The following is a 140,261-nucleotide window of genomic DNA, read 5'->3' as shown; positions in this document are numbered from 1 at the left end:
CGCTCTAGGACAGTTCCGTGTTCTCCATGTCCCATCTGCGCATCAGTTCACAGATATCATGACCAAGGGTCTGCCCGTTCAGCTCTTCACTGATTTTTGGACCAGTCTATGCGTCCGTGATGCTTCCGCTACGACTGCGGGCGGGTATTAGGATATGTATATATCTAGATCAATTAGCGATTGATTGGTGTTTCCCTAGATAGGCTAGCTGCCATGTATAGCCTAGGATAGTTTCCTTGTACAGGAAATAGCTTCCCGTGTATGTAACTTCCATGTATGCCTATTGGCTATATATATATATATATATGAAAGGCTCCCCACCCACATTGGGGTGTGTGGTGATTCTCTACCTTCTACAGTTTTTCCACATTTAAATTATTGTATTTTTTTGGCTTTCAAAGTTGTGTTCAGTACTTATTGCTACATTGATAGTGTGCCTATATTTACAAGTTTAGTGGTTTTGTATTATGCACTTGTTTTCCCCTTTAAATTTTGAGGCCCTACACTAAGCTAATCAGCCTACTTCTATTGTCACAATATGATACTACAAAGCTATATCAACTTCTACCAAACTATACATGCTAAGGTTTTTTTACTACAAGCTAAGTATACTTCAATACTATACATGCTAAGTATTGATATGACTTCACTTCAATTACTGGGTACTATGACTTCAGTTGTACTTTTAAGCATGTTATTACCTTCGTTCCTAAGTGTTGGTCTTCCAAATTTCAGTTGTACTATGACTTTGCAATGGTCCTAGATTCAATTACTGCCTGACTCGCAAAAAAAATCAATTACTGCCTTGGCCATAAAAAAGTAAAATGTCTGTCATCTTCGGATGCATGAAAAATATTATATACAAGCATTTATCCAGCAGGCCATTTTTTGGCATGCTTTCTTCCTTTTTTCCTTTCCTGGTCATCAATTGAATTTTGTTTCCACCAAATTTCATATATGCCTTGCAATTTTGTAAATTTGATATGTAATGATTACTGCTGTTACTGTGTGCGAATCATATTAGGTGTATTCAGATGCATCGTTTCCAACACACCAATTGAAGGTGCCATGCTCAACCATATTAGCTGTGTTCAAATGGATAATTACCTTCTTAGGTATGCATTCCTTCACAAGCCTAACCTATGTCTATATTAGTTTCAAAATTGTTTACTTTAGTCCTTGCTACAAATAATGTTCATTTCCCCATATGATTTGTTCGGAATTAATTCCCAGCCTAGTTACTTGCACAAGGAAAGAAAAGAAGAGTAAGGATTTAATTTATAATAGGATGAGCATTTCATTTGTGTGGAAGCCTGATTCTCTTATTTAGAGACTACTTCATACTTCAGACCTCTTGCAGATTTGAGTGCTTCCTGCATGTCTAGACTGCATGTTCAAAAATCAACCATGCCATTGTTTGTCTGACCGTCCACACCAACTACAAAATTATTTTGGGAGGATAAATATGGATTAGCGCCATTGCTTGTCTCAAATTATCCTTATTTACCTACAGAGTCCTACTAGATCATTGTAACAGGATACAAATGATTACTATTGAAGAAAATTCTAGATATGATACTATCCCTTCTATAAAGAAATTAAAAGGATGTACATTAAATGTTGTCCAATGTTCAGAACTGTGTCTCAAATTAACTTTTGCCCTTTCTATTTCCCAATAACACAGAGTGTTTACTGCTTATTACCGCTATTTTCAATTAAAAAGAGAATTAATCATTAAGTGTAAGTCCATTAGTGCATTAACCAGTATAAGCGCAGGCCAATATCGCACTAATGAACACTTTATTCTAATCAAAGTTGTATGCCACTTCATAATTTTGAGTATATATATAGTTATATCATGAAGACAAACGCCAACTTTGTGCACTGCCAAGTAAACATACTTACATAAAGCAGCACGTTAACTTTTCCCCTAAACGGAGTTGAAAAGATTTGATTTAACCTATCCTTTTTCCTTCAAATTATATATTTTTTTAAATAAGGCTGATTTTGCTATTGACATGCCAACTTATCTTTTTCTTAGATTTGATGAAACTGGTCCACATGGACCACGTGCATATTCTGACCATATGCTACCTGAAGTTGTGCAGAAAGATTGGAGAACTGGTGCACAGGTGATGTTTTCATATGACTGATAGCCCTATAAAATGGAACTTTATGGTTACAAAAATGTTGCTTCATTTTCTGTATAGTGACTCTTTTTTTGGCTTCCAGTAATCCTCTGTCATCCAAATTCAACTAATTATAACAGTTGTTACGGCTTGTCATATTTTTTACAAAAATGTTGCTTCATATTTTGTTGACCATATGCTATTGCTCCATATTTTGTTGACCATATGCTATCGAAGTTTGTTTTATGCTCTTAACAGTTCCATTGCGCTGTGTCTTTGTGCTAATTTGAAGGGCTGTCATGTGTATAGGTCATATTGCAGTATATAGATCCAGCACATTTCTCCATCTTTACAATCTCTCCTCTGCCTCGCCTGTGCGCGCGATAGTGCGCGCCCTTCACTAGTAACTCTACAAATTGGCACATGTTCCTTGCTGGTAAGCCTATCCACGTCGGCTAATTTTTTTTCAACCATTCGATTTGTTCAGCCTAAACTTTCTTACGTACAACCTCGATCACGTAACATCCTGCCTAACAAAAAATGAAGCCGTAATAAGAAGAAAGGGAGAGAGGAAAGAAGGCCCATCCAGAAACCTAGGGCCTAGAAGCGTCGTCACCTTCCTCCCCCTTTCCATTTTCCTATTTTTCCTTTTCGCTTCACTACCTAGTGCTGCCTCGCTGCTCCTAAACCCGTCCCCCCCTTTTGTTCCCCCGGCCATGGCCTGACCACTGCTTCGTTCCGTCGCCTATGTCTACCGCAAGCTCCTCCTCACCTTCCTGTGCCAGATCTGGTGGCCCGTTCACGGATTTGCCGTAGGTCCCCCGTGCCTAGCGCTGCAACAGCCCCAGCCTCGGCAAGTTCCTCATTAGACTTTGTCCTAAATTAAGGACTCGATTAATGCATTTACATTCGTCATTAGACTTTTTATTTATGTTAAATGAGAATTTATGCTTGTCATTGTCGGTGCTTGACATCACCAAAACGGCTTAGTGGTGATTGGGAGCTTATTGATCTACCGGTGGTGATTGTGAGAGGTCAAACTCATGGTGTAAACGATTGTGGGTACTTCACCATGCTGAAGTAGCGAAGAATTAACCCATAGAGAGCACTTGAACCGCGGATCAAAGGGGGAGTGATACTCTTGCGCGGGTGTGTTGAAATAAAACTAAGACTAAACAGGATCTTAACTTAGCCTAAAATATGATCACTAACTCATCTTAATGCGGAAACTAGTCTTAGATACTGTGGATGACATCTGTGTTGCTGGAGATGGAGGTCGTAGATGTAGATGACGCAGGTTCACCTCCTAAGGGCTGGGATGCCCTCTATCTGTGAGCAGGAGGGCGCACGGAGTAGCGGCGGCCTTCTCGACGCCGCCTGATGCCGCCTAGATGGACTTGCACGGGATGGACGTGGGAGACGACCTTCCTAGACCCTCCAACGCCTAATTGACTAGTTGTGTGAAATGTATCACGTGGATGGAGCCGCCAGGGGCGTCTCCTCTTATTTATAGATACGTTGTGGGCCAGGGGGGCGAACCCTAGAAGATCTAAGGGTTGCCACCGATCACAACAGATCTTATTTAGTTGGAAATAAATGACAGGTAGACAAAAACTTAACCCTTAATTAATCTCATAATTAAGTTCGGGATTAGCCGAACCAATCACATTTCAACAGGGTGCTCCAACGAGGACTAGTGGAGGGTGCCGACTCTCAGATACCTCGGGGAAACATCGTCGTCTTTCTAACCCTTCTCCTTTATATTTGAGCCATTTACCTCCGTGTCTTTATATTCTTAGTGTTGCTATGCTAGGATAGGGTTGGAACTTGGTTGCAAAACTTTGTGAGTATAATAGAAATACAGTTAGACATAAGGGGTGAAATAGGCTAAGTGATAGGTTTTAATTTCGAGAACCGAGCGGGGGCTCGGTTGGTCAGCTGAGCAGGGGCTCAGGCTGCCCGCCCGCGGTTCGAGCGCTGGCTCCCGCGCGGCGCCTCACCTTCTTTCTTAAGAGTATCCGGGAGACTCCCCCGTGCTTTCAAAAAAAGGTTTTAATTTCACAAGAATTTTAGATTAGCCCAATTCATCTCTCTCTTGGGCATCTTGCTTCTTTTTAGGTGGTATTTGGATTTTATTTGGCTAAATTTGTTTTTCACTGCCTCTGCTTCCTGCACACGAGTTGCACGGAACTTCCAAAGCTTTGTGCGAAACCTTCATGCGAAACCTCCATGCAAATATGCATAACTTCCGCGGTCTAGGTTTTCCTTTACAATGGCTCGATTCTCTTCTACTTTGCTTTCGGCGCTTCTTTGAATTTGCGTTGATCTACTTTAGGGTCATCTTATCACTTGTTGACTTGTGTGTCCTAGGAGCACAAAGAAAAATCATTTTGGGTAGATTTTAGGACATTATTGCACAAATTTGAAATGAATTTTGTTTGGCATTTACCCCATGATTGTTTCGGTCCTTCAAAAACATTGATGTTATGCATCACATTTGAGTTGTTGAGTTCTCCCTTATTCCTCCCGTCTACTCTATTCTTCTTCTCTTCTTCCTCATTCTTCTCATGTTCTTCTCCATGCTTGTTCTTTTCTTCTTTTCCCCTCTCCTTGCTTCTAGCTCCTACAACACCACGATGTAGTCCTCTTCCCACTCCCAAAATCAGCATCCGCTCTCATCACGCTGCATTAGATCAACAAATTGTACTTGAAACCAACGAAATTAGAAAGAAATTAGATGAAACCGAAGCAATTTCACTCCAACCCTAACCTTATGTGCACGTGACGAGGAGCATGTCCATCCTCACATATCACCTACTAGCCGACAATCACCATGGAGACAACACAGCATGTCTATCCACTCGTGAAACAAGAGCAAAGCAGGGCAGGAGTATTACATCTGAAAATGGGAGAGTACGAGAGGCTATCTTGTAACTATTGAGCAACAAAGCTCCTAGTTGCCACGTACAAATGTTTATATAGATGAAGGTGAAGGGTCCAGACTTGTTTAAGATGTAAGTGAGACCCAAACTATAATTAAGTGTTGTAATGATATACTTTAAAAGTCTATAGTGTAACACACCGAGATACGTTGAAGGACTATACATGTAGTAATGTTCTATCGTTGCATGCTTTGGGCTATTTTTTTGCCCGCTCAAATTTGGAAGGTTTCTCATGACTTCAGTGTGAGCCTAGGAGGCACGCCCATTTACGCTTTGTTTGGTTACGTGAGATTGAATCCAGGCCGCATTGTTTCTTTGATAAATTATCATAGTGTTGATTGATTTCTGGCCATTCCACGCCGGGAACGGCCTAACCGAACGGCCCCTTTATAGGAAGAGTTCTAGACTTCTAGACTCCGACCTTCATGTGTGTCGCAAACGCTGCCCGCCCCATTTCTCCCTTTCCTGTGCAGAGATAAATATCTACTCTATTTTCATCCAGTTTTATTCTGCTGTAGTATTTCAAGGTCCACGTTTTTCATGGCCCATTGAATTGAGGAAAAGAACCAACCGCTCTCTCTAGCACGCTCAAGAGGAGTGTAAGAGTAAGACTCTCCAACAAATACATTTTATCATCTACTCCCTTAGCTCAAATTTAATTAAATTTTAGTAAATAATATTAGTATCTATGTCTCTAAATAAATTTATAATAAAAATATATTCTGTAATTAATTTAGTATTGTTTATTTTGTATCATAAATATTAATATTTTTTATTATTTTTTAAATTATTTGATTTCGAAAAATAAGAACTCTATATATTTTTTGTGGATGAATGGAGTACCACCCTACCACGCTTCACCATTTCCAGAAACAAAACAGGAAGCCGGACAAAGGTACGGAAGGAGAAAGCTTGCACAGAATCAGAACCCAGCACCATGGCGGGATCCGCGTTGCTCAACGCTCTCGTCCTCCGCGCGCCATCCCCGTCGCTCTCGTCCTCGTCTAAGCGCCGCAGCGCCGGCGCCTTCGCGTTCCCGAACCCACCGCGCTTCCCACCCCTGCGTTCTGCGCGCCGCGTTGTCCTTGCGCGGGCGGCGGCGGCGCCGCCGGGCTCGGGCGGTGACCCGGAGCCCGAGGACGACGAGTGGGGGCCGGAGCCTGAGGGCGGGTCCGCTGCCACGGGGACCGCGGTGGCGGAGGGGCCGGAGGCGCCGGAGGCGAGAGAGGTCGCGGAGCTCAAGGCGCAGCTGAAGGATGCGCTGTACGGCACGGAGCGGGGCCTGCGGGCGTCCAGCGAGTCGCGGGCCAAGGTGTTGGAGCTCATCACGCAGCTCGAGACGCGCAACCCCACGCCGGCGCCTACCGAGGCGCTTACGCTCCTCAACGGCAAGTGGATCCTCGCGTAAGAAACCGTCCCCCTTTTGATCCCGGTCTCTTTCTTCCCCCCTTCAGCAGCTGGAGTAGTACCGTTGTCTCTCGTGGTCGGTGAAATTCATCTGATTGTGTCCTGAACTTATAGGACAAGAGGGCACTAATTTTACCGGAAATTTCACCATAACTGGGGAATTTGTTGCCCACGTCCTTTCTGACTTCACTTCTGAGTTTGGTACAGTGATTGATAGAAAACTTGTACAATTTGATATTTTGTGTTGTCAGCAAAGTTTCTACAAATTTGTGTTTGCTTTAAATTGGTGAAATTGATCTCATGCCTTTTGAATGCTTATTACAAGTGGGCGCTAAAATCTGCTACTCTGCGTACGGCTTGATCGATACTGAAAACTGCATAGTTTGAGTGGGACAATTATTGTTCGAGTTTCTTTTGGATTTTACCTCTCAGATTGGTATTGGCTGATGAAAAATTGTTAAGAATCTTCTACGAACTGATTCTTTCCTTTTTTTCCCCCGAATAATTTCAGCATGACATGGTCTACTGAGAAATTGTTCCAGTCTTTGATTTTTGAGAAAACACTTTAGATTCAGAAATCGCTTTATCCTACTCTAGTTAAACTAAGAGCATCGGATTCCTTTCAAGGTTCACAATAGAACCCACATATGCTACAAAATTGTGTGGCCCAACAATAAATTTCACTTCTGTGGTTGCTTATTCACCTGGTAAATATTTTGAGCTTGCAGAGCACACATACCTAATTGACTTTCAAGTATGCGGAATGTGGTTTCAGTTTTGTTCTGCAGATGCACAAACCTACATGACAAACAATGTCAGTTGGGTGTTGCTATCACTTTGTTGAGAATGTACCAATTATGATTTTTGGACTGGAAGAAAAAAAAATAAAAGCAATTCTATCGATTTTTATTTTCCACTTCACTGCTTTGATCACTGCACATGCAGTCAACATCGTGACTAACAGAATTCTGGCTTCTGAAACTGACCAACTAGAATATCGCACAAGTCCATTGAAGTGAAACTGTTGTTAAACTTACACTGCTGCTCTGCTGCAGCCTTAAGAATTTTAGGAGTCTGATTGATTATGTGATTTCAGGTACACATCATTTTCCCAACTGTTCCCACTATTGGGGTTTGGAAATCTGCCTGAGCTCGTGAAGGTGGAGGAAATATCACAGACCATTGATTCCGAGAACTTCACAGTGCAAAACTGTATCAAGTTTTCAGGACCTTTGGCTACGACCTCAGTTGCCACCAATGCAAAATTTGAAATTAGAAGCCCCAAGCGCGTACAGGTGAAATTCTGTAGTCGAAGTATCCATTTTTCATCTTCTATGACTGAAAGCAGTTTACCATGACTATTTCAGACACTCACATGCATTGATGTTCTTAAATCTTAATTCCACTATGATTCACAAATTGCTCCCTCTGTTTAATAATGTTTTTCCTGTTGGCATACCTAGACGGCATAATATATAAATATTTAATTTAATGAAGTTGAATTGAATTTGGTGCTTTTTGGATATACAACAAAGATTCACCCAATTTTGTAAAGATTTACTTCTTGTGATTTCAAATATGAGTCTCTGTAGGTTTCTCCTGAATTAAGTATCTTTTGCCTTTGACTATCAATATTGAGGATTCTATATGAACTAACAACATAAGATCAGCCTTACTAGTTCATTATGAACTATATTTTCATATGTATAATCCTTTCCATCAAAGACTTTATATTTATAAAGATATTGTTAGTCAAAGTGTCATATTAAAGATTGTGCTGATGTCTGAATGGACTTTATTTTTGGTCGGAGGAAGTGCATGGCTTTTGTGTCTCCTAGGTATGAATACTGTGACGTAGTAGCGCCAAAATGTTCATTGAAGTCAAGAAAACGAATAAATTGAATACTTGAATCTCAGAGTTAAATTGAATACTTGAATCTCATAGAGTGTTAGGCTTTTTCGTGCAAGATTGAATACTTGAATCTCATAGAGTTAAATGTTTCCTTGCTATAGTTCAGCTATATTGCATGAAGGAACTAGAGCCAGAGCTGGCTAGACCTCCACTAAATGGGGCCTCGGTTGATCTTGTGGTTGTATGAGGTTGTTGCTTTGAACCCTACCAGGCAGGTCTGTTCCCAAGCAGAGATCTAAGGCGGTTTAAGATCCAATGCCTGGGAGTGCTCACAACACCGAATAACTCTGCCTTGGAAACAAACAAATAGGGCAATGCATGCCTTCATAAACCCACTTGCCATACTTGAGCATAGAGCTTCTCTGCTATAAATGGTTCTGACTGAGCACATGATTCTGAATCCTTGCAGATCAAATTTGATGAAGGCATTGTTGGTACACCACAGTTGACCGACTCCATTGTGCTACCAGAGAAGTTTGAATTGTTTGGACAGAACATCGACCTGAGTCCACTGAAAGGCATATTTACTTCTATCGAAAATGCAGCATCCTCGGTTGCAAAGACCATATCTGATCAGCCTCCACTGAAAATACCGATCAGGACAAACAACGCCGAATCGTGGTTGCTTACGACCTACCTTGACGAAGAGCTCAGGATCTCCAGAGGCGATGGCAGCAGCATCTTTGTGCTGTTCAAGGAGGGAAGTACTCTTCTAAACTGAGATCCAAAATCCCGAGTATATGATCGTTGAAGATGAACCTTGAAGTAGTTATACTGCTTATGCTTTTCTTTTCTTTTTTTTTGGGTGCCGTGTTGTCTTGTGAATACAATTCGTGTCATTAGAGTATATCATGACTAGGACTGGTTTAATCCCGAAGTTATATAAACTCTGTATATATCACCCAAGACGCTCCATGCAAGCTATCCAATATCATACAATTCTATTCTCCTACATGGTATCGGTCTAAATTCAGAACTGAAGTTTCCGCTTCTACACGAGCCCTCAGGAAGATCGCCATGAGGGTCTCTAGTTGGGGTAGCATTTTTTTTTTTGAGCTTGTGTTGCTGATCACACTGATCCACCACTTGAGAGTGTTTTCTTGATCACTGATTGGGGGTTTCTCTCTTGCCAGCCCCTATCTAGAGCTCGTGTCGCTGATCGTATTGATGGGCTGTCTTAGAGAGTCTTTTATTGATCGTTGATTGGGGTTCTCATTCCTGCTAGTTGATTAATTGGTGTTTCTTTTGAATTTTCTGATTTAGGATCTGTTTGCCCCGTTTGTTTCGCTGAAATTTGGCTTATGTTGATGCTTATACTGATTTGTTCTGAGACGAAAACATTGTTCGTTCACTAAAAAAAATACCGCTGAAGTAGTGCTGCAGAATACGGTGCCCCACATATTCGTCATTTTTGTGTGCTCTATTCTACTGCAACCTTTTATGTTCGCCTGCATCGGCATCCTCACCACCTTATGATTACCTATACCATTACCATGGGTACCTCCATCGCCCCAAGAGTACGGCTACGCCTATAACCAGCGGCGGATCCAAAGGGGGGGCTCCAGCCCCCCCTAATTTCTTGATTTCAAGCCCAATTACTGTAGCAAAAGCTTGATTTCACCATTAAATCTTCATGCAAATCAACATATCCATTGTTTTAGCCCCCCCTTATCCCGCATCGTGCATCCGCCACTGCTATAACTAAGTCTCGGTACGGGGAATCGGGTGTAGTTGGCTTTCTGGTGAACCAAGGCGAAGGGATGGGAATAGGTCATGTTCAGATAACTATCAATTTAGACGGAGTGATACATTGATCCTACTTCAGATCATAAATTCGAACCCTACAATATTAGCATTATGTTTCCTTTGGTTATTAATCGTATCACAATCTAGACAATACATAGCCCAATGAACCAAAATGTGTCATAGCACCCTGACAGATTCTAAATATTGACTTGTTTCGATGATTGTCGTTGACTTCAATGGAACTCTGATGTGAGACCAGCGCCGTTAGAAAGGTTCTCTTCTGGAATGAGAAGTCGCCAAATGGTACATGAGACTAAGTTAAAGTAAAACTTTTTATATTCCAAACAGAACCTAAAGTTTTCGAGCAAGCTACTGTAGTATATCATGGTACTCCACCCGTCCAAAAAAAAATGCAACTATGAGTTACGTGCCATCAAAAGTGGTTTATATTTGACCAAATTTCTAGTGAATACTATTCTCATTTACGTCTCTAAAATAATTTATTACGAAAATACATTTCGTAATTAATCTAATGATATTTATTTGATGTCATAAATATTGATACATTTTTATCTATAATTGATCAAACTTAAGATACTAAACCATAACACTGTGCTAGAATTGCATTCTTTCCTAGAGAGAGTTCATTAGAGGGTACTTTCATAATCACAATTCACGAAATCACAACGACGAGTATATAAATACACGTTGGCATGCCAAATGGTCACGCCACAGACACTAAAATATTACGAGTCCACATTCCACACCGGTGCTTTCTTTCTTTTCTTTTCCTTTTCCTTTTCTTCATGTGCCTATCACCCACCTTAGGTCAGTGCCACGTCGCTCTTTCCGTCGTCGACGAACCTCTTCCAGTACCAGTGTTTCCCCCAAATGGTGCCCATGGACTCGAGCGGGATGCCCTTGGTCTCCGGCAGGAAGAGCGCAATGAAGACGGTCATGACGGCGACCCAGGCGGCGTAGTAGGCGAAGGTGGCGTACTTGAAGCGGCAGAGCATGGCGAGGAACGACTGCGTCTGCACGAAGGTGAGGCAGAGGCCGATGGAGACGTTCATGGCCTGCCCCGCCGACCGGATGTCCACCGGGAATATTTCGCTCGGGATCACCCACCCCAGCGGCCCCCATGACCACCCGAACCCGGCGGTGTGCAGGCAGGTGAGCACCAGCACCGCCACGCCGTATGGATGCGCCATTGCCGCCTCGCCGCCCTTGCCGATTTTCGCCCCCATGATCCAAGCAATCGCAACCTTCGTCGTCGTTCGAGAGCCAAGAGTTAGTTATTAGAGACGAAACCACAAGAAACAACACACATTGATCCTCCAGTCATGCATCCACGTAGAATAAAACATGACATACCTGGCAGATGACCATCTGTATGCCGCCGACCATGAAGAGCACCTTCCGTCCGTAGCGGTCGATGACGAGGGTGGAGAGCACGAGGGAGCCCAGGTTGACCGCGCCGAGTATGACGGCACCCATCAGCGCGGCGTTGCTCCCGAACCCGACGGTCCGGAACACCAGCGGCGCGAAGAAGGCGAGCACGATGACGCCCGTGAGCTGGAAGAACATGGGCACGGCGACGGCGAGGACCAGGTGCGGGCGGTACTCGCGCCTGGTGGCCATCCGGCGGAACGCGCCGTCCTCGCTCTGGCGCGCGGCCTCCACGGCCTTGGTGATGTCCCTGAGCTCGGCTTCCACGTCGGCGTCGCGCCCGCGCACCCGGAGCAGCGCCGCCCGGGCCCGGTCGGCGCGCCCCCGCATGACGAGGCTGCTGGGGGTGTCGGTGAGGAAGAGCGCGCCGACGAAGATGACGACGGCCGGCGCGCCCGCGAGCCCCAGGGAGACGCGCCACCCCCAGGGGACGTGCGCCGTGGCGTAGTTGACGAGGTTGGCGATGAGCACCCCGAGCGCCAGGAAGAACTGGTAGCCCGCCGTGAGGGAGCCCCGCCACCGCGACGGTGCCATCTCGGCCAGGAACAGAGGCGCGGCCTGCAGTGTGGTTTGGCAAATTTAAGTTTAAACAGGCTCTAATGGGCCTTCAGTAAGGACATCGCTTCACAGATGGGCTCTAATGGCGACTGCTACCGAGTCCAAAAGAAAACGAAGATTTTTTTTTTTTTTTTTGCCAATTTGCCCTTTTGATTATGCCCGACCATCGAGCCAAAGACACACGAGTCCTGACAAGCTGACTTTTGAACTGGCAACATGCCAACATCCCATTGTTTGGCGTTGGCGATCTCGTGGTCGAGCACCAAGCCACCAAGGCGGAGACCCGAAAAAGGGAAATTTTCATCCACTTTCTACTCGAGTACCGACATACCGGATAGGACAGTTCTAGCTTTGGACTAACAAAGTCAACAAAGATACTTTTTTTTTTGTTCCCGCGGATCCCACATGCCCGCGTCATCAATCGCGACTATCCAATATATTGGCCAGCACTCGCTTCGCTATCGTGGACTTTTGAAAATATTTAAGCAACAATGCTCGAAAAATATCTCGGTGATCTTTCATTCTAGGATAATTCTAATGGCCTGTTTATTTAGTACGAAATCTGTCCATGACCTCACTGTCCGGGAACTAATTAGTAGTTTAGAGCCTGTTCGGCAGGACTGAAAAATACTGTTCCGGCTGATTGTTGTGAGAGAAAAATACTATTCTGACAGAACGTGAACAGTGATTTCGTGAGAGACAAAACAAGCCAGCCGGCTGGTAACGAGCCAGCCGAACGGCCTCTTAGTACGTAGTACTCCGTAATAGCTATGTATATAAGTGAAAAAGTCTACCGCGATGTCCAATGACTGCAGTGAAACCCGGCCAAGTCAAGTCCGTGTCATCAGCCGGAGACTTTGGACGAACCTCTCTGGCGCACATGCGCGTGACGCATTGCCGGATGGCGCGGCAGGGCGGAGGCGGACACTGAAACTGACCTGGTTGGTGAACCCGACGCCGAAGCCGAGCAGCATGCGGCCGACGATGAGCATGGCGATGTTGACGGCGCCACCGGTGACGGCGCCGCCGGCGAAGAAGAGGGCGCCGCCCATGAGCATGACGGACTGCCGGCCCATGGCCCTGGTCACGCGGCTGGCCACGAGCGACGCGAACAGCCCGGCCACGTACAGCGACGACGTGAAGGCCGTCAGCGTCTGGCTGTCGTAGAGGCAGTACTCGTTGCCCTTGGCCGACGCCGCCATCCGCTCCAGGACGCGCGGGAAGAAGCGCCGCAGGAACGGCTCCATCTCGGAGACGCCGCCTTGCATTGATGATCGAATCAACACTCAACAGGGTCAGCTATAGTAGTCATCACCGTGTTTCAGTTCAGGAACAGACGAACAGGTTAGGCGTCCTGAGACGTTCAGAGTTCAGAGCAAGCTACCAACTACAGAATTTGTTGTTTTGAATGTAGAATTTTTCTGCTGAGTTAACTCAACAGCTGTCCGGGAACTAATACGAGCAGGCAAGCAAAGTTGGAGCATGCATCGTTGTGCATGAGATGGAGCTACTAAAGCACTGAGCACAAGAAGCGGCAGTAGCACGCACGCACCTGAGATGCCAATGTCGTAGCCGAAGATGAGGCCGCCCGAGGCAGCCACAAGGCAGGTCATGAACACCGAGAGCGTCAGGCCTCCGCCGTAGTCCGTGGCAGGGCCATCGCTCGGAACAATGACACCTCCGGCCATCTCTCACCTATTCGTCCCCTGCCGCGAGAGAACAGAGAACCCTGTCCAATTCCTCTTCGCTTTGCTTCGGAGATGAAAGAGGCATATGGATATAGGGTTTCTCCTCAGCTTTAAACTGCTATCATATATAGAGCACAAGTTGAAGAAGTCCGACTAGTAATATCGAAATGGCGAGACCACGTTTATTGGTGCGAGCAATATTTTGACACTGACTGGCATGGCGTTAACTCAAATCATGCCATGTGCAAGAGCTCAGATCAGGCAGTGAGCACTGAAGATATTATCTCTGTGAAACACTTGTGCCGGTGTCACATCCAGACCGAGCCCATGGACTCGACCGGGTCTTGGCATCCGGCGGGAAGAACAAACATACCGATCCAACAGCACCGCACGACGGTCGACGGCATATCAGACCAATGTACGGTTCACTCACAAATGTACGGTCGACGGCATATTATCAGACAAACATACCGATCCAGTAGCTATGCTGAGGCTGGTAAGCATTTTATCTGAGGATATTCCGCTACTCCGTAGTTATGACATGTACGGTTCGTTCACAAATCACCTACATATCAGACAATCGTCTTAATCTAAAAAAAATCAGACAATCATGATGCTTATTGCAGTAGCAATGCTTCACAGGTTAAGATACATGAGTGAACGGCAGTCATGTACACTAGGATGGACATATGACCAGGGAAAGGCTGCAGGATTATTGATTCAACATGGTGGAGGTACTTGTGTTCCAGAATTCGTCATCGTGCTTGCAAAGATGATACTTCCAGGCGTAGGCTGCAAGACGAGATTCGGTTCAAATTTCAAGACCAGAAAGACACCTATACTCCCATGAATAACCCATCAAAGGATTCACTATCAATTTGCAGATGTAATGCTTAGTTCCAGGCCAAAATATGGCATACTGATGATAAGAAACAAATTTGGCAGTTTCTGCTGATCAAACTGTTGATAATAAAAAGACTGGAATCGATGCTAACCCAAAATCATGAACTAGACTTGGTGAGAATAGGTAAACTACTAACAAGAAATGTGTTACGGACTCAGCAAGGTACCAAGTTATATTATGGTTTTCAAACCATAGTTATGGTCATCCAACAGCTCTAGTTGAATTTAGTCTTGTCTTAACCAGTTCAAATTACTCGAAAAATGCAAGTTCCAGGTTAAGATTGCCATTCTTCAGAAGTTAATAAATGATAAATGAAACAGTATTGGGTGTATTCAGTGTCGCATGACTAGTGTAGTACTGCTCAATAAGTAAAATCTGCCAAGGAGGAAACAAGTTATCACCTTTTTTTCAAACGCAAACAAGTTATCACCTTCTAGCCAAAAGCATAAGGGTCGTCAGCATATGGATTCAAGGAACCCTCAGAGAATAATTCACCAAGGTTTGCAGGATGTGCACGGGATCCTGTAGGAACCTGCAGGATGCAGCACATCATAACTGTCAGTGTTGCAAAAATACACAATGTATAGGAAATAATTATGTCTTGATTAGTTGCCCTTAAAAACTTTCTAATTCAACTCCGTTACATGATGAAACACAACACAGAGCAGAGGTTACTTTGGTTCGATTCAGATGCATTTACTCCATCAGCAATCATAGGCAAAGTAGGAAAACAAGTAGAATTTAGCAGTCATGTAATGATAAATAAAAACAAAAAAAACAGTATGGAAGGAAGCTCATCAAAATACAGTCTCCTTTGGAAGTATCATGCTTACCACATCTTGAGAAATTGTTAGCTATGTCGTATGATGTCAATTATGAATGTGCTTATGTCACAAACTTTAATAGAAATAGCAATTATAGGAAATTACAAACAACATATGGACCATAGATTAGAAAAAACTAAAGTTCAAAAAGGATTTCTAAATTTGATTAGAACTCAACAATTGTACATAAAGCATTGATCTAACAGAACATAATAAGGTTCACTGAAAAATATTTTTTGTGGATTCTTTTATGTAAGAATGTGAATAGAAAATAAGAAAATAGTCACCCTGCAGAACCATCACACCTTTTTTATTTTTGTAACATCTTTGTCAGCAGTATTATGCAAAGACTTCTGAGTGTTCGGTTCCTAAAAAATATGATAGAAAACATGGATGAAACAGATAGCTAGTAAAATGCATAGAAAATGTAAAGAATGCAGTAAAAGTTCATACACCAAACATGACAGTGCTCCTAGTTTTCCTGCGCTTTGTGATTCTTCCATTTGCTGTCTCAACTTCATATTCATGGTGTGTTACCTATTTTAACTAAAGAAGTGAGAAACCCCACAGGATAATATAAAATTCACAAATTATTGCATTCAGGAAAACATAATCTGACCTATGCTAGCTCAAGCTACAAAAAATAAAGAAATTGCTGAAGTAATCACCTTTCTATGTTTAGGAATGTCCTGAGACACTTTGTCTACCTTTCTCAACATGTTCGAAATTGGTGATTCTAAAATCCCAGGTAAGTTTACATCCTGAAACATAGCAAAAAAAGACTTGATTCCAACTTTCTCAAATAAGTGTATTTGCACAGCCTACCACTGAAAATAATGGCATCTTACCTTCCGTTTGGTCTCCGGACTTGCCAACTGGACCTCATGTTCTTTTCTTCCATATGGATCTCTCCTCTTAATCGACGAAACAGAGTATTCCTGAAAAATCTATGCACTTCGTAAGGACTGAGTAACATGTACAAGGCATCATGACGAGCTAAATTAGAAAGGAGAATCAACTGATGTCTCACTTAAACAGGGAAAAAACAAGATAGGAATTTGGACCAGCCTTGTGCTTCCAACATGTTGAAACTTCATATGCATTTTTCTAACAATTTTCAAAAAGCACTTCGCCAAAATCTAGATGGAAAACTACCTTGCGATTTAGCATATTTCCTTAGCTATCAGACTATTTCCTTAGTAATTAAGATAGATGAACCAAAATGTTTTCTACTTCATTGATTCGTCTAAGAAATTAGTAATACCATTTAGAGAGAATTATGATCAGGATGACAAATATGAAACACAGCTACTAGTACTCCAGAAAATAGGATATACATGCATTGAATGAAGATTTTGTTCAGATATTTGCAAGCAACAAAAGTATAAGTAGGATTACAATCAAATGAAAATCACAATGTGCCAAAGCAACCCAGTGCAGAACAGGAGGGCTTGAAACCTACACTTTGTCCATAGTCCATGCATATAAAATAAATCAAAGCATATAATGAATTCAAAGAAGACAAACTGACAAAAGTGCACAGCAAACCATGCTGCAGTATGTCCATGTAAGATTTAAATTCAGAAATGAAACTAATGGTTATATTTAATTTCTGTTTGAATTAATGATTGCATGGCCAAATTGAAAATTAAAATAACATATTCTTTCATTAGTAGTGCTACTGGACCATATGTGCATTCCAAACATGATACTACTTTAACAATTATGGATGCTTTACACTTGCTTTTCCAAACAACATGAACTAAAAAGCATCGAAGGGTGTAAAACAGCATTGCAATCCAATCAGAATAAGGCCCAATTAATTGCATATGAAATAACAGGCCACAAAGGTGTAGAGCCATAGTAGTGTAATACCATTAAGTTATTTTGTCAATTTGATTCTCTCGGTAGGGGCAGAACACTATGTTAGAAATGCGGAACCTAGAAAAAAATATTTTCTGATTAATGTAGAACCTACAAAAAACTATTTGCACAAGGTATCCATTCCGTGAGACAATTGACCTTACTTAGTGAGAACATATTGACTACATAATTATGTTCAAGGCTTAGCATGCTATGCAATCAATACACTAAAACAAACATTGAATGCATGTGACATGTACATCACTTAGTTATGAACGTATCCAAACTTGGTGAGTAGACAGAACCTTCTTAGAGTTCACTTCTTGATCAACTTGTTGACTTTCTCCCATTACTTTCCACTGTAATTGTAATAATGCTCTTTGCTTCTCCTCCTGCACCATAGAATGCTTTAAGTATTTACTAAAGTGACTATCTTCAAAAGTCAAAACGACGAAAATACCAATCAGGCAATCACCACCTTGGACTTCTGAAGCTCCAGTTCCTCCTGCATCCTCTGGCATTCTTCATCATGATGCATCCTTAGTGATTTTATTTGAAGTTCATGCTCTTTTCTGAGCAATGACAGCCTCTGCATATTTATACAGATTTCATCAGTCTGGAAAACTTCCATGATCAAAGCTTGTTGCAGAATTTGTTACTGACCTCCCTCAATTCATTCTCAGCCTGGGACTGAATGCGCTGCAGTTCTTCTTTGTGATGAGCCTGGAGAATTGACTCTTTATGCTCATTATCCTGCTGAATTCTCGCCACCTGAATATCAGCAAATCAACCTTCATGGTCATTTCAGGGGGGGAATACACACTTTTAATCAAACTAGCTACTGTGTAGCATTTAATTACATCCTATTTTTTACACCATGTAAAAAACAGTTAAATAAGACTTCTTAAAAAAAATATTAGTATTTCACTAGTTATGCAATGTAGGTCCATAAGTTATAGCAATAACAGTTTGAAAGCCTAAAATTTTACAGGAACATAATTTTAAAATGGTTTATTGGATATCATGCTGTGGAATATCATATCTAAGCTGCTGCGAAACCAAACGGAAACCAAAGTGCTATTGGAGCCTCCAATTTTGTCAGCAGTATGCTATGAGCTGTGTGCCAGATGAATATAATGTAAATCACTAAACCCATCTTCAGTGCTCACCCTAAAGTACTAGAAATAATCTTTAAACTAATTGACCTTAGGATATTTTGGTATGGTTTTCTTTTTATCAACATGGCAAGGCCATTTAGGAACTGCAATTTGAAGAAAGGAACACCGAGGACGTCTGGTAACATTTTGATGTACTAAACCTTTTCAGCAGAGAACCCTTAAAAGAAAGTCTCCATGCAAGTCTGTATAAAAGTCCAAGCTATCAGCACCTTAACGCATTGGCTTACTTTGTCCAACTATTTCAGCACCAACATTTTGCATCATTCCATGTCATAACTCATAACACATGCACTAAGTCTTAAGGAAGAGTAAACTTAATTGCTTAAAATGAAGAAAACCAAACTCGTTCAACTTACCATTGTGCCATGTTCCTCCTTAAGGCAAATCAAATACCTCTCAGAATCATGCTTGTTCTGTGATATCTTTTCGTTGCATTTGTTTTCAATTTCCCTTATGAGCTTTTCTGCCTGAATTTCCAAACATTCATAAAAATTATGGCATAAGAATAACTTGAGTATTCTAGACATCTAGCACAAATAATTTCTGAAATAGAAGCTAACTTACCTTTTCTTTTTCGGCATTAGTAATTTCTATCTTTTCAAGTTCATATTTCTTACGGATTTCATTGATCGCCTGTAAATTTCATTTGCAAAACTGTAACTTATTTGCGATCCAGAAGCCAAAGTACTCCGCAACTAATAGAAATGTAATACCTGGTCATTTTTGAGAGATAGCTCTTCCAAATGCTTGGATAGCTCTATCTTTTCACCTTCAAGCATGAGATCATACTGTTTTTTTGCCTCACTAAGTTGGCACTCTGTTGCAGAAAGTGATGCTTCGACCTGGGCATTGGATTCAAAAGGCTGTGTTAAGTACTTATGTTATCTATAAACCATCACATTATGATATTTAAAAGATCTAAAAAAACACAAACCTGTAATTTCTGGTCCTCCAAAATCTTCTCTCTTTCTACAGAACAACGATAGAGTTGCTCCTTCTCATCCAGAACACTGCGAAGCTGGTTGATCTGATTCTCAAGTGTATTAACCTGCTGGTCACGCTTAGTTATCTCTCCTTGCAGAGATTCAGCATTATTAGACTTCTCTTCCATAATGGATTGCACTTGGCCTAGAAGCTCCTGATTATCTGATTCTAGCTTCAAAATCTTTTGAAGCAACTCTTGCTGCATATACAATATCATGAGTAAGGAAGCTTACACATCATCAATATTTTTTCAATAGCAAATGAATTTGTAACAGGGCCAGATAGTTGACAAACCTTGTGATTTTCAGCAAGGGTAGAATCTTCTAGCAACTTTTGAATTCTCCCTTGTAGTTCAGAAGCTAATTTTTCTAACTGATTGATGTTGGAGGCAGAAACTTCAGCTTCAGACTCTAATCTTCTGATCTTATCTTCAGCCACTTGGCATTCCTCAACATGTTGAACCATAACAATTTCTTGAGTTCTCTGAAACTCTATGAGTCTGGACTTCAGTTCTTCAATTTCAGTTTTCAGAGCATTGTTTTCTGACGTCAAATCTACATACTGGCTTTGGAGATGTTCAAAATTATCCTTAGAAGATCTTGTCATTAGCATTTTCTCCTCTTGGGCCATTTCATAGAACCTTTCAAATGAAGAAATCAGCCTAGACACATGACTTGACACAGAGGCATGCTCTTTATCTAGCTCAGTTACTTTAACCATGAAGCTGCTAAGCAATTCCCTAAGATCCTTATTGTCCTGGCATAGTTTTTCAATTTCCAGAATGTGTCCCTTATTCATAAGCTCCAAGCTGTTCTTTTCACTTTCACTGCTTGCTAGGTTTCCTTTCAGGTTGGTACAAACATCATCTTTTAGTTTCAGCTCTTGCTCCATGCATTGCAAGCGGGAGTCAAGACATATCAAGCGGGATTTATTTTCCTCAACTGAACCCTCCAACTGCTTGATGAGGGAATCTGCATATATAAGTTAAGTTATATTATTCAGGTTAATACTGTTGCATGTTAGGCACACCTCAAAGTGGAAACCACTGGATGAAATATCGTATTCCATTTCCTCAAACTCCCACCACAGTTTGGGAATGAAACAAGTGGGATATTAAAATGAATAGAAAAAGGAACCAAAGAAGTCAGCAATTTTATGGACTTATTCATCACATTTCTACTTTTCTACTACTTGCCCATTCCCAGCTACTTTGTTCCTGTATCCTATTGATGCAGTTTAATTATATGACCAATACCAATTCTGACACATCATTTGTTACAGAAAATTTAACTTATACCTTTTTCCTTTATCGTAGTATCATTTGAATACAGTCGTTCCTTGTAACTTTGATCCATCTCTTCTTTCTCTTGTTTGATCTGCAACATCTCCTGTCGCCCTAAAATTAACAGGACAAGAGACTTTATTGTCACATTATTTCAGAAACACTTAGAACATTGCAGATTATTGTTTACTCAGATATTAATGTATCATTTTTTTTTCTCGAACACGCAGGAGAGCTGTGTATCATTGTATTAATAGAAGAAGAGAGTCATACATAGACCCAAACCCACACACACACACTAGTACATGGAAACTAAATCACCGGTTAAAACAAAAGGACGACCCAACAACTACAGCAGCCCATTAGGCTGCTCCTCCGGCAGTGAGAAGGGAGATCCCTTTTGCCCTGCCAGGCTCCACCAATGGGCCTCTTCCCTTGCCAAAGCCAGAACCATATTAACATTTGGGGTTGCACCATTGAAAACACAGTCATTTCTATGCCGCCAAATGCTCCAGGCTCCAAGAATGACTAGAGAATTCAGACCCTTCCTCAGATCTCCACTAGCAGCATTATCAACTTTTCTCCACCATTCATCAAAGGAATGATCAGAAGGTTGTGGAGCAAGTGATGCAACGCCAAAATGTGACAGGAGGGAGAACCAATATTAATGTATCATATCAGTGTACCCAGAGGTACAGAACATATGCACAGTTATAGTATAAGGTTACTAAGTTGTTGATTCTAAACAGATCTCCATTAACTTGTGCTGGTTGTGGATTGTTCATAGACCGACCAACCTGAAATTATCTTTTGTTCTGCATCCTCCAGTTTTGTTGATAAATCACGCAACAGGCAGTTGAATGCATCCAGATCTTTGGAATTCTTCCCAAGCATCTCCTCAAAAAACTTCTTATCTTCCTCAGCTGTAGGTGTATTGTTTCACCAGTGACCAGTCAGATTTGAACAACAGTTGGGCAAAGTAAATGTCACCATAACTTACCTTGTTCTGTCTGACTAGCTAGCTGCTGCAGTGTTTCAGTCAGTTGATCACACAAGGTCTTTGTTGAGGAGAGTTTCGAATCTAATCCCTGCCAGAGCTTCGAATCTTCAGTCTGCTTCACCTTAAGCTTTGCATTTTCATTCACAGCTTGTTGAAGTTTTCCCTCTAAAAGGTTTATCTGTTCTGTTGCTCTTCTCAATTTGACATGCTGAATTCATATAAAACGATATGCATCAGTAATAAGAAATCCTGACGAAGACCAAAATAATAGTTGGTGTTGAAAAACAATGATACATGCCTATAAACTCACTTCACACTTGAGCCAATTTAACCTATTGCACCAGAACATTTGCAACACGAAAGGTAACTGAACAATGCCATATACTGTGTCACTCTGAATTTAATAGCACTATCCGCACCAAACAGATGTTTCTTATTAAAATACATAATAGATTCCTAAGAGGCAATGTCTCTTGTCTAGTTAAGTTCAGGATCAGCACAAAAGAAGAACATACAGAACAAAACAGTGACAAATGGGAAGGTGGACTTCCCAGATTTTGCAAGTGAGCAATGTTCAGAGCTCTTTCAGAGGAAAAGTATGAATTCAAAGGGTACATGCATCCAGAAAATTATTAGAGTGATCCTTTTTTTACACAAATGAGAGTGACTCCAGTGATACTGAAAAGGCACAACATCCAATTCCAACATACCAAGGGTCAAATTACTCAATACAAAATATATATGTAACTTTCAGGGAAATAAACAAGGGAAACACTGCAAAGAGAAAGTAAAATCACGAGCTGCAGACTAGCTATAGAGGGTGCAGACATCGACTTCAAACAACCAGGGTAAATTTCAGGAATGATTCCAATTTATGCAATCGAATCATACGAGCTATATATTGAGCAAGTAAAGTTCCACCATAAGGCAAAAACGTTGCAAAATGTTGAGAAATCATACCGCCATTTCTAGATCAGTCTTCACTGAAGCCTGCTCCTTGACCAGTTTCTCTGCAACCAAACAAAAAATTCCAAGAGAAAACATCAGTAATGACACATAGATTAATATAGCTTGTCAAACCAAAGTGGAGGCAAAAACGAAATCAGAACCTGCTGTGATCTTAAGATTGGCGAAGCTCCCGTACGAAGTACCCCCGGTATCCGGGGAGGGCCTGAGGTTTGCGGCCTTCATGGCCGTCGAGGCGGATCCAGCGAGGGATCGGAACCCCTCGAGGCTCCTAAACCCCGATAGCTTCTGCATCCTGTCAACGGTGGCGGACCCAATACGAGGACATGGGTGAAAAGTTAGTAGGCATCAAATAGCCAAATAGCTTAGGGTTTGGGTGCTCGGTTTCGCACAATCGCACGGCAGGAAGGGACGAGAAGGGGTGGGAATACCTGATGGGTGCTCGTCGCCGGAGAAGAGACCGACGAAGGCCTCGGCACCTGGCGTAGGGCGGCGGCGGTAGCCCACACCCAGTCGTCGCAGAGAGAGAGAGAGAGAGAGAGAGAGAGAGAGAGAGAGAGAGAGCACCGAGCACGCGGGTGATGGTGAATCGTGAATGGGGATGCGTGGGGAGCAAGCGAGCAAGCGCGCGCGCACGCGCACGCGGGGTGAAGTTAAACGAATGCGGCGCGCGGCGGACGGCGGCAGTACAGTCGGTTGTTCGGCCCAGGCAGAGTGCCAGCACAGCACGCGGGCCTTCTCCTGGGCCGTTCTTTTTCACTTTTTTTTTGCAATTTCTCTTTTTCGTATTTCTTTCTTTTTTTTCCTTCTTTATTATTCTTTCCGTGGGCGTTACGTTGCCAATGGTCAGCGAAACATTTTGGTTTCAAATAATTGAAACAATAATAATATTTATTAGCACATTAGATAAACAAATTGGTATAAAAAAACTAACTAGTATAATTAATAACCTTTAGGCCTTGTTTAGATCCTTGTAATTGAATTCATTTAATCATAATTTAGCCACATATTAATTAAGCTAATATGTTGTATATGGATTATATTTGTATATTATTATTGGCTATACGAGAGAGATACTTATGTGTTGCATTTCTGTCGTAGGGGAACGAGTTAAAGAGCGTGTTATAAGTTGCAAAGTAGAAATATAGAATGGTGATTTATAGAATCAATTTTCATCTCCCACCCTATAAATTTAAGATAGAATTATACATGGACTTTGAAAAGTGGTGGAATGTCAACTTCCAAACCAAATAGCCTAATTTATTAAGTAAATTTTAATTCCTCCAAATGAAAGGATCTGAACGGCCCTTAAGAATAAAGACTTATCACCAACCAAAACACATGTCTCACTGTAACGGTAAAGTTACATTTTATTCGGAACTGATTGCTAGCCCTCTCCTATTTCTTACTAGATTTGACATGGTAGACCTTTATTGTGTTCTTTCCAAACTCCATTCTCTTGCCGAACTTAGTGCCTGTTTGGATCCCCTTCTTTAACTTTAGAGCTCTAAAAACTTTAGAACATTTTAACTCACTTTTGATATCTAAAGCTCTAATGTGAGGTGAGCTAGAGTTTAGAGCTAACTTTAAACCACCTATTTGGAGATTTTAGCTCTAAAGTTTAAAACAGGGGATCCAAACAGGCCCTTAAGAGTTGGACGCATGATTTGTCATAAAAGGCGTACTTCCTCTATTTAAAAAAATGTCGTCTAGGATTTTGTATTGGTCAATTTTTTTTAAAAAAATGATTATGTTAATAGAAAATATTAGTAACGTTTATATCTTCAGATAAGTTTATTATAAAGTATATTCAATGGTTAGTTTAATAATACGTATTATGCATCATAATATTAATAATCCATTATATATATGGTCAAATTTAAAAACAACTTCTTTAAAAAAAGAAAAAAAAATGAGAACGTCGAAACTAAGAGTAACTTCAAAAGTCATTTTATATCATTACCTAGATTTTAGCAAAAAAAAAAACATCAAACAACTTCTGTACATCATCTATTCTATATTTCTTGCTAAACAAAGATACAGTGTGGGGTTGATTTTGTTGAATGCATACAAGATATAGATAAGCTGTTGGAGGACGAAAAGATATGGAGAGCGATTTTTGTTCAAATGGCTCTCCAAGTGATGGCTTAGACCCTGTGTTGAATCTCATGACTAAACTTTAGACCATTTAACTTTTAAGAAATGTTGTCTAAAGTTTAGCCAACTTTACAAAACTTTACCGCTCAAGTGACTAAAATGGTCTAAAATTTTAGTCTTTAATTTTTTCTAACTAAGTCTTAGACCATAAGATCTAAAACATGCGTTTAAAATGTCTCTTCAAGATGCTAGTTAGCCACCGTAACCAGCAGACACGAAACCTCTTGTTATGATGTACTTTTTCTGCTCCTTTTTAAGTGTTATCATGGTATTTGTGCTGGCAAAATTTTTCCAAATTTGTTAGATTTATAAAATATATCAGTAATATTTATATTTCCAAATAAGTTTACTTTATATATATATATATATGAAGAAAGTTAAGTATGTTTGATTTCTTGGAAGGTGGGGAACCACATTTAGAACATGTTAAAATACATATGACTAGTTATTAGTTGAGCTAAAAATTATTTTACATTAGCTGTTATTGGCTAACAAATAGTTGAAGACTTGTCTAAAAAATTAATCCACCTATTAGTCCTTCTATTTAGATGTATTAGAGTTAATTTAAATTAATTTTTAGCTAGCTACTCAATGCAATCAGGCCCTGAAGAAGGGATGCAGGGAGTAGTTGCATGACGATGAATTCCTAAGACCACAGCAGCCACAAAAACCGCTCAGATCTGCGGTAGAAAGAGAGTAAAGAAATACTGATAGGCGGGTCCCGCAGATCCAGTGAAATGCTTGCCCACGAACAGAAACAGGCAAGAACCACCAAAGGCGAGGCCGATCTAAATCAAGCGAGTCCTCCCGTTTCATCGCCCGCGAAAAAGGCGAGAAATCCCCAACGGAAGGAGCAGCAGCGCCAGTGCTAGTAGCAGAAGCAGAAGCAGCAGCAGCGATTACTTCCTCAATCCTCGTACCTTTCGCCGCGCTCGCCCACTCGGATCGAAACCCCTAGGGTTTCACATCGGCCTCCCGCCACTTCCTATCCCCCCCCCTCCCTCCGCCGCGCGCGCGCGCGGCGAGCCACCAAACCCTAGGACGGCAAATCCGGTGCGATCGCCCACGGTGGAGGCCTCGTCGGCTGCCGAGAGGAGCCGCTCAGGGCTCGGGTCAGGGTTCCGGTACCTCGCCGGCGCCGCCTCTGGGTGGTGGGACCGGTGGATGGTCATGGGAGCCAGCGGCTCCAAGCTTGAGAAGGCCCTCGGTGACCAGTTCCCGGAAGGCGAGCGCTACTTCGGCCTCGAGAACTTCGGCAACACCTGCTACTGCAACAGTGTCCTTCAGGTATGGATACGTGCCAACAGCTAGTAGATTTGATGCTTGGTTATGCTTGGCTTGATACTGGTAAGCGCGGTAGTGTGGTGAAACGGCCTGGTTGGTGCTTTTATTTATCTGTTTAGGCGGCAGGTGTGTATATGCTAGATATTATGCTGTTCTAGCACTTGCTTGCCAGATTCGAGATATGCGTTTGTAGTGTGATGTGTGTGCTGATATGATTAAAATCCTTTGACAAAATCAATCGAAACTGTTTGTATAGTAGTTGCTCAATGCATTCGATATTGTGCTACTGTAATGTAACATATGTGCTGATATGAGAAGTCCTTTGGTAATGTGAGTCCAAACTGTTCTGAGCTGCCTGACATATGATTTTTTGGTTATGCTAACTCTGTACCATCATTATTAGCTTCATAGCCTAATGAAGTATATATATAAGAAGTTACGAACGCATAGATATCCATCATTTTGAACACTTGCCATTGTAGCATGCTTACAGACTACGGCCAGTAGCACAGTACTTGTAGTTGGGATGTAAGCGCAATCCTCTTGCATCTCAGGACCACCCATTTATATGATAGCTCTAAAATCCATAGGTTTGAAAATTTTAATCTGGCTGTGGCATGTAACTGAAATATTTAACAAGAGGTGTTTTTCTCCCCCGCGTTTTTTTTGACAGATTTAGAATCTTCATGCAAAGACTGCTTTGCAATTAGGGGTGTCTAGATAATGCCTGCATGTATCCGTTTCTTAGTTGAAAACTGCCACTCTGGAAATTAATTGCTTCTGACTTTCCGTGATTCACTTGCCTTGATTATTTAATGTTACCTCTGGTCTAGATCTCCTTGAGCATGAACCCAAACCATTTGCACCAGGTTGTCGAGCTAGAAGAGCGACTTGAATACCTAAGTTGGAATATGTCATCTACTCAAGTCATTTAATCAAAACTTTGTTTTGAAAACCTGTCTACATCTTCTTATAGCATATTAAGTAGCCAGTAATTCACAGGGTTTCCTTTTCTTAGTGGCCAAATTGCCTATATACCACTCACAGAACTGTTTTGCAAACATACGACTTCCTATATCTGGATTACTATTTTAGCATTAGACCACCTCCCTTTTCACCCATCCCTCTTGCATCATCTTCCTTCTCTCTGGTCATTCTTGCCCTCCTGAACCCACTCCTGCAGGCCTTGATACCATGGGGAATACCATGCCCTTCCGCTGGTACCACCCCAGCTTCTTCCCCACACCTTTTGCCACTCCTCGCCACTGCCGCACCACAGCAACTCATCAATTCAAGTGTCTCCTAGGAGTCAGAGTACAGCGCATCATGAAGGCTATGCTTCGGCTGCTGGTTCAAGCTTCCAACCTTCCACTGTATGGGGCGGTGGCTTCGTTGGGGATGGCCAGATTTGGCAGTGGCGGCTGCAGGAGGCTTGGATCTGGTTGGGAGGCACTGGTGTTGGGATGAGGTCTGACACTGGCAGGCTTGGGGCGAGAAGGATAAATGCTCCATGCAGGAGAAGTGTTGGGAAAGACGAGGAGAGATGAAGGCAGTGTTGATTGGATTTTCGATCTATTCTGTCCTTTCGATCTTCAATCGGTCAATCCTATATATAGGAATGTGGTACGATGGAGCAAAAGGTGAAAGTAAGTAGTGGTAAAATAGAATCCAGTATAGGAAGGAGTATTATGTTGTATGAGAGCAATTTTTCTTCCATTATGTTGTATGAGAGCAATTTTTCTTTCTTAATACAAGTATTAGATGCTGAGGTAGGCAGCTATCTGCAGTTCACTGTCTTTGTCCGCTTTAGAATATTTGCATTCTTTGCTTCGGTTCCTGAACATACACCAATTTGTCTTTGGTGAAAGTTTTTTTTATGTTGATAATTTGCAAGTAGCCTACCCCAACTTGCTTGTTACTAAAAGGCTTTGTTGTTGCCGTTGATAATTTGCATGTAAGTAGTATGAGATATCCTTGAGTTAGTGGGTTTCCTGTTGTCTTTTAATTGGACAAATTTTAGCAAATTGCTAGCTGTCTGGAGCAAGCAGTGAAATCAATGAACCAATTAGGTTTCGAGTTTCGTTCTTCTGTAGTTTAACAGTACATTGCAACAACTAGCTAGGCTTGTGATAACTAACAAATTATTCCCATGGAGTTAATGCCATTGGATAAGATGTTTTGCTTACGAGTTACAAGCATTCAATATTTGTTCACTACATGAAGAAAGCCAATAGCAACCAATCCTGTTGTTTCCCCCATTTGCTGTGTTCACTTTGTCAAATTCTCCCGCTGCACCAGCACCATTGTGTTCTGTGTTCAGCGTAAAAACTAAGAGATGATAATTAATGTGTATTGCAATTTGCAATTGCTGTCTTGAGATGATCCAAGACCAGGTAGATCAGTGTAACATAACTTTGTCTAATGGTCAATACTTTCTACTTCTCATATGCTAGCTCAGTGCAAAATATTGTATTTAGTATGGTATAATTTCTGTCAAATGCATTTTTTTCATAAATCTGACACTGATACTCTTGTTTCAGGCACTTTATTTTTGCATTCCATTCAGGGAGCAGTTACTGGAATATTATGCAAATAACAAAACTCCAGGTGATGCTGAGGAAAATCTTTTGACTTGTTTGGCCGACCTTTTTATGCAGGTAACATGTAGATAGGATTATACCAAATGATATAAATGACTCTAAATGTTATTACTTTGTAAAAATGAGCATAGAGTGTCGTAATTTGTTGGTAAAATTTGACTTTTTTTGGGTATCACTTAGACTAGAGGTTGAAACGATGATTCCATAGGTTGGCAGCTGTAGTGCTATATCTGGGTTTCATGTGGTACAACTGTACAATTGTACAAAGAATGTCTATTTTGTCTTGCTTTGAGGTGACGATAGTTGTGTAGAGTTTACCCGCTTGGCACTGTAAATGAAATAAATCCTTCTCATTTTCTATATATATTTATATGAGCTTATTAATTATTGTTATTGGCAGATACCTTTTTGGCTTTAACACATTAATATTTTGAAAATCTCCAATTATCTGGCCCTTTCCTGATAGGATATATGCTGCATTCCTGCTTACTAACTTTTGTTAGCTGCATTGAAGTTCTAACATGTGCAGTGTCCTAGCTGTATATGTATAGCTTTCTTTGGATGACACTGCCAATAGAGGTCCATTCATGGATATGTAGTTCTTTGCTTGGCACTCCATGTTCCTTATGCTGTTTAATATATTTAGGTGTTGGGCAATTAGTTTTGGTTCCTACTAAAAGTGATATAATAGTATAATACTCATATAAGCTGAAAACCCATATTCTGCTAAATCATATTTTTTAGTTGTTCACAGAGCGGGAGCTCTCTGCACTTGGTACGCCCTTTTTTTATTTTAAGAGTTGAAACCCCCTGTTAGTGTTGATTTTGCTATAGGCCTATCGCTACATATTATATGCATCTGTTGAATTTCGTGCAACATACCCACTCATGGATGCATCATGCATGCACATGTGGCATGCTTGGATAGCATCACCACTTGGCATTTGAATAATGAATCTCATGCCAAGTCGTACTTAATGTGAGCTTGGTGCCTGTGGCTATAAAATATTTATTGTACTGTCTCTTGCTTTGCTATTGGTTGTTGGACAACTTGCTTAAGGTAATGGGTGCTGTTCTACTGTTAATTACCGGACATATAATCAATGTTATCAAATCGTCTGATTGATCCTAGTCGCCATGGCACCGACCAGCCCGACTAATCGCAGTGCATAACTGATTGCTATGGCACCTATCAGCCTGACTAATCAAGATTAGTCGGATGACTTGTTAACATTGCATATAATATGATCCTGATGTCATTTAAATTTGTATGGTAAAGGTCTTTGACTTGACATCTTTGTTGTCAATGCATTGTTTCACTTCATCCTTGTGTATCAGTGTTACTGCATGATATTGAAATTTTCCACCATAAAGAATGAAGAGGTGCTCATTGTGTATCATGTAGATAAGCCAAGCAAAGAAAAAGACCGGTGTTATTGCTCCAAAACGTTTTGTTCAGAGAGTGAAGAAACAGAATGAGTTGTTTCGCAGCTACATGCACCAGGTAATTCTCACCATGTTATAGCAATGTATTTCATCTGATCTACTGTAGTATGGTAGTCTCACTGTGTTGGATTGACACAGTAACAAACTGTATAGCAATATTTACTTTAGCTTTAAGTAATGGATATGAGTTATTTGTAGTGTAGTGCTGCATGTGTTCTCATGTGCGATGTGCCCACATTTTTCTGCTATTGTAGAAATGTTTTAATTATTATGGTAGCTTCAAAAGCAGTTATTTCAGGAATGAATTAGTTTTTATGGTAGCTCCAAAACAGCCACTTCTCTTGACTAAAATGTCTCCATGGTTCTTTGTAGGATGCACATGAGTTCTTAAATTTCCTTTTGAATGAACTTGTTGATATTCTGGAAAAAGAGTCAAGTGCTGCTAAGGATTCGCCCCAATTGTCATCTCCTGAAAAAGCTCCAAATGGCCCAGTTCAACCTTTAGCCAATGGAGTTAAAAAAGAACCACCAGTTACTCTGGTCCATAAAAATTTCCAGGTGACTGAACTAATTGAAAAGTGCCTTGTGTATCTTTTCTTCTAGATTCAAGTTATCATCATCTTTACATGCATAAAACTTTGCAGGGCTTATTGACCAACGAAACAAGATGCTTAAGATGTGAAACAGTAACTGCAAGGGATGAAACATTTCTTGATCTTAGTGTTGACATTGAACAAAATAGTTCTATCACAAGCTGCCTGAAAAATTTCTGTTCTACAGAGACTTTAAATGCAGAGGATAAATTCTTCTGCGACAAATGCTGCAGGTAACTATACCATGTTTCCCTTGGGTTGTATTTATTTGTCATCATCATCAGCATTCTTTGCTTTAGAATTATGTCAATTTTACTGGTCATTGTCATCCTACATGGTGGGGGCACTTTGTTTTGGTAGATCTCCGCGACAGCATAAAGCCCTGACCCCTGAGTAACCTTGGTTCCCTCATACCGTTGTTGGACCCAATTTATGCTGTAGATTTTGAAAAATATCATGCTGTAGCTACCTTATGGAAGGGACCATCATCTTGACTTTAGTTTTTTGTTACTGCTGAACTCCATTATTTGGTCGCATTCCAGTTTGCAAGAAGCACAGAAGAGAATGAAGATCAAGAAGGCTCCCCACATATTGGTGATCCATCTAAAGCGTTTCAAGTACATTGAGCAGCTTGGCCGGTATAAGAAGCTTTCATACCGGGTTGTATTCCCCATGGAACTGAAGCTCAGTAATACATCCGACGACGTAGACACTGAGTACTCCCTCTTTGCTGTTGTGGTCCATGTCGGAAGTGGCCCCAACCATGGGCATTATGTAAGCCTTGTCAAAAGCCACAACCACTGGTTGTTCTTCGACGACGAAAATGTCGAGATGGTTGAAGAGCAGACCCTACAAACATTCTTCGGTTCCTCACATGAATACTCAGGCAACACAGACCATGGGTACATCTTGTTTTACGAGGGGCTTGGTGGGAAGAGTTAGATTGGTTTATTCACCTTCCCTGTTCCTTTTCTCCTTTTTTCTCTTTGGAGCTTGCAAGTTCACTCTTGTACCTACACAGCTACTATTTCATTACCTCCATGGAATCGAAGAGGTTGTATGAGGTGAGGACGCCAGATTTTGGGTGGTTTCAGTGTACAGGGGATAATGGAATCTAGCTCCCAACGATGAAATAAGGTGTAATTTTTAAGTTCGCCTGACCAGTTTCTTCTCAGGGCTAACATCTTTTGTTAAAGAGTGGGACTTTACTATTGGGCACACTGTACATCAATTCTAGTTCATAACTTTGAATGCATTTACCAGCTCTGATCCATGTACACGCTGGAATCATGTGGCATGTTTGTTTTTCTTTTTTTCAGTTTATCGTGCAGTGGATTCATGTACTGTATTTTCTACTAAAAGCCTCCAATGATTCGCCCTTCAGAGGAGACTTGCTTCTCCTTTGAAATTCTGTGTAATAGCTTGCATTTGTCGTCAATGTGCTAAAATATACATCTCGATTCGACTTTCGGGTGAGGTGTGAGCGTGTGGTGACCAGTGATGCCAGGCACTAGTGTTTAGTGTTTTGATTCTGTGCTTCTCTTTCTCAATACTGATGGACTGGCGAATCCATGCGGGCGCAGTGCTGGCAAGCTGAGCGCGCCCCGTTTCACAGTCGCCCGTCGGCAGCCGCGTCGCGCGGTTTGCAGCAGAGCCACCGGCAGGAAGTTTCAGGCTCAACGGCTCAACGCAGTCGGGCGGCCTCGATAGTCGACAGTGACAGACGCACCTATCTGTACTCTGTAGCGAGAGTGACCAGCCAAGACGAGCTGTAGCATTCGCGCCCACTGTTGATTGCCTGCCGCTGCATATCTTCAGGAACGCTGACAACGGCATGAGGGAAGGCAGCGGTAGAGCATCACGTGGCGGCAGCTCTGAGCTCTCACTGTCAATCGATGTGATCTAGCCAGTGCCGTCTGGCTGGCCTCTCCGCTGCGCCAATGGGGCATGCATCTCAAGGCTCAGGGGAGGCCAGCTCGCCCTCGGCTCATCATCATTCATCACACCGGTAACACGGGGCTAATCATAGCTGATACAGTGCTATGGCGACGATGACGTTTCCTTGTTCAATAGTACTATGATAATTAAGGTTGACAAAACGGATCCCTTCTTTCTTTCCCCGTCAATCATCGCGCTTCTGTTTCTCGCGCCTTTCCGTATAACAAGGCTTTGCCACAATCAAGTTGATGTGCTCAAGTAATCATGATATGACGATCATGTCGTGTCGCAATGTTCTAACAACCGCCAAGATGCTTCTAGAAATAGTTGATTGACTACACCTTTCCAAGGATCGTACGACAAAAGATTTTTTTTTCGAACGTACCTCAGACACGGATTTTATTAAGCAGAAGTAGAGTTTTTTTTTTTACAAAGGACTGGCCGGTAATCCTAGAATTGCCAGCGTAATTCCACAAGCACAAACGATACAACAAGAAAGCACGAGAGGGGGGGGGGGGCCTCCACCACCAAACCCATATAGATTGAGCTTATTATAGGAAGACAAACACATTGGTAGCCTAAGGTGTAGTGTAGCCGCGATAGTCAACATCCACCAAGGAAGCCAAGGGAGCCGGCACGACAACAACGGCAAAGCATTCGCAGGAGAAACGACCACAGCGGCCAAGCATCCGCCGAAAAAGGACCATTATGGCAAAGCATCCGTAATAAGGGCCATCACACGCTCTGCGGCTGAATGAGCGTGGAGACCGAAGTGACGAGGTGGCCAAGCATCCACCCAAGCAGCAACAACGGCAAAGCATCCGCCAACGAACCGAACGACAGCGGCAACAACAAACACCGAAGGACAAACCAATGTGAAGTAGAGTTGAAGCACAGATAGGCACAGCAGAGCAGGCAGCAACACCACCGACGATCGACGTGCGGGTAAGAGAGTTGTGGCAGCTGTAGTGCCCCAAACGAAGCCTTCAAGAAGGGGATGACATATGTGGATGCCAACAACGTTCGGAGAAGCCCAGGCAGGATTTTCATCCACCGGATGAACAGAGCTTCGGCGACACCTTCAAGAAGGTAGGTGACGCGTGCTGCACCAACGCTGCCGCCCCAGATGAACACCATAGCAGCAGAGCCGATGGCACCCGCCCAAGGCCGCGGCCGGGCCGATCCGGCCGCCACGAGCCTCGGACGAACAGCTGGCCGCCGTTCGCCACGAGGCGTTAGGAAGGGGCCCTCCACCACACCCCTAGCACCTAATTGACTATACCTGCAAGGTAAAAATACATCAACGCAAGGGTGCCAGCACGAGAGATGAAGCCGCGGTGACAAAGCATCCACCAAGAAGCGACAAGACTGCGACGGCAAGTATCCGCCCAAGCAGCACGACGGCAAAGCATCCGCTGGATAGAACGCGACAAAGTATCCGTAAAAGGGGAGCCATCACACCCTCAGCCATGAGGGGGGCGCCCGAAGCGACAAGGCGGCAAAGCATCCCCCGAACAGCAACGACGACAAAGCATCCGTCAAAGAAACATCGACGGCAGCAACATAAAGCATGCTAGACAGAACGTTGCGAAGATGAGCTTGGGGCGCACATGCAGGCACAACACAGGAAGGAGCGACTCCGACGAGAGCAACGGGGGATCCGGCGGAGTGCATCAACGAAGCCATCAAATGACATCCACGGACGTCAACTTCGTTGGGAGATGCATCCAAGAGGGATTAACGTCCCCAAGCTTGCCCCAGCAACCTCAACGGCGAACACTTCACCGGCCCCGACACCGCCGGCCACACGCGCCAACCGCGAAGCCCGACAGTCACCCCCACGCGCCACCCACGCGCACCACGGAGCTCGGGGGGAGCCATGATGCAGCAAGGGGAGGATGCCGCCACCAGCCACAGTGGGCCAGACCCGGACCCAGGGAGGGTGGATCTGGCCCCACCGGCCAGCCTACACGCCGGAGGTAGCAGGAGGGCGCCCGGAAGCTCCCAAGCGCGCCCCCGCAAGCACGGCGGCCGCCGGACCGGGAGGAATCGCGCCGAAAGGGGGGAGGCCGCCACCAGCCGCGGGTGGCCAGATCCAGACCCAGGGAGGGCGGATTCGGCTCCGTCGACCGCCGGAGGTAGCAGGGGGGGGGGTGCCTGGAGCAGCCCAAGCGCGCCCTCGCGCGCACGAAGGTCGCCGGACCAGGAGGAGCTGCGCCGAAGAGGGGGAGGCCGCTGATCACCGTGTGAGGCCAGATCTGTGACCGGGGGAGGCGGTTCCGCCCTGCCATGGCCGGCCAGCCCATCGGAGTGGTGTGGACCGAGGAGGGGTGGTGGAGGAATGGGGGAGGGAGGAAGGGGGCTGCGCCGGTTGCCGGTTGTGCGGGCCGTCGCGGGCCGCCGCCGCTTCACGCTGGACGGAGGCGACAGCGGCCATAGAGGGGCAGGAGCGGGGCGCTAGGGCTGCGCCGGCGAGTGCCCCGGAGTCGCCCGTTGGGGGCGCTCGGGAGAGGGGACGAGATCCGTACGACAAAAGATCTCGCGAACAATTTAAATGTTGTCAAGACAAGTAGGAGTGCAAAACATGCACTCTTTTTTTTTGTGAGAAACCATGGCTGGCTGCCCTCCAACCTCTGCGTCTAAGGAGCCCATGGTCGCATACAGGGCCCTCAATCCTCTGCCTGCAAGCTGTGGTTTGGCAGTGGGGTCCTAGCCAAAAAAACCAATAATACATCGATTCTCGATGTACTGTAAATGAACTTGAAGCGAGTGAAGCCCTTTTCAGCTTTACCAGCTCTGGCTCCTCCGTGTTAGCTTCATTCAGTCAATTCAGTCCAGGTTTAGTGGTTCAGTTAGCTAGTTTTATCCTTGGTCGATAAAAGGAACCCGTCGTGGGTGCGTCATGTACGCTGGAATCGCGCTCTGTTCGTGGTGAGGCAAGTCACGTAGGTGTGTTCTCCGTTGTTTTCGTCGAGTCTTAGCTGAAGCTTCGCACTCCATTTGTTCGGTCGTGGGATGGCGCGGCCAAGTAGGAAGAAGTGGCGTGCATGGCGTTGAGTACTGAGTGGACACGAGCTGCTTGCTGCATGTATATATATATCAATCAATAGAGTCTGAAAAAGCCAAGTAGTTGTGCGGCACCAATTCTCTGTGTTCCTCTGTGATCGTGTGTGTTTGCAGTTGAGTTTCCACCAAGCATTGTTCATCTTCCTTGTATCCGGCGTCGAGTGACGGCCGGTGGAAGACTACACTCCGCACACCGTAGTAAGAAATGGACCATGCTAAGCAGGGCCTAATCATAACCGTACTGTCTCCTAGAACCATAGTAGAGCTCCAAATCCCCAGGGCGGAGCCACGGAGCAAGTTACTCCACAACTCTGGCAAAACATAAAACAGTAATACAACTATACAAGACGCAAGAATGAAACTAACAATGGTTAACTGAGAAACACAAGGGAATGTACAGTTACATACATCACATACCTAAAAAAAAGGCTCAAAATACGCAAAACCTTGGTTGTCTGATCAATAATAGTGACTTTTTAAAGCCAACCACACTATATCGATCACACACGTTCTAGAAGATGAGATTTACACAACTATAATCACCACCAGGAAAAGCTGCCTGGTTTCCATCCCATCAGACTATATATAGATGAGCAGTTGAGTGGACAATCTACATATGAATTCCATCTTCAGAAAACCCTAACCGATTAAGTTTGGCTGCACAGAATTTTCCACTTCCCAGCCTGTTGTCCTGCAGTTCAAGTTTCATCAAATATTAGATGCCATTTCAGCTACTTTAGGCCTTTGATAAATTTACATAAGCATATACCAGTTTTTCCCTTCCAAAAATATACCAGTATTAATGACCCCCCACCAAAATAGGAGACCCCACACTGATCATGTCCCTGGTTTATTTAAATTGTTATACCCTTCTGCACCGAGTAGAAAGCATCATCTTTTAGACACTTTGTTGACGTTAAGTAATATATTAATCATGCCTGCTATCATGATAAGCTGCAAATTGCGATGCTAATGCAACAACAATGCAACTTAGTGAGAACAAATGAGTTACCGTGCATCCGAACTCACAATGACTGTGATAATTGACTCCAGTTCATCAACCGGTGCGACTGTGGATGCCTATCCAAATAACTCCTACTAGAAACGTCAGCTTCGTCAGCAGCAAAAGTTTCTGAATGGCCTGATGCTGCAGGAGGTGACCAAACTGGGACCACAGCGCCCTCTCTGCCGGTCCAGCTACTTGAAGCCTCCGACACTGATGGAGCAAGAGCTTCTCGCCTATGATTCTGAGGTTGCTGAAAGATGTGCTGGTGAGTGCCATTGATTCTAGGCGCAGGGCCTTCAGTATTTTGGATCATATCTTCCCTCTCAACTCGGGGATGGAAATGTGCATGAAACGGAACCTGTGCCCTAGTGTCCTCACTGTTCCCTAGATCGGCGGAAACCTCTGTTTCAGCTCGGTTCAATGAAGAGGTCATGGTAGGCACCATCTGATCCTCACGCCTCCGAGCAGTCATCGGCACATTGGCTGTTGCCTGGGCTGGCTGCCGATCGATTTCCATCTGTAATTCTTGAGGAAACGGAACCTCTGAGGAATCGCCGAGGCCTTCCTCCATTCCATTGTTCATGGTGGCCCTTGATGCTGCCTCCAGCTGCCACATTTCTGATAGGGCTTCTTGCAGTCTGGCTTTGGCCGCGTCTAGCTCAACTATGGGGAGAGGATAGTTGGATCCCAGCTCAATTCCTGCAGCTTGCAGCACAGAAACAGGTGCATCCCATGGATGATGTATCCATTCTGTCGGTAGCCTTGCGAGCTCAGGAATCCACCGTCGGACATACTCCCCATGCGGGTCGAACTTGTAGCCTTCAAACTGGCATCGAAGAATTGATTGCCATGACAATGCATCAGTATTCAGTATTATTTATCATTACTAAGTGGCCTGATTTATTCAGAAATTAAAAGCTACACGCACCTGGGGGTTGTCGATGCGGTCAAGCTCTCGACTATCAGGAAGAGAGCCAGTGATGTACTGCCAGCCCAGTGCATCGCTTTCAAGATCAGCATCCAGTAATGTGTCCCAGAAGTACTTCATACCCCATCGCCATGGAAGTTGAAGGACCTTGACAAAGAAGCTTGAAACCACCACACGTATCCGGTCATGCAACCATCCTGTTGCCCACAGTTCCCTCATGCCAGCATCAACGAGCGGGTACCCAGTCCTTCCCTGCCTCCAAATCTTAAAGAAGCTCTCATTTACCACCCAGGGGAAAAACCTGAGGTGCGCCAAGAGAGGCCTCTCATGGCTGCTTGGGTGATTGAAGCTCAGGTACCGAGAGTACTCCCGCAGGCCAATGGAACGGAGAAACAAGGTGCAGCTGTCCTCAGCAGCGTGGTTGCCCTCGTTACTCCACACAAGCTGCTTCATACGAACTAGGTGGAAAACCTTGCGCACACTAAGCTCACCGAAATGCAGGTGAGGTGAGAGTAGGGATGTGCTCGCACTATCAGCCTTCTTGCGGTTCACTGAGTAGTCAGCCAATGGACCATTGAGGAAGGCCGTCAGTGCCTTGTCTGCGTTCTGCCACCCTGGCGTCCATGCTCGGGCCAGAAGAGCGTTGCTTCCCCTCTCTGAATCATCCTCAAAGATCAGATCTTCCGATGGACACATCGATAAGTCACCTGTTCAAAATTTCGGCCAATCAACTCAAGAGCTAATTCAACATGAACTTGTAGCACAAGCACAATGCTTATGATACTATGGTTAACTGATCAACCAGCTGGAGAGCTAAATGACTACTAGTAATTGGACAAGGATAAGTTATGGTACATTGTTTGCAGAAGACAAACACAGATAACTCAGCATTTTAATTGTGTGTAATCTTCTTTAGTTGTGTGTACTCTTGTTGCAAAATATACAATGCATGATGCATCGGAAGTAAAAAACAATATGTGGTCAATAAGCTATCTGTACAAGTAGAAGCTAGAAAATTTAAACTCATAGTTCTCCAAGCACCTGAATTGATCTTCTTCGGGGGCAGAAGTGGTGCAGGGGGGTCATACGGCATGCTGAGGCACCTGTTCCAGAACGCGGCGAACATGGTGAATGGTTGCCCTTCATCATCGACAACTTCCCATGGCTCATATAGCAGATCCGCATTGAAAGATTGCACAACGATGCCCTCAGCCGTCAGCATCTCCTTCAACCGGTGATCCCTGACTAGTGAGATCGGGTCTGAAAAGATGGTGACACAGTGATTGAGTAAGATCTAATATGAGATAGTCTCAAAGGCCTAAAGCATGTTCTCTTAGTACCAGGACAAGCAAACAATGGAGTGAAAACTACAGTACTACAGTACTACTATATGTGAAATTTGACATACCCCATTGGGATGGTTAGGGAACTAGGGAAGCAAAGAACTTTTGTGAATTAAGAAGGAGATGGCGAAATGCTGGGATTTTACTCAGTTGACAAGTGGAGGTTTGTCAAGACTCAAGACTTGCTCAACCGGGAAGCAGTTGACATGTGGAGTTACGAATAGTACTTGATATAGCACTACCTCAATAATATAAAGATCTGCTCGACATGGAACAAATCAGATGAATAGTGAAACAAAAATAAAATAAAATAAAATTGATTTGTTTTATCTAGTGAAGCCAATTTCAAGAATTAATCTTGAAGCATGAACAACACACCAAGGAGGGGAAACCTGGATACAACCGCTGAGTAATAACAATATAAAAAGAACTAACAACATAAAAAGAACTATTTTTTCTTAGAAAAAGCTGAGCTCAGACAGACATATGCCACTACTGGGTGGAACGTGGAACAAACCGTATAGATGATTGAAGTAGACGTGCGTGGCGCCGGTGTCGCGGACCAGCTGGAGCAGCGCGACGACGGCGTCGGCCGACCTCCGCGTGACGAGCTTTCCTGCCCCTAGGCGGCGGAGCGAGGCGTCCAGGTGCTTCAGGCTCTGGCTGATCCACCACCGGGACACACGCCCGGGGTAGTAAGGGCCCTCTTCCTCTGGCGACCAGACGTACGCCGGCACTACCTCCCCACCGGCACGCGCCGCCGCCGCAAGCGCCGGGTTGTCCTCCACCCTGAGGTCCCTCCGGAACCACACCACGCTCCTCATCGCCGGGTCCCCGCCGCACAGGGACGAGGACGAGGCCGACATGATGGTCGACCAATCCCAGAACTTTCCTTCCAAGAACCCCCGGCGTTCTTGGATCAGGAGGAGAGGACGTCAGGAAGCCATGAAGCCAGGAATGAGTGGCGCACGAGCTGTAGAGTAATGTTTTTCCTCCCCTTTTCTTCTCTGTATGTATATGTATTTCTGATGTGCAATTTGACTACGTTTTTTTGTTTGGTGTTGGTGGCTTGGTGCTCTTGCTGTTGGTGCTTCTGGTTTTTTGCGGGGACAGTTCTGGTCCAATGGAGAAAGAGGCTGTGGATATCGGGATTGGTTGGCTAGATTTGATCTAACTTTTTTTCCTTGTCCATTTATCTTCCTGGTCCTCACCCTTTTCCTCTATATAATATTCCCTACTTTGTATTACAATAGTATTATCTGACAGAAAAAAGGGGAGAATTCGCTTAGGCGCCTTTCGGTTACGCGGTTCCCAGCCATTTCTAGCCAGGGATGGTTCCGGTGCTATTCAAAATATTGAAGAAATCGTAACTCAGGAATGATTCTGGTCAGGAATTGTGGTAACCGAACGAGGCCTTAAGCTGTGTGGGCATGAGCCAAATCTAATTATGAACTGGAATCAACAATTATTTAGAGCAAGTCGCCAAAAAAACACACAATTATTTTAGAGCATAAAAGAATTCTAGGAGAATTTGTGGAAAAAATATCTCAATTCTCAAACGTACCATACAACATGTTGGACAAAAACAAACATGGTGGTTTTCCTAAATAAAGGTGCCATGCAACAAGCCGAACAGTCAAACGTTGTGCACAACATAAACTCCATCGTTTGAACTCATCACCCGTACCGTTTCAACGAAATAACAGTGTTTTTCTCTCACAACAAATCAGCATCAGCATCAGCATCAGCCATTTTCTAGCCAACCCAACAGGGCCTCGACACTAGCGCTCGCATGTCCGGACACGGTGGCCATTCAGACGCAGCTCCTACGCCCGCTTCCGCCGCAGCTCCCTCGCTCGCAACCGTCCTGCTCCGAACACGGCGTTCGTCCGGACGGAGCTCCACGGTTGCGCCCGCGACCGAAGCAATTCCTCGTCCGCGCCCATCCCTCTCCCCATCCCGCCCGATCCGCCGTGGAATACCGACCCCGCTGCTCCCACGTCCGTGGCCTCCATCTTCGCCACACTTGAGAGCTTGGGTTTCCATGTCACTGCTCGGGCAGTAGCACGACCACCGAGGGCTTGGGTTTCTCCGCACCTACATCCAGACCTGCTTTTACAACACTCAGATAAACACAATTGCAACATAGTCTGAAACAGATGAACCATTTGGAACATACACTTGCAACATAGTCATTGCAACATATGCAACATCCAGATAAAACACTTGCAACATACGTCGAAAACAGATGAAACATTTAGAACAAACTCTTGACCATACATGTTTGGCCATTGCAACATGTGCAACATCCGGATCTACCTTTGCAACATCCATATGAAACACTTACAACATACCTCTGAAACATTTGAAACACCTGGAACATATGTTTGCAACACGTGTTTTCAGCGCAACATGGCGCGGGTGGCCGGCGGTGGAGGCGTCCGAGACAGCGGATGATGACACCCAACACGGTAGAGGCGGTCGCGGCAAGCGGATGGAGGCACCCCGATGCATTGGAGTCAGTTGCGGCAGGCGAATAGAGCAGCCGTAGCAGGCGGAACGCGTCTGCGTGACACGGTGGAGGCGGCGAATTTGAGCGGGCGGCGCGGGCAGATGGTGGCGGTCGTGGCGATCAGGGCGCGCAGTGCGGGTGGGGCGAATCCATGCAGGCAAGGGCACGCGGCGTGGGCGGAAGCAAGCGGCGTGGGCAGGAGTAAGCGAAGCGTGCGGACGCCTGGACGCCCTATCTGTATCATTATCGAAAGTTATTTGGTTAGACCAAATATCGCTTCCAACTCCTGGTCATTGCCGTACAAATTTAATGGTTTGCCACTCAATTTTTTTTTAGAAAAATACAAACTTAGTTTAATTCTGGAGGGCACAACCAAATGCTATGGCTCACTCGTTAAGAAGTGTAATAAAGCAAACAAATGAGCATGGGAAAATTGGGATAGGTCAATCAAGGGAGCAAACTAAATCAACCCTGAAATTACTTGTACCTGCACATATAACATACTTTCTTTCTTTTTTTAAGAAATTTTGCTTAGGGACATACTCAAAAGTATAATATGCTGTTGGACCGCCAACAGCGAAATATGTCCAATACCATTAGGAAAGCTTATAAATTTGTCGTCGCGCTGATTATTTTATTTATTTGTTAGATTTCAAAAGAGAGGGGTGGGAAATGTCTTTTGTACCTTTCTCTTCAGCCTCTAACTCTTGACTGATTATTTGTCGTAGCATGCCACCGCTGCCTTCTCATCACCGTCCTCCTCCGACCACCTCGCCTGGGTCCGCCTCCTCCTCCAAAACCACCGTCGCTATGTGGATGAGATCCGTGTGATTCCATCCCCATCCCTTGTCGACGCAACTCGTCCGAGGCGGAGTAGCCAGCGGCCGGCGTGTGGCCAGCAACAACATGGAGTGCGTGTACACGGTGTTCATCCGGACGAGGTCGATCTAGAAGGTCAGCACGGACACGAACATCACGCTGGAACTGGCCGCCACAGACAACAACAACGAGGGGATCTCGGACCTGTCCACCTGGGGCTGGGCCATTCCTACTTCGAGGCCGTGTGCCGGGGATGGCGAAGCCACCGTGATGGATGCGTCTTGCCATCGACACCACACCCTACAAGCTCGAGGCCGTGCGCGACTAGTGCAGTGGCGACGGGCGAGGGCGTTGCAGCGGCTGTGTTGGAGGAGGAGGCGGACCCAGGGCTGGCTGCGCCGCCGGGGAGCTCGCCCCTAGGCTGGCCGTGCCGCCGGGGAGTACGCCCATGGATGGCCGCACTGCCGGGGAGGTCCCTACCATGTGCGAGGCAATGGGATGAACAACGAAGAGCAGGAGATTAAGACATTTTTCTCACCTTCTCTCCTAAAATCCAAGAAATGAGTAAATTAATCGGTATAGTGTGTTACAATAAATCTATACACTTTCGTAATGGTACTAGACATGTTTCGTCGTTGGCGGTGTCCAACAGCATATTCCACTTTGAGCGGTGCCTCCGAGCAAAATTTTCCTTGATCTTTAAGGAAGTATCATTATTTTCTAAACTAATTCTATGGTCATTTGAGGCTTCCTAAAAGGATCTAATAAATTCCTCTAATTGTTCAAAAGAATGAAACGGTCTGTTATTAGTGGAATTCTTTATCAACTTTCCGTGAAATACTAGGTTTGCTCTCATTGAGATAAGATAACTTCATTTTAAGCAACAAAACAGGTAGCAAAAGGTTGTAACTACAGTACAATAAAAAAGTGAGGATTAAATATCTCAAAGCAAAAGGCATCCCATAAAGTTTGGTGCGAATGTTCAATGTCTTATCTAATGCTTGCAAGAAAAGTCCGTCTTATCTAATGCAAAGCCAAACTTTATCCAGAAAAAGTCTTCATGGTTGGTTCAAACCTTTTATCGTACCATCTTTGAAGTTATAATTATAAGGAAATAAGTTTATCTATAGATCAACTCCAAGAGTCTCTTTTTATCATTCATTTAATAGGAATAAAGATTTTAGTGAAAAAAATATTCCCCAATGGTTTCTTTAATTAGATCTCCAAATATTGTCATTCTCTATTCCGGATTTCTCGCTAGCCAAAGATGAAGAATGGGTTGACTTGGGCACAAGGATATTGAGAACCTATTGGATGGTGAAAAGATATTAAGAACGATTGCCATTCAAATGACTCTCTAAATGATGATTTAAACAGTGGATTGAAGAAAGAATCTTGAAGATGCTCTTACAATATTAGCTTCTTTGTACCACTCGACCACAACTAGCCAGTTTGTCGAAACTCCAGCTTCGTATCTTAGCTCTATTGGAGCTAGAGTTGCATTCGTATTTGATTGAGAAATTATGTTTCTATGTTAGATAAAATACATGATTATTCCTATCCCTTGGTCCTAAAATACAATATATTTAAGGTTCAAGATCTATTTTAAATTATAAGGTATTCTAGTTTGCTCAACCCCATTTATATGTCCCTGTCTTTTAAACATCATTCGTATATATGTCTTTTAAATACCATGTTGCGGAAAATGACTGATAATTGGTAGCCGAAATCAGTGCATGCATGCATGCCTTTTTAAGCTATGCGTTACTAGAAAATTAAGCAAAGTTAACAATCAAACTAAATAATTAGTGAGGTGCAAGTTAGTTTTTGCTAGACTTCTTTATTTGATGCTAAAATTGCTTGGATACCATGTATTCAGAACGGAAGGAGTATGCGTATTTAGTCCTACAAACTTCAGATGCCCGTTTCCAAAAAAAAAAACTTCAGATGCTATAAGGATCTTAAAGTTGGAGCTATGCTAAACAGACCTCAAAAACCTTGGCTGTCCTTTTTGTTTAAAACAAACCGCTTAAAACACTTGTAACATAACATACAATAAAACACACAGACACACGCACTTGTAACATAGTCCTGACGGGATAAGTTTTATGCAAAGCAGTTCCTTCTTGGGCGCATGATGGCATTGGTCCCCTTTTCCTTTTCTGAGAGCGCCGTGCACTTGTGCTTGACCTACTGATCTAGGGAAGAAGGCTCGAGGAACTTTGACACATGGTTGCATCCAAACCCTAGTGACGAATATATTCCCTGTGGTCTGTAGACGATAAGAGAACCTATCTTAAAACACATGATCATGGCACGTCGGACGCAACCGCGCTGTTGTCACCTCATGTCCGGAAAAGCACGATCGAGAGCACACTGCTGCTCTAAAACAGGGACGCCGTTCAGTGTTCCAAGTCCCCCAAATTCGTTGCAGAGTCGACGCTGCTAAATCGCAAGCAAACCACGAACCCAACGCTGTTCAGTGCTCCAAGTCCGCGCCGTGCGTTGGAGCGGCCGGGGATTAGATGGATTAGATCGGTGGGGGCCGCGGATGATGCCCATTCCCATTCCATTCCATTCCATTCGGGCGTCGCTGTCGCCGCCCCGCGCCACACCCTTGTGCTTTTGCGTGTGGATGGGCGCATAAAGTCGCTCGCGCCGACGGCGACGCCATCGGCCGCGCCCGCGCGCGATTTCCACGATGGGGAGAGATGATGCGGCCGGCCGCCCGGCTCCGTGGTCCGTTCGTGTAAGCAATAGCTAGCTGCCCGCTCCGGCCCGGATTTTTCTTTTTCCTTTTCTTTTTTGCGCCGCCACGCCCCCTCAGGCCCTGGCTTTCATGCGGTCGGCGTCGCCGGAGACGCCACTGGCGCGCGAGGAGATGGGGACGTGGTCCTCATCTACACTGCTCCAGCTGACGTGCCCCGTATGGCCGTATCGCGTATCCACCCCGGCGCCTGTACTGGCGTGCCGCAGCATATTCCCGCGCTGGACCTTCATCGGGGGGCCATTGGCACCAACTGACCGAAACCATGCATGGAATCCAGTTCCACGCTCGGGCCAACTTATCCAATTGTCATCAGGCGGGGATGCATGCACTCCCATATATAAAACCACAACACAGTTACCAGTTTGTCATTAGAAGAGGCCCGGCTGAAAGAGTTCTGACACCAACTCTAAGTCCCATGCAATGCATTAGGACTCATACATGATATTTGACACATATTCATCAAGGTCTAGTTGACTACACAATATTGTTGAATTGAGAATGATGACTGTTTGAGCCACATAGAAATTTCCACATTAGTATTGTACTCCTGCTTTTGCTTGATTATTACATCAAACATCTTACCCTACCTTATAAGCTCCTACCACCTTTTTTTTGCGAAAGATTATAAGCTCCTACCACCAGAGCAACTAGGTTACTCAAGTTGCAACTATAGATATATGTAGCCTCTACCTTTCAATTTTGATTGATCTTGAAACTTCTACATGCAATTCGAACCATACTCCAAAACCTACGAGCACTACCAAAATGGTGAAATTCTCCTAGTATTTTAAAGTAGTAATAAAACACTACCACTAGTCACAGTATATGGGAATCCTCACTAGAAGACTTTTGGTAGAGAAAGTTTATAATAAATTTTGAATGCTAAAACACTAGAAGAAGCCCACATCACTAGGAGAAGTCTAAAATTTTGACTGTGCAAGATACAACTCAAGTTAATTCACGCCCTTGCTGGTTTAGAAATGTGTAAACCTCTTCAATTGAAACCAGCATACTGAGCTCGCGCTACGTGTCATTATTCCACAGGGAACAAAGCCCCCCCCCCCCCCCCCTCCAAACATCATGTTCCTATGTCGTTATAACTAGTCCCACGTTCCACGTTCTGGGAACACTGTTCCAATTCGTGGAATGGGAACATGATGAAACATTGTTCCGAACACTGATGAAACATGATCCACACCACGAGAATGCCTGGCCACTTGATGGAAATCTAAGGCCCAAAATTCAAAGAGGAGAGGCCGCATGACGAGTTCAGCTATATATTTTATCTTTATTATTATTATTTTACAACTTTCTAAGTTTTACCTGTAGTGAAAACTTGTGCTAATTAATCCATTCATGATATCAACCAATTTAATTAGAATCATGTTCATCGTTCTGGGAACATGTTCCCGTTACACTTGGTACGCGTACCGTTAATCGAAGGAACGAGATTGACTATATACCCCATTCGTCTCATGAACTTAAGAAACCGGGAACTTGGCTGTCCCATCATCACCTCTTGCCCATAGGACTATCATCTTCGGTCTCTCAATCATAAAACACATTATATTTGCCCTCCAAGGAAACTATTTGTGACATTCGTGGATTGTCCACCATGTACCTTGCAAATTTGTCCGGTCACTACAAGAGATGTTAGGGTTTATGTCATTTTGTTGTTGTCATAATATCTGTAATTTATATCATAGGTTGACATTTCTGACACCAGATTGACGAAAAAGCTTGCGCCAAAAACCATGCGCCTTAAACCATGTTTTGTGTCGTTTATATGTTCACGTCATAGATCTATGACTTTGATTTTGGTGTCACAAAGTTTTATAACAATTTATTTTATGTCACTCTTTCTTACCCCATCCTAGCAGGCATATAATGGGCCAAGCCCACTATTGATGCTGATTTTTGGCCTGGCCCGTTTTTTGGCGGGGCTGCGTGTTCATTGGAATCATGGGCCTATTTTAAGCCAAGCCCATCTATAGCTCGTCAATTTAGCAATTTTTTTGGCCCACTACTTTTAAAATTCGCATTTTGTTCATATTTAATTGGAAGAAAGCCCATTTCATTTCAATAGGCCACATACAGTAACATTTTGACAACCTAGCATATAAATATTAAACACGCCAGATAATTTGCATTTTATAAAATATACAAAACCCATACAAGAGATGGTTCAAACAAATGTTAAATCAAATGGTTCAAATACATCATTGTCAATATCCCGAGTAATGTAAATAGATGACATATTCTATTAACAGCTCTTCCTATACTGAAATAACTGTAGCAATTTTCCATCTTTTTTAGCACACGAACCTGCACATCCAGCTGTTCGTAATGAAGCTTTTTGGATTTTCTGCAATATCACTGATGAATTAAGAAACAGACAATGAGTGAACGGACTAGGAACCGGCCAGCTGGTGAAAAGCTGTTTCTGAATGACTCACCGAATCACTGTGATGCCTGTCTGCGTCCTGAAATAGCTAGCTCCTGTTCAGTCCCGTCCCTGGACCTCTTCTGTGGTGTGGTCCAGCAAAGTTCATACCAGACACGGCCTTAAGTTTGAGAACCTACGCGACCCCAAAAACACCATCAAAAGCTATATCACTATCAGTCACCATGGCATAATTAAAGGAGGGAGGATAACACAGAATTTATGCAATATCATACATATTTCCAGGAAGCATACCTTTAGACAAAGTAGTAAATGTCCACTCTTAACTCTTAAGGACCTGCACTAGTAGAAGAAGATTTATCATTGTCCTCGAAAGTTTTTTTATAGAGATATGGAGAAAATAACCAGGTATACTTTTCTATTTTTATTGTCCACTCTTAACAGTGTATTAATTATAGGACATGATACAGCAATAAGAAAAGGTCATTTCTTTTATTTTCTTTGCAGCAGCACAAAGCAGTATCCAGTTTATTACTCCAGTAAAGTACTTGAATAATGCAACGGGGTATATACACATTTTCTTTTATTTTCTTTGCTACAGCACAAAGCCATATCCAGTTTATCAGTAAAATACTTGAATAATGCAACTTGGTATATACACAAAGCCAGTCACACTTTTGCTAGGTACTGAATGTGTAAAACATGAGAAAACTAAATGTGCAAACCACAAAAAATAAATAAATTAGATGTAAGTTTATTTCTGCAGCGACTCTTACAACAAGTTTACTGAAAACATTGTCAGAACATTTCTGCAGCTACTCTTACAATAAGTTTACTGAAAACAGCTATTCAAGACAATCACTCATCATTGGAGCAGAAAAAATGATCATTTGACATAAACCTGGGCTATTACATATTGCAGGCATACTAATAGCACATAGATCATGGGCTATTACATATTGCAGGCATGTAAGCTTCAGGGGGTTCCTAATACTTACTTTTATAGACTACCTGTCGCAGTGTTCTCAACTTACTAATTTTGCTGCCTGGTTGCACCTCATAGAAGGGAATCTGTTGTGCTCTAATGCCCTGCTGTGTTGCATGAATGTTTCCTAGGATGTTTTGCTGGCTGCTGCTCAGCCTGAAAAAAAGAAGAATGCATCAATTTCTGGAGATAAAGCAACAATGGAGTCTAATTTCTACAGAACCTAATCAGTAATCTCTGAAACAAGTAGCTGAATTTGGTTGATGCCTACTGAAACCAAAGCAATGAGTCTGGTTTCTACATAACCTAATCTCTGAAAACAAGGCACCGAAAGCAAGAAAACTATTTTTTTGCGGCACCTTGTCCTTGACCATCCATGATCACTACTGCAGTTCCGACGCCTCCTGGTTTCTAGAAGCAACAACACCCACCATGTACAAATGCTTGCGTTCGTCCCTCATCCTACCCACGTACATGTGTTATCATACAGGATTAAGGATCTGCAAGAACTGAAAACGATGCTGAAGCAAGAAAACAAATGATTAGGTACCTTGTGATTTTCGCCAAAGGGGTCTGCACCAGCGCCGCCCTGATCTGCCGCCGCCTCCCAGCCGGACCAGCGCTGCCGCGGCCTCGCTGTGATTGTGCGACGCGGCGAGCTCACTGTAATGGATGGCAAGCTCGCCGTCGTGAACGGCGACCGCCGCCGTGGCCTCGTACAGATCCCGATCATGCGCCCCCAACACGATGTCAGATGGGCCGCTGCCACCGGGCGTCCGCGGCGCCGCAGACTCCCTCTCGCTGGCGAGCAGGCATGCGAGGGCATCCCGGCTGCCGTCGCCTCTGCGCTGGCTCTCCCCGACACGCGCGTGCGCGCGGGCTCACCCGCTGCTGCCGCTACTTGTGGAATGGGAGAAGGGGGAGGAAAGGGGAAGAAAGAGGTTAGGGTTCGACGGAAGCAGTGAGCACCGGGTTTTCTGAATTTTTACATTTTAGCCCTTTTTTTTAAGTTTCTCACATACCTCTGACGGAAAGAATTTAGAAAATAAATCCTTAGCTCGGCGCCGAGCTCGCCGCTAGAGTGACTGGCACTGAGCCTTTATTACCTATAGGCCCCGCGCCTCTCTTGCTCTCTTGCTCTCCCTCTCTCGCCCTAGCAGAGCAGAGCCGCCCTCGAGCTCCGAAATATGGGCTTCGAAACAAAAGGCACACCTAGAGAAGGTAAGAGAAAGTGCTGGCACACATGAGGTTACATGCTTTGACCACGCCACAGGGATTTATCAGGTCGAGCATAGGAGCGGTACAACGTCCGACGACGAGGTCCGAGAGTCAAGGATACATGTGGTTGTCTTCCAAGATTCTCAAGTGCACTTGTCGTAAACCAAGGCAGTACCACTTTCTATGTTCTCATTTGGTGGCAGCAGTTAGGCATCGTAACTATAATATCGAGAGGAGGATACCTCACGAGTTCAGTGTCGATACGCTTGTGCACACATGGAGCTCCCGCTTCGTGCCTTTTTTCGGGGCCCTGGAGAGTGGCCTTTATATAATGGGCCGAAGTACATTGCGGATCCAGCTTACCGTTGAAACAAGCGTGGATCAAGGCAGAGGACGAGGCACAGAATGGTTATGGATCAGATACCCAGAAGAATGAGGCGTGGGAGAGGAACTCCATTTGTTACTGACCCCGAGCAGTACGAGTGCGGCAAGTGCGGTAGACTCATAATTCACGAAGTTGCCATTGACAGATTAGTGAGGTGCGACTATTGATTGATTTTATTATTTTATATTTGTCGTATTTATTTAATTAATTATGCACGTCTCTATTTATGCTTGTATTTGTGTCAATTACTTATTCATTTCTAAGTTTATATTTCATTGTATATTGAAATTCTAATTCATTCACTTTTTTCTAAGATGGAGCAATTCCACCTGCTCGACTCGACGTACGAGGCGACCCACCGAGGACGTCTTATAGCGTTGGGGCAGGTAATAATCTATAAGTTTTGTTCAAAATTTGTTGAGCGTACATATGTTCATGAAGTAACAGGAGACTATGTTTTATTTGATGCAGGACCTTTCGCTCCTTCGTCCTAGAACCCACAGTGGGTTCTTGGACATGCGGTACGACGACAGGTACACTCCTTTCCTGCAAAGAGCTGGCCCGGATGTCATCTCTTTTTAGGTTCGTCGTGGGTTGCCCAAATTCAACTTAGTGGCCATAACTGCGTTGGTTGATGAAAGCATCTAGGCCTCTAGATGGGTTTCAGTGATTAATGACAATACAAGATTACCATAACTAACGTGTGTTTTGCAGAGGCAATTAAGTTAGGTCATGGTAATAGAGATCAATTGGGCAATCAAGGTGGTCATGCCCCTACGATGGAAATCGTTTCGGTTTTCAAAGGATGAACGACGAGGTTAAGGATGACTAGTTCTAAGTGTCGATTGGAGTTGGAGTGACACTTAGAGTAGTTTAGGACTTTGTTTTTCCTTTGGCCGTACTATTAAGGGGGGTATGGATGGGTAATTTGACCTAGATGAGTCTAGTGAGTTAGGTGTGATGCACACTTGTTAAAACTAGCACTAGGTAGCTCCACAACAGCCCTATGATCCTATGGAGCAAACTTCATTCATATATGTTCGAGAGTTGGAAGTGAATGGAGGGTCAAATGCTGACCGGACGCTGGCCGCAGGGTCCAGTCAGTACATTTGATCAAGGAGATTGCGTTCGGTGCGACCGGACGCTGGAGTGGTCAAGTGACTGAACGCTGAGTGGCAGTGTCTGGTTGACTCCAGTAAGGTTTTAGAGAAGGAAATCTACGATTGAACGCATCCGGTCAATACTGACTGGATCCTGAGGATCCAGCGTCCGATCGAGTACAGTAAGCATCCAGTGAGGGTTTAATACGATCGGACATGTCCGGTCAGTGGTGATCGGACCCTGCTAGCGTCCGATCAACACTTAACACTAGTGTGCGGGTTGAACTGACCGGAGCGTTCGGTCAACATGACTAGAGCGTCCGGCACCCCGCATGGCTCATAACGGTTCGTTTTTCAGGCTGCCTTATAAATAGAAACTCCACTCATGTGTGGAGTCACTTTTGTCTATTCTAACAGCTGAGAAACACATTTGTGAGTGCCAAGAAGGGCAAGGTTCTAGTAAGGTGATTGAGATTTGAGAATCCAAGAGAGTAGCTTCATTAGTGAATCAAGAGTAGCAAAGTGTGCATCCACCGTTCTCATTAGGCTTCGCGTGGTCAAGTGAGAGTTCGTGCTTGTTACTCTTGGTGATTGCCATCACCTAGACGGCTTGATGGTGATTAGAAGCTTGGTGATCACTCGGTGGAGCTTAGGGGTGACCCAACTCAAGTTGTGAGCGGTTTTGGGTGATTCGCCGCGATGGAGTATCGAAGAATCAACCCGTAGAGAGCACTTGATCCTTGCGCGGATCAAGAGGGAGCTACATCCTTGCGTGGGTGCTCTAACGAGGACTAGTGGGGAGTGGTGACTCTCCGATACATCGGTAAAACATCGCCGCGTTCCTCTTTCTTAATTTACTCTGAGCATTTACTTTGAGCATTTACTTTGAGTAATTTAATACTTGTTCTTACATTCATAGAATTGCTATGCTAGAGTAAGTTTGGAACATAGGTTGCAAGTTCTTTGTGTGTTAGATTATTAGAAACACTTTTCTAGACATAAGGGGTTAATTGGGCTAACCGTATGATTTAATTATTGCAAAAAAAATTTAGAATTAGTCCAATTCACCCTCCCTCTTGGGCATCTTGATCCTTTTAGTTGACATGTATTAAATTGAATCATTGCCTCCATTCATAGCCATTTGTTCATGCAATTGACTTTTTGACATGTAATATTGCTTTATCTTAAATATAGGTGGTGGCCGGAGACTCACAGCTTCCACCTACCTTTTGGGGAGATGACACTCACGCTCCAGGACTATCAGAAGATGTTAGGCCTAAGGATTTACGGTAACCCAGTCATCGGGTAGTGCAGGTCAGAGGGTTGGAGAGCACGAGTGGAGACCTTCCTTGGGCGTGAGCTTGGCGAGCAAGTGGCTCACACTTCTGGAGTTCCCATCTCCTAGCTACAGGAAGAGTTTGCACAGTGCCCCGAGGAGGCAGATGAAGAGATAGTTGGGTACTACTACAGGATGTGGATCCTACACCTATTTGCCTGCATTCTCTTTCTCGACGCCACGGGTGACAGTGCGTCCTGGATGTGGATCCACTGCCTCAATGACTAGGACCAGGCGGGTCACTACAGTTGGGGCTCTATAGTCTTGTATTTTCTATATCGGCAGCTGTGCGAGGGGTATCATCGATCTTTGTCCAATCTGTCACTTGGTGGATTTGTGTACCTGTTATAGTTGTGGATGTGGGCTCATCTTCCAGTTGGCCGTCCTGAGGTTCTGGCTCGTCGTGAGTGGTTTCAAGGTCAGCCTCCAAGTCGACAGCCGACGTGGGCGTACCTTTGGGACCAGGCTAGGGTTCCGTACGCAAGGTTAGACCGAGCGTACATTGAGTTCACAAACAAGCTAGACACGCTGACGGCGTCTAGTGTAAGTAAATTTTATTTCCCATGCTGGTTTGAAAAGGATTAGTATACCATCTAACATCTTGTTTGGACATGTTGCAGGTGGAGTGGGAGCCGTACGGTGGAGAGGACACACTTCCTTTTCAGTTGAGCAACGTTTGTGGGGTCGACGACGACTTCTATAGGATGAGGTGCCCTCTAATCTGCTTCTATACTGTCGAGTTCCACCTGCCAGATAGGGTTGCACGCTAATTTGGAGTGAGACAGCTTTGGCCTACGGCTCTGTTCTCGACTGGCATTGACTTACACAAGTAAGTGTTTTAATATTTCAAATGTCTCGTGATGGTTCATTTCTATTAATATGGTGACATGTACACGGATTCAAGTAATGATGACATACATGCAGGTTGGATCATCAGAAGAATAAGAAGATTTTTGATTGGGAGAGGCACCACCAGTCCTTCATTGAGGAATGGGAGGAGATGCACGACAACGTGGACGACAACAATGAGCCGCACACGAACCGTGAGTTCTGGCGGTACCAAGCTTGGTACCAGCGTGCAACACGTTGCAGGCTAAGGGTACAGTGGACAGAAGCTGACTACACCGACATTGAGTCCTTCGATGATGAAGACACGACGTACGACCAGTCGACTCGTGCAGGAAGGCAAGTGGAAGTAGGACCGATCTTGGACAGAGTGGTAAGCTAATTGCCTTATTTTTCTACGTTAAGTTGCATAACAATACATTAGGTGTTCTTGGACCGACATTAGGAGTTATCTATTGTAGTTAGTGCCACCTTCAAGCCGTATCACCCTTATAATACGTTACATTCTTGTACAAAAGAAAACAAAACATATTGCTATATGTTCAGAAGTATTATTACTGAGAACTTTGTTGCAGGGCAATACACTCAAATGCTCAGTTGAAGAGATTGAGCGTGTTCGGCCGAGAGTCAATGACGACTATATACTTGGCTTCCTGGACGTAAGATTAAAAATATTCTTTCAAACATATCATTAATACGTTAGATTCTTTTAGTTAACATAGTTTTGTACAACAGAGGCTATCACATCGTCTACGTCGTGTAGCTGGTCATTATGGTTGCAGGATAGACACGACGCAAGATGTGTATGTTTCTTCCGCGGTAGAGGAGGCTTGGGTTCCTCTAGCCAAGCAGCTACAGGGGACAGGGACGAGAACGAGGAAGACGACGACGGCGACGATGTGGACAAGAGGCATGAGGAGCTTGGCCCCTCTTAGCTCCATGACGCTCCCTCGACGTCTCGACTCATCCTACACTGCCTCTAGGTACTAGGCGACGCCGTCCGCATGACCCTTACACTCTAGGTACGAGCGCTCTCGGTCACAAGGGTAAATGCAAGAGTAGGAGGCGGTGAGGGATGTGGTAGTTATTAGTATGCACTATTATGGATTTTGTATGGACATTGTGGACTATTTGGACTATGTAGGACATATTATGTTGGTTGTGATGTTCGTTGTGGTTGCATTTTGCTCCTTGGATGATTAAATGTTTGGAATATATAATGATGTCTCTGTTTGTAACTGTGGATGCTCCTAAAATAAGGAAAACTCTTGTGAATTTTTTTGTGAAACAATAATCATACTACACTGCTAAAAAGACACAAATGTAGTACACAGATTAACTATAAATATATTAGAACGTGTATAATCCAAACGTATCGTACATACGCTTTGTAGATGAATCTAGGGTTACCAAGCAACAGTGAATGATTCTATGCTTTTCAGACAATAAAAATAGACTTTTCAGATACAAGGACATCAGTGATTTATCACATCACTGACATAGTACTGGCATGCAAGGAAGCACAACTCTACTCTATCTTCACCATCCATCTTATGACTGTTTGATCCAATGGCTGAGGTGAAGAGGCACACGGATCGCTGACATGGCACATTGAGAGGCCTCCATTCCTCCTCAACCTATAAATAACCACTCACTCTATCTCATTCACACACACAACAAGAAAGAAGAACACTCCTCAGCATTTTCTTTTGTTGCAGTACCATTGTCTGGAGGGTCATCCACAGGGAGAGAAAAGGGGAAGGGAACTACAATTAGGTGGGAGGGTCCTCTTGGTCCTGATTTCTTTGAGGAAGCTCTTTATGAGAGGTTTCTAGTTGAGAGCAAAAATGATTTTACCAAAGAGGCACCACTGAGAGGATACGATGAAAGGAAAGAAGAGTGGCCAAAATGCATGCATGGTGAGGACTGCCTAGTGCAGATGTTCACCGAGGGAATAGATAGAGGTCGTCGTTTCTTCAAATGCCCGTGAGCATGGGTAATTGCTATTACTATTTGTTCCGTGCAATTACTTACCTCTTCTTCAGTTCATCAAAAAACTTAGCTTGACCATCATAACATTCCCACCTGCATTTTCTAGTGCTCTGTTCAAATGGAAAATTATATCATATATGTCTTAGCAAAAGAAATAAAATACGATTTCATGTTTACCATAAAAATAACCAACCTCATCATACTCAACCATATGGCCGCAATAATGGCCTATTTCAAGCTCTGAAGGGATTAGGCCATAGTTGGATTTAACACCACATTCGCACATGATAGGAGGTGCTTTGTAAATTACCCTTTCTTTCTTCTTTTCCTTAATCTTTCGTGGTTCTTTCGGCCATTGGTTCTTAGGACCATACAACTACTCCTTAAAATGACACTTCGCTATTGAAAACACCTAAATAAGTAGACATTAGTACATGAACACATATAGCTCAACATTTTAACACATACACTTTGCATTTACTTCATGCTTATTTGGACACATAAACTCCAACGTATTCTTAGGGTTTATCACAGCTCGATCTCCACAATCGCACAGAGAAGGTTCCTCGAGTCGTCTAACTATGGCTAGGTGCTTCTTCTTAGCCGTCATTGGTGAAGGGTTAGAGGGGTGGGACCCACCGCTTGAAGTGCTCACATGGATGTCTCCCTCTAAACCAATCATCGAAAAGAAGGTACCTAGAATCAAACTTGTCTGCACCGTTGATCTACTGAAAGAAAAAACACCTCTCATGGTCCTACACAACGAGATTCCAACAAAATATTAGTAGCATACTTACACAAATAAAGAAAAAAAGATAGTGCAAACAATTTCTTACATTAAAACGACTGCATGTGTAGAAGCAACGCGCCGCTGTGTCCAGATGTTTCGATTGAAAAACATAGGCGAGGAAACCACAGTCGCAGTTAGGGATAGGGAGGTCAGGAGGGACGGGGGCATCTTTGCTAGACGTGTCGGGGTATAATTCTCGAGGACGACCCCGTTTTCGCTAAAACCCCTCCCGAAATATTTCTTGCATCTAACAAAACAGATGTAATTTAACAAACATAAATCAAAACATCACAAATAAATATCAATAAGAACCATAACTACAATACAACCAATTTCGTTCTAAGAACCGAAAGCAGTTAACATTTAACCCTAAACCTAGGGTTTCCTGTTTGATGCACAACAATGAACCCATAACATAACTACATGCACCTAGGTTTGCTAGCTTTTTTTACGCATTGGCATCATCCTACGGTTGTATAATATATATATTGAGGGATAGAATGGAACCCTAAGTGATGACGATTATTACGTTCAAAAATCCGACTAATATATACCGAATCGATGCGAAAAACTAGGAGAGGAGCGATGATACCTTGCTCTCAAAGATCTATGGATCAAATCAAAGTTTCCAAGGTCTAATATGCCGATTCATGAGGTAGGGTGAAGTGGGGAGAGAAAAACCCGAGAGGAAGGAGAAAGAAGAGAAAGAACGCTCGGGCAGGAAGGTTGGGCCAGGGTTAAATGGCATGGAGCTCGACGCCAAGATCTACGGCGCCGAGCTCAGCGCCAGAGTGACTGGCGTCGAGCTCCCTGCCATGCCATCTACCGAGCCCAGGAGCTCGACGCCAGCATTGATGGCGTCGAGCTAAGAGTCCATTATCCGAATTCTTTCCGTCAGGGATCTATTTATGAGAAACTTTAAAAAAGGGCTAAAATGTAAAAAATTCGGTCGGGTTTCACTGACTGAGAGTGCAGCGCGAACCGTGAACGGTCACAGAAGTACTGCGGACGAGTGAAAAAGTTGCCAACTTCTTGAGATACGCAACTTTTGTTTTTGCTATTTGTACATTCGTGGTCGTTTAAAAAAATAATTTTTTTTAATTTAAACATAGTTTTTTCTTGACAAGATGATTTCAAATAAAAAAGTTACCAACTATAAAGTTTCATAAATATTTGGGATCTAAAACTTTTATTTTGGTTGTTTCTCCATCCGAGGTCGGTTGAAAAATCCAAATTTTAAATTTAAGAAATTCAAACATAGTTTTCCTAGATAAAATTATTTCAAATAAAAAAGTTGTCAGCTACAGAGTTTCGCAACTTTTCGAGATCTACAACTTTTATTTTGGTCATTTATTCATTCGACGTAGTGGTATTAACATTGTTCATAAAATTTACATATCTCTCTTGTAGTTTCATAAACTATAAGAGAGATGTAAAATTTATAAACAGCGTTACTATCACTTTATCGAATGAAGAAACGACCAAAATAAAAGTTGTAGATCTTTATGAGTTCTACAATTTTTATGTTCATGACTTTTTCAGCCTAAACCATTTAATGTTTTAAAATAACGTTTGAAGTTGTCATTTTTTTAAATTCAAAATTCAAATTGATAAAACACAGTCACGTGAAAAAGATGAACAAAATAATAGCCTTAAAAATACAATAAATTGATAGAGCATGATTTTAGAAAACTTTAGAAAAAATTCATCAAATTTAAAGTTAGTATGAGGGAGAAAGACTAGTTACAAGTTTTAGCCAAAGATTAAAAAGAGAAATAAGAGTTCTTCAACAATTTTGAAATTAAATTTCAAATAATATTTTAAAGTACTAAATGATTTCAAATAAAAAAGTTGTAAAAAACAAAGTTTCATAACTTTTCGAGATCTACAACTTTTATTTTGGTCATTTCTCCATTTAAAATCGTTTGAAAAAATTCAAATTTTATTACTTAATTTTTACTATCCGGCGTCTATTTATAGGGGTGGATAGATATAGAGCCGTTCCTACAAATCAAACCATTTATAGGGGCAGATGATAATACCAGCAGCCTCTACAAATAGATTTGTAAAGACGACTCGTTTGGACACTATTTGTTAGGGGGCGGCTCAAAAAAGGAGACATTGCTACACATGTTTTTTTAGCAGTGTTTATCGTTCATCATCGGTAGTTTCCTAAAATACTTCTAAGTTTGACAAGCAAAAATTCGATCAAGAAGCAACTCATATATAAAATATTAAATAAATACACATGCTCGGTCTCCGTGGGCTCTTTTTTTAATGAAGTACACCAACAATAGGAGCATTTTTTATATAAGAAAAAACTATAGCACGTAACACAAGTGTTGTTGTAGCTCAGTGGTTATGGCTGCCGCTTCTTGATTGATTGCTCCTTTGTTCTAATCCCCACGGTTCATGTTTTCTTTTGACTTTGATTCAATTACAACAAACAACGCATATTAATTAAAGGTAATAGTACACCACCTATCATAGATGACGTCGTAGCTCAGTGGTTGTGGCTGTTTCAAAACATAATAGCGGCCCAGGTTCGAGTCCCCTCGAGCTCGTTTTTTGGCAATCTTTGCGACTATTTGGGCACCATTTATAATGGGCCGCACGCTGCTGGGGCTCGCTAAACTGCTCTCCTGGGCCGGCCTCCACGCGTTGCTGGCGCTGGGGCTTCTCGTGCCTGGGTGGTGTGTGTGCGTGGCATTTTCTTTTTAATTTCTTTTTTTTTGTTAATTAAATCTTCATTTAGAAAACAAATTGTCAAGTATACGAACAATTATATACATACAAGCATAGATATACAAATATCTATATGTATATGCATATATACACAAATACGTTTGGCACGAATTGAGTTTGCACACTAAAAAACAAGATATGTGTGTATATATAAATATATTTTTATTTAGTTATTATTCTAATACCCAACTCAGCCACACATATATATTATAACATTTATTTATTGTTACTCATATACCGTACATGTGTATACTTGTATCTACTATTGAAATAATTAACAATAAATAATATTTATAATTTTTATATACATCTTGATTTCTTTGACTTGTCAGTTACTAGAATGATATATGATTATGGACATGATTAAAGACATTGATCAACACCTACGGTGTTACTAGACCCGTTTGGGTAGTTGGACCCGCATGCCACCTTGAACAACCATGTTAATAAAATCAATAAAATAATTTGTGACACACCATCCTTGCAAATTACTCTTTATGACATGGCAAATATTGTCATAATATACAATTGGACTAGCATTAAGACATTTTTTTGTGACATGCATTTACTTATGTCACTAAGTTCGGATGCCTCTAGAAAAGTTGTCATAAACTAGTTGATTTAGTGACTTTTTGACCTATTGTCATGCCATAAACGTCATAAACTGACACATTTCTTGTAGTGGGTCCCGATTCATCTGTCATAGATAGACCACGAAAGATTGCGTTACAACTGGTCCACCTCTCAAGGAAATGAATCAGTTGAGAAAGCTGGAGATGACATTTGGGACAAACACCACCTTGAAACTGATCATGGCCAAGATAATTCTCTGGACCAAGAGGTTCCTCAGGCTGCTGAACGAACCTCTGATAAATCAAATAAATCAAGAGGGACAGAGAGTGCACGCGAAATCTGATCTTGCTCATCCAGTGGGAAGAAATTGCTATTGGTGAACGGATTGGCCTGGGTAAAGTTGATTTATTATTTGATTATTTATGAAAATGATTTCCTAATCATACTACTATTTCATTGACTGTGGGAAATGATTTCTTTGATCCTTTTTCCTTAAAAACATATTTCATGTTTTTTAAATTCAATTCGACCTGTTATGTTCCAGGATCGTTAATTTGGAGAAGTTTATAGAGGAGAATGGCATGGAACAGTAAGTTTTTTAGGCAACAAATTCCTTGCTTATTTTTTGAGTCAGCAACTTCTAAATGTGCTATGGAAAAAATTATTGAAGTAAAACCAACCCTTTTGGTACACTGATCTTTTTTTTGTGAACATTTTGGTATACTGATCTAATGATGTGAAGAAATGTTAATTTGGATAATATCACAACATTATATGTGCCAACACTGAAATACAATACCTCTTTACTTGCCAATCTTACAGAAAACTAGTAATGAGAAAAAAAACAAGTTAATAAAAGGGAATGAGCCAATGAAATACTTCATCTTCTTGGTGGATTTTCTCCATTTATACCATGAAACGGTTAATCTTGTAACGAAAAGGAGAATACTTTATTTGTAGACTTGAACTGCACCTACATTTTCTGTCTGCTGCTTTATGTTTTCCCGACAACTTTAGGTGACTTCATATATCTTAGTGACAGGCATTAGCATCATTTGGACTAACAGGTTTTAGAACATTTTTGGCGTCAGTAGCTCTTATTTTTGAAAAAAAAACAATGATCCATCCATTGTTGCATTATGTTTTATGAAGTTCTAGCTATTCCATTTGTTATTGTCACTGTATTTCTTTTCTTTTGCTTTGTTCATTGCTACCAAGTTGTTTACAGCATCACAAATTTGTTTGTCTATAGGAAGTTGCACTCAAGAAGTTCTTGCAACAGGATATTTCGAGTGATGCTCTGGAAGAGTTTAGAACTGAGGTATACTCCTCTCTCTATATGCCAAGCCATCCACTGACATAAATGGACTGAAATAAAGAAATTTGGCTTTGTTAATCGTGCATTCTTTGTATTTTCCTGCGACACTTGAAAATTACTGTAAATTTTGTTAGAAAAGTTATTGCTGCATTTTTTTTCTTGAACACACAGGAGAACTTTGGCTTGTAGCTGATAGATAAGCGGTATGAAATACACAATCTTTTCTGATGCTTCATTTTGACTACTGTTTCTTAATTAACATGCAAATTCCAGATGTTTATGTATCAAGGTTTTAGTGATTATGCCAGCAGCCCCAACAACCATTTCGTAATTTGAAAACTTTACTCCCTTTTTTAGCCCCTAAGCTTCTGTTCTTACGTCAGCCCAAGATGGAGATTGGAGAAAATACTAGTGCCGTTTGGTTGAGCGCCGGCAACGGACACGTCCAGGCCACCCATTACCCACCTTATCCACCGAAGAAACTCCCGTCCTACAGGTAGATCAGCGGACCAAACATGCGTGATCCGCCCAGTCTCACTTCCAGAGCCATCAGAGCAGCACCTGAACGACCATGGCCTCGCCGCTGCTCAGGCCACACTCTCACGTCGTCGCCGCCGCCGCCCTGCACTCCGTGAGGAGAGCCGACCGCCATGGCCGCTGCCCCGCGACAGTACACGTATCGTTCTCTTTCAAATTCCATGCATGTTCGGACTTCGGACTGTTTCCGGTTGCTTCAAGCTTCACTTTTATGCATGCTGTTTCTCTGCAGCAGCTCGGCAGGTTCCATGACCACGGGTGCAGCAGGTCCGGCCGTTCTAAGGTACAGTACATGACCTCTTGTCCTCCTGAAACGAAAAATATGAAGAAATGTCCATGTTCACGAAAATTCGAGGCAAACCAATAGCTAGCGTTGCATAAAAAATGGCGTGCTTCGTGCTGACAGATGGTAAGGATGCGAAAGCATATGAATAAACAGAGTGCTGTGTCACTGCTACTGCCCATATGCTTCTATGCAGGCCCTTTCTGAAATCTGAAGAAAACGACTAACCCAGTCCAATACTATGTTGTGTTACATTAGCGTTGCTACCATAGTACCCATGACCATGAGACCACATAAATCCAGTTAGCTGCATCGATAGATGGTTCGGTAATGTTCAGATGTATGGATCTTGCTGTGTTGCATGCGTTGCAGAGATCCGGTTCAGTGAAGGTGAGCGCCTTCCCGTCGCTGGACGTGGTGCCGCTGATGGTGACGATGGTGGAGCACGTGGACATGTCGCGGGACTACGTCGTGACCAAGTCCATCTGGCATCTCAGCGACGCAGCTCTCAAGAGCGTTTGTGAGTAGTCCTCCCACCGTCGTCTCGATCAGCACATGAGCTCCTCCGTCCTGCTTTGATCTGAAACCACTGACCGTTAATTTCCCTCTCGATCGATCGCGCGCAGATACCTTCTACGCCATGTTCACGGTGTGGGGCGTCTGCTTCTTTGCGTCCATGAAGGCAAGCTAGCACGCATTACTAACATACACCATGCATGTGATTCCAATGTTCAAACCACCACCAAGCATTGGCCTTGTTCGTTTCGTTGAAATTTAGCTTATGCTGATTTGTTGTCAGAGAAAAACATTGTTGGATCGTTGAAAAGTATTGCCGGAGTAGTGCGGCATGACACATCTTTGCTTGTGTGTTAAATCAAAACAGGATCCCTTCTACGACAGCGACACGTACAGGAGCGCGGGTGGAGATGGAACCGTGCACTGGTACTACGATAGGGTAAGCACGCACCTTTGCACAGTGTCTGTTATGTGCCTTCCTTTTCTTTCTTAGGCCGGCTGCATGAAGAATCAAAGCAGTTAGCCTAGCCACAGATAACTGTACTGATCAATATCCTGTGCAATGTTCATTGGCATGCAGCAAGAGGACCTGGAGGCGTCTGCGAGGGAGGAGCTGCTGCGGGAGGAGCTGCTCGAGGAGATTGAGCAGAGGGTTGGGGGCCTCAGAGAGCTGGAGGAAGTAGTCACAAAGTGATTATACGGGTGAATGGGATGGATATGGGCTACTAATCAGTTCTCCATCTGAACTTCATGAGCAAATAAGTTCAGACTTCTTTACTGTCCTGCTCAAACCTGTTCTGTATGACTGTATATGCCCCAAACGTACGCCTGGATGAACTGCAGTGCAATAGTTTTTTTTTTTAATTATTAGTCAGGCAGGAGAGCTGCTGATTATACTAATAAAGAAGGGGCTCAGACTGGGCAACACATTTTAGTTCAGATAACGAAGGATTGGGTACGATTTCATATGGATCCCTTTCTGCTTTACAGTTCGGCCAAGATCGGAGTACAACTGTGCTGTGCAACAGATGAGTCTTGAAGAAAAAGATGAATTGCTAAGGCGTACATGGCAAACTAGAACTGTAGTTGTACAGCATCGATCGCCGCTCGGCACAGACAGTTCAGAGGCGTACATACATTACACATGCACCGTCTGGCGTCTACAGCCTGCAGGCCTCGCCGGCAGGCTACGCGTACGCAAGCAGCGGAGAGTCTTTAATAAAAAAAAAAGTCAAAAGTTGTGCGAAAGTCTTTAGTTAGCTTATTTTTTTATTGAGCGCGCAGAGGAGCAGCTGACGAACGGGTTCTTGGACACGCCGGTGGAGTGCGCGCTGCCTGGGATGAGCAAGCACATGCGTCTCAAGGACTTCCCAAGCCTCATCCGCTCCACGGACCCCGACGAGTTCATGGTCCACTACGCCATTAGGGTGACGGGTCAGATAGCCGGCGCGGACGCCGTCGTCCTCAACACCTTCGACGAGCTCGAGCAGGACGCACTCAACGCCATGCGCGCCGTGATCCCACCTCCCGCGTCCATCAACACCATCGGCCCGCTCGCCCTCCTCGCCGAGCAGATCGTGCCCAGGGGCGGCCAGCTCGACTCGCTGGGCTCCAACCTTTGGAAGGAGGACGTCTCCTGCTTCCGCTGGCTCGACGGCAGGAAGCCCAGGTCCGTGGTGTTCGTGAACTACGGCAGCGTCACGGTGATGACCAACGCGGAGCTGGTGGAGTTCGCGTGGGGCCTGGCCAACAGCGGCCACGACTTCCTGTGGATCATCCGGCCGGACCTCGTGAGCGGCGACGCCGCCGTGCTGCCTCCGGAGTTCCAGGAGGCGATCAAAGGGCGCGGCCTGCTGGCGAGCTGGTGCCCGCAGGACGCGGTGCTGCGTCACGAGGCGGTGGGCGTGTTCCTGACGCACTCTGGATGGAACTCGACGCTGGAGAGCCTCTGCACCGGGGTGCCGATGCTGTGCTGGCCTTTCTTCGCGGAGCAGCAGACCAACTGCCGGTACAAGTGCACGGAGTGGGGCGTGCGCGTGGAGATCGGCCACGACGTGCGGCGGGAGGCCGTGGAGGACGAGGGAATCGACCAAATTATAAGAACGTAAGTATAAAAATAATCATCGAAGTGATTAAATTTCTGTACTTAAGCTTTCATAATCCTGGTAGTCCGGAAATCACGAAAGATTTCAACCAACTCTCGACATACAAACCAAGGCCGTAGTGATTCAACATAATACATCATTCGTTACAACATTTCACAAGTGGCATTCGGATTACATCCATCAGAGTTCAAATAAAATATTACAAACTAAGTTCAAATTTTTGCGGAAGCAACATATTTTAGTACATAACTTTATAGTTTCAAATACATTGTCAGATCTTAGTCATATCCCACAAAAGCATCTTCAGGTACGAGAACTAGGAGATACCATGCCCAACGGTCTAGTCTTCATTCCCAGCTGGAAGAAGGCAATACTTGCAGCAACCAAAGTAGAACTGGTCATCTGCAACAGGTAGGAGATAAACCCTGAGTACGAGAAGGTACTCAGCTAGACTTACCCGTCAAAACCAGAAATAAAAGACACCAAGGGTCATGCAAGGCTTATGAGTTGGGCTAGCTGGACACAATTGCATAAAAGAACTTATGAATGTAGTAACCAATTTAAACTTCACATCAAGTTTATCATCATTTACCTATCCACTAGATTGGCACCTGTACTAGAGCACTCACTTATTAGGAGCAAACAATATTAACCATAGCAGGTATAATAAGGCTGTCATCATCATATCATCATTTCTGAACCATTATGTTATTTAGTGTATCTACTTTAGAGATAAGACCGTCAAGTTCTTACTAACCGGAAGAGACGGCGACTCGAATCGAATTACAACTCAGCTGAGGGGGTATTCCTAACTCTCACCCTAGCATACTTTGCAAGGGTAGCCGTGGGTCACCTTTGGAACAACTTATGAACCAAATTCGCAAGTTCGATCAGCGTCAGCACTCTCAGGGATTACCCTTCTACCAGGACGATCAGGACTTTTAAATCACCTGCCCTTGGACTCACGCCTACAGCTCCCTTCCGAGGCGTACTTTATACTTATCGACTCTCGGCCTGAGGTGAGCTACTCGGCTTCGTGGTCGGTCTTTGGACACGGCCAACTAAGAGAGAGGCATGCGTTCAACATAAACAGAAAAGGCTCCAAGATTCAGTCCTTAAGCGACACAGACAGAGTCACTACAAACCGGTAAGCCTCCACCCGGTCTTTATTTCAAATTAAGATAGGTTCTTTTCTACGATAGCAAATATAGCCAACCGTGCCATATGTATATCCCTATATCTCGCAGGTGACAGGAAATCACCTGACTTCTACCGCGTTTAAGCAGGGCTAAGCACTACACGAGCCTGAGCTACATAGGATTCAGGATATCAATATCTAGACAAGGATTGGATAACCAATGCAGCAAGTGTTTGTATCCAACACCTAAACTTAATGCAACAATATATATATATGTAACAATAATACTTTAACTGCATTTCAGAAATTAGGAGGCTTAATATGCTCCGGGGCTTGCCTTTCACAAAGTTGTATGGACGGTGATCCGGGCACTCAACGTCGACCTCGTCTGGCACTTCTCCCGAGGGCTGCACCTCCTGAACCTCCGGTGTTGGCTGCTGCTGCTCGCTCGGTTCCTTAAATTCCAGTAGTGTCACACCTTCCGATACACCTATTGCATGCCGATGCACAAGATAAATATCATGGATGCATAAGGAATGACATAATGCTCTGAATCACAGTAAGTGTTTAACGAAAACATCACTGGACACTCGTTTACCGATTAAGAATAGCTCTATTCAAATCACTTTAAAACATGTATCTAACTTAACTTGAAGAACAAGATCAACTTACCTAACTTGCATAACCTAAGATAAAGATGCCCATCTTCAGTTAAAGGCCTAACACCTAGGAACATTACCACAAGCTTAGGAATAGTAAAGGCATACTTAAATCAACAGTTAAAGTTTCATATGCAAACGAGCAGTTTCTTAATTTAATCACAACAAGAGTTCTACAATTTTAAATGACTTGCAAGAGGACATTCTGGAAAGCTTATGAAATTTTCTACAAATCATTTATAAACATCAAAGCATGATTCTTACGTTAATCGAATCAAATTCAAGTAAACCTAGAATCTATCCAGAAATGGTAGGTTTACTAAATTAAATATTTAGTGATGATGCAAAAGCATAATTGGACCAAACCAAGTTTACCAACTTGTGGTGCATATCAGAGGAACATCAGAAAGTATAGTGCCAACTTCTAAATAAATTATTTAATGTCCTTTTCTAATTTATTTAGTTAATTAGGTGATTAAAGCAACATATAGTAAAACTATACAGAAAAATCTACAAAAATTACAGTAGCTACCTCATGCTTCACATAGACTACCATAAAACTTTCAAAGCAATTGGTCAAGCAGAACTTGCTGTATCAAAAATAATAGATGGCAGGGCTATTTCTAACATAATTAGGAAACTCTATTTAAAAGTGTCAAGCAATAGATTTCACATTTTTCCTAGTATCATTCTAGCATAAGAATAGCACTCACCAAATTTTATCTTTACTGGATCTATAAAAAAATTATAAAAATTCACACAAGATCCATCCATGCAAACAAGAGAATTACCTAACTCCTACATACAATGTCCAAAATGTATGAAAATTTAACTACAAGCTATTCATGATATGAGCAGTACACCATAAAAATTTCATGCTATTTGGAGCCACAAAAAAAAAGATATAATTACCCCTATTTCCCACATAATTAAAAGAGATAATTAGCAACTCCATTTTTCATAATAGAACATGGCATAAATTATATTTTTAATATAAACTAGACATTACCAGGAACTCAACAAAATTGGAACCACATTATTAGGATCTACCAACTAAGAGATACACATTTTTGAATATGTACTCAAATATGTGAAAAAGAATAAACAACATAAAATAGAAAACCTAACCACTACAGCTGGGCCGGGCCGGAAGAACACGGCGGCCCACGACGCACGCGCGTCAGCGCTCAGCGCGGCCCAGAAACAGCGCGGCCCACGCCGGCTCCCGCCTGCGCTTGACGACTGATGAGCGGGTCCTGTAAGACAGCGAGACAGACAGGGGAGGAAGGAAGGACGACGGCGTAGCTCGTCGCCGGTGGCAGCTCCGACGAGGCCATCGGTGCCAACGTGTTTGCCTCACCCATGCGCACCTAGGGATACCATCTATTGTAGCGATTCCAGCGGCTAGAGGGAGTGGCGACGGCCATGGCGGCGCACGGCCACGGGTTGGCCGGCTCCGGTGAGGTCCGACCCCGTAGGACGCGGCTAAGCTCGGTACGAGCTTCCGGAGTTCGCTACCAAGCTAACTAAGCAAAGAGGAGGGGATGGGAAGACCTCGGTGGCAGTTGACCGCGTGGAGCGCCAACTTCGGCGAGGTCCCGTCATGGCGGCAGTGGTGGAAACGGCGAATACGCCCTTACCAAGCCCCAATCGACATGGCTGAGAGGTGGAGGAGGTGGAGAAGAACACGGCGAAGCTATGGACGAACTGGCCGACGCGTTTTTGCAGTGGCGAGCGTGCAAGGCGATGGCAAAGCTCGGTCGACAATGGTGGAGCTGCTGCGGCTCTGTCGCTGCGCGCGGTGGAGGCGAAGGAGATGTAAATGGAGCTGACGACCAGGTCGGGCAGGCGCGCGGGATGTTCACGTCGTGGCCAGCTGTGCTAGGGCATCCGCGGCGCATGGCAGCGCGATCAGGAGACCGGCGACGCGCGGCGCACACGCGGCCGTCGGACTCTGACCCTGTCGAGCACTGTAGCTCGCCATTCAGTAACCCGATCAGGCCTGACAGTGCAACTTCGACGCGTTAAAACAGCTAAACCGTTGATCCATCGCAAAAACCGTGTACATGAAAATTGTAGGCCTACCTTCCATCTCCAACTTCTATTCAAGGATCATCATCTAATTCACCATGGATCATAAGTTACATCAAGCCAAAGTTGGCTCGATCCAACTAAAACTGTACTTATGACTTAGCAAAATTTATAAGTATGAAATCAGCAGGGAAATATGACTTGTGGGCCTTGTTTGAACATGTTCTAGCCATTTTCATGAGAGGGTCATATTGAGACTTTTGTTCCTTGATAAATTGGCTACAACTTTGGTAAAGGGTGCACAGCCATGAAAGATCTCTAGGTTGGACCTTTTAATCAGTCAAACAGAGTCACTCTAAGGGTCATTCTAAGTCAAACCTCCACTAGAGGGCAATTTAGTCATTTTGGTCCACATGAACAATGTCCCATCAATTTACCCTAAGTGTAGTTAAGGTGTATTAGACCATAATTAACCACTCTACACAAGTGCTACCCCAACTTCTAAGTATCACATGTGATGAAGCAACAAAACACTTTAATTTTACTCAAATGTTGCAATTTCATGTTTCACATGTTTCATGTCTTTGTTGTAATTTTAACTTGCTATATTCCTACCATGTTGCCATGTTTCAAGGTATGAGAAACTCATGTTGCATTCACATGTTGCACTACTATCATTTACAAGCAATCAAGTATGAAACAAATATAATTGAGAATGTTGCATATACATGTTTCAGTATAATGGTATGATGAGATAGATGATGCACATGTTTATGAAATGAAATACAATGTTGTAGGAGTCAAACACCTAGGGTGTTACAATACGGGAGGCCATGGGCGGGGAGAAAGGAAAGGAGATGCGTCGCCGCGCGGTGGAGTGGCGGGAGACCGCCGTGCGAGCGACGCAGCCCGGCGGGCGCTCGTACGCCAACCTGGAGAAGCTGGTGACGGACGTACTCCTCTCGGGTGGCAATGGCAAGAGTTGTTAATCCTCTTTGCTATTACCACTGCTCCATGTGCGTGCATACCCATGCCACGACGGCACGACCGTACCATTTGTTTTGGGATAAAGCTCAACTATAACATGCATCGTCTGAGGTTCTGAACCATCAAATGCACATGTGAGTGTGTACTCAAATAATGTTTGTACGTGTAGTTGTACTCTCTAGTATGTCATATGTATTATGCGCCCTCTTGTTGGCATTATTATTGTACTATTTGGGTATGGTGTCGAATGGGCAGAATAACTATGTATGGAACAACCGTACAAGGTGGGTGGACAGGACCTAGGCCAAATGGACCTTATTCTCTCCAGTTTAAAACCATAGGCACAAAATAAACGAGTTGATCCTTGTATGTGACACCTATCATTGTTCATTGTATTCTAGGCGATTTATTTATTTGTATGATGGTTTTATATTACGTTCTAGTGTATTTTATACGTCTACCTTGCTATCTTTTTCTGAAACCGTCAAACTTGATGTATTTTGACTGACACTTAGTCATACTACATGCAGTGTGTTCAACTAACTATGCAATCATATGTCAAAGTCATAATACCTTTTCAAAATCACCCATCATACACTTTGGTTTGTATTGTCTTGAGCTCTATCTCTTATGTATGGTTTTCTCATGTGACGGAGATCCGAACTCATTGTAATTGTAGTATAATCTTGATGGTGGTGTGATGCATTAATAATATCAAATGTAAAATATTTGACAAAAACCTCTATTTAATTTAATAATAAAATATATCAACAAAAAATAAGAAATACGTAGGTCACTGCTAGGTTCAAGCAACTAATCCCGCAATGAGGATCGTACTATCACTTCCGGATAGAGGATTAACCTGGCAGTGAGCATCATCCTATCGTTGCGAGTCTTTCTCGAGGCCTCACTTGCTCTATGTGACATTCGAACCCAACACCTCTCTCCTCGCGCGTAGGTACATTACCAACTCAACTGCACACTACTTTTGACAGAGTCATGTGCGCTCTCCTTTTGAATAGACTCGTGGGAGACCTTTAGTCCCGGGTAAAAGACCTTTAGTCCCGGTTGAAGACACCAACCGGGACTAAAAGGCCACCCTTTAGTCCCGGTTGGTGTTACCAACCGGAACTAAAAGTTGGTGAACTTTTACTCCGGGTTGGTGACATCAACCGGGACTAAAGATGACTTTTAGTCCCAGTTAGTATTACGAACCGGGACTAAAAGTCCTTTAGTCCCGAACGCAAAAAAATATCGAGACTAAAGGCTAAAATCGAAGTGGGTGAAATGTCTGTTTTCTAGTAGTGGGACATGAACTAGACAATTACTCATTGCCAATGACAGTGATGTCGGGTTTGAACCTGACAGTGATCCGTGGACATGAACTAGACAATGGTCCATGGACATGGACTAGTGAGACTAGTATAAATTCATTTTAACGTGAACAAGTAAATGTGTTTTAGTAGGTGATAGCTTTCATACGTACATGATGATAGTAAGGTTTGCTTTTATTATATTATAAGAGTATATAGATATATAGACCAAACTAAAGCATACACAAGGATGATAGGTCCGACCCACGTTGAAGTCCACTTCTCTTTTATTTTTGAGTGGGTAGATGTCCACCTCTCTGTGCTATGGAAATCAAATCAACGTGTTCATGCCATGGTTATATCCATCGCAAAAAGCTATTGAATTGCTCCAGTCTTTTCTCTCTTTTTTCTAAACCACTAGCTGATCTTCTTGATTTTATTTGCATCCACAATGTGGATTAACTATTAAATCATCTATTAAAGATACATTAATCACTAGGGAAACCCTTCTGTGGCTTCTAAAAAAGATTGTGATCAGTGGAAGGATGGTTAAATGAAGTACCACCGATCATGGCGACATGCATACTGTCAACATGGCTGCAAAGTTATATTTGCTGTTCCATTGGGTGCTTCGGATATGTGAGGCGGCCGCCGCCGGATCTCGGCTCCCCCCCGCTCCGCCCAGATCTACTCCGCCGTGGGACAGCTGGCCGCCGTGCCCCTGCCCGCTGAGGCGGCCGCCGCCGGATCTCGGCTTCCCCCCTGCAGATCCACTGCTTGCCATGGAGCCTGGGTCCTCTTCACGGCGCTCTTGGGCAGATGAGGTGGAAGAAGAGGAGCCCGCCGCTGCGGCCGGCCTCAACCCCAACGCGACGCCCTTCTTTGGCAGCACCGCGCGGACCGGACCCAACTTCCCCGGCATCAACCCCAACGCTGAGCCCTTCTCCCCTGCCTCTAGGAGCTACGGCGCGAGGCTCTCCTTCACCGACTCTGAGGCCTCTGACGGATCTGAGCCGGACTCGCCGCCGCCGGCGGGAAAGGGAAAGGAGCCCGCGCCGGCCGGGGGGCGCCGCCGACGCCGGCGAATCGCTGGTGAGTTTATGGCCGCCGCCCGTCGCGCCCACCCCCTGATGGAAGGTCCCCTGCTAACCTCTCGGGGCTAACGTGGCATGGATGACGCCCGCCGCCGAACTCGCTCAAGGGCCGCCCACCCGCCGCGTGCCTCCGGGGCTCTGGACGCTGATGGCTACTTCTAGGTCCAGAGCCGCCGACGATGGCGCCGGCGCACACCACCACGCCAACCGAGACCGGTGCCAACCCACCTCAACGGCAAATGCTTCAACTGCGGAAGCAGGCATCACCTTAGAACAGCCTGCTCTTCGCCCACCAGGTGCCTCAATTGCGGCAGCGAATGCCACCGGCAGCGTGACTGCCCCTTCCCTCCAATGACGGGCACCAAATCATCTGAAAGACGCTCCACGGAAGAGGCTGTGACTCCCAAATGCCGCAACTGTGGCAGCGCGTGCCATGGGTTGCGGGACTGTCCATTCCCCCCCTTAGGTGCCCGGAAGCGACGCCGGTCCTCCGACGGTGCTCCTCGCCGTGGCACGGCGAGGCACCGACCGACTAGGCAAGAACGGCCGGCGGCCTCCGACGACACGATCTCCGCCCGGTCGGTTTCCACCAGCAGGTCGACATCGGTCCCCCACTGCTGCGCTCCGCCGACTCTAGACACTTCAGTGCCAGAGCCGCCCCCTGCCCAGGAACCCATCACTGATGACAATATTCCAGGACGATCAGCAAGCGATGGAAGACGCCACTCCGGCCTCGTCGTCGTGCCTCGCTCCACGGAGCTGGAGGCCGCAGAGTGTGACCTCGGCCTGGCTCTGGTCGCCGTCATTGCCGGCACCAGGCCGCAAGTGTCCCCTGCGATGATGCGCGACTATCTTGCAACTTACCTCGGAATCGTTGACGCCACGGTGCGGATTCATGAACCGGAGGACTTCATCGTCAGATTCTCACGTCTCCAGGATTTGGAGGTGGTGCTGTACACCAGGGTGCCCAACCCCCCCTTTCGCCTCATCTGGCACCAGTGGAGGCGGACCTCGCTCGCGTCCGCCAGCTCCTTCCGCTACAGAGTTCTGGTGGGCATGACGCACGTTCCCCTTCACACTCGCTCTGTCGCGGTGGCACAGACAATTCTGGGCCGGGGGTGCGCCCAGATTGTGCCCGCACCACCAGAGGTGGCCCCAGTGGACGACGACCGTGAGTTCTTTGTTGCTGCCTGGTGCCTACACCCATGGCTTATCTCAGACGAGGAGTCCATCTTCATCCCAGAGACTGGGGCTCACGTCCCTGGTGATGCGCTCGACCTCCGCGCGGACGAGTCCATCCTCCATGGTTTTCCGGGGCTATGCTATCGGGTACGCCTTTGCATCGTCGAATGCCAAGACTGGAACACGCCGCTAGCCTCTTTGGAGGGGGGGGGGGGGGGGGGGGGCTCGCTGGCGGTGACCCGGACGACGACGACTCGGATGACAGCAACTTCAACCGACGGCACCCCGGCATGGACCGAGGCGGTGACTATACGCGCGGACCTTGTTTACGCAGGTTCGCTGATGCCAATGAGGATGCTCCACGTCTTGGTGGGCGACGCGAGACCACCTTCATGCTGCGACAGTGCATCACCGTCGGCTCCGTCAGATGTCCGCTTGTCTCCTTCGAACGGGTTGTGGTCGGACCCCGCTCGCTGGTCCGGCCCCCCTCACCACAGACGCAACCGTCCCTATCCGCAGCACACACTGCCGGATACTCGGCCAACCAGGAGCCCGTGCCACTCCTGCTGGACCACGCAGAGCACTCTCGGACACCAGCGGCCAATATCTCCTCCAACTCGTTGCTTCAGGACTTCTATGATGATGCCCATCTCCTCGGCGGCAGCCCTACGGTTGAGCCGCAACACGGCTTCCTAGGCTCCCTTTTGGGCTCAGACCTGTCTCTTCTTGAGGCCCCACGGTCGGTGCAGCTGGTGACGCTAGCTGAGACGACCCCTTCCTCACCGCCAGCGGACCTCTGCTTGCTCCCGGACAGGAGCCCCTCTGTATTTCGACCACCTACTTCACCATCAGTCGTTGATGAATTCTTCGAATTGCAGCTTCAGCAGAACTGGGTTTGCACAGGTGCTGCTTACTCTCCTACGAGAGCACTGGCTGCGGACATGCTCAACGATGCCCTGCATGCCCAGACTCCCCAGCTAGCGATATGCGCCTCACCTGGGAACCACCAGGGCGATGACACCACCGCCCCGTCGACGCATATGGCCGATGTGCCTGCTGTGCAGCCTGCCACGGTATGCGCCTCACCTGGGAACCACCAGGGTGGTGACACCTCCGCCCCGCTGCCGCCTGTGGCAAATGTGCCTGTTGTGCAGCCTGTCACACGCACTGTAGCCTCGGTTGTCTCCTTCATCGACTCGCTGAAGCTGCCACTGGAGGAGCCCCTGGTCTGCACCCCACCGCGCGCCCGGACAGCCAAGAACGTCGACGATGACTGGATTCCGCGTCACAGTGACCGATTGGCTACCAAGTCGGCCTTCCGTGACCCGCAGCCAGAGAAGCAGGCACGCCGCGTCCTGCTCAACAAATGGGCCGGGCGTCCAGACAACACAGCGACGGGAACGCCGGACGACTCGATTGCATCCCAATTCCACAAAGCTTTCGGTGGGCCTGTCTCTACCTCGAAAAGGGCAGCCATGCGCGAGATCTTCCCCATGCGCGGCGCACGCTGGGTGAGGACCGTGGCGAGGCTAGAGCTATAGCGCGGTTGGCCGAGCACCGCGGTATACGTCGCAATAGCGTTCTGCCATGAGTACGAACCACCTGTTAGTCTGGAATGCACGCGGCCTGAACAACCGCGCGCGCCGCAACGTAGTGCGTGACGTCGCCGAGCAACAGCGAGCTTCCATCGTTTGTCTTCAGGAAACCAAAGTCGCCAACTTGTCTGCCTCCATGAACGCTGATCTTACTGGAACCGGTTTTGATTTTGCTTGTTTGCCTGCGATCGGCGTGGCCGGAGGGGCAGTAACCTCCTGGCGTCGAGACCTCTGGAGTGTCTCCAGCTCCTGCGTTCGCCGCTTCTCCGTCACTGTGAAGCTGTCACCTGCTGATGGCCACGCTGAACCTTGGTGGCTCACTAATGTTTATGGGCCAGCCACGAGAGCTGGGAAGCCGGATTTCTTCCAGGAGCTACGTGATATCCATGCAGGCTGCCCCGGCGCCTGGCTTGTTTGTGGAGACTTCAACGTCATCTACTTGGCATCTGACAAAAATAGTGGAAGGCTACACCGGGGACTCATGCGCCACTTCCGGAGCCTTATTGACGACTTGCAGCTTGAGGAGCTCACCCTCTCGGGCCGCCTGTTCACTTGGTCTAACGGCCGGGATCAGCCGGTGCTTGTTTCTTGGGAGGTTTGGAAGGAACGCAATAGAAGGACCTTCGACTCCTCCTGCAAGACGCCGACCGAGCTCGTATCTCTTATCCGTCACGAAGCCAACGACTGGATAGCGTCCGGCTTCCAGAGCTTCGCGCCGCTCTTCACGCCTGCTGCCTAGCGGGCTTCCCCTACCTCTCTGTCGTACAATTAGTCTAGCCAGCACTACGACCTTGCTGCTCCACCGTTCGAGCCGGTGATCTCTGTATGTGTTCTACCCGTCGCGCCTATGGCAACTCGCCAACCGGGCCTTCGGGTTGTGTACCTTGATTCCCACTTCCCTTAATGAAGCACGTGCTAAGCACGCTTTCGAAAAAAATTGGGTGCTTCAAACTTACAGAACTTCCATGCAAAGACCAGACCAATGGTGTGCGTTTTTACAGCAAAAAGTAACGCGGAGTCAGTACGGCATTGGTGTGGTGATGGGTTGGAAAAGGAGCAGGAGTAGAATCTATCTGTCACTGTAGCTCGGCGTTAATCAGATGCTGACTCGCGTGGCAACAAGTGAGTCCGACAGGCGCACGCGAGGCCGACTTTGTTTCCTTCTCACAGAATGCTAATAAGATATCTAACTGGTGGTTGTATGTTATGATCATATATCATATATATTGCATAATTATGGATATGTTAGGATACACAGGACTAATTATTGTAAGCTAACTAATATTTAGCCCTAGCTCATCCAAACTGAGAGCTAATAGATGATCTAATTTATTAGTAAGCCTACAACTAGTTGTCAGTCAACTAGCTAAGCTAATTTGAGTACATTTTTAGCCTAGACACACATATATCTCACTTTTAGAGCTTGTGCCAACTTGCTAATGGACTTATACATTCGATAAGAGAAACTAATTCAAATTCAACATGGCAAACAAATTTTACAGTGAAAACGGATTCTCTCATCTGCAGCAAGAAAGAGAAACAAACAAGCAAATTGGTGGGGTCTATAACATTATCACTTTTTCAGGATACATTAGCTGCTAATAGTTAGCTAGCTAATACCTCATAACTAATATTAGTTGCTATTAGGTGGTTTGGCCTAATTATGAGATATGTAGTTCTTACGTTGGATATTAGCTAACAATTAGGTAGACTATTAGATGAAACCGTTTGGAACCAAATAAGCTAATTATTTGCAACTAAGGCCTTGTTTGTACCCCATGGTCTAAAGTTGCTATTGAGGCTCCAAACATGAGGTCTAAAGTGTTGTCTAAAATTTAGACCACCTCACAAAACATTAGACCACACAAATGAGCTAAAGTGGTCTAAAGTTTTAGTTCTTAATTTTAGCCACTAAATTTCAGACTAGATAATCCAAACAGGCCCTAACTATTAGTTGTATGGATCAATTCAGCATGCAACTAAATAATATCATAATCATAAAACAGAAAAAGGCTGGAATCGTTTATTTTTGTCGTCAATCATTTGCCTTGGCTTGATAAGACCACACGTAGATTACAGACAGATCAATCACGTCAAATTTTGCACGAGCGTTCATTCTAGCAATTGCATGTCTTTTTCAATACATGATTCAAAATGTTAGTGAGCTGTATTTTTCCTATATTTAGAATACCGCGTCCCACAGAGGCCGTATATGATATACCATACATAGACACACGCTGTCACCGGGGATAATAACACTAACAAGTTGCACGAGCGAGAGCAACGTCGATCGCTCCGCCGTCCCCATTGCATATGGGGAAAAAATAAATCATACAGTATGCATACTGCTACAGCGCGAGATCAGTGCTGCAGATTTTTACTCGCGGCCAGACCTACGCAGATGCAGGCAATTGCGCTAGCTAAATGCCGAGCGAAAATATGTGGAACATGTGGATTGGCCCCTACCAAGTCTGCGTCGAGCAACGGGCGAGTCCAGGCGACCATAAGATCAACCATGATCGCCAGGACAGCTGCCCACTATATTATTAAAAAAACGCAAAAACAGACATGACTAGTGCCGGACGCCCACCAGCTTGTCCTTGCACCATGCATCCAATTATCCAACAAAACCAACTCCAACCACGGTTGCCAGGTTCTTGCATAATCTGCGCCCCCATGCAGTAGCGGATCAGATGCAATCTGCAGCTCCGTTTAATGATCCAGGAAGAACCAGACCCACGTCAGGCCCGAATGCATCGGCGCATCACCATCCACCAGTAAATTGATGCAAGGCCCACGACCACGACAAATGCCCTCCCCCAAAGTCTGACACCACCAAACAGTTTATGCATCTTGGAGACGGCATTAAAGACAAAGGACCACGCTATGTCGCTATTTAGCCTGTTCGCTTGCTCGATCGTAGATTATAAGCTGAAATAGTATTTTTCTCTCACATCAAATTAGCCAACAGTAAATAATCCACGGTCATTTACAGCTTGCCGAACAGGCTGATTGTGTATATTATCACGTCAATTGTGTGCCGCGACCATACAGTACGTGACTTCAGAGCCAGGGAATCGTGTCACGATATCTGCATGCATCCATCACTGACGACGGTGGACACATAATATACATTTTTTTTACTACAAGCAGTAACACAAAGAATTGAGCAACGGCTTTGTCAAGATCTGTGTGAACCAACAGCTCACATTAACTACAGCTGCCATGCCCCTCCCGAGAAATTTACATCCTTTCTCATTTCAAGCATGCCTTACCTCCGTTTTCATTTCAGGGATGATTTGTGGAGGTTGTGCAACAAGAACACAGAAACATTTGATTTGATTGTACCTAAGTTCGTTTAGAGAGTACGAATGGCCGAGGCATTGCTCCCTACCAAAGTAATATACTTCAGATGGCAAGGACACTCGTGTACTGAGTTGGTATGAAATAGCCGTATGAACCATCGGTACTGAACGGTCGGGAAAAGGAACAAGAGAATTTGGTCAGAGGAAAGAAACTTCAAGGATGTTAGGAAATGGCAAGGCAACTAACTGGTCATAAATAGAAATTTATGAGCATCTAGGGGGCCCAAGGTAAGCCTATCATTAAATTTGCCTATCAGATTATCACAGCACAAGAATCGTGTTTGCCCGATCTTTCACGTCGGAAAGACTCTTCATTGCTTATCACACGAGGGATATTCCATGTTCCATACGCATGGCCTGATATTTTTCCGCCTGCAATAGGGTGGTAAACATGACAGCGCTCCAAAAATAAAAACAGATCAGATGAAGAAACGAACCTAAAATACCTTTCCTACCTTCCTTTGTGGCTTCCTCACATCTTCTCCAGTAACTGCCTGAGAGACTAGGCTCCAATTTCTTTGAGAAGCTCTCATATTTCTCTTCAGCCTCGCCTATGCACTTGGCCTACAACAGCCATGGCAAGTATTACCATTATAAACAGTACTGCTCAACATATGACTAATCAGTATATCCAGTAAACCTATCATAAGACTCTACAAGAGAAATATGCCTTAGGGGCATTTGGTCCCATGCAGTGCAGCCATCCCCATGCACATCCAAGGGCCATGCGGATGGGAGCACATGCCCCTAAGGAGAAAAAAAAATGGTGTCCGTTACCAATAATAGATAGACCTATGACCTATCTCGACAAAGATACATATTTTTTTCCGAATAAACAAAAATGAATCTAGTAGAACCTATTCCTATCTTTAAGTACTTGTTTTCTCACTGGATTTGTAAACCTCCTCAATTTTCCCATGAGCCAGTAAGCTATTCATGCCCACAACAATAGCTTTGGCTCGGTGAACAATAATCATATAAACTTAAAATCTACAAGTTACCAATTGGGGAACAAACAGGACACATGGCTGATACTCAATGAATAGACACAAGAATATCCTAAGAAGAAATACCCATGTAGACAGTGGCTACAGCTGTGTCCAACAAATGGAAAATGCAATGGCAATGAGGAATATATTTTTCTAATGTACAATGGGTATCAGCAGCTGGTTCTCAGTTGACATCCAGTGAATTTGAAACTCAACCTCCAAGACATGTTACTTGAGACAAGACAGCAAGTCCCAAATAATTTTATGGAAGTTTCAATCATGGGTGATCAGTGTTTATAGAAACAGCGCGAAGCTTTACATCTTCGAGGGCAAGGCCCCAAGTGTTTCTTCTTGGAAGGAACAATTCAGAAGTGAGCTAATCCCACATTACCCAGAATACAAGAAGGGCTCCATCCTCTGATTGACATGGTTCAGTTTTATATAGTTTCTCTTTTAGTGTATCCTTTTTTCTTTCCATTGCATAACCTTGTATTTTGTATTTACATATAAAAGATGCAAAGATCTTGCTGTGGGGAACTCCCTACTGAAAAATAAAGACAAACAGGACAAATCAAACCAAGCTGACAACAAAAAAATTTGCGGACAGAACTGTAGTATACTGAATGTTATAGCAACATTTAAAATTTCAATAGAGGTTTTTTAAAACACAAACTTCTACATTATTATGTTCACTGCAATATCAGGAATTTTTCATTTGTGCTTATCCTAATTCATAGCGCAGATTAATTTACTTTGAACTTAAAATTCTTTATAGAGATAGGCTAGATTGATAACTACAAGTACTCCACAATTCATTCAAAACCTGTTGTACTGATTTTAGTGGTTTCGTGATTGGACCTAACTTGCAATTTGCCTCAGACGATGCTCCTTTATTTTGGTTATTGATGGCATAAACAGGTACCCGATAATAGTATCTTAAATTTTGAAAGAAGATTATTGATACATAAACAAAATATAAAAAAGACACGCAATGTGATTATGCCTACGTAACTCACAATTTTGCAAGCAGGAAATAAATTGAATATCTGATAGACTGTCAGTTACCCACCAGCATATTAGGTGCCTCTAATGGTCCATATATTGCAGCAAACATGCGAAGGATATTGAAAGTATTGTTCATAACATCATCCTAAAAAACGAATTGAACTTCTTCAACAGTTAGACCTACACTAGTACAACTAAGATTAGAGCGACGACATCAGTATTCAGTAGCCCAACTTACCTCATAATCATACCTGCAAGATATTCAAAAACAAGTCATGGGTGAAACAGCTATTTCAATAGATGACATGGCTTGTAAAAAAACAATAAAAAAAACCTGAAAGTCATTCATAGTTTCTGTTCAGCGCATGGTGCATCTAGGCCTATATTGACCCCCGAGGACTCTATATACAATTTTTTTTCTCGGACAATGCAGGAGAGCTGCATGTCATTTGATTAAGGAAAAAAGGTACAGGATTGTATATACATTGATATAACAAGGCTACTAATCTGATGATTTTCCCACAAATCATACTAAGGTACACTATAACAGTACATAAGTTATTGGCCTATTGGGTTTCTATTTCCACAGATCCTTTAATAGTTAGGTTACATGATAACTAAAGCACAATGTCATTCGAATTAAAATTATTGTTTCAATTTACATACAACACCGATATCTCATATTTACAAAAGTTCCAACAGAAGCGCTAGTTCCATCTTAACCCATGCACTACCTTGCCTCAGATTTTACAAATTTGCCAAATCATCAATGACAGATTTTTTAAAAGTAGGCAGTTCCCGCCATTTCAATATGCTGTCATGCATGAGAGTAAGATTCAGAGCATACTCACAAGTCATCAGATATCTCAACCAAAAATTCTGAAACTGACAAGAAGTCCATATGCAATTCATTGACTTAATAAATAAACAAGAAAGAAAATGATGCCATGTTTTAACAACAGAAGTCAGAATAGAATTTAGTAGGTTATTAACAAAGAGGCATGCATACATGCTGACCAGTAAGTTGAAACATCAACAGGTTAAGAACTCGATAGTCAAAGGATTTGAGATGGATTGCCTTCATAACATCTTCAATCAAGATCTACAGAAAAAAAAACACACTAGGCATTATATTTGAGGTTGCCAAGAGTTTTATGTTCAGTTTCAATAAATTTGAAATATAAAATTCAGTAAGTTAGTTATTAATGAATTCACTTTTAATTCAAGTACTAATATAGTTTGTTATGTGGCATCCATCGCTTCCTCTTTGAAGTATCAAGAGCGTGCAGCTTTTTTCAAAAGAAAAATGATGATCAAAAGGTGTGATCAAATTTGATAGATGATCCACCGAAACATCGCTGTTATCAGGATACTTATTTGTTTTTAAATTACAGCAAAAGAAAAGTCTCGGCATACCTTCTCATTTCTTAGTAATGCCTGGCAGAGCTTCCTCTCTAGAGACCAATACTGAATGCCTGATTTGAGTTCAGTTTGCAATCTGTAAACAATAGAAAATAAAGTGAGTAACATAGCTCAAATATTAGTAAATCTATTACATGTGTACAAGTACATAGAGGAAAAGCTTCCAACCGATCTGTCATTAATCCTTGACACTGAAGAAGGCCTTCAAGGGGTTCAATCATTTGAGACAAGGATGTTTCATTGAGAGATTCTTCTTTCTTTCCCAACACCTGTATGGTAGATAAGGTGGCTAATGTATACACTATAATACAAGGCCTATGTAGATCAGATTTAACAAAACTTGCATTCTATATCTCTACATCTTATTTCACTATAATGTAGGTCTTACTTTTGAAGTGTTGTCATCTGGGACTACATGTAAACAGTCTTCATTTGAAGCATCTAACTGCAACAAGAAATGTTTAGTTTGTTCAATGAAGAACATAAACCATAAGAAGAAAGTTTGAAGCACGTTTCAGGAGAAAAACCTGATACATGTAGCTCTCTGTGAAAGAAAGAACAGGTAGATACTTGAAAATGGCTTGTGGCGTGTTAACATCCAAACCATGAAACATAAAGTACGATCTACACTGTTTTCTCAAGAAGGAAAAAAATGACTTTAGGGAAACATAATTATCTGGAAGTGCCAAAGATAGACAGTTAGCCCAAAAAAAGACATGTTTGAACAGGGAAAATCGAAATTTAGAACAACATGTGACCCAGTTTCTCTATAAGACTAATAAAGAAACAGAAAATCCATTCCAAGTTAACTTGCTATTTTTGACATGGACTTAATGCCTCTATAAGCGGGTTCAATTGTTTTGTAGCACATGCATTGCAAAATCTCAAACAACAGGCAGTATGACAGTCTCCTTTTTTTTAGCAAAAACAGTAAAGGAATCCCTAATGTGGTAAAAAATTATTGATGTAAGAAAAGCAAAAGCAAACAGGTTTCTCTTGAGAAAATAAAAGAACTAAAAGAGGGCCCAGAAGACCTGGGTCACTCCAGGATTAAGTCATGACAGTGTTTCCATTAAGGATTTTACGGGTACCAACTACAAAGAATACGTACAAAATCTTCAAGTGTAGACTTAGCTCTTGTCATTGCATCAAAACCAACCATCGGCACAGCCTGAATGGTTGATTTCTCGGCATGCATCTTAAACTTCTTAATTGGCTGGAGTAAACCTCCAGAAGATATATCTTGATTAGCTGCGGTTGAAAGGATCCTATGTCTTATCAGAGTTCCAGACCCAATCAACAAGAAAATTTCCAGATAAACTCATAAGGTCAAGGTAAGATCATCATTACTTCACAACTACTATCACTACCTTCCAGATGGGTGAGATGCTGCACTTCTTCCAAAGTATCAGGAGTAGCCTAATAAAGAAAGGTCTCCACTATGATTTCTTCATAGAAAACGCATGGATAAAAATGAACAAGAAGTTGAACGGTGTCACTAACATTACCTTTGTTAATAGCTCAGAGACCAAAAGGAACTTATTCTCCACGGTAAGAGAATCAAATGGTTGCACCTGCACAAAAGATTTTCTGATCATAATTTTGAAAGAAGTTCTAGATGCACCTAGTGTCCCATTTTGATGTGTCAGCAGGAGATACCGAATTCAGAGGAGCAACGAAAAAAATAAAGCAAACTAGCATGACGAATCTGATCACCAAAGCAAGGTAATGAAGTAACTGTGTTGCATTGTTGAAGTTAAATGGTAATTCAACAATTTTAGCTAACAATAAGCCACAGCAAAATTTAATAAATTATGCAAAGCACCTACACCTACACTGAAGGGCGGGCCTGGTGCAAGCGGTACGGTCTTAACGCCTATGACCGGAAGGTCCCAGGTTCGAGTCGCGGTCTCCTCGCATTGCACAGGCGAGGGTAAGGCTTGCCACTAACACCCTTCTCCAGACCCCGCAAAGAGCGGGAGCTCTCTGCACTGGGTACGCCTTTTTTTTAATGCAAAGCACCTACACTGCTGTCTGCTCATGACCAATGTGGAAAATCAGTCTGATCCAGTCTCCAGTTGCTGCCAATTTATGAATCTCGATGGACCATGCTTGCACTAGTGGTGTAATCTCCTTCGACCTAGGCACCTAGCTAACTCGACTAAAACTCGAGAACACGAGCACAGTTGCACGAGCACACATGTTGCTTGTCATTGCCAACAAAACGTCAGACCTGGCGAGAGCAGTGAGCACACGTCACCAATCAGCGGCAGGTCAATACAACATTCAACATCTCATCAAACAAATCGGAAGTCACACTGCAGCCAGCTACGCGTGCGCAAATACACAACCGAAACCGTCCTCGTCGAATAAATAAACCCATCAAAATGCAAAAACGAACAGCACATGCGCTCTTAAACCCGTGACCTAACCAAAAGCCTCCGCGAGGGACGAAGGTAGGGAGGGGCGCCGGAGGGAGCCAGGGCCATCATAGACACACTCCATGCCATATCAAATTAAAGGAAAATTGAAGTGTAGCCGCCTAGTTATTCATCTATTCTGCCCTTTCGCCCCTGCGCGAGGCCATCGGCGCACTCGTAAGGATCACGCTCCTGCACATCCGAGTCGACTGAATTCGTAGAGACGGAGGAAGAGGGGCGACCCCAAAAACCGTACCGTGAAGAGGAGGAATTGGGCGAGGAAGCGGTCGGCGTCAGCGCCGCCGCCGCCGCTGGAGTCGGCGTGGGAGAGGCCGCGTGAGCTCATGAGGGAGAGCACCCTCTGCACCTTCTCGAGCTCCAGCAGCGCCTCCATTGCTACTCCACCTCGCCCTCCCCGACTCGCCGCGGCTCCGCTTCTCGCAGTCTCGCGCTCAGTTTGGTTCGGTTCCGCTTCGAGTTTCTTCAGGTTTTGTGCGAGACTAGCAATAGCAAACAGAGAATTCATTCGCCTAGAAATGGAGGAGAGGGGAAATAAGAGGGAAATGAGGATGAGGTTTATTTTGGGCCTCCAGTTGGGAAATGCAGCGTTGGCCGTTGGGCTCCAGTTTCCAAAATCCTAAGGCCGTTAACTCTCCTCATTTTCGCGAGTTGGTCTTGGGCTAAACGGGCCGTCAGGAAGGAGCGAAAAGCCAGCAATCCTTTTTCATATTTTCGGCTCTTTTTATGGCTGTCATATCTTCGGATTAATAACGAGCACTCTATGTACTACGTGCCGTTACCAATCTGAAATCCACCTTCGAACTGTACGTAGCTCTTAGAAACAAGCAAGTAGCTCCCAATTGTAAGGAGTAATAACAACATCGTAGTATCAGTGGCCCCGTTCGGCTTACCCAGAAAACGGTTTGTTCGGCTTGTTTTTTTTTAGTCGGAGCAGTGTTTTTCTCCCACAACAATTCAGCCAGAACGGTGTTTTTCAGCCAGTTTCAGCTAAGTTTCAGTAAGCCGAACGGGGCTAGTATCAATCTGGCCACACACATGCAAAATTAGAGTGCGTAGAGTTTCTAGAGACAAGTTGGTAGCATGTTATAACAATGAATTCCACCCAACTGGACCGCACACGCTGCCTGCCCAATCGATAGCATGCGGAGATGGCTCACGCGTCCTCCGCTTCCCACAGAGCATGCAGAGCAGGGACCATTCGCACCCTGGTGGCGCTCCAGCTGCTGCAACAAACGGCTGCGGCAGGTGGTCTCATTATAACATGTGCAATACATCTACTTTTGCAACATTCAGACGAAACAATTGCAACACATGTTAGAAAAAATAGTTGAAACGCTTGCATCATACGTAAAAAATACTTGCAAAACACCTGAAAACACTTGAAAAGCCATTGCAAACGATACAATATCTAGATCTACTTTTGCAACATACAGATAAACACATTTGCAACATACATATGAAACACTTGAAACATACGCTTGCAATATGCATGCTCTGCAACATCTAGATATGCTTCTGCAACATACGTCTGAAACACTTGAAATATATGCTCGCAACTTATGTATATAGTCATTGCAACATACGCAACATCCCAATGAAACATTTGAAAATATGCTTCTGAAACACCTGAAACACTTGAAGCAAGACATCGTCGGTGGCCATGGCCTACCTGGTAGGGAATTGCGATAGCGAGCGGGCGGCGCTCGAGTGCAGTGGAGAGGGAGGATGGCGGTGGGCGCGGTTAAGAACGCCGCACCGAGCAGTCGCCGTGGACCACGCCACGTCGCGCGCGGAGAACTCGGCAACGAGTGGTGAGTGGCATTGAAGAGATAAGAAGGCAGGCGGCGGCGCTAAGGCGTGGTGCAGCACGCCGCCGCGTTGCGGCCACGGTTGTGGTGGACCGCGCTGCGGCGGTGCGGGCGCGCCGGTGATTCGAGGGTAGGTTCCAGAATGGATGCGGGCGTAGCGACGATTCGAGAGAAAAGTGAGAGCGGAGACATTTTTGAGCAACGGGGAGATGTGTGCGTCCGTGTGGATGACAGTGTTGAGCCGTCGGGCAGACGTCGAGGCCCACCAACGCAAGCGTCCGAACGAAACGGATGCCCTATCCGCAGCATTTCCGATTCCATTTTCATGTTCTAATGTCAATCCAAACTCACGCAATGTGTGTGAGAGACCTATTTCAGACGTCCAACGGCCGACGCCCGGTTCGGGAAACGAAGTCCAGCGCCCGAAGGAGCACATGCCTCATTGCCCCGTGCATGATTCCGATTCCGCCTTCCGAGCCCAACCTGCCTATTCCTGCAGGGCGGTGGGGAGACTGCGGCATCGGTGCCGTGCCCTCTCATTTTCTGCAGGGCAAACGCGTTCTTGAAATCTTGCCTTCTTGGGAAGGACCGCCACTCATGAGCATCGCCCCATGCGCGTGCCAAACTGGGGATCCCAGCATGGGATTCAGAGTCGCAGATCCGGACTTGCCGGCCCAGAAAGTAACAGCTGACAGGAGCAACGGTGACGACCTGACCGCTAGACTTCAGCCTGCACATGCTGCTTCTCAATGTTCTCGTCCTCGCCTGACATTTGTTGCTTTCTCAGAGAAGGAAGTTTGTGGTGCTCACTCCTGGCCTTTCCCATCATTGTGTGGCATATACTACCAGTTCCAGGACGGCCAAAAAAAATCGATTGGATTAGAGGTTGGAGCCTGGGAGGAAGTACGATAGGAGGGCAGCGGCAGCGGGACTCAAAAAATGTTTTACCAACTTACTAGAGGCCGTTAGATTTTTTTTTTTTGCGGGCAATTAATTTTAAGCCGTGTCTAAGATTAGGTATTTAGATAGCCACAATATTAGTAGTACACGCAGTATTGGATACTTGACACAGCTCTTTCTCTAACTTCTTAGCCACCTGACATCCTGATCCATCAAGCATAGACTCTGTTTTCTTATCTAATCTTGTATATTTTTTTGCCACAAGACTTAAGTGTGTGTTTGGTAGAGATTCAGATTAAGGCCTTGTTCGGCTGGTCTATAAGCCGCTTGTGCTGATTTGTACGGCTGATTTGTTGGGAGAGAAAAATTCTGTACCATGGCTGATAAGCCGGCTTATAAGAGCAGCCGAACAAGGCCTAAACGTTTTGGATTCAGTTTCTTCTTAGAAACATTTCTTCTAGTGAATCATAATCGCTTTCTCAAATTGTTTGGCTAGCCGTCTGGATTCTCATTCTTAAAGGATGGCGGAAATCATTGTTCTACATGAAAAAAATCATAAAAATATATGAGTTTTACAAAAGAATAGTATTTTTTATGGGTTTGGTTTCACTTAAAGAGAATCAATAGAAAATATTTCGGGATTACAAGGAAGGTAGGAAAGCAAGAATACCCTAGATGTGATTTTGATCTCTAAGAATCACTAGAAATGTTTTTTTACCTAAAATCAATATTGTCTTTAACCGCTTGACGGGGTTTCAGAGTTGTTTGTCACATCCAAACGGCCTACCTGACTTAGTCAAAGGCTCAAAGATTTGTCGCAAACATATTAGGGCTTGTGTGACCCATGCCCTAAAGAGGAACTAAATATTCTTAGCCTTCAAAAAGAGTATAGACCCGATTGCACATGAGGAGCTAAGAAAAAAACAGTAAACACGAGAAAAAGTTCAAAAATCACTCCTAGCTTCAAAGGGAATAATAAAAAGCAACGGAAGCAATATCCAAGAGCCATGCTAGGCACACAACGCATATGGGAGTGGTGGGTGAGTTTTGATATGAGAGAGAACCATTGTTTGGTCCATCATGCCATCATGGTACCTCTAGTTGGTTTTCCTAGAGGAACTAAGGATTGCAGTGAGTTTTGTAAAGTTAGCTTTGTAAATAGTCTTCTTGTGTGGAGTTATACATACTAAACATGTCCGACGTGTTGTTGACACATGGCCTTACCTAACTATGTTTTGCTCACCACAAGGCATGTGATGATGAGTTAACAACAATGGAATCATTTACTTCATTAATGAGACAGAAACAACGCTTAGCTTTGTCTAAAAAAATCACATAGGTATCCTTTTATTTTCTTAAGTCAACAGGACAAAACATAACTGTTTTACTACCACTGAAATGTCCATTGCATGAAGCAGTGAGAATACTTACACTAGCTCTTAAATAAGTAACAATTTTAGGTCCCAGGTTTATTAAGTTCATTGTAAGGGCACCTCTAAGAATTGAACTAGCAAACTAACTCATATTTTGCTACATCAATTTAAAGATAGTGCATAATACTAGCTTTTCAATAATCTAATTATAAGCATCTTACTATGGGTTCCATATCATTTCTTTTTTCCTCACCCGTATCTCACCATGCACGGTCCCAAAAACAGTCTCGTAGTTCGCTCAAGCCTAATTGGGGAATAAAAAATAGCTCTTTCTTTTCTCTTCTTTTTTCACATAAGCAAACTATTAAGATGGATCTGTAAGTTAGTTGAAATGTCACTGTTGGAGCTGCCCTAAGAGTATAGAGTGCTAGGTTGTGAACTTGTGATAAGCCTTTTGTGTTTGTGCATATGCACATGTCAAAAACGCACTTTATTTACTCGTCGACATGGGAGATAAATGTAAGGCCAAGCCCAAACTATTAATGCGGAAATGGCAGTGCCTGTGAATGAAAAATACAGGAAAATAACATATGCTGCCAAAATCGAGCCGGCACTTGATTATCCGCCTATAATTGCGCATCGTTACATCATGTCAGTTCAAAATTTGATTTGCTTGGATCGATCTTTTGCCATAACGAGTCCATCAACACGTTGGTACCTCCTATGATTATCTAAGCACTCAGTCATGAGCTCATCTCATCAGCAGTGTTGACAGCTGCGCCTGTATACTAATCCTCCTGCTCATTTACTCCTGGCCACGCCCCGAGTTTGATGCTGTCGATGTCGGTTGTCCGTGTCCCCCTTCCAGCCTCGAACTCCTCACTACTATTTCTACGCGAATCGATTCTGAGCTGAGCTCCCCTGTGTCTGAACTCTAAAGTATACTCGTCAAGGTAACGAATTCTTATGGTCTACTGCAATTATTTTTTGTAATTATGAAAAAAAAAAAGATTTGTGAAACTCTGTCATCATCTGATTGACTGATCCACCGGACTTTCAACCGAAAAAAAAGAGAGAAAGAGGAAGGATACGTGTATGAATGATGCGCTGAAAAAACTTGGACCTGCTCGTCACCGGTTCACCACGACGCGATCAATCCAGCCCCCGCTCCTGAAACGGGCCGCCTCTCACGTGGCCGCAGCTTGCACGGAATTTTTCTTTCCGCAGTCCCCCACCCCACCAAATCCACAGCCCCCGGCGCATGCAGGCACCGAGCAACCGCACCCCCGCCCATTTAAAACCCGGCCCTCCACGCGCCAATCGGCCGCCGGCAGGCAACCCACCCGCCCACGCACACGACGGGGGCCCGTCCGCGGTCCGCGCCGGCACACACAACAAATAAACGGCCACTCACAGACTTGTTCGCTTGTTGGTTTCAACCAGCCCAAATCAGCCAACCAACAGTGTTTTCCTTTCACATAAAACCAGCACCAACCAGCCCAAACCAGCCTAGAAACCAACCAACGAACATACCGACAGTCCAGTGCCCGATCAAAGAAAACCAGCCAAAAGCCCGCGCCACCCGAGCCAAAACCACCGCCGTTGACCCCATCTCACACGCCCTGTCCGCACTCCGCACCAGGCTCGAAACGCACGGACCCTCCCTCCTCCCGCGCTTCTCCCACCCATGAGTCCACGACCCGCCATTTGCGGCCCTCGCCTGCCGCGACGACGCGCACAATGCTACACGTAAACAAATCCAAGCCGGCTCCGTTTATTTTTGTTTTCTCAAGTATATCCGTTTCCATTCCCACGACGTGGCCTCACTTCGCTGTTCGCTTTCGTTCTCTACTTCCACGACGATCACCCCCGTCCTCGGCGGTGGTGGCCTTGGTATTAATTGCGCCATGTTGTGCCAGGCCTTCTTCCGTTCCATTCCCCTCTGACACGGATTTCTTTTCCCGGCCTCGGAGTCCGCGCCGCCCGCCGCGTGCCCGAGATGCTGTCCGCCAGGCCGAGGTGAGTGAGAATTCAGCAGCCGAGACCCTGAGTCCTGACTGGCTGGTTGGCAGTGGCAGCCCGCCCACGCGCGCCTCCCCTTCTTCCTTCCGTGTCTATAGATCCTTCTTTCCCGGCTCTGCTCGGGGGTCGGGAATCTCTCCGTTGCCACTCCCTCCCTGTGTCTGCGTTCTTTTATTGTTTGACTATTTAGCCCGGCGATACGGTTTCATGAGCTGGGTTTCGCCTCGCAGATCCGGCTCCTTCGAGGCCGGGCTCAGGGGTGCCGCCACCGCCACCGCCTCGTCCGTTTCCAGAGACCGCAAGCCGTCGTCCCCTCGCCTGCAGCGCAGCCGCTCATCCGCCGGCGGTTCCAAGGCGTCCCCGTCACCGGAGGTACTTACTGCCCTGCCCTGCCTTTTTAATTTGTTGCCATCTCTCACGTTACGTTACGCACGAAGCCGACGGCTTTGGAATGGAGTGATCACCGATCAGGGAGGGGCGCCGGCTGGTATATATTAAGGACAGGACATTATAAACTTCTTGTTTCTATAATGATGGTAAATATGTAAATAATGGCGGCGGCTCTTGGTGGTCTCCTGTTCGGCAGAGGCGGCGCGGCGTGGGCGCGATGCAGCAGCAGCGGGTGGCGCAGCTGGAGGAGGAGCTCCGGCGGGAGCGGGAGGAGAAGGCGCGGGCCGTGAGGGAGCTCGAGGACCTGAGGCGGGACGGCGAGGACGGCGCCAGGGGCGTCGCGGAGAAGGTTCACCTTCTGGAGCGGGAGGTGGACAAGTCCAAGGAGTCGGAGCGCAAGATGCTGGAGTCGCTGATATACCAGACGAAGCAGCTGGAGCAGACCAAGATCTCGCTCGAGGAGGCCAAGCTGGAGATCGCCACGCTGCAGCAGGCGAACAGGAGCCTCGAGGCCGCGGCCGCGGTCGCCCGAGGGCGCGGCGTCGGCGTGGGCGGCGTGGAGCAAAGGACAAGCGTCAGGGACCTCATGTTCGGCGGCGCGGACGAGGAGATCAGGGTCCTGCGCGGCGAGCTCCGGACGGCGATGCAGGGCGAGGAGAGGAGCCGCAAGGCGCTGGACGACCTCTCCGTCGCGCTCTCCGACGTCAGCATGGAGGCCAAGCAGGTCAAGGTCTGGCTCGCCGAGGCTCAGGCCGAGCTGGAGGCCGCCAACGCCGAGGCCGAGCGGCTGCGCGCGGCGCTGGCCGACGCCGAGGCCGAGCTGCGCGCCGTGTCCGCCGAGCGCGACCGGTGCAGGCTCGAGGCCGACGAGTGTGTGGCGGCGTGGGGCGACAAGGAGCGCGTCTTCCTCGACTGCGTGCGCGCGTCCGAGGAGGACGTGAACCGGGCGCGCCAGGAGAACACCAAGCTGGTGGAGTCGCAGCGCGTCATCCGCGACGAGAACGCGCGCCTGCGGGACATCCTCAAGCAGGCCGTCGCCGAGGCCAACGTCGTCAAGGACTCGCTCGAGCTCGCCAGGGCCGAGAACGCGCGCCTCAACGACGCCGTCGCCGACAAGGAGAGCGCGCTGCAGAGCCTCCGCCAGGAGTACGAGAGCATCAAGGTCAGCGAGGCCGCGGCGCAGGGTAGCCTCAAGGAGCTCAACAACCTCCTCGCCGCCACGACGACGGCGTGCAGTACGCCCGCGTCCGCCAAGACCGCCCCCGCGCCGGACTACGGTTTCGACCAGCGCCTGCCAAATGGTATGGGCAGCAAGAACGGGACGCCGCAGTCGGCATCGCAGCGGTGGATGGCAGACAAGCCACCGACGCCGAGCAGGCGGAGGTACTCGATCGGCGAGCCGGGCAAGCTGAAGACGGGCCTCTCGCAGTCGGCTCGGATGGGGAACCTGAACCCCAAGGACCGGGTGTTCGCGTCGCTGAGCAACATTGCCGACCTCAAGTCCGCAGCAGACGCGGCGATGGAGGACTTCGACGACGAGTTCGATCACGTCGACGAGAGCCACTACGTTGACATGGAGGATTCCATGAAGCACAAGAAGAAGAGGCCGATATTCCGCAAGTTTGGTGATTTGTTCAGGAGGAAAAGCTTCTACAAGCCAAATTTAGCGCCAGTATACACACTCTAAATTTTTTCTCGATATACTGCTTGTAGTTCTGTACTTCTGTTGTGTTCGTCTGAATACACGAGAAATGAAAAGTTGTTAAATCTGATATGCATTTTTCTTGTGTTGAAATTTCAACTGTTTCCAGAGCCTAGCATTTTCATGCTGAAAATTCAACAGTTTAGTCATACGGCTGACACAATGATTAAAAGGGGTCGAATCTGAATATCTGAAGGTGATGGAATAAGATTGGAAGAAGGTGCAACTTTGGATATGTTTCGGCGTAACCTTTTTGACATTTAAACTTCTAGAACCATAACGGAAAGTCAACTATTGCTAAGGCGATAATTAGGATGGCATATTCTCTATCATGAACTTTAGGCGTTTGGTCTGAGCCTTCGTGGTAACCACAAGTCTTTCGCCTAGTCATCTGCTAAGAACCTTCACATAACACAGCTTGGAAATGAAATGAACTTGCACAACGTTTTTCTCGTTTGCCTAGCACGCAATGCCAAGAAAGGAGCACATAAGCAGGGTAGGCTCTGCCGATACGCATTCTTAGTCCTACCTTGTGGTCTGTGTTGCTTTCATTCGCATTCCAATGCCAAGAAAGAAAGAAATTTATTGACGTGGTAGCGTTATACTCCTTTCAACATTGAACTAGAAGAGATCCCACAATATGTTTCTTTAATATAGTATTATGATTATATGGTATGATTCTATGAAGTCGCATGCTTTGATGCCTCGCCAACAATCCTTTCAGTACAGAAAGCAACCTTTTAAGTCCAGCGGATGTCCATAGCTCCGAAAGAATTTGTCTTCTTATCCATCACCTCACAACCAGTGAAAAATGCCACGTAAATGCTGTTTGCACATAGATATAAAAAGGAGAGAATTCCTTCGTTGCCATCAAAATCTATACCGGTCCCTTAATTGCCATCGAAAATTATGAGTTTTCTTCATTGCCATTGTTTCTAATTTTTTGATCCCCTCATTGCCATCATACATCTATTATTCCTCTCATTGCCATCTAATTACATCATTTATTTTCTTCATTGCCATTGTCCATACATAATGGAGCTTCAAGTGCCAAATTTACCCCTGCCTCCTACCTTGACCCTAACAACGCCCCTGCACAGCCTAGATCGAGTTCTGTTCTGCGCCTCCGTCTCCAATCCAAGAGAAGGCTTGCAGCCTTAACCCAGCTCCTATCTCTATGGGTGCATCGAAGCAGGCAAGAGCTCGCGTGCCGGGCCTGTTGGAACTGACCTACGATCAGGTCGGCGCAGGCGCTTAGGTGCCAGAGACGAACAGGCCGGCGCAAGGGCATCTTCGACGCGATGAACTCAACAAGAACTCTCACAAACGGGGGATTGGATTATTTGGAGTGGAACACGAACACAGAGGCACGAGTACATGGCTATTTGAAGCCCAGCGACACAATGCCGAGCAACAACTACTGGCCGGGTTCTCACGCACGCACGAGAGCCCATGTCACCAATGCATGCACGGGCCACCACCGCATGCACCACACGAGTACACGACTCCCACTCGTTCCGTGAGAACACAGAACAGGTCCACCCAATTGACGGCCGCGTCTCCCTAATGCATGCAAACTACTAGAATATATCTCGTTACAGCTACATGCAGGACCGAGAAGTACGTGACACACACGTACTGCAACAAACAAAACGTGGCCTACATGCAAGTTAAGGACTCAAACTAATTCAAGTCACGATTAGCGCTAACAGGGCCCGGCGTCAGGGAGAAGCGAGGACGGCGCGCGGAGCAGGCGGCAAGGAGCAGCGAGGACGGCGCGGGGGCCGCGGCGAACCGTGGAACCGGCGAGGATGTCGCGCTGGGCCGGCTGCGAGGACAGGTGCGTGGGACCGACGGCGAGCAGGGCCGCGATGAGGATGGCGATTGCATGGGGCGCCGACACGATTGGTTATCAGAGAAAAAGGATGGGCATAATCGTCTTTTCGCGTCAAGACTAAGGGCATCAAGCAAGAATGGCAGTGAGAGAATTAAAAATTAGAAATAGATGGCAACGAAGGAAACTCATAATTTTCGATGGCAACGAAGGGATTGGTATAGATTTTGATGGCAACCAAGGAATTCTCTCTATAAAAAGGGGTCCAAAACAGAATGGACGGGGCTAACCTGTTCCTAGCACTGTGGATTGTTTGGTTGTTTAGAGCCCATCTGGCTATCAATATCACCACTGACAAGGCAGGAGAACAAAGAGAGCAGACTTTTCAGTCTTTCTCCATGCTTCATTAGATCAGGCAAGCAAATCATCTAGTATCAAGGCTTTCTTACAACTTCATCTAAAAAAGGCATCTTTAATCATTTCCACACTTTCAAAAGGCACCGGTGCTCACTTCTGCTTGAATAATGATCGAGCAAATCACGGCGCATGGCTCCTGACGTAAAACGAGTGAGTTAAGCTTCGTGCCTTCAGTGCTGCAGGCTGCAGCACGAAGTAAAGATGAGGTCCTTTCGGCGTCAGCTTCTACTCAAGGGCCCTTGCCGGTTTTCTTTCGACTGCTTCCTCCTCCTGCCTGTATGTAAACAAAGTTGCACGGCTGACCGTTCACCGTTCTTGCGCAAACAAAAAGGATCAATCAGCGACTGGGATTTGTAACGTGTATCCTCTTGGTGTCACCGACCCTTCGACAGATGCTGAGAAAAGCCGTGAAAAAGCTTAGAAAAACAAACAAAGCTTGCACTGCATCAGACGTGATCCTAGGCCCGTTCCTAAAGAGTCTTGTACTTTCAGTTAGCAGTCAATGGCATCATGAATCATGAGTGATGGGAAAAAAATCTGCGGATATCATATGATGCTGCCTGGCATCGTACTAAATCACCTTTACTTTGTTTCTTGAAAATCGCTGCTGGTAGACATGGTGTTGTTAAGCAATTGAAAGGCATTAATTAAACTCTCCTATGAGTAAATGTTATTGATACACGCTGATGAGACCAGAAGGGCGTCGATTTTATTTTAGTTTAGTTTAACTGAGCACTCCTTTGTCGACCTCTTGGCGAATTTGGTCTGTCAGCAGTGCGTGAGCGTGACCAACCGAACACACATACACACACAACAGAAAAATCCAATCTGAACTAAACAGGTTGCTGATCAACGTAGTCGGAACGATTTTTGTCACATCTTTTTCGTGTGTAGTATTACGATTTACGAAAGATGCCTGAAGGCCGCTGAGTTCAGCCAGGTTAGTCAGACTTGACCTGATCATTCTGTTTATATTTCTAAAACAACATCTTGACAGCTCCCGGCCATTCCATCATTAACAGCACGGCAGTCTTTAGCGTTTGGATGCGCCTGTGATGCTCGGGTATGGATTAATTAATTTCTCATATTAGAAAAGAATTGGTGCGAATACAGTCAGGAACTCACTAGCAGGGCTAGGTGTGGTGTGATTCATGGTCGAATCAACAAACGGGTCAAGCTCACAGGTAAGACATAATCATATAAGGATTTAAAAGTTAAATCGCGCAATGAGCTTGACGTTTTTTGGATTGGCCGGAACTCAGTAACGATGGAAAGAGAGGAAGCCGTCAATTAGCGATGGATGAGAATGGTGGGTTGGTCTGGTACGCGGGAACAATCGGGATGGAAGAGGAAGACCGGCCGGTCAGTCAAGGCTGCACTGGTAAAATGCGTTGGTCGTGGCGCGTGCCAAAAGGACGCCACTTTCGGGTCTTTTTAAACGAAAATGCAGCCTTCCTTTTTTTTTTAAGAGCGAAAGCAGCCTTCTCGCGCTGTTACTCAGCTGTTTGCCGGCCTGCCTCCTGTCGGTAACGGGCTGGCCTCTACTGAAGTATGCAAGCAGAAATGTTCCGCTGCCGCCGAAAGATAAAGCGTCACATCGATACAACACCATACCACAGCATGCAGAAACACAAAAACCTCAGCACAATACAATGCAACCGTTGCTGACACAATCACACAATATAACGAAGTTCACAACTTAATATATCAATTCGAGGTTCAGATAACCCATGAGCTTGATGGGCGAAACCAGCACTGAGACAAATACAACAATTATAGATTCTAAAAACATAGTAGTAAGATTGCAGAACTTCCCCTACCACTAGTCCACTACGAATGAACATTAGAGATCAAACACCCACAAATGTCAAGCACCACAAAAGCAAAGCATCGAACAGATGCACACCATACTACCAGAGCCACTCCCAGTAACAGAAACTAAGCCCTCTCGCCACGGATCCTCCTTGCCAGCTGAATGTCCTTGGGCATGATGGTCACGCGCTTGGCATGGATGGCGCACAGGTTTGTGTCCTCGAACAGACCTACCAGGTATGCTTCCGCAGCCTCCTGCAGCGCAAGGACTGCGTGGCTCTGGAAACGCAGATCAGTCTGCACAAATACAACAGGATGAGAAATAAGCTTCTATGTTTACTTCAGAATTGCAAGATTACATGAGTGAGCACAAGAGACAGTATGAAAACAAATCTCACCTTGAAATCCTGGGCAATCTCCCTGACAAGCCTCTGGAATGGAAGCTTCCTTATGAGCAGCTCAGTGCTCTTCTGATACTTGCGGATTTCACTGCAAAGCCAGCGATAACAATTAGGATTTTGTCAATAGGGCACACTTATTTCAAGCCTGAACTGTAAACGATCAAAGAATTATTTATCACGCACCGAAGAGCAACAGTTCCAGGGCGGTAACGGTGAGGTTTCTTTACTCCTCCAGTTGTGGGTGCAGACTTACGGGCAGCCTGTCCAATAACAAAACTAAGTTAATGATTGTTTTATTAACAAAACTAAGATGCCCTACTGTCCAGTTCATACATTTTTATGACCAGTTTATAGTTTGTACACACAAAAGGTGAAGTATGTACAGCATAACTAGAAACAGTAACAAAAAAAATGGTATAAAAACAGATTACTAAAAACAAACCTTGGTGGCAAGTTGCTTCCTAGGAGCCTTCCCTCCAGTGGACTTGCGAGCAGTTTGCTTAGTACGAGCCATGAGTCACCAAACTATGGTTTACCTGAAAACTGCAACAAAAAAAAAGTAAAAGGTTAGCCAAAATCCTTAGAATACTCCTGACAGACCAATTCACCATGCAGAGGTTTAAAACAACACCAACTTAGAGTTCTACTGCACAATGGAGCTATAGAATAATTTTCTTGTAAAATATAAATTCTAAATAATAAACCTCAACCTGATCCTAATACAAAAGAACAACATTGGGGAGGTGATCCACTATGAACAGTATTATTACAACTATGAATCAGGAAAAGACAATCTGAATAGACAGATAATGTAGCCAGATCACTGTCCCATCCTATCACAAATCAAATGAAACAAAATATCATGATCCTGTCTTTCAACAAATTGATCATCCATAAAACAAAAATGTGAACCACCCCAGATGTGAAATATGAATACTAAATTTCATATATTTGTCACATTAACAGGTGTTATGCAGGTTTGGCAATTTTTTTTCAATAAGGAACAAAACAATTAATATCAACATTGCTGCTTTCATGCAGCAATACACAAACACATATAAATTACACCATGTGCATTAGTTTAAGCAATACCAAACACCAGTAGAATTATTGTTGCACAATAGTTAAAGATAACATTCAAGAGACCCACAAGAACATTCTCACAGTCCGATGCCTAACTATAAAAGAATAAGGTTTGTTGAATCCAATGATCAGGGATGATATAACAGTATCAGCTAAACTACATCTTTAACCATCAGTGTAACGATATGGGTTAGTCGCATCTCAGTAGCCTAAGTTCTTCTAATGAGGGCATTTACAAATTATTACAAATCACAAAGCATGCACGCGAATTATTCGAAAATTAATACTACTATAGCCCATGAAATCGATACTTGCGGTAAATGATTTATGCCTAAGACACAGACCATGTATACTGGCAAAATCATGGGATTGGCAACCGCGCATTACGATAGTACTTTCCAAACGCAAAAATCCGCAGCCAATAAGCACAGGCAACCACATGTACACGAGATTAAGCATGAGCGAACCGAAAATCCCACAGAACAACCATACCCTAACCCTAATCGTGAACCCTAATCGCGACAGATATTCGAATTCGCGGCGAGCGCCGCTGGGAGAAATTAGCAAGAACCACGAACGAATCATCAACTACAGGAATCGAAAATTCGAAATACGGTATCGAAAAAGCATGATTACCTCGAGCGCCTCCCAAATCCCAAATCAGCGGAGAGCGGTTTGCGACCCGCGAGGCTTTTTCCCCCAACCTGAGATTAGAACTGGCGATTAAAGGCGGCGGTTGGGTAGGGATTTATATATGGGGCAGTCAATGCTAATGGTTTAAACGGACGGTGCGGATCGGGCGCTTTTGGGCTTGGCTTCGCACGATCGGACGGCCGATGATGGCCGTTTAGCTGTGACACGGATCAGGGAGGGTAAAGCTCGCGCTCCTATTGGTTGGTACCTGGAGGACGGGGATCTTGGATTAGTGTTGATTAGTGAGGTGAGGACGCCGTGTACGGCCGAGATTTTTTGTATTTTTTGTACCTGTAGGCTAAAGGCGATGTTCGTCTGTCAGCTGACCTGTGGGTCACATTTTTTGGTGTAAAGATTTTTTTTTCTTTTTTTTTAGTGGAAGGTCACAGTTTTTTCGTGTGATTGAAGAACCGTTGAGGGTGTGGTCGGGGGCCCAGAGTGTATCAAGGAGACAGAGAAGGTACTGGGCCGGCCTGCTAAGCATATGCACAACTACACTTGCAGTCCCTCCCCCTCAAAAAAGTTACACTAGGGTCCCCCGTCAAGCCTAGTAAGCGAATCAAAGCCCAAAATGGCATGGTCTCCTTCTCACCAGCCAGAACGAACAGAAGAAGTGCCTCAGGCCAGAACGATAATGGGGCCATACTTACACCAAAGTGTCTCAATATTTATTTTTTAATAATGAAAAATATTCCGGCTTCTACCTCGTTTTTTTTTGAACTGCTTCTACCTCGTTTTTAGAAAAGAGGCCTCAAACCACGGCTGTTACAAATATGTGGAAAGTTCGAACCAAAACGTTTTACATTATCAGAATTGCTATTTATCTGTCAACATATTTAGATTTTTGTTGAAAAAATTGTCTGCTTTTGACCGTTGGGTGCCAAATCTACTATTCAAATCTCTTTGCCGTCCCAACATTATCTTCTTCTCCTTCCCATAGCTACCACTGTGGATGCCAAAACCCAGCGACATCGAGGCCCTCCTTGAGCACCACCTCCCCTTACACCCCACAGACAACCATTGTGAGCATAGCGACACTAGGTCTTGGTTCCTCGAGCCCACGACCTCCTTGCTCGCCATGCCCCTGGAGAAGGCGTGGAACATTGAGCGAGCGAAGCGTCAACGGGTGCTCAAAGTAGTCATCGTCATAGGCTCACTGTTCCTCGGGGATGGTAGTGAGTATTGTGCCCCCACAGGATTTTACCCGGTCAAAACAGAAGATTTCACTCTAGTCGAAGTTAACCTTAAGACCTGATAATTGTTCAAAAGCACAAATTAAAGAAGAAGCTTCATGTTCTTTCATCGTTCAAAATCATGGTCTACAAAGATATTGTGTCATCTGCATGTTGTAAAATGGACACCCATGCTCCACTAGATGTGACACTAACCCTCTCACTTAACCATCTTCTTTTTCCCCTAGCTAGGATGATTTCCAACATATCCATTACAATGTTAAACAAGATAGGGGATATTGGTCATGCACAATAAGTGCTGGACTGCAGATCGTCTTGCTCAGCGGGGTCTTCAGCGTTACCAGAAAGGTTTATTGTATGATCAAAAAGAGGAAACCATCGATGATCGATTGGTCTCTTGTGTCTTCTCTAGACATATGGTTTGAGCTCTTAAAAAAAATTGGGCTGCAGAACCTTGCTCCCCAGCCGGCTGAGCTTTCCTTTGAAGTTTGGTGGTGACGATCCAATGAGATTACTGATGGTTAGGATAGACAGGGTCTTAATTCTTTAATTATTCTGAGAGCCTAGTCGCTTTGAAGCCATTGGAATCGGTGCTTCTTTGATTGTGCTTCGCCTAATCTGTAGGGTATCCTAGCTATGGTCTTTGAAGGAGCAAAGTTACGGGGGTCTAGCGAGTGTCAGGGGCATCACTGCACCTTGTTGACCGAACGGATACTTGGTGTTGGCTAATTGTTTTGCTCATTGGTTGTTCATCCTTTGTGAGTGTGTGTGGACTTGTTGTGGTTGTGTGTGTCAAGGTGTCTTGATCTTTGCTGTTTTGAGATTTCTCATACTTTTTTCTTAATATAAAAGATATGCGCACGACAAGGCCCTTTCTATTCTTAAAATAGGATCTCAGTTGATCATTAAACTTAATCCCTACGTTACTACCTTTGACAAAAAGATGTAACCAAGCACACCGTTGGGTGGAAAGCCTTCATCTTTAACGCTTGGTGTAAGGAATCTCATTTTACCTTGCCGTGCGGATTTTCGAAGTTGTCTAGTTTTTTTCCTCCGCTAAGAATATATTTTATTAATTTTCTCCGCCAAGCACACTTCTGGAAGGCTGGTAGCTACAATTGGATTTTGAGATTAAGGGTCTGTTTGGTTTTCATAAGTCAGGTGACTTATTAAGTCAGGTGACTGAAAACCAGTGACTTATAAGTCATACCTGTTTGGTTGTAGATGACTTATAAGCTCATTAAAGGTGTGGGCCCCACGCAGAAAAGGGTGACTTATAAGTTTTAAGTAGGGGTGAACCAACTTAAAACTTATAAGCATGGGTGACTTATAAGTTGATGGTGTTTGACAAAATAAGTCACTTATTTCACTTTTTAACTTATAAGTAGGTGACTTATTTGGAACCAAACAGACCCTAAGTTCAATGTTTCTTTGATCACTCTGCTATTGAGCTTGGGACTAATCCTTTATGCCTTTGCTTATCAGCTTATGTCGTCAGATGGTTTTTGCTGACATTCAGTACATCTTGGATGTATAAGGCCAACCCCAAGCCAGCGTGTCGTGCTGACGCCAGTACATCACCATGCATCTGCACGTATGGATCAGCTATAAGTTGACGCCAGTACATCATCGATTTTTACTGAGGGGTAGTACTTATATATAGGAGTATATAGTCCTATGTGATGTTTTTTATGTTACTTTCAGAGAGAGACTCCAGTACATCTTCGACTTTTACTGCATGCCTAGTAGCTTGTTTCATTTTGATGCCCAGATGAAGTTGGGTTCTCTTCCAACGGATCTCTCATTGACACGACAGAAAAGGGAGAAGAATCTGATCATTTTTTCCTCTTCCCATTCGGCCACTCCGATCCAGTCTGTTGGCTCGTTGATTTCAGCCAGGACTTATCAGCTAGACAACAGTATTTTCTTCCTACAACAAACCAGCAGCAGTTGGGCTTATTGGCCAAGAAAACAACCATCGAACGGGCTCGCTGTCTCCTCCTCTCTTTCCAATCTTTTCAGATTGCAGAGACAGACAGGTGAGGTGTTAAAGCATCTTTTGAGATGACAGTATTCTCTTATCGTAAACGAACCCCCACCACGCACATGCGCCAGTGGCGCCGCGCGTACACGGACCGGGCGGCACCAGGTGAACGTGAAATCGTCAAATTCTTGACGGCAGCAGGGCATGCTTGAAGGTAAGGCCCACCGTCCACGCATTGGCGGCATCAAGTCAGCAGCCACACTTCGAATTCGTGTGATCTGAATGTGATGGAAACTGAACGCTGGCGTTCAGAGTCATCGATTGATCAGTCGGTGCTGAATACGATGCAGTGCGAACCGATTGGCTTGATTTCAGGTAAAAAGAAAAACCATTCAAGGTTCAGAGATTCATTCAGTCAGCATTGCAGTTGCAACTTCTCATTTCAAGACTGCCTGCCTTCACCTGCCTAGTGTCAACAAGCAAAGCAAACGCGACGGTCAGCTGACAAGCAGAGCCACAACCCCGAGGGCCCTCATTCCAGAGAGACCCTTTGTGTTTCTTTCTTTTTCCCGACTGACCCTTTGTGTTTCTTCTGATCGTGCCTGATGTCAGTATGGCACGACGTGAAGCGGCGGAGGGATATAATCCGTGGTTAGAGAGCTCATCATTGATCCCTTAGTGTATTAACAACAACAACGTACGTTTGATCAGACACTCTCCCTCACCAAAGCAAAATTCCAAACGTGAAAGCCTCTCAAAGCCTCAATAATGGAAGCAAGGGACGTGCGAGGCAATCATGCAGGCAGGCAAGGGCAGCTGCATCGGCGCTGTCCAGCACCAGCACAACGGCCGGGGCCGCTCAGCTCGGTGCCCGCTGCCCGCGCAAAAAGCTGCCACCTTTATAAGCCCCACGCCTCTGCACGTCCTCTCCCACGCACTAACTCTCGCAGTCGTTTCTCACGGGCTCTCACCGGAGCAGCACAAGGCAGGCGAGAAGCGAGCCCAGAGAAGAGACCCGACATCTCCGACCGCAATGGCTGCTTCTCACCTCGCCGTGCTCTCCGTGCTGGCCCTCCTCGCCGTGGCCGCCACGGCGCAGGCGCCCAGCGGCGCACCCGCGGCGGCGCCCAAGGCCCCCGCGACCCCTCCCCCGGCGATCCCGCCCCCGACGCCGGCACCGGTCGCCCCGCCCAAGGCGGCCCCGGCACCCAAGGTCGCGCCCACCCCGGCCCCCACGCCGTCCGCGTCCGCGCCGGCGCCCGAGGCCCCCACCGCCTCCCCTCCGGCGCCCGGCCCAGACGCGTCCTCCCCCTCGCCCTCCGCCGAGCCCCCGGCGACCCCGGCCGGCGCCGCCACCGGCCTCCGCCCCGCCTTCGCCTTCGCCGCCTTCGCTGTCGCCGCGGCCGTCTACGCCTTCTAGATTATGCAGTGGTCCTTTCCTGATCCCTCCTCTGCTTCTTGACCACTTCGTTTGCTCCCGCTTTTGCTTTTCTCTTTCCTTTTTCTTCTTCTCCGTCCTCACACTGGTCTTCCTTCTTCGTATGAACTGCTGTAATTATGGTCATTGATTTAATTTATCCATTTCTCCGTTCTTATTCTTAAGATGCTACGTATTTGCATAAGCTCTTAGCTTTGGTTCCTAGTTATGATAATTATACTCTGTTTGACATGGATTATTCTAGCTTAGCTTCCCAATTCTAATGCTCTGTTCATTTGGCTAAAAGTATTATGGGTTGATTTATTATGAAAGAAAAATATTATTCGTAGACTGAAAAAGTACGATTTATAAATAAGCGATCAGGACGTAAGTTGCTTTGTGTGACATGTGAGAGTAGTGCCAGCAGCAAAGGTCATGTTTGTTTCAGCTTATAATCACTTTATTATGGGTATTTTTTATTCTTGATTATTCTAGTTCAAAGTTCTAAAACAGTGGTTAAAAAATAAATAAGAAATGATCGAAACGTTTGCTGTGATTTTCGCCTTTTTTCAACTAGAATCCAGTTATGAATAAAAACAAGTTGGACTAAACTGAGTTTAAGAAAATTAGTAAAGCTAGTAAAAAGTTATTGAAGGAGAGGATGGTAGATCTGTTTTCCTCAGATGACCTTGGCGCGACTAACTGGTTCATAGAAATCTGCTAGCTCAGGTGATCCTAGACGTGTATTCATGCTACCACTAGATCGAATGAGTCTGACTAACCCACGACCTCGCTCATCACTGCCTTCGACTCATTCTGTTACATACTAATGTCATTTTCATTGAAGAACACGGGCGCCACCTACCAGCGGTGTGAGAAGAAATGCTTCCATGACGAGATATGATGCAACATCGAGGTGTACATTGACGATATGCAACATCGAGGTGTACGTTGACGATATCGTCGTCAAGTCCAAGAAGGCGGGCCAGTTGAGGAGACCTTCACGAACCTACGATGGTTCAACATCAAAGTTAACCCCAAAAAAACGTTTTTGGGTCCCATCGGGAAAGCAACTCGGATCCATCATCTTTAAGCATGGCATCGAGGTCAACTCGGAGAAAATTTCAGCCGTCATGAAGTGGGGTTGATAAACAACCTCAAGGAAGCCCAAAAAATGCACGGGATGCATGGCGGCGCTCAGCCATTTCATCTCTCGACTCGGAGAGCAGGGGATGCCCATGATCGGCTTAAGACGTTTCCGACCACTCCAACAATGATATGGTCACTGAAAAGATCACAATGCCTAGAGCCGGCGGTGAATAGGCATAACATGGCCCAGGTGAACGGTGAACGAACTAGAGTTACGAAATTCAGTTTATACACAAATACATATATGTTTTTACCACACGTGTAGGGATATGATATGAAGTGACTCCACGCTATAGCTTGCTCCAATACCTGTACAAACAATATAGATCAGGCCACCACAACAAATAATACAAGATATGTAATCACAAGATCGCAAGCACATGGGGACACAAGATTTATCTGAGGTTCGGCCATACCACAAAGTTGTGCCTACGTCCCCGTTGTTGAGGCGACCACATAGATTTTTAGATTGTCTTTGAACTGCTCTCTTTCCCTAGCGACCACGAAGATCAAGCTGGGAAATATCACTAGAACAAAGAGGATAATACAAACTTCCAGGAGCACCCACAAGCAAGAGATGAGTGCTGCAACGAGCAACACCTAGCCGGCTAGCTAGGGTTCCAAGAACCCAAGAGTAACAAATCCAAAACTAAATCGAATCTCACTATGATAATAAGTTATCATAAAAAAAGTGGTACTCCCTTTGTCCCAGAGAGATGCAATTATAGTGTTGCGTCATGTTTTAGTATCTTTAATTTGATCAATTATAGATTAAAAACTATCAATTTCTATTTATGATATCAAATAAATGTCATTAGATTACTTATGAAATATATTTTCCTAGTAAATTGATTCAGAGTCATAAATGTGAATACCATTAAGTGAAAACTTGGTCAAACGTGAATCTTTTAACTAGCACGCAACACATAGTTGCATTTTTATAGAGATATTACAACCAGTCATATACTCCCTCCGTCCCACAACAGAAGTCGTTATGTGATCCCCACAAAAAAAAGTTAGTTATGGGATGCGCGCAGGTAAAACTTTCTCAACTTTGACTAGGTTTGTAAAAAATACATATAATATTTATATCTCCAAATAAGTTTATTATGAAAGTATATTCAACTCTCTATCTAATGATACTAATTATGTATTATAAATATTAATATTTTTATATATAATTGATTAAAGTTAAAAATAGCTGACTTGGGAAACGAGAATGACTTCTGTTTTAAGACAAAGAGAGTACATAACTTTGTAACTTTCTAAAAAGAAAAGATGCGGGAAAGAATATTTTTTTTTAGCTAAATACACTAGCGGCCCTTAAACTCGTGGCTCTGTGCCACTTAGGTCCACAAACTCTCAAAATCGAAATCTGCCTCCCTAAATTTGTCAAAGTGTGCCACTTAGGTCCATACCCCCTTCAGAGAACGTTGACTAGGTTAAAATTTTACAAAAACCACCCTATCTATATCTATCTAGTCATCTTCTGTCCCTAACGCTCCTTTCCTAGGCCCGCGGTGCCGGCGTCGCCCGAGTCGGCCTCCACCTCCGACCGAGCACGCCTCCCCATCGCCGATTCGCCGCCCCACACCCTGGCCCACTTCCCGGCGTCCCCGCCCGCCAGCGCATGCACAGGCAGCGGTGGCAAGGCAGCCTTGTGCGCCCAGGACCTCCTGGCGCCGCCCGTGGCCGCCATCGAGCGCGCGGACGGCCAGCGTCTTAGCGTCAGCAGGGAGGAGTAGGATGTCCAGGGACGTGGGTGTGCGGGGGCCGGAGGTGACGGTGATGGGTTGGCCACCTCTACATCGGGGGGCGCGGCGCGTGTGTGGCGAGGCACGGGCGGTGGCTGCGCGTAGAGCGGCCGAGCAGCGGTGGCTCGAGTGCGCAAGGCGAGCGTCAGGGAGCTTGCTTGTGGTGCAGCCGCGGGTGAGCTGGCCTTCTCCAGGTTGGAGCAGCGGAGCTTGTTGCCAAGTATGGCTTGCTCGTCCGCGAGGGGCCGTCGTTCGCCGCCACAACTAGTAGCTCGCCGAAGGGGAGCTCCACCTGCGACGCTAGGGCAATGCCGCCGGGGTGCTTGTCGTACGTGCGCTGGCGGGTGGGGACGCCAGGAGGTGGGCTAGGGTGTGGAGCGACAATGGGGATTGGTGAGGCATGCTCGGCCAGAGGAGGAGGCCAGCTTGGGCGATGTCGACACCACACAGGCCTAGGAAAGGAGTGCTAGAGGAAGATGACTATATATGGTCGGTTTTTGTAAAATTCTATCCTAATCAATGCCCTTTGATGGGTATGGACCTAAGTGGCATACTTTGACAAGTTCATGGAGACAGATTTCGATTTTGAGAGTTTATAGACCTAAGTGGCATAGAGCCATAAGTTTAAGGCCGCCAATGTATTTAATTCTTTTTTCTTTAGAAAGTTGCGGGAGCTGTGGGATTGATCATTGTTTTAGAACCGGCGGTGGTTTGCTAATTAGTAGGGTCACACTAGGTAACTCAACATTGCTCATGCCCCTAAGATGACCTAGCCCAAATCCCACGTCGTCGTCGGATCACAAAATTCATACGCATCTGGTCGAGTCTGATCCATCTCCCCTTGCTGTACGGTGCACAGTAGCTATCCCGGCTCTTTGTGCATATCGCAGCCTGTCCTACACTCTTGACGCCTCGTCCCTCTCGCTCATGAGCTGGCCGGCCAACCCGGCCACGATCCAAACCGCAGCGAACGAGCTAGCACTGAGAGCTATAGAAAACTCAGCAGGTGGTAGGGCCGTGGCATGTCCAGGCTGCTCGATCGGCCGGATCAGAACTTGGAAGCATGTGCCAGTAGGACGCGCGGCCGACATCGCTGCCGGCTGCTGCCGCGCCGAGGCGTTGCACTGCCCCCATGTCGCTGCCGGCTGCTGCCGCGACGAGGCGTTGCAGTGCTGCACTGCTCCCATGTGGGAGGGTAGGAGTGGCCGAGTGGGACGTGCGCACCGAACGCGCCTCACTGCCCTTCATGCCGTCATATGCTCTTTTTTTTTTTGGGTTCGCAGAAAGTCAGTGACTGTACAAGCACATGACTGAAAACGACTGAGGCAATCAGGCTTGCAAACACGGGATCTTGTGACACACGTCATTTTGCATCGTCTGGTTACTGCCGAACTAGTGTGTGCTTCGTTCATTTGCCAATTTATTCATTCCTATCCTCTAGCCCTCTTCTAATTTCTTTTTGTTTTAGGCTCCGTTCGGCTTGCTGAATCTTGGCTGAAAATACTGTTCTGGCTGAATTGTTGTGAGAGAAAAACACTGTTCCGGCTGAAAAAATAAGCCGGACAAGCCGAATATGGGGTAAGCCGAACGGGGCCTTAGCCTTTTTCAATCTAAAATTTTATTAATAATACATGTGAACTACATTTTTTTTTAAAAGTAACCATTTAGTCACACTAGAGAGTTTGGTGTAACTTCTAACTTGGTTATGCTAAGTCACGCCACACCCAATAGCCGCATAACTCAGGAGCTTGACGTACGTGAACAAGTTTGACAAAAAAAAACCTACTTCTTGAAAATTTAGTTTTCTACATGCTATCACCAAAATGTTAAATTAAAACAGGCTAAATAAAAACAGGTAAAATTACTCCAACCCTTTATGGGTTGCTTCTCTGTGATCCCTCTGCTTCACGACCTTATCGATTATGGGATCAACTATTGAATCCACCTCTTTCTTTATCTCATCAACCAGCTCCTTCCTTCTCATTGGTTAAGCTCCATCGTACCAAACACAAAACAGACACCGTACCCCCATCTGCTAAACCAAACATATACATCGAACCATCTCGCCCTAGAAAATTAGAATGGCCTCATTCTATCACTCTTTATCTCCGAATCAAACACAATGTTGAATTCGGCTATATATTTTACTCATGTCATTAAAAGGGCCCTCACAGAAACGTGCAAATACAATACAAAATCGTCTACTTTCTTAGGCCTTATCTCGGAGTTTGTAGGAAGCCAATGATTGTATAAGCATGTGACTGATAAACACCGATAATGAGATAAACAGGAGATGATACTAGACGCGTCACGTTGCTTCTGTGTAGTTTCTTCTCGTTACCTTCCGAGCAATGTTTGCTCCTTTCAGTTCACCATCTCTTCTCATCCTTCTGGGTTCCTTCTCTAGCATTTATCCTTCATAACTGTTGACACAAAAATGTGGCGATGTAAACCACACACAACAAGCCGGATGATCTGAGTGGAACGAGATCAGAGATCTACTTGGCTTCAACACAGAACCAGCCGATTCTGAAAACCCAATGACGTACCAGTCAATTTGACATGCAATTGACAAGGAGAGAAAATCTTATCAGTAATTTAAAGTGAAACATGTCGGTGTTGCACCAGACAGTTCTAAATGTACGGCTAGATAGACAATTCAATAAGGCTATCGACTAAATAGTCGATATCCGGCGTATCCATGAAATGAAGATCTTTAAATCAAGTATTATCGGCTAATATTAAATGATAATGATATGAATCAAAATAACCGATGCTCATGGAACATCAGAAAGCATCATCGGCTAAATGAAACATGATCGATATAAAGCGTCGAGCCGATAAGTTTGATGAAAAGAGTAAACATGCGAACAAATCGACTATCTAATATGAATGAATCTACAAATAGTTTGAATCTAATCTATTATCATCAACAGTGAGGTTCGATCGGATCGATGCAGCTATGATAATAATAACAAACTAAAACAAAAAAAAATCTATAAAACCATCTATATGTTGATAGATTCATGAAAACATGCTATATGCGTAAGAGTATAGGCAAATCGACTAAAATAGCCGATGCAGTCATAGTAAACAAATAAAGCACATATCATGATCATGAACAAGACCACTAATTAGTAATTTCTAATTTAAAGTCTTACCAGTGAAGTTCGACCGGATCGATGCAGCTATGGTAGTGTCATTAGATTAGATCTCATTAACTAGTGGGTTTATTCAAGATTGAAACATGTCTTTGAATGCATACTATGTTTGATTGGAATAGAGATAAAACAGCCGATCTAGCGGAATTAAGCCATCAATTATAAACTTTAAAGCGTGACCAGATCAAAGGACGACCAATTAAGATGATATGATGCTGATCTATCTCTATCACAATCGGGTGATTTTGTTATAATTAATAAAACATTAATTATAACAAAATCGATAACTGATAAATCAACAAAAAAACAGTAAGGAAAATCTTACTTATCTTAGCAGATTCGATAACTGGTGATATTGTATTAAACAACAAGTTATTTAACACAGGATCGATAACTTTGATCTATATTATGATTCATAAGAGATCAATCAGCTGATGCAGCCTTACAAACTATGATACAGATCGATAACTAACTTATATTATGGCTCATAAAAGATCAATCAGCTGATGCAGCTTTACAAGCACAATACAAGTCGTGACGGTACTCACAAGCAAGCTAGAGGTCGATCAGTCGATGTAGCCCTGTTTGCTGAAGAACTCGTCGAGATCTACAATACTCCTACTCCTAATGCGATGGCGAAAGTCAGAAAGATTATATTGATTGAGTGTTCATTTTTCTTGTATAATAACCAGGGTCTAGTATTTATACCCGGAACCCAAATATGAATCCTACTCAAATATGACTTATTATAATTCTAAGAATAAAAGAAAACTTTCTAACTTAATAATAACTTGGACCCTAATTTTCCTTATTTGTAGAGTCCGACACATCTTCCTGGCGTCATTCAAGCATAGCCCATCGACACCGTCTGCTGACGTCATCTATAAACTAGCCGATTATGACATCGCATCTAAATCAGCTGATACCGATTTACATCTAATCGATTCCTTGATAACACAATCCTAGAAGCTTCGAGTTCCCGCGTTCTTCTTCCTAAATTTTGGTGTAAACAATAACCTTGTTGATTATAGGATCCACAATTGAATCCACTTCTTTCTTTATCTCGTCAACCTGCACAATACTTATCCGCTTTATATTTATATATAAAGACACCATTTTTCTGAGCTTAATTCATGGATTTTTTAAGCTGAGTATTTGTAGCTCTACATGAAATATTGGTTCTAGAGCTGGAGAAAAGTTGAGAGTACTTGTACCTGGACGATCCATTTTGTTTATAGTTTAGATCAAATACCAATGTTCAAACCATTTTAAATTAAACTACAAACTATAGATCTAAACTAGATCCTTGAGCTAGGGCTATGCTAATAACTGGGCAAAAGATAACTACATGGATTTTTTTTTAATTTTAACACTTTTTGAAAACTAATTTTAAATCTAACACTGTCTGTTTTTTAAACTAATACTTTTGGCCACGCCTATTGCCATGGCGCGGCCAAATACCTGTGCCGCGCTATGCATGGTGGCGCGGCAGCGGGTTGACGTGGCGACGACCAGAATCGCTGACCGGTGACGTGGCAGGGCTTGCCGCGAAACGAACGTGGCGGAAGGGGATGGATCTCGTTGCACAGCAACGTCTTGTACCTCATCGACTCTGACGAAGAGGTGAAGCCGTCCGTCATGTGCCTCGTCTTGTAGAGTAGGGGGTGCTTTGCCGGATGGATTGTTGACAGTAGTTAACAACCATTATAAACGGTCAATAAAACATGAATAAGGGCATGAAAGCAATCACCAACAAAGGTCTAGGGGTCTAAACTAATAAATTCCACGAGTTTTTGTGAATCTATGATTTATGCAGAGTTTATTCAGAAAACCATCAAGGTGGACCTAGATGTCAGAATTAATCGTGCTTATCCACCGCGAAACGGACACTAGAAGGTTCCAGAGGACACCACGCCGAGGCAGACTGAGAGTGGCTGCTAGACTGGCCCAACCTGTACGCCCCGCCTTTGGAGAATCACATGTTAGCCTTCGTTGTTATGTCGGTTCTCCATCGCCTCCTAGGTTGCATCTACGCCTTCCATTAAATTGTTTGATCCAAGGGCTCACGATGGATGCTCCAGCCTATATATACCAGCCACTGCCACCCCCTTAGAGGCATAAGTCATTTGAGAAGACAGAAACCCTAATCATCCTCAGAGCTCCATCAATTCTAGGGCATAGCTAGTTAGGCTAGGTCTAGAGGGAGGCAAGCAAGCTTCGCTTAGATTTCTGATCGTGTCAAGAGCGTGGTTTGGTATAATCTTTGTACCCCTCTCTTTTGTATCTCCATTACTTTTATATGCTTGCTATAATTGTTACGACAATATTAATATTTATCTTATTTATGTTCTTCATTATAATGTTCATCGTCTACTTTGATTATATGCTTAGTATAGTTGGATTATCATCATGTTCATGCATAAATTCGTATAGTGCTCACTCTAAGGATCCATGTGTGGGTGGTCGACATTGTGTAAGCGTGGTGCTTATACGTTGTTTACCTGTGGATACACCCTATATTCCAGGTCATATGGTAGATCGTGGATGTGACACTCCCGTTGAGTCATTTGTAGTCCACTCCCCAAATGTAGGTGCACGTAGGATGCGGTTACGAAGGAAGACAAGCTCTGTTCTTAATCTTCCTTAGTAATATCCCTTATGTGTAGATATGACGATGGTGTTAGCAATGATTACTAGGTATAATTGCACTAATCAATGTATGCTTTGACTTATAATTAAGAATGACTTAGGAATTATTCCTCTAATATTCTACCTGACCATGCTAATGCCATAGAAAGAAGTACTCTGAGTTATTTATCATTATCATTGATCAATACTTATCATATATATATCTTATCCTATGACTTACCCCTGTTATGAGTAGAATATTGGTTATGGTTTACTTCTCCATCAATAGCATAAGTTATCAATACATGTCCGTGCCAGAATTTCCCTGTGGTAAAATATAAATAACAATACCTGGAATACTCTCGGGTAAAGTGCTACAATGGTATAATTACCTGTGTGCTTATAGATTCCTTTCATATATATATATATATATATATATATATATATATATATTCTTTCTAGTCACATGAAATATTAAAGTACTTCTTAGTGTTATTCTAGAAGTGGCACTAGGTAGTACCAACAAGCATTTCTAGCATCAACACTAGGGATAACAACTTAGTAAAAGATGCTAAGAAATATAAACAACATAGGGTGACTACTTAAAACAAGTGACATGTTAATCATTACCAACATGGATCAAAGCCATGGTTGTGTCAGCTATTGCCGAGTAGGGAAATGGTGTAGCGACATCGACCACCGTTGGGTGGGGCTAAGGCACGACGGCGACAACCTCTGTCACTGGGCGGGGCAAAGGTTCAACAACATCCCTTGTCGCTGGGCGAGTCAAAGGCACGACTGAGTTAACCGTCACCAAGAAGAAGGGTCCAGTCATGAGCACGAAGCGAGTCAAAGGGCTGGCGGCGTCAACAGTGGCAACAAAGATGACACCATGAAAGCCCTAGTTTGGCTATGGATAATTGATGAAACCTAGTGCGTAGGATCTCTGGTTAGCCTGGATGGGGGAGAATAGGCATGTTAAAACAAACTTAACCAAACGTCAAATTCCACCCACGGCACTGCTGGACCTACAGACAACCTTGAGACATAATTCAAAATCTATCAATGGAAACTTAGATCTCATAAATTACTGAGCTTCCTGTAGGTGTATGGATCATAGATCAATAGCTAGAAGTGGTAGGAACACCACACACAAGTAGATCACCCTCAAACCCTAGAAACCACCTCAACAACAATCTGAAATGCAAGTAAAGTAAATTAAGCACAATGTGACACAAGGATTTATCCCGTGGTTCAGCTCACCACCAAGGCTTGCCTAAGTCCACGTTGTTGAGGTTAGCCACTATGGATTTGGGCTTTGCAACCCTTTCTCATTCTCAAGTCAAGAGGATTAACTCTTGAGATGAGGGGTGAGTTACTAGCTTTAAGAGATGGTTACAAACCTCCCAGGGCTGCCACATGGGTTGGCAAGCTTAACAGGCGACGCTCTAGCCGGCTAGGAGCCAAGCTCCAAGAGTAACAAACACAACCGCCAGCCAAAATGTGAACCAAGTGCTCTTTAGAGTCAGGGAATCAAAGGATCTGCTCTCTAATTAAGTTTGACACCTTTTTCTCTCATGGATTGATGGGAAAATCAATGGAGAAACTTAGGAGCTCAAGGTCACCAATGGAGGAGAGAGAGAAGAGCACTTTTATGTTCTTCCACGAACTGAATGGTTGGGTAGCGAGAAGAGAGCCGTTAGAAGGGAAAGGAAAATGTATAAATACCCCCAAGGCCCAACGGTGTGCCATGACTTAACTATGATAGTGCTGCTCAGCGGTAGTGCCTCTCTCCAGGTGCGGCACTACCACACCAGGCAAGACCACAAAGGGTAAGAGTGAAGTGCTGGTTGTCTTGGCTAAGTAATTGAGGATGTATGAGTAAGATGGAGCACTTGGTAACATGTTAGCTTAAGCATTATATCCCCCTTTATAGTACGACTTTTTCTATACTCAAATTCAAAATATAAAAGAATTTAAAGCTCCTTTGAGGTTGAAGCCATCAACGTTTGTAATTGGGGGCTCCTCCGTTTCGTGTAACATCCTCAAATATTGATTCCCTGCTTGTCATCTCGATAAATCTCATTAGTCCTCTAATTGCGTGGTCATTATCACCAAAACCCACAGTCATGCGTGTGGGAGAGGGCGCAGGCGTGTGGGCCGGTGGGGGCTGGGCTGTCTGCTGCTATTGGGCTTCTTTGGCTTTTCTATTTTCCTCCCTTTTTCCAATTCATTTTCTATTTCTATTCCTATTTCGACACTACACCTAGGGCACCTATGCATGTATACATGTGTTGCCAACATGCATACACCCTAGTGGGGTCCACTAGAGGTCATCTAGGGCTTTAGGGTCCAAGCCATAGGTTGGCAACACACACAATAGTTTGTTGAAAGGTTTAATTGATTTTATTGCATCACATAACATCATGAAGAAGCAACTCACAAGTGGAATTAAAATGCAACAATGGTCAACCATGCTAACTTGGGTTCTACTTGTGCAACTACATGGGTGGTTTCCTAGTATGCACACTCACCATGCATGGGTTTTGTTAGAAAAAATTTAAGTTTAGATTTTTGGGTATTGGAAAACCTAGGTTGTTACACCGGCGAAGCATAGGAGCTCTGGCAGCCGATGCGGCACCACCGAGATGTGGCCAGATGTCACGGCGATAGCGTAGGTGATGCGAGCATGAGAGAGAGGAGAGTGCGGCGTGTCTGGGTGAAAGGGAGAGGAAGAGGGGAGTTACAGTGGCCCAGGAGAAAGTAAAGGAAAAGAAAAGGGCCCACGGTAAATGCCATTGTGGCCCAAATGCCAGGCACATTTCAAACTACAGCACTACCGTGGCCAGTATGCGGCACTATCATAGAGCGGCATTACTGCAATACCAACCTGGTACTCCACATCCACAACAACAAGGGGTTTAGCTACAAACAAAATACATCTACATATATAGGATATGGACATGTATCTCAAGCATACTATGATCAGCATCAGATAATCACTACAAACAATGATCATAATGCACTTGTAGCTTTTGATGAAACATTTTGAAGCACAATATTTAAGCCTTTGCAATTGGTTTCTCCTATCCATGCTAGTTCATCAAACAAAGGTGTGCTATAGTTCAAACCACGTTACGAGAATCAAGTATATTTAGCTCACTATGCAAAGTACAAAGCCTTGACTCATCAAGAGGCTTAGTGAAGATATCGGCAAGTTGCTTTTCGGTGCTCACATGACAAATTTCGATATCTCCTTTGGTTTCGTGGTCTCTCAAGAAATGATGTCAGATGTCTATGTGCTTAGTTCTTGAGTGGCTTATGGGATTGTTTGCAAGCTTTATGGCACTTTCATTATCATACAATAATGGGATTTTGGTAAAGCGGCATCCAAAATCTTGAAGGGTTTGCCTCATCCAAAGTAGTTGAGCATAACATGCACTGGCTGTAACATACTCAACCTCGGTGGTGGAAAGGGCTACACAATTTTACTTCTTGGAACTCCAAGACACCAGGGACTATCCAAGGAATTGACATGTCCCTGAAGTGCTTTTTTGATCTACTTTGCAACCAGCGTAATCGGAATCCAAATAACTAAGTAGATCAAACTTAGAGCCCTTAGGATACCATAAGCCAAGGTTAGGAGTGTGTACTAAATATCTTAAGATTCTCTTAACATCCACGAAGTGACACACTTTTGGGTTAGCTTGAAATCTAGCACACATGCACATACTAAGCATAATATTGGGCCTAGATGCGCACAAATAAAGTAGAGAGCCGATCATGGAGCGATATACCTTGGTATCCTTGGATTTCCCTTTTTCCTTAAGATCAAGATGTCCATTGGTTGGCATGGGAGTTTTGATAGGCTTGGCATTGACCATGTTAAACTTCTTGAGCATATCATGGGTGTACTTCGTTTGACTAATAAAAGTTCCATCCTTCATTTGCTTGATTTGAAATCCAAGGAAGAACTTCAATTCACCCATCATGGACATCTCAAATCTCTTGGTCATGATTCTACTAAATTCCTCACAAAAAGTGTGATTAGTACTACCAAATATTATGTCATCGACATAGATTTGGCACACAAAGATATCTTTACCAACTTTGCGAGTGAAAAGGGTAGGATCGACTTTGCCTATTTCAAAGCCTTGTTTAAGCAAGAATTCCTTAAGGCATTCATACCATGCTCTTGGTGCTTGCTTAAGCCCATAGAGTGCCTTTTAGAGTTTGTAGACATGGTTGGGGAACTTGGGATCTTCAAAGCCCGGTGGTTGCTCAATATAGACAAGTTCTTAAATAGGGCCGTTGAGGAATGCACTCTTCATGTCTATTTGATATAGCTTGAAGCTGTGATGAGCAGCATAGGCTAGACGCATTCAGATTGCTTCAAGTATTGCCACCGGTGCATATGTTTCTTCAAAGTCCAAGCCCTCTACTTAAGTGAAACCTTAAGCAACCAATCTTGCCTTGTTCCTTGTCACCACGCCATTCTCATCTTGCTTGTTGTGGAAAACCCATTTGGTACCAGTGAAATTGGTATTGGGTCTTTCCACCAAGGTCCACACTTGATTTCTTTTAAAGTTGTTGAGTTGTTCTTGCATGGCCATGATCCAATCTGGGTCTCCAAGTGCTTGTTCTACCTTAAGAGGCTCTGTCAGTGCAGAAAGTGACCAACACATAAATATTTGTAGTTTTGCCGTACGTTGTGATCGGAGGTGGCCTAGCACTCAATGACACAGGATTTATACTGGTTCAGGCAACATGCTCTACATCTAGTTTGGGTTGATCGGTGACTTTATTCATAAGCCCAGGTGCTCAAAGTTTGCAGTGGGGTTACAAACGAGAAGGAGAAAGATGGGGGTATGAGAGGTCCGGTCAAACTCTGGTCAGAGGGGCCAAGAGTGACGGGAGCTCCGCTATGTGCTAAGTGAACTTGATTGATGTGATTGAATCTAAATGACCTTATCTATTGGGAGAGAGCACATCCCCTTTTATAGATGAAGGGGATGGCTTTACAAGAAAGAGGGAGAGAGTACGTATGCTACTAAGTCTTGTCGCCCACGCCGATGGGTATAGGATGATGGTAGGCGCCCACAATATTGTTCAATGTCAGATACACGTGGGAGGTTGTGTTGTCTTCTTCGGGTATGGCAGACGTCAGGGCCTGTCACACTGTTGGTACCTAGAGGCATGCAAGGGGTTTTACCATGTTCCCCTAGTACAGTAAATGCCGACAACCATAACACTGTCGATGCACAGAGGCATGTGGGGGGAGCCTTACCATATTTGTCTGGTATGGGAGTTAATGGCGCCCACAACACTATAGGGGAAAACGTTGGCGCCTACAACACTGCTTGAGTTCTACCATACGTCCATACCTGGCAGGTGCACAGGGTACGATCCTTGGTATTGCGGTTTGACTTGTGCGCCTTGCCTTACTTTGTTTGTCCATTTCCTGGTCCATACCGTGCGGGTGTCCCCGGTCGGTTGGCCGAAGTTGGCTCTGATTGTGCTAGTTTGGAGAAGAGCAGTGAGCAGGGGCTTGGTGCATCCTCGGTCGAAGACATGGGTTGGAGTCAGAAGCGGTGCTTTGGCCATGCCTTCCGGTCGAAGAGGCTGTCCGGAGGTGGGTTGGAGACTAAAGTGAGAGCTCTGGTCAGAGAGGTGGGCTGAAGTTGGAAGCGGGCGTCGTTCCTCCTCGGTCAAGCCTTCCAGTCAAAGATTGGATCATCCTTCTAGCCTATCGTTTAGGTATTTGGGCCGACCCATGAGTTGCGCATTGCTCGCAACATTGTCTATTGGGCCGAGCCTTTGTTGGGAAGTCGGTCCATGAGGGACCCCGGGTTTATGAACTCGACAGGCTCTAAAGAGGAAACAAACGAGTAATATTGACAAAAATTTTCTAAGTGAGAGTAAGTTGTTACCCCCATTTGAAGACTCCTAGGGATATTATCAATGGGATGGTCTTGTTGTATTGTTTGCCTTAGCCTTGGATGATCAGTGGCCTCTTGTTCATCTTCTAGATCTTCATCTTCTTCTTGCTTGAGGATTGGTTGTAGGTTCTGTCCACGAGCTAGAGTCGAATTAGCTACTGCTGACTGTGTAGGCGCGACACTACTGCTCTTAGGCATGGCACTGCCACGTGTAGGTGTTGCACTAGGAGTCTGAAGCGCCCCTGATTTCCGCGAAGGGAAATCCATAGAGTCAAAGTGTAATAAGACCATCGTAGATCATATTACCCAAATTCTAGTCGAATATCACATCCATACAACAATAAATTTAGAGTACAAATAGTGCGGAAGTACATAAATTATTACATCGCCGCATTGGCGGAATCAAAAGTAGCATTTATTTAGAACAACTTGAAGATAAGATCGCCAAACTCGAGCATAGGCATGAACCCCTCAACCGTCAAACTCCTCGGAGCTATGCTCCTCAGCAGAACCTGTGTGCCAAAATTTATCAGTACAATTTGTACTGGCCAATCCCACCCTATGAGCATTGTTTTGTGGAAATTAGATGCATGTTGGATATAATCAAAAGGAACCTATAAGGCTGGGGTTTCCTATGCATTAGCATATCAAGTATATAATAGTACTTGGTCAAGTTTTAACACCATTCCCACACACATTCTACCCCATTCCCTTTCTAGAGCCAGGTTTCGATCCTGGGATTGATATACCACCATCTCTACACCATCACCATACCATCGCTCAGTCGACAGGCTAACTCCCTCTCGGCACTGTCTCAAGGCCCGTAGCCCCTGGCTATGATCGACACTCTCTCATGGGGGAAGAAGAGAAGGACTCATCTCACTATCTAGTTTAAGTGAAACCCAGGAAAGGTCCATAGCCGACAAGTCGACACATGTATCGATCGATCAACCATACACTCTGCAGAGGTTTTACATAACCACAAGATCTGCCTTCTTTGCTGACCGTCGTCAACTGGGCTGATTCCGGCCGCTTGCTAGCCTAGGATAATGCCACTCTACCATTCAGCCCTGGTACACCCCAAGTCTAGTCTAGGGCGGTTGAAACTGTGAGTCATGAGCCGGGTCCACAAGGTCTCCATGAAGTCTCAGAAGGGTGTGGGGGACATCCACGCCTTGTACCTCCTTACACTGTCCGCTATCAACCTAGCAGTAGTGGCAATATCCTATCAAGTAGTCCGGCCGTCCCGCACCATATTGGGCAAGTGGTACGTAAGGCTTCCCAATGAATCTGAGTACTAGTAAGTCCTTAGGGATGACCAAGCCAGAATGTCTTCATCAGGGTTTCCATTTACCGTGCCACCACAGCACCTCCATCCTATGCTCCTCCCATCATAGGTTCACACCCAGGACCATCTCATATACCATTTACCCACCGCAGGTATCCATTCCCAGGGGTGCCCAGGTAGCACCTCATGGCAAGACTTGCCCCAGGCTCATTGTATACTCCAACTTGGTCAACACAACCCTCACCTTCCACACACCCAAGTCACACACGCAGCACACTCCCCATAGTTCAGATAACACCATGCATTAATGTAGTATAAGCATAGTAGAAGTACAAGTAATGAAATATAGCAGTGAGCGTGTGTCTAGCCTAATAGCAGGGTATGCAGGGGTAAGGTTGCGTCAAGGTGAAGGCCATCAAGTAAGCATACTACCATGCAAGTCCTATCATAGTATGATTATAACAGTAAAGTTAAGCAATAGCAGTTCTATATTAGCCATGAGTAATAGGTGCTATGAGATTGGGTGGGATGTGGCACCTTCAATGTAGTCATCTCCGTTCTCCTCACGGTACTCACGGTCCTCATCTGTCAGGTTCTCCTCCGAGTCTGCAATGTTCACATTATAGTCGCATTAGCGACGTCTATAGAATAGCACAAAGAAGCAATAAAAATTCAAAAGAGCCAAATACACTCAAACATGGGCTCATTGCGTAAAGCTCAATTTTAGATGAATTTTGGTCCTGGTTTCATATTTTTCTGAGGTCGTATGAATTAGTTATGATTTTCCGAAGTTTAAATCATTTCTAAAAATAGAAAAGGCCGAATTAATCCTGGGCTGACACGTGTCATGCTGTGACTGGTCTACGTGGCATGCTGACGTCAGCATGACATCATCATCTCGGTTCCGAGCTGACAGGTGGGGTCTAGCTGATGTCAGCATGATATCAGCAACGTCATCAGTTCCGACAGGTGGGTCCAAGGACTTTCGGGTCACTGACATATGGGTCCGGTCAAAGTCAACGTTAGCCAACGGGCGAGTCAACAGTCAACGATCAACGGTCAGGGTCACTGACGTGTGGGGCCTAGGCTACTGACATCAGCAGCTGATGTCATCATGACATCAGCATGACATCACCCCGGTTGTGTTGGCTTCTGACGTGTGGGTCCTATGTGACGTCAGCATGATGTCACCATCTGACATGTGGGCCCAGAGTGTCTGTGCCACTGACTTGTGGGGCTAGGTCAATGGTTAACGTTGACCGGTCAATGGTCAACTCGGACTGGGTCTCAAACGGGCTCTGGTGGGCTCGGGTTGGGCCGGGCTTGGCCCGCTTTGTGGCATGCTGTGGCGCTGCCACGTCATGGCCTTGGGCCTCTACTAGGCTTCGTTTCTAGGTTGTGGGCGTGAGCATGGCTCACGGTGGACCAAGAGGCGCTGGTCTATGGACCTAAGGCAGGGTTCATGGTGGACCAAGTCCACCTCTCTTTCCTCGGGCATGCTCTATGAGCACCGAGTTCATGCATAGGTGGCTGGCGAGGGGAGTTTCCCCTGTTTCTCCCGTGGCCGTGCTCTTGCCGGCGGCGAGCTCATTGGGTGAGCCCTTGCGGTGGTGCTGGTGTCCAATTGAGGAGGGGAAAAGTTCCCTCACGTCGTGGCGACTGCGATGGTGGGGGTCGGCTAACGGTTAAGGCTTCCTAGGGCTCTGGCCATGGCGAACGGTGGATTGGCGTGGTGGTGCTCGTCGGCGAGTCATGGACAGGGTGATGTGGTGGCTGGAAGCTTGCTTGGCAGGGCGCGTTAGCTCCCCATGGCTCTAGTGAACGAGGCGGATGAGTTAAGGAAGCTCCAGGCATTTCCAGCGGTCCTGGCCACGGTGGTGGTGCACGGTGGAACTCTGGCCGGTGGTTCGGTGCTCGTGGCCGGGGCGCTGTGGTCGGCTATCGATGACTCGGTCTACGCGGCTGTCCTCTAGACGTCACTATGATCCTCTACGACTGCATCCTAGTTCGGTGAGGCGGCCGGGTGCGCGAGTGATGGTGCACGGCATGACGGCGGCATCGTGAGCACGGCGTGCACACACTCTACTATGACGTCCAAGGGCTCGGAGGTGGTCGTGGGTGTGCGTGTGAGTGTGCTGTGCTTGTGTACCTAGAGGCGGGAGATGGCCTTGGCCTACACGCTCACGGTATGGAGCACCATGGCCAGAGTAGCAAAGTCCGGTAGCAAGCAGAGGAGAGTCGAGCGCTCACCGTAGGTGTCGTGGAAGATGGGATGGTGACGCAGTGGTGAGTTGCAGTCGTGTAGCTCCGAAAGCAGCGCAGTGCGGTGCAGCGTCGTGGCGTCAGCTCCTGCTCCGGCGGCTTTGGAGGTGTTCCGATGGCACCTCTTCTTCTTCCTCCCTCTCCCTTCCTTCTTCCTCGCCCTTCTCTGGCTCGGGTGTGCACGGGATGGCCACAAAGTGGCAGTGGGGCGTTGAGAGCTCAGGTCACCAAGGCCAGGGCTTTATAGCCAATCGGGGAATGGAGGAGCCCGGTGATCGGTGGATGGGGATCAAGGGTGATCGGAGGCGCGAGCTTGCATCCAATGGCCACGAGTGGTTGCGTGGGCGTGACGCCAAGGAGACAGGGCCATGCCCCGGGTGTGACCCCTGGCCTGCTCCTGCCAGGGCTGTCGGGGCTTGATCGGAGGCGTTGGCAGCGTGGGGGAGGAAGACGACACTGTGGACGGGGGTGGCTGACGTGTGGGGCCCATGTGGTAGCGGCAGCAAGGGAAGGTGAGGAGGCGTGTGGGTGTGAGCAGCGTGCTGGCTGGCTTGCTGGGCCTATGCGAGGTCGTGGGCCGGCCTGCTATGGCTGTGCGTGGGCCAGCGAAGCCAGGAGGGCGAGTCTGGGCCGGTTGGTTGCTTGGGCTGGCTTAGACTTTTCCTTTTTCTATTTTTCTTTTCTTCTCCTTTGTTTGAATTCAAATTTGGTTTGAAATTTGAATTCTAAATTGGTGCACCATATTCATTGGAGTTTTAGATATGAGGCCCACAACATACTTATATAAATATTAGGAATTTATTTAGCTATTTTGTATAACAAAAATAGGTGTAGTTTTGTTATACAAAAATAGAATTAATTTTCTCTTTAAACCCTTATTCCTTGGTTTGAGTAATAATTACTTTTATGGTGTGTTTCTTTAAAGGAGTTGTTAAACATAACATAAAGCAAATGGAAATCCAAATCACAATTTGAGTTAACAATGCATGCAACACTTTATTTATCAGTATTTAAATAAACAGGATTTAACATATGGTATGCCATGCTTATGTGTTGACTTGGGTTGGGGTTAGACCTAATGCACCTCTTAGGTTAGGTTTCTATACATGACACTCATCATCACATGGGAGTTTTAAGAAAAAATTTGTAGTTGGTATTTTTAGTGTATGGATTTTTGGGTTGTTACAGTCCTACCCCTTAACAGAATCTCGTCCCCGAGATTAAAGCGTAACGTACTCTTCGAAAAGATAAGGTCTCCATAAAGTCTCAGAAGGGTGTGGGGGGAAATCCTCCTTACACTATCCGCTATCAACCTAGCAGTAGTGGCAATATCCTACTAAGTAGTCCGGAATCAGCCCAGTTGACGACATTCAGTGAAGAAGGTAGATCTTGTGGTTATGTAAAACCTCTGCAAAGTGTATGGTTGATCGATCGATACATGTGCCGACTTGTCGGCTATGGACCTTTCCTAGGTTTTGCTTAAACTAGATAGTGAGATGAGTCCTTCTCTTCTTCCCCCATGAGAGAGTGTCGGTCGTAGCCAGGGGCTACGGGCCTTGAGATAGTGCCGAGAGGGAGTTGGCCTGTCGACTGAGCGATGGTATGGTGATGGTGTGGAGATGGTGGTATATCAATCCTAGGATCGAAACCTGGCTCTGGGAAGGGAATGGGGTGGAATGTGTGTGGGAATGGTGTTAAAACTTGACCAACTACTATTATATACTTGATATGCTAATGCATAGGAAACCCTAGCCTTATAGGTTCCTTTTGATTATATCCAACATGCATCCAATTTCCACAAAGCAATGCTCATAGGGTGGGATTGGCCAGTACAAATCGTACTGATAAATTTTGGCGCACAGGTTCTACTGAGGAGTATAGCTTCGAGGAGTTTGACGGTTGAGGGGTTCATGCCTACGCTCGAGTTTGGCGATCTTATCTTCAAACTGTTCTAAATAAATGCTACTTTTGATTCCGCCAATGTGGCGATGTAATAATTTATGTACTTCTGCACTATTTGTACTCTAAATTTATCGTTGTATGGATGTGATATTCGACTGGAATTTTGGTAATATGATCTACGACGGTCTTATTACACTTCGACTCTGTGGATTTCCCTTTATGGAAATCAGGGGCGCTTCAGAGTCTGCTGCTGTTCAGCATTAGGTACTTCAGCAAAAATTGGTGTTGCAGTAACTTGAGGAACCTCCACTTCAATGGCTTGATCTTCTTGTGGTCTAATATCACCAATAGTCAATTGGTTGATTGCTTCATATGGCGGATCCTCCTTTCCTACAACACTTGAATCAACTTGCTCTACTTAAGAGCCATTAGATTCATCAAATGTCACATCTACCACAATCTTAACTCTCCTAGAGGTTTTGTTGAAAACACTGTAGGCATGCTCATTTGATCCATAACCAAGAAGAAAACCTTTATCAACTTTAGGTGCAAACTTAGAGGTTTTAGGTTTCTTGTTAAGTATGAAACACTTACACCTAAACACTCTAAAGTAAGACACCTTTGGTTTGTTACCAGTTAGAAGCTCATATGAAGTCTTCTTCAACTTCTTGTTGAAAGTAGAGGCGGTTGATGGCATGGCAAGTGGTGTTGACGGCGTCACACCAAAAGAGGTTCGGCGTTTTGTACTCATCTAGCATTGTCCTTGCTATGTTAATGAGTGTTCGATTCTTTCTCTCTACTACACTATTTTGTTGAGGGGTGTATGGAGTTGAGAACTCATGCTTGATGCCCTCTTCATCAAGAAACTCCTCAACTAGAGTATTCATGCATTTGGTCCCATTATCACTTCTTATCTTCTTAATTGGGAGACCAAACTCCTTTTATGCTCTTCTAACAAATGTCTTCACTTTCTCTTGAACTTGGCACTTATCATACAAAAAGAATACCCAAGTGAAACGAGAATAATCATCAACAATAACAAGACCATATTTGTTATCCCCAAGACTTAGGTAGGCGACCGGTCCAATGAGATCCATGTGAAACAACATAGCTAAAGGTACAAAGATGCTACCATAATATCTTTCTCAATGGATGTCCTAACACAAGTGGTATATAGAGCATACTAAAGGTACTGATCTATACAGACTTACATAATGAAACAACATATCTATGCTCCTTATATGTGGCACTTCTGCTTACAAGGCAAAATGAATATAATTAGTGCATCCTTCAGATTGGTAGCCAATGCACCATGGAACCCCTCTTATTCATCTTTGATCCACAACCTAAACAAAGCAGCACAATTATTAATATTGAACATACCATTCCTTTAGTTAACAAGCCAAAATTGACCTATACATACATTGAATGAAAATAACTGCCTACCTAAACAAAGACTGTTGTGACAACAAAATGCTAGAAATGCACCTTTACTGCTCTACTAATGACTCCATGAATAAGGGAATATAAGGAATATAGTAAGGCATGTTCATATGGAAACACCCTCTTGATCTACAAAAGCGGATGACACGGGCATGGATGACATGAACCTTTCTACGATCCATGTCATATGCAATCAATGTTCTATCCATCCCAATAAGGAAAATGAAATTCCATTTTGGGTTAACTGTAATCACTTTGTACTCCTCATCACAAAGTTTAGAACCAACTTTAATATTCATGCATCCAAACAATTTCTCTGTGTCTACAACATGCTTCAAATTCTAGTTATCAGTACCATAGTCTTCAAGTATCCACACTAAAAGCTAAGACCTATTGCAAAAATCAACACAGTGCACACACAGGTGACCCTGAGCTTGATGGATGGACATTTCAGCACCACCTAGTTTACGAATTGTCTTCCATGTCTTTCCTTCCATATCCACAGCAACTATCATAGAGTACTCAACCATGTGCATAAAACCATTAAGAAAAATACTTCTCAATTTTGAACATAGAACAATACTATGCTCGCCCTATTTAGATTCCTTAAAGATCTATGCTACATTTTTAGATGAGTAGATCTCCACACCTACGCATGCACCCTCCACCTCAATAAATTCAATCACATGGAAGTGCGAGGATGTTGGTTCAAAACCTAAACGTGCCTAACCAATAGAACAGATGCTATGGGGCAGTACATGCCATTTGTCGGTCGCTGAATTGCAAACAACATAGCGATGTAATCCATTAGGCCCAGCACACAAGCAAAGGATGAGTCCGCTGCAACAATATGAGACTAGGACTTTTTAAGGGGAAAGGGCAAGAAGGACAAGGAGGGCCATTCACCGATGATGCTGGTAAAGTGGCGATTGCCCTTCCACCAGCTACCATAGAAGAAGCTGACGACAGTCTATGAAAGCTTCTTACGTTGATAGGAGTCGGAGATGATGTGCCTCCAGATGCAACAAACACACTTGCAGTAGCACAAGGACCGAGCGGGGAGGTAGCTGAAGATGTCGGCAAGCACATCATCAGAGAGGCTATCCACTACGTTCCTCATGTTGCGATCCTCCTTCATCTGGAAGGACACCACTAGCCAAAGAGATGAGGCCGCCCAACCATGGAATTGCATCAATAAACATTAGTAAGGAGATGAGTTTCGAGGAGAAGGGACGGCGATGCAAGTAAGGCCTTATTACACTTACCTTTGGATCTGGTAGTGGTGAGCACAAGTGGCAACGCTAGTGACAATAGCTGCTCATGCGCCAGTGGATCTGTGCGGGCAAGTCGGCGATGTGCATCAGCACGGAGCAAGAGCTAAGCAGTGCTGATGAGCAGGAGTGGCGATGATGAACAACAGCAATGAGGACAAGAACAGCTATGTGTGGGGGGGGGAGGAAGGAGGGGGGATGTTGAGGCAGGGGTTGCATGCTCTCTGCGTAACGTTTACACCACACAACAATTGAACTTTCATCAGTTCCACGCGGGAGGGTTCAAATGCAGGATTGGAAATTTTGCAACTAAGCGACAGCGAATGCACAGTACCATCACCGGTGGCTGGGTCCTATTACCACCCAGAGACTGTCGTATGATACGATGATGAACAGTAAGGCATACAATCTTAACATTTGGCATTGAAACAAAGCGAAACTGTGCACTTAGAAAACTAAGAAAAGCATAATTCTAGTATTCAGATTAAAAGGAAGCCAACTTGAGTTTGATGGTGAATAATAAGGCACACAGATTTACATTGAAAGAAAGCCAAACTGCGCACTTAGAAAACATAAGGAAAGCACAATGCTAGTACTCTCGGATTGAAAGGAATCCAACTTGAGTTCCATACATTCATACTGAATAAGTAGGTGGACACTACCAAACTAACAAGCATGCCAAAAGCTAAAATGCAGATACTAATTAGGCCGACACTATGCAAAAGTTAAATGGCCTTCATATGTACATCATTGGTTGCATAATTAATCATTCTCCATGTAGATCCTAATCGACCTCCATGGGATCGTTGTTAATCTCCATAACATCTTGCAGATCATTGTCAACCTCCACAGGATCATTGTCAATCTCCATGTCATCCTGAGCCTTGACCACTACAACCTTGTCCACATCCATTGGTACACTTTCATTTAACTCATCAACTTTATTCACAAAGCACTGATTCGGTAAACCAATACTGAGGACAATAAGGCTCACAAGCTGCACTCCACGGATATACAAGGCCACAAACTCTAGAACGAGAAGATGCATTTTCATCTATAGATCCAACAAAATTACTGTAGCTAGGTTGAAGGTGAAGGATCAGAGAGCACAAGAGAGCAATACAAAGGAATATAGAATCTGGTGAAGGAGCAGATCTAGTGCAATTACCTTAGATCTGGATGGAGCAGAGAAGTAGGGACGGTGCGCTGAAGATTTGTACGCCAGTGAGGTTGGAGGTGAAGGAGCAGTGAGCACGCAAAATGCTGCCTTTCATCCGATGCTAGAAGGGTGAAGCAGAGCAAGAGAGCAGAGTGGGGAATGGATGGGAGGAATGTATGGTAGGACCATTGGAGTGTATATACAGTTCAATAAATTGGTTGCCTCTGTACCAGGGCCTAGTGTATTAGGAAGTAGGATGCCTCCAACACATCAATTGATACTTGGATCTACTATCATTTATAGTTCAATAAATTGAACACCTAGTTAACCTTGCATTTAGTTCAACAATAGTTATACAATAGTGATAGATTTCAGTCCGACACATCAATTGATACTTGGATGTACTAGTATTTACATTTTAATAAATTGAACACCTGAATAATCACCTTGCATTTAGGTTAACAATAGTTATATAAAAGTGATAGATTTTAGTCTAATACATCATAAATTGATACTTGAATCTACTGTGGTGAACTAAGCAACTTGCTAATGAACATGCCAAGAACTAAGGTAAGTACAAAATAGGTGAAAGAAGAATAGGAAGCACATTTCTTTCTCAAAGGTACGAAATCTTCCATCATCTTCGTTGGAACCCTGGCCATTGCTTCAATCTATGGCATAATCTCTTTCTCCTCCTGCAGATGTTCTTCATTTGTTGTAACATTGGCCTTTGCCTTTAGCTCCCAAATCTTGTAATGTAAATCTAAAATCAAAGTCCTCAGAAATTTTCCATATTAGGGATCGTGCCACTTAAAGTACCCATAATCTAAGTCAGGCTACGAAAAACCAAATTACCTTAAGTATAGAGGGATTTTAGCATTTGCATTGCGAAAACAAAATGAACAAGAAAGAAATCGAGTTACATTATTTGCCCTGCAACATCTGTGGTACCGACGTCCTAGGTTTCCATCACTCCACAAAATCCACTAAGGCGTCTTCAAGTTGCAAGGACACAAAAGTGGTGGCTGGTATGTGTAGGGGTGGTTCTCAACATGGCACAGGATGGGTGGCCCCCTCCCGTTGTAGCCTCCTCCACTAGAAGCCACTGTTCTTCTCACGATGATGCCCTGGGATGGTGCCGACCACTAGGAGGAGTTGGAGCTAGATGCAGCCATGGAGTAGTCAAGGTTCAAAGTGTTGCACACACTCTGAGTGAAAAGATCAGCCCAGGTCTTTTGTCTACGCTTTTGCCTCCCGCCAAGGTGCCCAAACGTCCTTCAAAACCCTCGGACTCCTGCTAAGATGAAATGTTATGTCACCGCCGGTTCAGGGTACTATCCGCCTGTAGAAGAAGGCATGTTTTGGATCCTCTGTACTTACATAGAGGTGTACATGTGGACCACAATCAACACCAACTGATTCAACTAATAGTTCAATTGAAGTAATAGTTCAACGATTATACAGTACTCATACATACTAATCCAGAGGTTTCATCAGTATATATAAACTTCATTAACATAAAAGTTTAAGACTTAATGTCGAATGGGTAGGCAGTTGCTAAGGCGGTGTTACACTATAAATCATTTACTAAAACACTGCATGAGCATCATATTTATGTGTTAATGTATGTAATATAGGGTGTAAATCAATTTACGTAACTTAAAACGACCAACATAAATGCTTAACGAAAGGTTGTTCGTGACGTATGAAATTATCAAGTAAGGATGTTCGCAAATTTTTATTGAACGAAAACACTATAGAACGTATATACGGAATTTTAACAAAGTTAGAGGTACAAACTTCATAGATGATGATGAAATACCTGCGGTCAAAAAATGAATTCACTAGCTAACTGGTCTAATAGGTTGGAAATTGAATTTGACGTGAATCCGATCATGACTTAGTCAATTTCGTAAGTCTAAAAAATGGTTTGACAAAGCTAGGTTTGGTAATTTTTGTAGAAGAAATGGGTTAAGGAGTGGTGTGGTTTTAGGGCTTGTTTTAGTAGCCTAACATGCCCTCTCGAGTACAAAATAGGGGGTTTGGCGTTTGAATCAACGAATTGGATTTTTGGGACACTTTAAAAAGCGTGCATGGCATGTTTCTGGCTGGTTTCAGTGACTAGGCACGGTCATCGTGCCTCAGCACTCGGCATCGCAGCGCTGGCTCGCCCAACACACGCACACATGCACACTACCGCGTAGGCTTCGCATCGCCACTACCGCGCCCAGGCACGTGTTGCACGAGCAAAGCACGCACACTCCTGCACCGCGCACCGCCATGCTTGGTGGGCCCAATGCCCTGGCTGGTCTGCTACCGCCTGCCTCACTGTGTCACGCCGCTTGCATCGCATCCATTTGCGCTGCTGCGCCATCACCGTCCCGTCACCATGCTACATCGCGCTGTCACCATCGCACCACAGCACGCTGTCGTCGTGACTTCGTGCACATGGCCTTGCCGAGGCCACTCGCTTGTCGTTTGCCATTAACGGCGCCATGGCTGCCCTACCATGCTACTACTGTCTACACACGCACACGTTCCTCTCCTGGCTACAGTGGCTCGTAGTGAGTGCACGTGTGCGGTCACCGTGTCCTGCTAAAGCTTGGGCAAGCAGCCAGACCCATCCCCTTCTTTTCCCCTCCCTCCTCTGCTGCTCGGGCTAGCCAGGCCGCGCCTTCAATCCAGCATGGATAGGTCATGTTTAGTCAATTCGGTGCGCCCCCAGCTCCGTCTTCGAGCCTGCAAGCCAACCGACCCCGCACCATGTCCAATCGCGCATTGGCAAGCTCCAATTTGGAGCCAGACGTCCGCCGTCGTGCCATTAAAGGCTAAGCCACCGTTGCCATGGGCATTACCCACCTGGTCATCCCGAGTCAAATTGGTTGCACCCCCAGCCCTGCCTCGCAGTCCTTCACCCCGTTCGCACCCCACTTGCACTGTTACTACCTTCCCGGTGCTGCTGACACAGTCGCACCACCACAGTACATCACAGAGCTTACCGTGTGCATGTGGCCGGACGCACCTGACCCATCCCCAGTCAATCCACCGCCATAGGTAGCTTTGGGGTGAGTTGCTGATGCCCATCCTTTGGTTCTTTCACTTCGGTTGTGCCTTGGCTCATGGGAACATGACTGCCGCTGCCGTAGGGTGTCCGCCGCCATGGAGAGCTCCTGACCGCATCTCCGATCATCGCCTCATCGCCCACCGCGTCGCGTTTGCATCTAGGTGAGCATTGGCTCCTTAGAGGGGGCAGGGAGGGGCCTGGCTAGTCGACGTGACCACCCAGTGCCGTCATCGCCGCACCGGTGCGCGCGCGGGTGCCCCGAGACCTGGCCGTTGTGGAGATGGATTGTTCTAAGGGCTATATTGCTTAAGTCCAGTCTATAGGAATAGTGTTGTGGACTGCAGATTGATTTAGTATTAGCACGGGGACATTTCACAAATGTGCCGAAGCGCGTGGACCTCCTCGTTGCGGGCCGTTGCTGCATGGTTGGGCCACACCCACCGTGCCGGTGGGTCGCGTGTGCGCACACGCTGTGCGTGCGTGGGCCACGCTGTGTGATAGTGGGCCACATGGGTTGAATTCAGTTTTTCTCTTTCCAGGGAATTAGTAAATGCTTTTCTAATTTAGTTTTGAGCTGATCTTTGGAAAATTATAGTAAATTCTGTAGGTGTCCAAAAATAGTGAAACAAAATTTGTTAGGTTCTCAAAAATGTGATCTATCTATTGGTGTAGTTAGTTTATAGTTATCTATGATAATGATGGATTCATTAATTCATTTAGGAAAGCTTAGCATTATTTAGCTTAATATTTGTAGAAATATTTTCTCAAATTGGTAATAGCTTTGACCTTGAAATTTTTATAGTAGGTTCATTGTATTATTATATGCTCACTGTAATTTTGGTAGACTTATAAGAGGTTGATAAATAGGGTAGCTAGTACTCCTTGTTTTATCATATATATAGAAAATCGGTGCTAAGAATAGGGATGCCTTTAGTTGCTAAGATAATACATGCAATATTTCATATTTGTTAAGTGGTAATAATAGGTAACTTAGCATCTTAGTCGGTAGAGCTAGCTTAGTAGCTTGATAGATGTATTCTTATTTTAAGAGTTGCTATTGCCGTATTACTAAGTATTGCATCATCATTTCATGCATGTAGATAACGAGTTGGTAGAGTTCGTGCCTGCGGCTAAGCAAGAGTACGAAGAGATCATCGAGGAGTACGAGGAGGAGATTCTTGTATAGGAGGGAGCCCCGGAGCCATCAATCACTGACTTTGTTGACACCCCACCTACCTGAGGCAAGCCCCGGTGCATTACCTTTATTTTGAATGATCACTGAATATATATATATATATATATATATATATATATATATATGATGTGTATTTATGTTACATGCATTTTATGGAAACTACATGCATAGGTATACCTACCTATGAGTCCTACTAGCATAGGTTGAGTAGTTGCTATGCTTAGGATTTTGGTAGCGTGAGTAACCTGTCGTTACTCACAATAGGTGATTATTATTATCACTCATGATAAAAATGGTGAAAGGAAAAATGGAGACCGGGCAGAGATATGGTTTGGGTATTGGTGGGTGTAAGAGGTTGTGTCCTATGGCCAATGGGGCATAGCTTGGTTACACTGTTTCCCTGTCTATGTCGGTTAAGGACCGACCGTTGCATTGGGTTCTAGGCAAGTCACATACTTATTATCCTGAGCACATACTTGTGTATGGACGTAGGAAAGGCTTGTTGCTTTCTTGTCGTGGGTTCCGACTCTTTCCGGACCGACGATTAGAGGCATGGATGGTGGAGGTCTAAGCACCGCACTGTGTCCGGGGATCAAGAGCAGGGGCTTAGAGTCCAAGTTTGGACGGGGACCTAGGCCCTATGACAGGAGAGTGGTGGGTTGGTCCTGCTTGTGCCTAGGGTACAAGTGGGGCATGTGTTTTGGGGTACCTAGCTGGGCACATTGATTCACGAATCACCGAGCAATCCGATATGACTTGTCTACAGTCTGGCACCATAGTAAGAACTAAAAGATGAATGGTGGCGAAATAAAACTGTTTGCTCAACCCTTGCTTGAAAGTAGAACAGGTGCTTACATAGAATGGTTAGATAAGGAACTAATCATGGCTGCTAATAATAAGCATACATAAGGATTCACTATTAGGATTGCTTTCTGCAAAAAGAAAAACCAGCAAACCATAAAGCTTATCATAGCCCTTGGAGTTAGGAAATTATTCCCACTAGTCGGATAAGTCTTGCAAGTACATTGTGTACTTAGGGTTTATTTACCTCCGTTGCAGGTGCAGCTTGAGGAGTAGCCGTTGTGTGAAGGATTCTTTTGGTGGGCACAGACAGATCCTTGTATATTATTGATAGATGTTTCTTTTCATTCCGCTGTTAAATTTTCAAACTTTGAATTTGGTACTGTAATAATATATTTTTAAGAACTCTGGATGTATGAAATGGACTAAGTATTGTAAACTCATTGTTATGACCGGTACGGTCTACAGGCGTAGGCACCATGGCTAGGAGCCCGGCTGAGTTGGTGTGCGGTCGTCATGGGCCTAGACTGCATGATTCAGTCCAGTCAGTTATCAAGTCCTAGAATCTACAATACCTATCTCTCGAGTTTGTTACTTGATTAAGTTAGAGTTGAGTCGGTTGAAGATTTGCTTGTATAAGTATTGAACAATTGTGATTGAATGGATTGGCCTAGGATTGAGATACTCTTATCTCCCTTGGGCACCTAGCCCTTGCCTACTACTACTCGTCATTTGCTTTTCACATAGACCTAGCTCCGACGCCGAGCACGGCGCCATAGGTTTGTCGCCACGCTTTCAAGCCTCATCCACACGTTCACCACCGCTACAACCTTAGGAACCTGAGCTCCAACAATTTGGTATTAGAGACCATGGCCTCCTCTGGTGCTCCTGCCACAGCCACCGCTGTACCCACCACCGGTACCACCACACCATCGTCATTCGTTCCTCTCACCACGTCGGGCGCCCTTCCACCGCCTCTTGCACCACCGACCCTTAAAGACTCCCTGGCCGCCTCGGCAAGCATGTAGTGGTAGATAGGAGAGATGTTCCAAGGCATGCAACAGTAGATGGCAGAGATGTCCCTACTCCTGGTGACTGTCGAGAGCCGTCCTGGTCCTTCGACGCCACCATGCTTGTCGTACTCCACCACGCTGCTCCTATAATATGGCATGCCAGGGTATGGGGGCCTTTCGGAGTCCAAGCCGGTCACCTCAGAGATCCTACCCTCGCCATCACTATCAGGGTCCATGGTGCCGCTTCTGGTGCCCACGGCCGCTGGCGTCACCTCGTAGCCACCTCCGACGGGGCTTTCGATCCAGTCGATCCTGTTTCCATCATCACCGTCGTCGGTACCGTCATTGTCCTCCATCCTGAACGGGCCAATCTACTCTTCTGCTACGATGGTGCATGAACCGCGCCATCACCCTGAGGAACATGGGGACAGCCAGGGCGTTCCCAAGTTCCATAAGTTGTCCTTCCCCACTTACGATGGCAAAGAAGACCCGCTTGGATGGCTCAACCGTTGTGAGTCCTTCTTCCACGGCTAGCTTACTTGTGAGGCGGACAAGGTTTGGCTCACGTCGTTCCACATGATGGGATCTGCACAGCAATGGTATTATGTGTTGGAACGTGACTCCGATTGACCGTCGTGGGTCAACTTCTGTCTGCTCTACCACCAGCATTTCGGGCCGTCGCTGTCCACCAACTATCTTGCCGAGCTCGCTCGCCTACCATTTGGTGCCTCTGTTGATGCTTACATGGAAGCCTTCTAGGCGTGCTTGGCGCACGCGGGTAAGCCTGGGCAAAATACCCGATACCCATTACCCGTACCCGAATTACCCGAACCCAGACCCGAATTACCCGAACCCAAGGTACCTGATCCCAAATTCGGATAGCGATTTTGATTACCCGAAATTAGTTTGGGTAATTCGGGTAATATCCCCTGGTACCCAAACTACCCAAAGATTTGTTTTTGTCTTTGTATTTATCATGTGTTGTTAGCTGAACCATTTAACTTATCACTTTATTAGAATATAATTCTCTCTATTTGAATGAGTGACTGTAATATATTATTCTCTACAAATTGCTATTGAAATTCTATACAAATTGCTGCTGAAATTATGTATAGATCGCTACTGAAATTTAGTGTAGTTGGTTGTTTTCTGTAAATTTGGGTATATCGGGTAATACCCGAACCCGAACCCAAATTATCGGGTACCCGAATTTGCGGGTAGTGTTTTTTCGGGGGTAATATCGGGTAGCAATTTTCATTACCCGAATTTTGAATTACCCGAATTACCCGACCCGAAAAAATCGGGTAACCCGAACGCCCAGGCTTACACGCGGGACATCTGGCGCTGCTACAACAAGCACAGCTATTCATCGGGGGCCTCCCTGAGTATATCCGGGTTGATGTTGAGCTACATGACCCCCAAGACTTGCACCGTGCCATGCGCTTGGCTCGGGCTTATGAGCGTCGCCAAGCATCAGCGCCCCTTGCGCTCCCAGCACCACTGAGTCATCCTTCTCAGCGTGCTCTAGCCGAATAGACCACCTTACCATTGATAGGGGGTGCTACGCCATCATCAGTAGCCTCGACGTCCTCCCTAAGCCGGCCTTTCAAGCGCCTCAAGCCGATAGAGATGGCAGATCGCCGCAAATTGGGCTTGTGTTACAACTGTGATGAACCATACGTGCAGGGACACAAGTGTCCGCGTCTGTTTTACCTCGAATTGGTAGATTATATTGTTGAGGAGCCAGAGTCCAATGAGGATGAATAGACATCAGACGCCGGCCAAGACAAACCCACCATATCATTATCGGCCATTGTAGGCATCAGGACTGAAGATACTATGTAGGTTTACATCCAAGTTGGCAACATGCAGTGCATGTCGTTGCTTGATTCAGGTTCTACTCACACATTCATCAACTGGGACGTCACACATCGCATTGGCATCCACTTTGAACTGTGCCCAGGTGCTGGTGTCACGGTCGCAAATGGTGACCGCGTCGCTTGCTAGGGGCTCACGCGCGATGTCAGCATACGCATTGCCAAAGAAGTCTTCTCAGTCGACTGCTATACTATTCCATTAGACTGGTGGGACATGGTTCTTAGTGTCAACTTATTGCGCACCCTCGGACCGATATTATGGGATTTTGATGACTTGTGCATGGCATTCACCAAGGTAGGTCAGCGCATGTTCTGGCGTAGTATCGGCTCAACCCGCTATGACGTGCAGTCCACTCGCCTCCTCCATGCTCTCCACAACAAGGGCCGCAACACCGGAACAGCCTTTCTCGACAAGCTCCTCAACTCATTTGAAGATGTGTTCACCACGGTCGATGGCTTGCCGCCCGCTCGCGCCTGTGATCACCGCATTCATCTCATGCCAAATGTGGCGCCAGTGGCCGTGCACCCTTACTGCTACCCACAACTCTAGAAAGATGAACTAGAATCCTAGTGCGCCGCTATGCTACAAATGGGGGTGATCCATCTGAGTACCTCAGCATTCTCTGCTCCTATTTTACTTGTCAAGAAACATGACGGCTCCTAGAGGTTATGTGTGGATTACCATGCCTTGAACAAGCTCACCATTAAAGACAAATTTCAAATTCTAGTGGTCAAAGAATTGCTGGATGAGCTTCACGGGGCCCAGTTTTTCTCCAAACTGGACTTGCGTTCAGGGTACCATCAAGTTCGTATGCATGCTGACAACATTGAGAAGACTGCTTTTCGGACTCATGAGGGTCACTTTGAGTTCTTGGTCATGCCCTTTGAGCTGTCCAATGCACTGGCGACATTCCAAAGTGTCATGAACATAGTGTTTTGGCCGTTCCTGCATAAGTGTGTCCTTGTGTTTTTTACGACATCTTGATCTATAGTCCCTCTTGGTCCACACATCTACAGCACATCAATGCAGTCTTGACTACACTGCGCGACCATCACCTGCGGTTGAAACGCTCTAAATGCGACTTCGCAATGACGTCGGTACATTACTTGGGACATGTCATCTCTGCGGCTGGTGTTGCACTGGATCAGGAGAAGGTTGTGGCCGTTGCCACTTGGCCTCAACCCGGCAACATGCGTGCACTTCGGGGGTTCCTTGGCCTCGTTGGGTACTATCATCGGTTCATTAAAGACTACGGCTCGGTGGCAGCCCTATTGACGGTGCTTCTCAAGAAGGAGGCTTTCCTGTGGTCGCCCGCAGCCATGGACGCGTTCAACGCCCTCAAGAATGCCTTGTCCAGTGCACCGGTTCTCCAACTTCCTGATTGTGACAAATCATTCATGGTCGATTGTGATGCATCTAGCTCTGGATTCGGCGTGGTACTCCATCAAGGTGCCGGTGCTCTGGCATTTTTCAGCAGACCCTTTGCAGCTCAGCACCACAAGTTAGCCACATATGAGAGGGAACTCATTGGCCTTGTCCAAGCAGTTCGGCACTGGCATCCGTATTTGTGGGGCAGACAGTTTATTGTGCGCATAGATCATTATACATTGAAGTTCTTGTTGGATCAATGGCTCTCTATAATTCCCCAACATTAGTGGGTCAATAAGCTCTTTGGGTATGATTTCACGATTGAATATCGGCTGGGCACTCTCAATGTCGGTGCCAATGCATTGTCTTGGAGGGAGGTGGATGATCTACTGCTTCATGCCATCACAGAGCCTTCCTTTCAGTTATTCGACGACCTACGCCACAAACAGCAGCTGGATGATGACCTACGTGTGCTGCGCGACTCAAATGTGGCAAGCCGTGGTGAGCCCTAGCATCTCGCTAATGGTCTCATCATGCGCGGTGCCCACATGTTTGTCCCAGCGATGTCCTTGGTCCTCCCCGCCGTTCTCCAGTTGGCACATGGTGCTGGCCATGAAGGCACACAGAAGACGCTGCAACGACTTCATCAGGAGTTCATGATCGATCATGGTCGTCGCCTTGTCTGGGACTTTGTGAGTTCTTGTTTCATGTGTCAGCGTAACAAAATAGAACATCTACACCTAGCTAGTCTCCTTCAGCATTTAGAGGTTCCCTTGTAAGTTTGGTCTGATATCTCCATGGATATCGTGGAGGGGCTTCCGCGTGTGCATGGGAAGAGTGATTTTAATGGTGGTTGACAAATTCTCCAAGCTGGCGCATTTTCTTCTGCTGAGTCACCCATACACCACAACTTCTATCGCTAGGGTGTTCTTTGAGGGTGTCATCAGACTTCATGGTTTCCTGGCATCCATTGTTAGTGATCATGATCTAGTGTTTACGGGGCATGTTTGGCGTGATCTCTTCAAGCTCACTGGGGTCAAGCTCAAGATGAGCACTGCTTTTCATCCGCAAACCGATGGACAGTCCGAGGTGGTCAATTGCACAATTGCTATGTATTTGAGGTGTCTCACTGGCGATTGTCCTCATTCTTGGCTTCAGTGGCTTCCTTGGGTAGAATATTGTTACAACACTTCATTCCACTCCTCCCTTCGGACGACGCCATTTGAGGTGGTGTATGGCTGGCCTCCACCGCCTTTGTTGCCTTACACTACCGACATGGCACAAATAGACAAGGTGGACAAGCTTCTCTACGATCGTGACGCATTTCTCGCCGATGTTCGTGATCGGCTGCTGCAAGCTCAGGAATATGCCAAACGACATTATGATGCTCACCCCCAACCTCTTTAGTTTGACATTGATGACTGGGTTCTCCTATGCCTTCTTCATCAGTCGACGCAATCCCTGGTGCTGGCTTCCGTGGCAAGCTTAGTCCATGATTTACTGGTCTATTTCAGGTCATTGAGCGCATTGGTGAAGTGGCATATCACCTATATCTTCCAGAGGGAGCTCGGATTCATGATGTGTTCCATGTTGCGGTTCTCAAGCCATTTCGGGGCACTCCGCCCTCCACTACCCCGATGCTTCCTCCTCTTCATCATGGCCGAGTGCTTCATCGCCCTGCATGCGTGCTTCGTTCTTAGTTGCGGCATGGTGTGTGGCATGTGTTGGTTCAGTGGGAGAACTTACCTAATGATGACGCCACTTGGGAACCCATGGATGAGTTATGTGCTCTCTTTCCTTTGTTTCAGCTCGAGGACGAGCTGTTTCCAAAGGAGGGGAGAGATGTTATGACCGGTATGGTCTACAGGCGTAGGCACCATGGCTAAGAGCCCGGCTGAGTTGGTGTGCGGTCGTCATGGGCCTGGACTGCATGATTCGGTCCAGTCAGTTATCAAGTCCTAGAATCTAGGATACCAATCTCTCAAGTTTGTTACTTGATTAAGTTAGAGTTGAGTTGGTTGAAGATTTGCTTGTATAAGTATTGAACAATTACGATTGAATGGATTGGCCTAGGATTGAGATACTCTTATCTCCCTTGCGCACCCAGCCCTTGCCTACTGCTACTCGTCATTTGCTTTTCACACAGACCCGGCACCATAGGTTCGTCGCCACGCTTTCAAGCCTCGTCCACCCATTCACCACCGCTACAACCTTAGGAACCTGAGCTCCAACACTCATTCTCATTATTGGATCCTGAGGAAAGATGTGATTTATTCGAGCTCTCCCCTAGGGTGTGCTTGATGAAATCCACTCGATGTAGCTCGCTCTCGGGGTGCTTAGTGTCTAGTGGAAGATGAGCGCCTCCGTAAGTGCGTTATTTTGGGCGGTTCTACCACATAAGGTATTCAATTGGTTGATGCGATCACAAAAGCTAAAGGTAGTGAACCGTAGAAAAGGTGATAGCACCACCGTCTAAGGACACATTGTATCTATAAAGTATGTCTACTTCTTGTCCAGTCCTGCAAAGCACAAAAATCTCTCCACAAACTGAGTCTTGAACGATTCTTGTCAAATTTTGTGGTCTGAGGAGATGACAAACAGTCGATTCAACAATCAATAGTCGGTCTAGGTGAATGCTCCATCCCCAAGTAGCAAACAACATCATCTAGGGTCCTAGTGCCAACCCTAGCCACCAAAAGACAAGGTTGCTCGCATTGTGATGGCTTCTTCTGAAGTAAAACATATGTTGCAATGAAAAAAATCCTAATATGAACAAAACTGATACCGAGCCCAAAACCAATTGAAACCAAATGCAAACAGCGAGGGGGGTGATCGAATCCATCTAACCTTCATGGGGCATTGTCCATGATGACAATGCAAGATGCTCGAGGTAGGGCAAGCAAAGGTGGGTAGAGAGAATGAAGATGAAGCAACTGGTGGGGAGAATAAAGATGAAGCAATAGGTGGGGAGAACTAATGGCTTCGTATTAGGGTTTTTAGTGGTTCCAATAGCCGCTAATGTGCTAACAGGGCCAAGGGGAGTTAGGGAACGGACCGGGTAGTTCTAGGTTTTTTTTGCCAAACGGACGATCTAGATTGATCGGCAACGAGAACGGATGGCACGGGATAAGGTAAACAGTATCCATATTAATCCGACCATTGCCACGCTAATCCAACACTATAATATGGTGATTGTCAGCAGTTGAACTGCTATTAGATTCTCCTAGAACCAGAACCGTACATGATAGTTTTTACTTTTCAGTCATATATATAGCAAGAATCAAAGATAGGTACAAGAAGAATAGTAGGAAACATAATATTTCAAAGAACTTTTTTTCATTGATTCATTGCATATACAGATAAATACAATTTGGATGAGTAATTGATTGTACTCATTCAAAAACATAATAACTAACCTAAACTATTAAAATTACTTATACTAACTATAAACTACTTAATCTAAATATGATCCTCGCCTCGCTCGCTTGGGAGCAGGCGAGGCAAAGTTAGAGTCAGAGTTGTCAGAGTTGTCGTCGGAGTCGTTGTTATCATCTTCGGCGTCGACGTCGATGTCATCCTCGTCCTCCTCCTCGTCCACCTCCTCCTCTAGTTCCTCCTTCTTGAAGCTCCATGGAGGACTATAATCAGACATCTCATCATCGGAGGAGACGTTCTCCTCAGAAAGGTGGCGGGAAGGCAATTCATCCTCGCTGGATGACGGGCTGCTTGGAAACTTGATGGGGTTGTCTGACATTTTCTTTGTAGATTGGAAGAGAAGGGGATGATGGATGAACAAGAGGGGTCATTTCAGAGGGCACCGGGCCTAAAGTATATGTAGAGCAGTGGGTACGCGGCTCTTAGGCTTCAGGCGGCGGAAGTAATGGTGATTTGACGGCCTTGGAAGTTGAGGTAATTCAACACTCATGATGAATTTACCGCAGGTTGACCAAACGCTACTTTACAGCTGGTGGGTAAAATGCGTATCCCAGTTGGCCCGGCTTTTCATGTGATGGAGGAAATACAACCCCAATACCACTGCCGCATCTATCGTTAACCCATCGGTGGTAGAAGTCTTGTTTACACCAAAATTTGGGAAAGAAGAACGCAGAAACTTGAATGTGAATTGGTATCAGCTGGTTTTGATGCAGTGTCGGAATCAGCTATTTTATAGATGATGTCAGTAGACAACATCGATGGACTATGTACGGATAGCGTCAGGGAGGAAAATATGTCGGACTTTATAAAAAGGAAAGGATTAGGGTCCAAGTTATCTTAAATTAGAAATGTTTTCTTTTATTTCAAAGATTGT

General features: G+C 44.9%; 12 protein-coding genes and 2 long non-coding RNA genes across 25 annotated transcripts; 7 read left to right on the top strand and 7 right to left on the bottom strand.

Moving 5' to 3' along the window:
- The first annotated feature begins 5,914 nt into the window (after positions 1-5,914).
- LOC136496443 (probable plastid-lipid-associated protein 2, chloroplastic) lies at positions 5,915-9,342 on the top strand. Its single transcript, XM_066492113.1, has 3 exons — positions 5,915-6,475; positions 7,575-7,773; positions 8,800-9,342. Exons 1-3 carry the CDS (start codon positions 6,009-6,011, stop codon positions 9,109-9,111), a joined length of 978 nt encoding a protein of 325 aa, XP_066348210.1. The 5' UTR covers positions 5,915-6,008; the 3' UTR covers positions 9,112-9,342.
- A 1,234-nt stretch (positions 9,343-10,576) lies between these two features.
- LOC136495410 (sugar transport protein MST1-like) lies at positions 10,577-14,190 on the bottom strand. Its single transcript, XM_066491353.1, has 4 exons — positions 13,696-14,190; positions 13,082-13,404; positions 11,511-12,143; positions 10,577-11,401 (listed from the first exon to the last, which is right to left on the bottom strand). Exons 1-4 carry the CDS (start codon positions 13,829-13,831, stop codon positions 10,961-10,963), a joined length of 1,533 nt encoding a protein of 510 aa, XP_066347450.1. The 5' UTR covers positions 13,832-14,190; the 3' UTR covers positions 10,577-10,960.
- Positions 14,191-14,310: 120 nt separating this feature from the next.
- On the bottom strand, positions 14,311-23,423 carry LOC136495407 (synaptonemal complex protein ZEP1-like). 2 transcript variants are annotated; one of them, XM_066491344.1, is made up of 20 exons: positions 23,264-23,423; positions 22,976-23,127; positions 22,827-22,876; positions 21,867-22,074; positions 21,664-21,789; positions 20,882-20,980; positions 19,879-20,555; positions 19,535-19,783; positions 19,314-19,442; positions 19,165-19,233; positions 18,957-19,067; positions 18,086-18,193; positions 17,901-18,011; positions 17,728-17,814; positions 16,408-16,497; positions 16,228-16,320; positions 16,013-16,096; positions 15,865-15,927; positions 15,137-15,267; positions 14,311-14,623 (listed from the first exon to the last, which is right to left on the bottom strand). In XM_066491344.1, the coding sequence occupies exons 2-19, from the start codon at positions 23,124-23,126 to the stop codon at positions 15,169-15,171; spliced, it is 2,604 nt and encodes an 867-aa protein (XP_066347441.1). In that variant the 5' UTR covers position 23,127; positions 23,264-23,423; the 3' UTR covers positions 14,311-14,623; positions 15,137-15,168. The 2 variants fall into 2 exon arrangements, with proteins under 2 accessions (XP_066347441.1, XP_066347442.1); XM_066491345.1 differs by having other exon boundaries at positions 15,865-15,912.
- Positions 23,424-26,010: 2,587 nt separating this feature from the next.
- LOC136495412 (ubiquitin carboxyl-terminal hydrolase 4-like) lies at positions 26,011-32,185 on the top strand. Its single transcript, XM_066491355.1, has 6 exons — positions 26,011-26,276; positions 28,814-28,930; positions 30,279-30,377; positions 30,692-30,877; positions 30,964-31,145; positions 31,455-32,185. The coding sequence occupies exons 1-6, from the start codon at positions 26,154-26,156 to the stop codon at positions 31,852-31,854; spliced, it is 1,107 nt and encodes a 368-aa protein (XP_066347452.1). The 5' UTR covers positions 26,011-26,153; the 3' UTR covers positions 31,855-32,185.
- A 4,087-nt stretch (positions 32,186-36,272) lies between these two features.
- On the bottom strand, positions 36,273-40,356 carry LOC136496434 (cryptochrome-1-like). Of its 4 annotated transcripts, XR_010769052.1 has the most exons (6): positions 39,711-40,348; positions 38,892-39,110; positions 37,851-38,557; positions 36,946-37,748; positions 36,686-36,788; positions 36,273-36,607 (listed from the first exon to the last, which is right to left on the bottom strand). XR_010769052.1 is itself a non-coding variant. In XM_066492102.1 (5 exons), the coding sequence occupies exons 1-5, from the start codon at positions 40,057-40,059 to the stop codon at positions 36,556-36,558; spliced, it is 2,130 nt and encodes a 709-aa protein (XP_066348199.1). In that variant the 5' UTR covers positions 40,060-40,348; the 3' UTR covers positions 36,273-36,555. The 4 variants fall into 4 exon arrangements, 3 of the variants coding, with proteins under 3 accessions (XP_066348199.1, XP_066348200.1, XP_066348201.1); XM_066492102.1 differs by lacking the exon at positions 36,686-36,788; XM_066492103.1 differs by lacking the exon at positions 36,686-36,788 and having other exon boundaries at positions 36,929-37,748; positions 39,711-40,346.
- A 7,127-nt stretch (positions 40,357-47,483) lies between these two features.
- On the bottom strand, positions 47,484-49,653 carry LOC136498613 (uncharacterized). Its single transcript, XR_010769669.1, has 5 exons — positions 49,234-49,653; positions 48,697-49,145; positions 47,993-48,035; positions 47,751-47,873; positions 47,484-47,670 (listed from the first exon to the last, which is right to left on the bottom strand). It is a non-coding gene; the product is annotated as an uncharacterized lncRNA (long non-coding RNA).
- Positions 49,654-61,480: 11,827 nt separating this feature from the next.
- LOC136497219 (photosynthetic NDH subunit of subcomplex B 4, chloroplastic-like) lies at positions 61,481-63,290 on the top strand. 4 transcript variants are annotated; one of them, XM_066493008.1, is made up of 6 exons: positions 61,481-61,662; positions 61,759-61,806; positions 62,179-62,326; positions 62,433-62,488; positions 62,690-62,761; positions 62,903-63,290. In XM_066493008.1, exons 1-6 carry the CDS (start codon positions 61,558-61,560, stop codon positions 63,014-63,016), a joined length of 543 nt encoding a protein of 180 aa, XP_066349105.1. In that variant the 5' UTR covers positions 61,481-61,557; the 3' UTR covers positions 63,017-63,290. The 4 variants fall into 4 exon arrangements, with proteins under 4 accessions (XP_066349105.1, XP_066349107.1, XP_066349104.1 ...); XM_066493010.1 differs by having other exon boundaries at positions 61,482-61,656; XM_066493007.1 differs by having other exon boundaries at positions 61,483-61,662; positions 61,756-61,806.
- A 93-nt stretch (positions 63,291-63,383) lies between these two features.
- On the top strand, positions 63,384-70,152 carry LOC136497220 ((R)-mandelonitrile beta-glucosyltransferase-like). The gene is made up of 3 exons (XM_066493011.1): positions 63,384-63,515; positions 63,607-64,391; positions 69,068-70,152. The coding sequence occupies exons 1-3, from the start codon at positions 63,467-63,469 to the stop codon at positions 69,242-69,244; spliced, it is 1,011 nt and encodes a 336-aa protein (XP_066349108.1). The 5' UTR covers positions 63,384-63,466; the 3' UTR covers positions 69,245-70,152.
- LOC136497221 (uncharacterized) lies at positions 64,600-66,319 on the bottom strand. Its single transcript, XR_010769253.1, has 3 exons — positions 66,238-66,319; positions 65,903-66,055; positions 64,600-64,829 (listed from the first exon to the last, which is right to left on the bottom strand). It is a non-coding gene; the product is annotated as an uncharacterized lncRNA (long non-coding RNA).
- A 7,253-nt stretch (positions 70,153-77,405) lies between the features above and the next one.
- LOC136497805 (uncharacterized) lies at positions 77,406-84,127 on the bottom strand. Of its 3 annotated transcripts, XM_066493663.1 has the most exons (14): positions 83,884-84,127; positions 82,716-82,781; positions 82,578-82,626; positions 82,319-82,458; positions 81,735-81,836; positions 81,596-81,652; positions 81,376-81,476; positions 81,202-81,283; positions 80,795-80,887; positions 80,637-80,701; positions 80,024-80,036; positions 79,850-79,930; positions 78,247-78,355; positions 77,408-78,163 (listed from the first exon to the last, which is right to left on the bottom strand). In XM_066493663.1, the coding sequence occupies exons 1-14, from the start codon at positions 84,019-84,021 to the stop codon at positions 78,045-78,047; spliced, it is 1,215 nt and encodes a 404-aa protein (XP_066349760.1). In that variant the 5' UTR covers positions 84,022-84,127; the 3' UTR covers positions 77,408-78,044. The 3 variants fall into 3 exon arrangements, with proteins under 3 accessions (XP_066349761.1, XP_066349762.1, XP_066349760.1); XM_066493664.1 differs by lacking the exons at positions 80,024-80,036; positions 80,637-80,701 and having other exon boundaries at positions 77,406-78,163; positions 78,238-78,355; XM_066493665.1 differs by lacking the exons at positions 79,850-79,930; positions 80,024-80,036; positions 80,637-80,701 and having other exon boundaries at positions 77,407-78,163; positions 78,238-78,355.
- Positions 84,128-89,502: 5,375 nt separating this feature from the next.
- On the top strand, positions 89,503-91,902 carry LOC136497475 (putative WEB family protein At1g65010, chloroplastic). 3 transcript variants are annotated; one of them, XM_066493278.1, is made up of 3 exons: positions 89,503-89,748; positions 89,982-90,123; positions 90,338-91,901. In XM_066493278.1, the coding sequence occupies exons 1-3, from the start codon at positions 89,729-89,731 to the stop codon at positions 91,826-91,828; spliced, it is 1,653 nt and encodes a 550-aa protein (XP_066349375.1). In that variant the 5' UTR covers positions 89,503-89,728; the 3' UTR covers positions 91,829-91,901. The 3 variants fall into 3 exon arrangements, with proteins under 3 accessions (XP_066349375.1, XP_066349378.1, XP_066349376.1); XM_066493279.1 differs by lacking the exon at positions 89,503-89,748 and adding an exon at positions 90,189-90,238 and having other exon boundaries at positions 89,984-90,123; positions 90,338-91,902; XM_066493281.1 differs by lacking the exon at positions 89,503-89,748 and having other exon boundaries at positions 89,759-90,123.
- Positions 91,903-95,777: 3,875 nt separating this feature from the next.
- LOC136496688 (histone H3.3) lies at positions 95,778-98,136 on the bottom strand. The gene is made up of 5 exons (XM_066492427.1): positions 98,027-98,136; positions 96,750-96,850; positions 96,491-96,567; positions 96,305-96,395; positions 95,778-96,203 (listed from the first exon to the last, which is right to left on the bottom strand). The coding sequence occupies exons 2-5, from the start codon at positions 96,819-96,821 to the stop codon at positions 96,033-96,035; spliced, it is 411 nt and encodes a 136-aa protein (XP_066348524.1). The 5' UTR covers positions 96,822-96,850; positions 98,027-98,136; the 3' UTR covers positions 95,778-96,032.
- A 3,920-nt stretch (positions 98,137-102,056) lies between these two features.
- On the top strand, positions 102,057-102,680 carry LOC136495841 (arabinogalactan protein 1-like). Its single transcript, XM_066491655.1, has one exon. The coding sequence runs from the start codon at positions 102,057-102,059 to the stop codon at positions 102,678-102,680; it is 624 nt and encodes a 207-aa protein (XP_066347752.1).
- A 32,992-nt stretch (positions 102,681-135,672) lies between these two features.
- Positions 135,673-136,464, top strand: LOC136495840 (uncharacterized mitochondrial protein AtMg00860-like). The gene is made up of 2 exons (XM_066491654.1): positions 135,673-136,020; positions 136,240-136,464. The coding sequence occupies exons 1-2, from the start codon at positions 135,673-135,675 to the stop codon at positions 136,462-136,464; spliced, it is 573 nt and encodes a 190-aa protein (XP_066347751.1).
- Positions 136,465-140,261: the final 3,797 nt, after the last annotated feature.

Source organism: Miscanthus floridulus, chromosome 12 (genome assembly GCF_019320115.1).
Source record: "Miscanthus floridulus cultivar M001 chromosome 12, ASM1932011v1, whole genome shotgun sequence".
Classification (NCBI taxonomy): Eukaryota; Viridiplantae; Streptophyta; class Magnoliopsida; order Poales; family Poaceae; genus Miscanthus; species Miscanthus floridulus.
The sequence above is the reverse complement of the archived record's forward strand: the minus strand, read 5'-3'. Positions and strand labels throughout refer to the sequence as shown.

Coding starts and splice junctions, on each gene's coding strand:
- LOC136496443 (XM_066492113.1), top strand. CDS start 6,009: ATGGCGGGATCCGCGTTGCTCAACGCTCTCGTCCTCCGCGCGCCATCC. Junction 6,476..7,574: donor AACGGCAAGTGGATCCTCGC/GTAAGAAACCGT, acceptor ATGTGATTTCAG/GTACACATCATTTTCCCAAC. Junction 7,774..8,799: donor GAAGCCCCAAGCGCGTACAG/GTGAAATTCTGT, acceptor GAATCCTTGCAG/ATCAAATTTGATGAAGGCAT.
- LOC136495410 (XM_066491353.1), bottom strand. CDS start 13,831: ATGGCCGGAGGTGTCATTGTTCCGAGCGATGGCCCTGCCACGGACTAC. Junction 13,405..13,695: donor CTACGACATTGGCATCTCAG/GTGCGTGCGTGC, acceptor CATCAATGCAAG/GCGGCGTCTCCGAGATGGAG. Junction 11,402..11,510: donor TACAGATGGTCATCTGCCAG/GTATGTCATGTT, acceptor ACGACGACGAAG/GTTGCGATTGCTTGGATCAT.
- LOC136495407 (XM_066491344.1), bottom strand. CDS start 23,126: ATGCAGAAGCTATCGGGGTTTAGGAGCCTCGAGGGGTTCCGATCCCTC. Junction 17,815..17,900: donor TGGAGCTTCAGAAGTCCAAG/GTGGTGATTGCC, acceptor TCTATGGTGCAG/GAGGAGAAGCAAAGAGCATT. Junction 15,268..15,864: donor ATGTTACAAAAATAAAAAAG/GTGTGATGGTTC, acceptor TGCATCCTGCAG/GTTCCTACAGGATCCCGTGC.
- LOC136495412 (XM_066491355.1), top strand. CDS start 26,154: ATGGTCATGGGAGCCAGCGGCTCCAAGCTTGAGAAGGCCCTCGGTGAC. Junction 26,277..28,813: donor ACTGCAACAGTGTCCTTCAG/GTATGGATACGT, acceptor CTCTTGTTTCAG/GCACTTTATTTTTGCATTCC. Junction 28,931..30,278: donor TGGCCGACCTTTTTATGCAG/GTAACATGTAGA, acceptor TGTATCATGTAG/ATAAGCCAAGCAAAGAAAAA.
- LOC136496434 (XM_066492102.1), bottom strand. CDS start 40,059: ATGTCGGCCTCGTCCTCGTCCCTGTGCGGCGGGGACCCGGCGATGAGG. Junction 38,558..38,891: donor CCCGAAGAAGATCAATTCAG/GTGCTTGGAGAA, acceptor AATTTTGAACAG/GTGACTTATCGATGTGTCCA. Junction 36,608..36,945: donor AGTCAATTATCACAGTCATT/GTGAGTTCGGAT, acceptor CTTGAACTGCAG/GACAACAGGCTGGGAAGTGG.
- LOC136497219 (XM_066493007.1), top strand. CDS start 61,558: ATGGCCTCGCCGCTGCTCAGGCCACACTCTCACGTCGTCGCCGCCGCC. Junction 62,327..62,432: donor CGCAGCTCTCAAGAGCGTTT/GTGAGTAGTCCT, acceptor GATCGCGCGCAG/ATACCTTCTACGCCATGTTC. Junction 62,489..62,689: donor GCTTCTTTGCGTCCATGAAG/GCAAGCTAGCAC, acceptor AAATCAAAACAG/GATCCCTTCTACGACAGCGA.
- LOC136497220 (XM_066493011.1), top strand. CDS start 63,467: ATGCACCGTCTGGCGTCTACAGCCTGCAGGCCTCGCCGGCAGGCTACG. Junction 63,516..63,606: donor GCCTCGCCGGCAGGCTACGC/GTACGCAAGCAG, acceptor TTGAGCGCGCAG/AGGAGCAGCTGACGAACGGG. Junction 64,392..69,067: donor ACGACGTGCGGCGGGAGGCC/GTGGAGGACGAG, acceptor TCAAACACCTAG/GGTGTTACAATACGGGAGGC.
- LOC136497805 (XM_066493663.1), bottom strand. CDS start 84,021: ATGGAGGCGCTGCTGGAGCTCGAGAAGGTGCAGAGGGTGCTCTCCCTC. Junction 81,653..81,734: donor CAGAGAGCTACATGTATCAG/GTTTTTCTCCTG, acceptor TTCTTGTTGCAG/TTAGATGCTTCAAATGAAGA. Junction 78,164..78,246: donor TGAGGAAGCCACAAAGGAAG/GTAGGAAAGGTA, acceptor ACCCTATTGCAG/GCGGAAAAATATCAGGCCAT.
- LOC136497475 (XM_066493281.1), top strand. CDS start 89,959: ATGAGCTGGGTTTCGCCTCGCAGATCCGGCTCCTTCGAGGCCGGGCTC. Junction 90,124..90,337: donor AGGCGTCCCCGTCACCGGAG/GTACTTACTGCC, acceptor CCTGTTCGGCAG/AGGCGGCGCGGCGTGGGCGC.
- LOC136496688 (XM_066492427.1), bottom strand. CDS start 96,821: ATGGCTCGTACTAAGCAAACTGCTCGCAAGTCCACTGGAGGGAAGGCT. Junction 96,396..96,490: donor CCTGGAACTGTTGCTCTTCG/GTGCGTGATAAA, acceptor CTGGCTTTGCAG/TGAAATCCGCAAGTATCAGA. Junction 96,204..96,304: donor AGATTGCCCAGGATTTCAAG/GTGAGATTTGTT, acceptor GTATTTGTGCAG/ACTGATCTGCGTTTCCAGAG.
- LOC136495841 (XM_066491655.1), top strand. CDS start 102,057: ATGCAGGCAGGCAAGGGCAGCTGCATCGGCGCTGTCCAGCACCAGCAC.
- LOC136495840 (XM_066491654.1), top strand. CDS start 135,673: ATGACGTCGGTACATTACTTGGGACATGTCATCTCTGCGGCTGGTGTT. Junction 136,021..136,239: donor CTAGCTCTGGATTCGGCGTG/GTACTCCATCAA, acceptor CCCCAACATTAG/TGGGTCAATAAGCTCTTTGG.